Below are 143,328 nucleotides of genomic sequence, written 5' to 3' on the forward strand. Positions count from 1 at the left end.
AATCACAGACCTCTGTGGAGAGCCAAGCACTGCAGGGACCTGAAAGTGAGTCCAGAAGGCTTTTTTTTCTTCCTGTTTCACTGCTGGAAGGGCTTTAACCAAAAGCTAAGAGCCATATTGAAGGAAAATTGGAATGAGGAGCCAGGACCAGCTCTCACAAAAGTCCTTCCATTCTTCATTAGTGTAACTAACACCCTGAGGGCAAACCTAGGCTTTGGAAGCACCTGAAGGAAGCCTGGAGGTTGCAATTCATGGCCATTCAAATACCCAGTGGCATTTGCTAGGCCGGTTTTGCACTTGGCTAAATGCAAATGTAGCTCCACTCGCATTTCCAGAGGAACTCTGCGTCTCTCCAAACTCACTGTTGTACTCCAAAACTCAGGACAAACCAGGAGCCAGATTACCTAAAAAATAAAGGAGCTGCAACCACTCCCCATCCCCCTGTCTGGGCTCTGGGAGCACAAAATACCCAGCTGTGTTTCGAGGGGAGATGTTCAAACTCAAGTGCTCTAAACTTCACTGGCTAAGGCCTATCAGCAGTGCCTGGTAACTGGCCTCAGGACTGCTGCCAAACCAGTGCAAATCCACAGGAACTCTTTTAGCTCAGATCCTGGGGCTGGGATGAATGGGAGCGTGCGTGCGTGCACACACACGGGGCTGCTGTGGCTTGGCAGATGAGCAGCAACTCATTAAGTTGCAATAATTCAATCACCCACTATCATCCCAATCTCGAGTCTCTAACACACTGGGGTGGTTTTTTCAAAGGCTGGGGAGTGCTCGCAGGTCCCAGGGGCAGCGATGGGGCTTGCAGGTGCTCCAGCCCTCTGAAGATCAAGGGGTTTGTGCAGATGGGTAAATGCAGCCCCGTGCCCAGCTCTGGGCAGCCAGGCCCCAGCGCCCCGGTCCCCCCGGCCTCGTGCACCAGGAGCAGCCCGTGCCTGGGGAGAAGGGCCGGCGGGATGAGCATTGTACAGCACAAAGAAACAGGCTGGGGTTTGAATGAGGAAATGCAATACTTGCCCAAATCATGGGGGGTGGGGCGGGGAGGGCTCGGGAGGGGGAGCGCCTGACCTCGGTGTGACTCCGCAAACCCTAATGTCTATTTATCGTTGTCATTCTCGCTCTTTAGGCTTCCAAATGCAATGAACCAGTTTCCCTGAGATCATGTTTTAAATATACTGCCCCGGGGCTACTCTTTAAAATTCAAAACATTGGAGGACACACAGGGAGGGCGTTTCGAATCATTTTTGACAAGCAGAAATTCTCCTTGACAACCTGAAAGGTGAGCGCCGGGAAGCCCTGAACCCCACACACGGCGCAGCACAGCATCGGAACAAGACCACAAAAATGCAGTTTTCTTGTAAGACGCTGCCTTTTCATCTGCACAATTTGCCAGCAAATCTGAACCACGTTGACGAAGGTTTAGATGTTGGATAACCCCTCTGAAGGAGAGGAGGTGGCAGGGGAGCTCCACTGTGCACAGCCTGCTTCAGCAACTGCAGAGCTGATGGCGCTGAGGTCCAGAAAGACACAAAGCAAGCCAGGGGAGGGCTCAGCAGATGGACACTGTCCCTCCCCACCTCATGCACTGGCTGTCCAGTCTCTCAGACTCAAAGGAACAATCCAGGCAGATGGTGGGCTGTGACCACCCATCAGAGCCCTGTGGCTCCGTCCCTCCCCATTTGGGGCAAAGGCAAACTGGCACAGTTTAAAGCCATGATTTCAGAGTTCAATCAAAGCTCTGCATTTCTGCCAGCAGCCATCCCAGTGGACGGACCATATACCTTTAAGTGCTGCTCACTTGCCCTCTAAAAGGGAGAAAATAACTTAAAAAAAAAAAAAAAAAAAAGCTGTCAGGAGTTATATTACCTGCAACAGCTGAATTTAATTAGTACAGCAATCACAACAAATATTTAAAAGGTCTAAAAAGCTGTGAAGGGAAATTTTCTTTCCTAGCAGAGACCTGTGCCTCGCGTGCTCGGTGCAGGACAGGGCTGCCCTGAATGACTCATGTTGGAGACACTTCACACAGCTGTGGGTTTTTGCAATCATGGCATGAGCTGGAGTATGGAGACAGGACATGGAGATTTTGGTACAAATCATAATTTCCTCATCCTGTTGCCCACCCTTTCCAACCACTGGCCTGTTCCTGGACGTGCGGGCTGTTGGTGCTCTGTGTGCTCCGGTCACTGCAATCCCTCCCTTAGCTCTGCCCTCAGATGGGAAGGAAGATCTTCCTCTGATAAAACCTGAAAAAAACCAGCAACAATAAGGAGAGGGTGAAAGTTTTGCTGCTCAAGGCCCGAGAGCAGTGCAGCAGCCACCAGGGAGTCAGGACAGGGGCAGCTGGGTCATTTCTGCCCCAGCACTGGGCTTCAGATGGGACGGGTGGAGAGACTCTGCATCCCTGTCCCCAGCACACAGCCTGGATCAGGTAGGAAACAAAGATATTTGGCCAATTGGGTGATGCCAACACCTTTATCCTTACCAGGTTTCCACAGTGTGTGTATTTACTGGAGCCTAAAAGATCAAGGATAAATACTTTCTCCGAGGAATAGGCACAGAAGGCAACACCCTTGGCATCCCTTAGAAACCTCATGGTAGGAAAGTATCCCTGGTGGAGAAAGGGTCCCACAGCCCTGGAACTCAGGTGATGTGGGTTGTGGCACTGTCCCAAAATGTGAACTTGGAGCATCCAAAGAGTCCATTTGTGGTGCCAGAATGGTTTTGTAGCCCCAAAACAGCCCAAAGCCTTCTTCAGCTCACTAGGTTACTCCTCTTCATGTGAGCTTGCTTCTGTGTCCATGGCCATTGGAAAGGGCCAACGATCGTGGCCATCCTTACTGGTGCTGGGTGCCCAGAGCAGTCCTGGCAGGGTCCCTGCATCCACAGGTACTTTCTCCTTCCCTGAAAAGCCACAGAGCACCTTCTGCTAAATCATAACCAGGACCATGAATTACAGGGATTAGGGAGAGGTGTGAGGAGCATCAGACAACGAGCCTGGTTCATCACTCGCTACCTGCACCCTCCCAGCTCTGTGGGAACCCTGACAGGAGCTCCTGTCAGAGCAGAGAGGCTGCAGCAGGGTGAGGTGTTATTGCAGGCAGCAGTTCTAGAAAAAGCTGCTCGCTGGGCTGAGTCTCAGCAGTGAAAGATGAGCTTTGCATCCCCTCCCAGAGCAGAGATGGAAACACAGGCATGAGAGAAGGGCCAAGCACAAAGGCTGGCTGCCCCGGCAAGGAGCAGGGATATATACTGGCCTGGGGATGATAAAAATGAAAATAGCTCCATGTCTGAGAACCAGGAGAAATAAACAGTGTGAGTGCTGAAGGCAGCACAGCAGCCTGGGAGTATCTGGTGTTGCTCACCCACCTCTTCCAGTGACCACCACGTCCATGGACAGCATCTCCGGCTCGGCAGTGAGCTCTGCCAGGTCCCTGTGTGGGACCAAGGGGAGCCCAGGTCTCTGGGCAGGGGTGAGTGTGTTCCTGCATGGCCTGTCCCGCTGGGATGGATTCCTCCCCAGGACTGCGCTCCCAGGGCCTCCTCTGGGCATCCAGAGAAGTTTGCTTTATCTCCTGGGGATGGGATGAGGCTTCAAGGAACTGAGATCCCTCAGGAGAGGAATGAGTGCAGTTTGCAAGCTCCAGGCCAGCTCCCCTGCCAGTGATTCCCTGGAAAGCCCCCTGATCCTGCCATAGCTTAATACAATTTCTCTGCTTATGACCAGTTTTCGATGCCTCTTGTGGAACATGAGGGAAGGACAGGAGAGACTAAACCTGCCCAGCCAGGGCTGGCAGAGCAGCAGAAAGCTGAACACAGCCCCAGAATCTGCACAGGGACCCCTTGGTCACACATGTCCATTCTATCACCTCACAGCCCATCCAAACTCGCTGCCTGCCCTCTGCCAGCACCCTTCTGAGGTGGAGAGGGAAAAAGCCTGGAGCCAAACACAACGTCTGGAGCACTTGCTCTCCTGGGGGAATAGGAGCAGCCCTCTGCCACGCCAGGCAGGTCAAGGCCACAGAACTTTTTCACAGAAGATCTTGGAGGGGCAGAGAGACCCTAAAGCTCCCCCTGAGTCAGGCAGGGCTGAATCTCCTGCCTGCAGGTATGATGGCAAGTCCAAAATTTGCCATTTGCACATTCTCAGTGCCTTTCCCATCATGAATTTGAGGTTTTGCTGTGCAGGGAAGAGACAACACAGACTCTGAGTTCATCCAGCAAGACTTGACCCCTTGAGAGCAAAAGAAAATGCACTTTGAGCTCTGAGCCCCCAAAATGTCACTTTGTGGGCAGGGTGACCCTGTGCCACCAGAACATGCAGGGCTCCAGCTGGTGCCACATTGCACGTGCAGGAAAAGGGGCATTTCCCTGCCAATGTGGGTGATGAGATGCTGGGCACTGCCTGATGGACAGCTGGGGCAAGGACCTAGGTGGTCCAAATCCATCCCAGGATGAGAGTTGGGGTCACATGCAGAAATGGAAGGGAAAGGAGCTCTTTTCCTGCCCTCCTGTTCTATTTTAAGGACAGTATATGACACAGTATGTGATTTAACATGCTTTACATACCAAAAAATGGAGTGGGTATAAAAAAGTCATCTGTCTGGGGAGTAATTCTGCTAAAAAAGGAACCAGGGTGGGGCAAAAGAACTACAGAAATAGTTAACTTAAACATGGCACAGTTTGGTGCAGCTTGGCTCTGCTCACAGCCAACACATGGGAACTCTGGGCAAACCCATGCTGCACTAGTTACAGGCTCATCTTGTAGACTCAGAGATGGAAAAGGCTTATTAGGTCATTGAATCCATCCCACCTGCCAGTGAAGGATTGTTCCCTGCAGAATTTCCTCTATTGCTTTGTACAGTCCAATTTTAAATGATCCAAGCGATGTGGTCTCAGTGACTTCCTTGGGGAGACTCTTGCACAGATATATTTTGTTTGACTCAATCCTTTAAATGGTTAACCCTTTTCTTTCCCAGTTCGTCTTGCATTTTTCATTCTATGTTTCCACTCTCTGAAACATGAAAAATTTCATTTTATGCTTCCCTTGTCCTGTACTTACACAGTTGTGGCTGTACACCACTGCTGCCTGCTCTGAAACACAGCATCACCACCAATGGCTAAAAACATGACAACAATGCATTGCAAAAAAACCCCACATTTGCTTTTACCATGTATGCAAACAAGCTCCTCAAAGCCATGAATCATTCAGGACATTCCAGCACAGCATAACTATCACGTGGATGCTCCAGTACGTTCCTGTTTGGTGGAAAATCAACCAGTTTCTAGCTCAATGCATTTCTTTTTCACCAGTAGGATGTAAAGCCAGTACAGTTGAGTGCTCAATAAAGGTACTGAACACTGGCAAATCATCTCAGAGTATCCCTGTTACTTTGGCACCTAGGGACAAAATTTAGCCCAGTGACAAGCCTGGTTTATATTTTGCCCATCTCAGTGGAAGTGATACTATAATAATAATTCTAGATAACCAGGCTTGTGCTAGATATCAAGAACAGAAAAATCCTGACCTGGCTCTTCATTGCTTCTGTCTTCCTCTAATTGCTTCTTTTGGCATTTCACTGAGAAGTGCACCACAAATACTGACCAATAGCTATCAGCTCACAGAGCTGCTTCTGTCGCTGACACAACTCTGCTCTCGTGGCAACGTGGCAAATCAGAGCCCTGATGCCAAGATGAAGGAAAGGACTGACACAGGATTCTTGAATGGAGCCTTTGGGGTTGTTTGCTTCACACTGCAGAATGCAAAGAAATCCAGGACATGCAGCTCTGTGACTTCAGGAGTCACAGAAGGAACACAAAGAAAGAAGGAATACAGACAAGGAGGATGATGTACAGTTTACAGAGCAGTGTCCATCCCTGCAACACTGAGAACGTAACAAAAGGTGTTGCAATAACTTATTGGTTTCCCACAAATCAAAGGCCAGGGATTGCTCCATTAATCTCTTAATCCATAGGCATTAGAGAGATTGTGCAGTTTTCTAGAAAGGAAATCTGCACAGATGAAGGTAGCACATTTTATCAGACAAACTGATGCAGATGACAACAACCTGCCAAGCCTTGGGGTCTAGAGGACAGCTATGTAAGACCCTGTGTCTTAAAAGCTTGGGGTTTTTTCCCCAGCCCATGGTGATGGGAACACACTTGCTGATGCTTTGGGGGGGCTCTTACCATTTGCCCTTGCACAAAAAGCAAACATGTCCTTCCAGTTCAATCACTTCTTGTAGGTGATGTAGGTGAGCATCAACACGAGAAGCAGAGGAAAACCACCAAGGGAGGCAGCCTGGAGCACGTGCTCTCTCCAAGGATCTGCAGTCTGGTTTATGTTTGAAATCTCTGTAATTCAAGTGGAAAACTCACACCATGAACAGCTCTGGGCTAGTCTTTGGGTTTATTGATATAAAGAGTTTGGGCAGGTTGGGCAAGGGATAAACCAGCACTGGAATAGGCACGGGAGCACCAGTGTGACTGTGCCAGCCCTGAGCATTGCACCAAGGTAATTCCTGCTGTGCACAAACACACACTTAGCACAACCCCCTTCACACCAATCAGATTGTCTAGCACAGCCTGGGCTGCTGAGTCCTGGAGAAAAGCACCTGAGCAGAGCACAGGATGGCTCCCACTTCAAGCAGCGCTGTCTGCAGGGTTTGGTGACCCGACTGAGGGAGCACTGGCATGGTCATTATGAACCTGAGTCCACCCCTGCCAGACACTGACCTACAGCAAAAGGCTGAAGGAAGGAATTAAAGTGCTGTGGAACTTGTATGAAAAATAAGAGGTGGCAGAAGCAATCTAATAACTGGGGCAGCCAGGTAGTGAATCATGGTCAGACTAACTCCAAATCAGTGCATTCAGCCAGATTTTTCCCCACTCAGGGCTAGTGTTGATAAGGTGAGCAAGGTTTGGTCTGTTCAGTGAGGCCATCACTGCCTGTCTCCTGCATAAAACCCTCTGGAGACACATCGTGGTCACAGCAGCACCTTGTCATGCCAATACAGTCCTTGAGACACCCACACTTGCCCACCTCTTCCAGAGGCAGAGACAGAAAGTTTCCAGGACAGACCCTGCTAGGATCCAGACAAGGGAATTTTAATATCAGACAAGTTGTATTCCTCAGACATAATATACATGTATTTATATACATACTAATATGTTTAGATTTTGTTGCTGCTGTTGCTTTTTCCCCAGACAGCTGTTGATCAAACACTGGAGGTGTCATGCCTAAAGACAGCTTTAGTTCCTGGGTATTTCAATGAACATTTTAACTGCTTCCCAGCAGCAACCCAGATCAATTCATCCCATGCTGATTTAGTTGGTGGAGAACAAAGTTTCTCACGTGATGAAGAAGCTACTCTGATGGCCACCTCTGGGCTTTTTTTTCTTTACCAGTGACACAGAGCTGATGTAGCACAGTAACTCAGAGGGGTGGGGAAGCAGAGGCTTTACATGGACTGTGCTCCATGTCCTGCAAGGACCATCTTAGCTGATCCCCCATGGCTGATCCCATCCCTGCTGGTGCTTCTCTGGCTTAGGGCTGGGTTGTGCTTGGCTATGACTTTGTGTGAAAGGTGGTTTCTCACTCGAGGTAAGCAAAAGAGAATCAGCAGAAACCACAGCCTTCCGCTGGTTTTTGTTTGTTTCTTTGTTTCGCAACTCCCAAACCACAGAGCCTATATTTAGAGGGAGGATCAGGAAGCGGTGCAGAGGGAAGGCTGGAAGGTAGGTGTAGGTGAGAGGCAGGTAGGGGAGGGGACTCCCAGGTGGAAATGAAAAACCAGGCAGGAGCCAGACTTGGCAAGAGAGAGCTCAGCACCAGCGAGGAGCTGGCCCTGGCTGCCAGCAGGGATGGGAGAGGAGCAGAGGCATTGCAGGGGAGATGCTGGGCGGAGAAGGGAGAGGGGAGATGAGGTCAGGGAGGTACTGGTGGGTGGAGTGGGTCCCGTGAGGGAAGTCACATCCAAGAGTACAGTTTTATATAAGCCAGAGAGAGTGATGAATTATCCTGTTTAGTGCAGCACAGAGAGCAGAGAAGGAGGCTGAGGCTGTCTCTGACTCAGGTTTCCTTATTCTGAGCTTTCTAAAAGATCACCTTTTACTGCCTTGCCTACAGCCAAACAGATAAATAACCCCGTGCCTCTCCCCCAGGCTGCCTTATCATAAGGGTGTGAGTAAGCCTTGGTGCCTGGATCCAAATCTACACTCCCAGCCTCCCGGGATGTCCATCACGCTATTCCATTCAGACCTACATGCATCCTCAGGACTGAGCATTCCCCACCAGGGGCTGTTCCATAAACCCCATACCACCTTCCATAGGAGACCTTCTAGGTGTTCTTCAGAGAGGCCTGCTACAGCCAGTGGTAACCCCGTGGGCTGCCGTGAGCTAAACAGTCAGAGAAGGTGTCCAGCAGATGAAAGGAGTTCCTCAGGTGTGGCAGGATCCTTCCAGACTTCAGATCCAGTTATTGATCAATAATTAATTCTGTCACCTAGTGACAGTGTTGACCCAGGCAAGGACCAGTTGTTGGGCATTGAGCAGACCAAACCTGCTGCCAAGAACCAAACACTGCTGAGCTCCTCACCGTTCCATCTGTGAACACAACAGCTCTCCCCACCTTCCCCGATCCCTCCTGGTTCCACCCAAAGCAGAGTCTGCTTCAAAGCACTGATTCTATGATTTTATACCAGAACAGCTCACAGTAGAGAGGGCAGGAAGGGCTAAGAGAGACCTGTGCTTCCTTGCTCCACCAGACTCCAGAGACTTCAGCATGGCTCCTCAGGTGTTAAGTACCCAGAAGCCAATGCCCTCACGTGTAACACAGCACAACAAGTGGGGATAACAAACCAGTGGATGAAAAGTGTGTTGCTCCTACATTGCATATGATGAAATTAGTAATGCATTGATAAAATCCACCACCTTTCAGGTGGAAGGTACCACCCTTGAGCTGAGATGCAGTAGCAACAACTTGGATCCTCCTAGAAGCAATATGGCCTGGTACCAGGCCTCAGGGTGCAGATCACCAGGCATCATAAGCCAGTCAGGAGCTCCTGACCTGATGCAGAGAAGGACCAAATGTTCTCCATCATTTCCAAAGGAAACAGCAGAGTCAGCACAATCCTACCTATACCCAGGCTCCAGTGAGTCAGCTCCAGATTGGAAAATCCCATTACCACCTATGGAAACCTGGTTAGACAATGCCCCAGATCACCCAGGGACTGCATGGGAGCCCAGGCTGCAGCAGCGCCTCTGCACTTACAGACTGTGCCTGCCTGGGTCACACAGAGGCTTCCCAAAGCTCCTGAATCCACCCAACTCAGTAATGCAACTTCTTGGCCCAGCCAGGCTTCGAAGGAGAGTGCTCGGCACCACCTACAACCAGGTTGGCTCTGAAATTGGGGAATTTAGGGCTGCTGCAGAGTGCGCCGTGGAAATACCGAACATACCATGAGAAGTGCTCTGCATCTCAGCACTTGCTTGGCTGGAGGTAGAACTCTTCCCAGAGCAAGTATTCCAGGCTTGCATATAAATTAAAGCTCATAAATCAGTGGAGAAAAAATCTTCTCTATGGAAATAGCCAACTTGTTAGAAGGGAGTTAAAGGCTGCAGACGGTTTCAAGGGAGCCTTCCTGGCTGTCAAGAATGCACGAGGCAGCAGAGTTGTTTGGGTTGGGAGCACGAGTCGGATTTTTCTCCCCTCTTTTGAGGACAATGAAATGTAACAGCTTTTCTTCCCCTCTGAGCTGCTCCGAGCAGCCTGAGCTGGGAGACAACAGCACAGATACCATCTCTGGAAATCATGAAGTGGCTGAAGAATGGCTGAATAACTAAATAAAGCCCTCTGTGTTTTCTTTAGCAAGTAAAGAAAATACTTTTAGCATTTTAGTGTGACTTTTGGGGTCAAGGGGGAATCTCAAGTCCAAATACAACAAACTGGTGTGGAAATTACTGCCAACAGTCTGATAGGCTGGGAGCTTGCCTTGAGGCTCAGATGAGAGAATACCGCTCACAGAAGGCAGGCTGAGCTTGAGTTTTTGCTCAGGTCATGGGAATCTTGGATTTCCTGGAGGTGCTTGCTTTTAAAAAGTTGAGTGTCCCTCAGCAGCCCATGGGAAGGGCAGGTACTGAGCTCCAGGGCTCCCTGGAGATGGACACACCCTGGAAATGGTGGCAGGTATTCATGTCCAGCAGCACATCCAGGACACCAGGCACAGAGTCACTACTCTGGCATCTACAAATGCTCCCCTGACACAAAACACATCTTCCCCTTGGGATTCTCAGGTCCACTTCAGAACACCTGAAAATGAAGTGGTCCCAAAGTGTTCACGGTGGGACAGCCCTGAGCGGCTCAACCCAGCACAGACCATCGCATCTGTGGCAGCCCAGTGCGCCTCTGGTTTGTGAAATTCTTCTGGGAAATAGGTGCTAGCATGGAGTGGTGGATCAGGGTCACACAACACATTACAGGGAGAGTCAGGACCAAACTCACACTCAGGGGCTGTGGAGATGGAGGTCCATAGAGGCTGAATATTTTTTAACTGCAGTTTCTGACTCTCATGTTGTTTTTGAAAAACCATTCTGCTTTCACCAGTCTCTTCCCCAAACAGAGGCTTTCAGATTTCCTTCTTTGTGCCATGATGAGAGCAGCAGCAGCTGGGACAGTGTCTAAGGGAGCACATTAGCCCTGACTCCAGAGAGATGTGAGCTGAGAGGAACTACAAAGCTCAATAAAGAAAAGGAAAAGAAGAATTCCTATTTCTCAGCTTCCTGATTTTTGATGCATTTACTATTGGAATTGCCATCTCTCCCCATCCCACTAAAAGTTCTAGCCTTTGTTTGACTTGTGCTGTTAATTCCAGTGCTGCAGTCTGAATAAAGTAAATATTAATAATTCTAGCTTCAAATACACATTCAATAGATTTTTGAAGAGGATTCTTTTTTTTGCTTAGTTAGTAAATTAATACTTGCATTAGTACATTGACCAGAGACATGTCAGACCTGGTTCCAGCTTCATTTACCCTGTCCGTCTTCACCAGCCTGGGCAGAACAACCCTGGTACCATGAAGAGCAGAACAGCACATCAGAAGCATCACATTTATTTCTTAAGCTAACAGTGGCACTGCTGGAGTCATGAAAGTCTTTTGTTAGCCCAATATAAGTCTGGAGAAACAGACAAGCTTTCAAGTGCACAAGGGCTTCTTCTGCTTTCCTGGTATCATCACAGTCAGCCTAATAAAAGCCATTACCTCTCTCTTCAAAATGGTCTTTGCTATTCATGACGTTCAGTCAAATTAAAAGGAGATTACAATAAATAGCATGTGGTTTTTGTCTTATTTTCTTCTGTTTCATTACTGTGTGTGCAAGTGGGGGGCACCAAGGATTCCCAGAGAATTGCCTGTGCCTCTTCTGGTGTAGAGCCTCATCAGGAGCCCTTCTGCTCCCAGAGCCAGCCAGCACCTGACACACCGTGTCCCAGGGACCATGGCACAGCCTCCCAAGGAGCCCTGGGCAAAGGATCCCCTGCATCTGCTCCGCTCACAGGCATTTCCAGCCACCTCAGGCTTGGCTGAAGCAGCTCTCCTAAACCCCAACACATCTGCTGGCTTAGAGGCACCACAGTAAAGTAGCCTGACAAACCAAAGCAATTGGTTTTAATAAGAATTTTGGCTTGTTTTGACAATGCACTGAATCTTCATGTTGGCACCACGAATGTTTTTTTAGGAAAATGTATGCATCTTTGCAGCACTCAGCAACTAAATCCCCTCTTCTCTTCATGGAAAGGGTTTCCTGGCTATCCGCTTTCTAATGGATTCCAAGTCCCTCGCAGCTGTTTGTTGTCTAGGCTGGAAATCCTTTCACATGGAGCTCGGTGTGCCCCGTCGTGTGCTGTGTGCGGGCTGGGAGCAGGGCACAAGGACACACCCCGAACCCCCCGAGCTCCCCAACGTGCTCCAAAGTGTGCAGGGCCGTGCAGGGATCCCGGAGCTCCCGCGTGGAGCAGAGGTGTTTGCCATGGCTGCGGGAGCGGCCGTCTCCTGCTCCCGGCCCTGTTACAGGCAGTAGCAAAACCCCTGGAGTTCAAAGGCATTTCATGCTCACTGAGCGTTTTTCAGCAAGAAATCTGAGATTAAATAAACTTGACTCCTCTCTGAGGAGAAAGCAGAAGATGGAGGGCGAGGAGCTGGCTCTCAGCTGCACAGCACGATCCTGGTGTACCTTGGAAAATTCCCAGGTGAGGTGCACCTCAAACCCACGTCTGGCCGGGGCGTTTCACTGCGGGGCCAGGTTTGTGCCTGCTGGCAGCACTGTGGGTGCCAGTGTGCTCGTGCCACGGCTGCCAACCTGCTGCACACCTCAAAGGCACCCGAGGTGCTTTCTGGCCTTTTGTCCCAGGGGATTGCTGGGGGTAGGATTTACAGTGGATTCACATCTTTTCTCTCTTTTCATCCACAAAAGGTGACAAGTTAGTTTGTCACCAACAGAAATAGTGAGTAGAGGCATGAGACCCTGCCTGTCTGGAAAGAGCTGAGCTGTTCATTAGCAGAAGGCCACATTCCTCCCTTGTACTAAAGAAATAGGGCCCTGGGCACATCAGCAGCATGGACTAGAAGGTGACTCTGAGCGTTGCTCATCCAGGATTCAGAGAGCACAAAAAATCCGTTTGATGTTTTCCCTCTCCCTAATAACTCTGCCTCTGTGGGAAAAAGAAAATATTTGGGTCACACCACTGACTGAAATGTCATTCCCACAGATGAGGGCTGTTTGTGCAGTCTCAGCTGATGGAGCAAGCTGGAAATGCCTGTCCTGGGCACCCCCCACACCTGAGCCCCAGCCAGCAGCTGAGTGCAGGTGAGCTGGGAGGTTTCACTCTGCAGGTGAGACCATTCCCCAGAGCTGGGGTAAGACGTAATTCCTGGCTGGGATTCACCATCACCAGGCTCCAAAGGGTGCTGGTGCTCCTGCAGCAGCGCAGATCTGTCCAGGGCATGGAGACCTCCACCCCAGCATGCTTCAGAGCTTAACTCCCATTGCCTTCCTGAGAGACACATCACACCACTGAGGATCTGGGCCCAGTGTGGTTTGGAAAATCCTGCTAGATGCCATTCCTCATCTTTAGGTGACTAAATACTTCTGAAATCCCATCCCAAACACCCTCAGAGACTTTGGATAGTCTGCACATAAGTCTTTCCTGGGCTGCCCAGCTGAAGGTCGCTGTGGCTTTGCTGGAAAAACTTTCCAGGTTAGATCCTTGAAAAAGCCATGGAACTCTTGAGCTGAGAACTCCGCAGTGGCAATTAGCACATCTTCTCTGCTGTAGACAAGACGAGTCCAGGACAGATCTGAAAGCCTGAGAGACAGACATACAAGAGTGTTATGTCCTCTGTCTGAGAGCTGAATTCCAGGGAGGGTGGAAACAGCAATGTAGGACAGCTGTGAGTATGCTTAGTATTAATATCAAATATAATGGTAATTCAAAACAGAGTCGTTTGGTACAGATCTGAACTGCACGAGCCAAGTTATGAAATGATATTAGCAGCTGGATCTGAGGAGCAGCTGAGACTAAGCTGGCCAGCAATTGCCATATGTCTCATCTGCAGAGAATATTTAAATAAGTAAACACAATGAGTTAATAAATACATGAAATAACTTTGCAAGATAAGCACCTAGTGGTGGGGCAGGTTGTCAGAATGATCACATCCAGGGGAAACCCTGAAAGGCAAAAATTTATATGGCACAATACTGGATATTTTTTGAGTATTCAATTGACTGAATAGCATAACCCAGAATGGTGAACATTTATGATGATCCTTATCTGCTGGCAGGTGAGAGGATCCTGTTGCCATTGCCAAAGCCTTAACTCATCTTGGAAACATAAGCTGAAACCTTTTAAAGACCTTCTAGCTACATCCCTGTGTAGGCAGAAGGGACTATCATTTTAACAGCATCAAAGGTATAGAAAGTCATGCTGCTTTCCAGTAATTCCCTGATAACACCTAGAGGGTGAAACAAACCTGCTGGTGGTCTAATCTGAACTGGAGGGGAAAAAAAATGCTAAATTCTCATTCTGGGAAAGAAACTACTCCTTAAAAACAAGCCAGACAGATCCAGTGTCCTGAATTCATCTTAATTTGTGCATGTACCTAAATGTCTCCAGCGAGGACTTAACCTGCAGAGGATTTCAGGATTTCACCCAAGAGAAGCTCTAGAGGGACCACCAGAGTTCAGGGCTTTTATTAAGAAATCTGTCCCCCTTGAACAGCAGATCGAGGGCTTGAGCACGAGGCCAATGGCATCCAATTGCTCCACATCCACACGCTCCCAAACACATCCAACCCCCTGAGCAGCTCACTCTGACTCTGAATCACATTCTTTTATTGACAGAGGAGGGACAATATTAATTGCATACCAAGGACATTTTTGCACAGAACTTTTTTGTAATCTCAGCATCTCCCTGGAAGACGTCAACAATTTGATTCTAATAGGCTCTGGCAATGCATGGTACTATCAGTTTATCAGCCTCAGCTTTTCTGCTTTGGGTGGCACAAAATGTTACTGAAAATTAACACTGCTATTAACAATAGGTGCTCAAAGTGATATTTGCAGTCATTTGAGAAAAGTTCAAAGCCCAAATTTATTTTGGCTCTCTAAACTTGAACACATAACACTGTTTTAATTTAGAACAGGACCTTGCTTCAGTTCTTGCATGGGTGGGTTCAAACACGACCAAACATCTCAAAGATACACAAACTGAATCCTCCTGACTTCATTCTTGTTCACTCTCCTTTTATGCAGGATAGGACAAATTGGGCCATTCAGTAGAATCAAACCATATCCATTCAGGTTTCCTGGGGTTTATTTCCAACAGGTGTAAAATCCCTGCTTTAACATAAAGCAGCAGTGTCTCTCCATCAAATCTTCCACCAGTGAGAAAGGTTTACTCCATGAGGGCAAAGAGCTGTGTAAAGACCTAATACATGAAAGGAGGTCTCACCAACTACCAATATCGCTTCTTCCTTGCCTCTTGCAAGTAATTAATGAACAAAGTTAAATTTTATGGAGGCTGGTTGTGATGTGTAGCAGATTAAATGGTTGTGATGCCTAGAGGATAAATGCTTTTGGATTCAGTCTGACTGGTAGAAGCTGCACAAATAAATTCAGCTGCTACCCCATCATCCTCTCCCCATTTTGCTCCCTCATGGGCAGGTGAGGCAGAAGAGCTCTGCACCGTGGGGCTGAGCTTGGGTTCACTCCACCTTCCCACCTCTCTTAGCCCTGAGCCAGTAACACGAAGGCTCCATACCCCCAACAACAGCCCTCAAAGGTAATTTGCACTTTCACAGCCTGGTTTGAAGTTGCAAACACATTGAGGGATTTTGCTAATGATATGGACAGGTATAAAATATATGCCAGTGCATGAAACAGGAGAGTGAAATGGCTCGAACCAACCAGACGGAGCAGTCGGCCCAAGAGCACAAGCACAGAAATATGATGGGTATGAAATCATTGGGAGCCAATCAGTAAGCTCCAACTTCTAAAGCAATTTCATAATTGAGTAATGGGACACAGCAGGGTCTGAACTATTGTGTATTATAATCTGAATGGAATGCTGTGAGAAGGCTGGAGCAATCTGATCGCACCGAGCCCTCGCTCACCAGAAATGCCTTTGACATATTTCCTTAAAGCGCAGCAACGAGAGCGGAGTAACTGCTTGTTAATGACACCCTGATGGGTTGTCTGCAGCACTGAAACTGAGATAGCATAGATTGGAAAGCATGTGCCTCTCCTTGGCTGGAGTTAACACAGCAGCCCCCACAGACTGCCCACCCACTGCAGCCTTAATCGCCGGCGTGCCTGTACAATCACCAGTTTCACTTCACTACATATTTCCTCCCCCAGAACTTCGCTCATAAAGCAAGAGGCACTCATAATCTGAGATGATCCCACGCCAGCCTCCTGCCATGGCACAGTGCTCCTGCTCTGTGCTGGACAACCCATGGCTGTCTGCACAGCTATGTAGGCTGGGCTCTGTTCCTCTCCCATTTTTCAGTTTCTCCTTGGATACGTGTGCACTGACTCCACCAGGAAAATATCAACTCTTTCCGGTTTAAAAGACATCACCCATTCTGCCTCCTCTTCACCCCTTCTTTCTGCTCTACTTGCAGAGAAGCCTGGAAGGACACAAAAGCTGGGCTCTGGAAGAGTTTGACAGTGATACAGTAGGGACGGGTTTGGGTCTGGATTCCAGGAGGTGCTGGGGCAAGCAGGGCAAACCCTCAGTCTGCTGTTAGGCAGAGGCTGGAACACATCTCTCTTGTTCAGATCTGTTTCACAGATGTGCTCCACTGCGGGCAGGGCTGTTCTGGGGCAGCAGCCCTTGTCCTGGCTCCTGGGCCAGCTGGGACCACAGTGTGGAGAGGGACAGGGTGCAGCTTTCTGGGGAGCAAGGGACAGGCTTTGCTGGAGAGGGCTGCAGTGGGTGCCGCAGCTCTGGCAGAGTTTGCATCATGAGGGCAAACTGGGAGACTCCTGCAAGACTCAGGAAGCATGACTGAGATGGGGACCGGACTCACAGCCAAGCCTCAGTGGTGACACAAAGATCGGGAACCAGAAGAGACTTGTGCAGACCATTGAACCAGCCACTGAACCTCCTGGGGTTGCAAGAGCCCCCCTTTCCTCCCTCAGAGAGCAGGTTGTCCTTTCAGTGCTTACACTGTTTCAAGAAGCAGCCTTGAGAACTCTTGCTCTTGTTCAGCATTTCCGTGCTCTAAGAAGACATCAAATGTTGGTTGTGGGCTGCAAGGAGCCTGACAAGCTCCACCAGCCAAAGCCCAGCAGACAAAGAATGGGGAATGAGGGAGACTTTCAGAGAGCTGAAGTGCTCTTTGGGACAGTGGAAGGAATTCACATCGCAGAACCAGATTTTCGTAGGTCCCTGAAGATACAAGAAAGCTCCAGCTGGGAGTTCAGGAATGGGTTTCTAGGCCTGGAAACTGATGACAGCACACACGGGACGGGATGTCCCAGGAGCTCCACTCCCAGCACCTCACTGTGACAGGCAGCACCTTTGGCCCAGCCAGACTGTGACGGCTCTGGGGGAGAGATGGGCAGCACGGTACGGCCAGGGGTTGGGAGTCAGGAACAGAGCCAGCAACAAGAGCTGGAGTGGGCAAATCCACACAAGAGAATGAAAAGAAAGTGGGAATTGGGCTGGGAAACTGGAAAGGCACTTTGAAAAAACTCATCCCACATATTTCTAGCCCTTTAAATACCAGGCTGGCTTCTCTCCTCTGCCCAAGAAGTTGTTTTAATGACACCTGTTAAAAATCCCTTGGTAAATTCTGAGCTGATGAGGACGCTGCCCAAAGCTCCCTCAGGCTTGCTGCCAGAGGAGCTACTGGACGGGTTTGTTCCCTGAACTGACAAATGTTAAGCCAATATTGAAGAGTCTCAGCAAGCATGATGGATACCTATAGCCAGGTGCAAACCTATTCCTGATATTCCTGTCCCCTTCAGGTGAGGAGGTCCTCTCCATGGACCTTGCAGGGCCCAGCAGTGCCAGCAGGAAAGTTCCCTGGGTTTTAGAGGGATTTAATCAGGCCCATGTGAGCTGAGTGCACACATGCAAGACAGCCTGGACTTGGACTATCAAACACTAACAACAAACAACTCACTGATAAGGTACAGACCGAGATTTCCTTTCTTTTCAGAGATTATTTTTTAAAAACCCTTCCAAATAACAAGTTTCTCTGGGAAAAATCCAACCTTGTCATAAAGACAACTCACATACTGGAAAAAAAAGGCAGCATTGCTATTTAAATTATTCATTACAAATTGCCCACCTATTTCTTGCTACCAGTGGTGCTCTTTGTATATATGGAGCTGTGGAAAAGTTAAGGTCGCCTCAGAGAGAAGGGAAGGTTTGTTAAAGCAGCCCTGGGGCATCAAGCCAGATGAGGCTGATGGTGGCACCTCCTGACTGGCATTTGTCACATGTGCACCAAAAGTCTCCCTTTTAGCCCAGCAGTTGTCTGTGCAACTCTAACCTTCAATCCACATCAAAAGGCAATCAGGAGAAGTCATCCAAGATGTTCCCAGCAAATCAGCATAAAAATTTTTAAAAAAGAAAAAAAAAAGAGCAGGCAGTATCAAACCAGGTGATAATTGATAATGATTTCATTTCTTTTTCAAAAGCAGTGTGGCCAGCAGGACCAAGGCAGTGACCATCCCCCTGTTCTGGCCCTGCTGAGGGACCTTGAGGGCTGTGTCCAGTTCTGGCCCCTCATGGCCAGAGAGACCTGGAGAGGCTGGAGCCTGTCCAGGGCAGGGAACGGAGCTGGGAAGGGGCTGGAGAGCCCCAGGAGTGGCTGAGGGAGCTGGGAAAGGGGCTGAGCCTGGAGCAAAGGAGGCTCAGGGGGGACCTTGTGGCTCTGCACAAGTCCCTGACAGGAGGGGGCAGCCGGGGGGGTCGGGCTCTGCTGCCAGGGAACAGGGACAGGAGGAGAGGGAACGGCCTCAGGCTGGGCCAGGGGAGGCTCAGGGTGGACAGCAGCAGGAATTTCCCCATGGAAAGGGTGCTCAGGCCTTGGCAGGGGCTGCCCAGGGAGGTTTGGAGTGCCCATCCCTGGAGGTGTCCAAGGAAGGGCTGGAGGTGGCCCTCAGTGCTCTGGGCTGGGGACAAGGTGGGCATCGGGCACAGCTTGGACTTGGTGGCCTTGGAGGCTTTTCCAGCCTTAATGACCCTGTGCTGAAGCACCTGTTTACTGAGAGCTTCCCAAGGGTCAGCAGAAGCAAAACAACAGAACTTCACTGCAAACCAGAGCTCTGTAGATCTCCCTCTTGCAGTGCAAGTTCTGTGCCAGCAGTGACCCCACGTGTGCTGCAGTGCCTCTGCTCACGGCCCACGTCAAAGCCCTCTGACCGGCAGGGAACAGCTTTTCTCTCCCCCTTTTATCTCCCCCTCTGGATGTACCGAGCCCCTGTCCCACCCTGAGGTGTGGACAAGCTCCAGCACAAACACACCCTGACCTCCCTGGGCTTGCCGTACTGCAGGGAATTGGGATTCACCACCAACGTGGCTCTTGTCATTTCAGAGTTGTGTTCTACCTTCTTCAGGCATTCAAAACAGGTCTTATCTCCCACCATAAATCTATCACACTCATCTTCCAGCCGGGAAACTCTTCAGGCGAATCCTCCTGTCATGTAATTGAGTGCACAACAGTGGAGGAAACACAGTCAGAGGGTATTCTGCATCTGTTGTCTTCCCACATTTTCCCAGTGTAGCCATGGCCAGATTGGACCGTGCACACGGGTACCTGTGACAGGTTTGGTTGAGTCTGGCTGAGTTTTGCACCTGGAGACAAAGCAGCACATGGTTATGTACCCAGAAACAGGGCACACATTTTCCTGACTGACAGCTCTTCTTAAGTGTTAAATTATTATTATTATTTTTAGCACTTCAAGTACATACTTTGACTACTTTACAAGGAATTACTGGAAGTGAGGCAGTTGTGGAATTCAGCATGTTTGTTTCCTCTTGCTCTGAAGCTGACCACAGAACAAAGTGGGCTTTCAGACTTAGCAGATAGTTAAGATTCGTGTGCCGTGGATGCACATGAAATCACTTTAGAGAAGATCAAGCGGCAGTTTGAACCAGCAGTTTGAACCAGCAGTTCCTCAGATCTGATGCTCTCCTCTGGCAGAGGCCCCTCCAGCAGAAGACCCGAGCACATGTTCCAGGACGTCTGTTCCAGCGAACAGCTCCTCTCGCTATCTTCCTCCTGCTTACACATCTTACATCTGCTTGGAATTTAGAGGCTGATTTAGGACCTGATTTTGGCTCCTGGCGAAGGCATCCTGACTCGTCAGTCTCTGCTATGGCTGCTGCGAGAAGCCTTGATAACAACTTGGGTTGTGTCCACTCTCAAGAGCCAGCGCCTGATGCGGGGCCATCTGGACACCCCCGAGGTGCCAAACGCTGCCGTTCTTGTTCAGCCCAGCTTCCTGCTCCAGGCAAATGGTATTTGGTGAGGGGCTGCTCAAGGGCTGGGGGTTTGACCCTCACGTGTCTCCAGCCCTCCCCAGCAGTGACATGGTCTGCTCATCAGCTGTTGACTCAGTTTGCAGTAGAGCCAGCTGAAAATTTTTCAACAGAGCGATTTCTCATCCAGTAAAGTCTATTTAAAAATCAAAATATTTCTCGGCAGTTTGTCAATTTCAATTAAATTTTACACCAGGAGAATGTCAAAACACGGTGTTTCATCACCACCGTGATGGTTCTTCCCAATGGCATTGACGTGCTTCGTTTCATTCTGGTCTTGTTGCTTCCACTGCTGCACATAGCTGGATATTGACTCAAATCTTCTAGAGATTTTAGATTTTCCACTGCCTAATGTCTTCATTTTTCCTGGTTTTGTATAATAAGAAAATAATAGGAATTTCTTTTCTGAACAGTTCCTAAATTTACATTTTGTGGGAAACTTCCAAATTTCACCTTTTTATCTTGATTCAATACCAAAAGGAACTGGGGCATGTCAGAGTTTCTCCTACAGTGGAAATTCCACCTTCTGAGCAGCTACCGTTAACACCCAGGCTAACCCAGCTGCAACCCTTGGGTCTGAGGGAAGGTTCAGGGTAGATCTGCTTCCCAAGCCCAGCAACAGCCAGAGAACACAACTGGCAGATCAGCCCTTGGTGAATCATCACGGCTCTGATGGAGCCTGTCCTCTGTGCAAGGAAAATGTACCTCAGCAGCAGAAATAAGATCCTAAATCAAATCAGACACAGCTTGAAATATTTGTCTACTGTTCTGGGAAGAGGAATTGTAGTGGAACAAATCCTCAGAGTTATTTTACTCCTAAAACGGGAAGAAGAAAAGAAAATATGAATGCAGATTGACCAAAAATGAGGGAGATGACACACGAATGTGAAGAAACTCCGGCCACTGGAGTAATAACCCCATATGACACTGAACAGGCAGCCTGCTCACAGGCTGAGGAGCTGGAACCCACACCACATACCACCAAAAGCAGAGGAAACACTTCCTGGTGTAAGTCACATCACAAGTGCTTGTGAAACATGAGGCCACTCAGTGCAGAGCATCAGATCTGGGTGAGGTTCAGCTGCTCCCCTCTTCCAGAGCAGCACTCTTGGGACAGAGATGCTCCATTCCCTCTGAAGGTGCCCTCGTGACTGCTGGAGCTCATCTACCATCTGCCTAAGTTCCTGTTTCAGGTGCTGCAGCTCCTTGCTGTGAGTTTGGTGTAACCTGTCAGGGCAGGAAGCAGAGGGTGGGTGACCAGGCAGGCTGTGGCACCATGGAGTGAAAGTCATCCGCAGAAAGACTGAGGAAGCATGAGCTGGCAGGATGAGACGTGATCCAAACCAGTGGTTCCACACTTCTCTAGAGGAGCCATCCCAGAATTCCAGTAGCACCCAGGGGAATGTTTGCCTTAGAAAAGGCTTCAGTCCTGTTCTAAGGGCTAAGACCACCCATAAAATGACTTCAGCTCTACAAGGCAAACCAAGGGTTGCAGTCCTAGGAGGTGAAGAACCTTCATGTAAGACAATTTAAAGGATCAGCTGGTTCCAGGCTGATCTTGACCAGATGGTTCCAGTTCCCTCAGCCTTTGCTGCTGCACCCAGCAGCATTCTGTTGCACCTCAGCTGGCTTTGGATCCCATTCAAGAGGGACGTGTCCAGTCTATGATCTGCTCTTCTCTCCAATTCCCTGAGGGCCCTCCAGCCCTTTCCCCTTGTCATCCAACTGGAGCTGAGTCCAGTTGTGAAATGACCACACTCCCAACACAAAGCAGGGGCAGTGAGTTTTCCATCTCATGGGTGCCCACCCCCAGCCAAAGGGTTACGAACTGCAAGGTGAGATCATGAGTGAAACAGGGTGGGAACTTCCTAGCAGAGCAAGGAAGCCTCTCAGGGCAATTCCAGTGGAAGTAAACAAATAGTATATTTCAAATGTGACGGATGTGGAGCCCCAAATATTTGAGGCTGGCTACCCCCAAGCAGAGCCCTGAGGACCAGAGGCCCATCTGAACCGCTGTGATTAGAGTGCAGTAACCATGTAGAGAGCAAAGTGACAGCGCCAGGCTGTGGTTTCGCAGCTGCACTGGCCTGGGCGATAAAATCAGGCCCAGACAGGAAGCAGTTTTCCTCAACAGTAAGCTGCTATTTTTACCCATCTCAGTTCTCCAATCAAAGAGACATTTGGAGTCAGTGGACTCTGTTCTGTGTGCTGTCACGACACCACCAATGTCTGGGGTGTCCCCTTGCCTGCAGTGGGGCTGGGCAACGAGCACTGATGGCTCCCCTCTCTATCAGCATCCCTCTGCTATCTCAGTGCCCCCCTGATCATCTCAACTCCCCCCGATCATCTCAATATCCCTCTGCTATCTCAATGCCCCCCTGATCATCTCAACACCCCCTGGTCATCTCAACACCCCCCTGGTCATCAGCATTTCCTCCACAGGTCAGACCATTCAGGCCTAAATCCCAGTGGCCACATCTGCCCTGTGTAAGACGACCAAGTTGGAAGGATTTCCCATGGATCAAGCAGGGTGAGCACAAGGCTGCAGGAGCCTCACCAGCCTCTGACCCCGCTGCTGCACCACCAGGCACACAGAGTTTGCCTCCAGGAATTACAGAGGAGGAGCTCCAGGGCATGGATGTGTCCAGTGCTTTCCTATCTCAGCTGCTATGTGAGGATCTCATGTTGCTATTTATACACGGAGGCGATGGTTTCCTTCAGCTCCTGCATGTCCTGGCTCTGGTCACAGCCCTGGCTCCCACCTCGGGGGCTGCAGCTGGGCTGGGCAGTGCAGGCAGCTCCATCTGCCACTTCGTGCAAGGTGACAGCTCTGTTTATTCCCCACTTCTCCTTCTCCCCACCCCACAGCAGCGATGTGGGCTGAGGGAGTGGCAGCACTTCCCAAATCCCAGAGCAATAGATCTGGAGTGAAGTCACGAATTACTGCTGCTTCACAGGAACGAGCTGGAAAATAGAGCTGGGAAGGGGGAACATGCTGTTTATGCCAGAACCGCTGACATCCAGTAACACCACAAAGCAATGAGTGGGAACATTACCGTCCCCTTCTCCAGTGGTTGATTTTCCCCCAATTTCAGTGCTTGGCTGAGCTCAGCTGGAGTAAGGTGGAGTGAGATGGGCAAGGGTTTGCAGCTCTGGCAGAAAGGAGCCCCTGGCCCCGAGTCCCACAGAGGGCTGAGGCAGCTCCCTGTGGATCTGGCCATCCTCCTCCCTAGCAGGCACCGTTACGGGCATTCTTTCAGCTCTTTGCAGCCTTGCTTGATGTCTGTGCACATGCAGTGACCAGAACATCCCATCACACCGCCCTAACACTGCCACTGTCCTTTCCAGCAGATGTCTAATAGCAGAAAATGCTCTGATCTCCAGCGCTCTCTCCAAAGCTCCAGCCCCAGCGCTGTCTCCCCTGCTCACTGAGGACCCTGCCACACTGCACAGACAAATTGGGAAGCTGAAGACTAGACTTAATGAAAACATATAAATTAACATATGCCTCCTAGGGGGGTTGTTAGGCTCAGCTCATTAGTGGTTTAAAGCATATCCAATGCTCTAAGTTATTTGTTTGTTTGTATTTTTGCAGCTGTCCTTAGTTTTCTTAGGTCAAGTAGAGGTGTGAGGTCCAAAATAGCATCGGGATGGCTGAGCTTATGTTTCCAGCCCTGAAAAAACAATGAAGTGCTAATAAAAAAAAAAGCCTTGTGAGAAAGATTTCACTCCAAAGCTCTTTGCAAACAACACACACAACAGCATGGAAATGCAGGAGCCTCTGCTCCCCGGGGAGGGGAGCTGCTGCCAGCTACTTTGGGAGGAGAAGTGGAATCTCGGTGGCCTGGGGAGAAATTTTGGACTCGGATACCAGAGTAAGAGAAGTCACTGGATCTCTGCTCTCTGAGCATTGCAGCTCAGCTGGGCGGCCGACATGGGGTCAGAGGAGCCCGTCCATCCAACCCCGCTGGTGGCTGCCACTGAAATCCAGCTCTGCCTGCACAAGTTCTCACAGCTCCACGGGAGCAGCCCCAGGCCCTGCAGTGCCTCTCTCAAGCAGAGGCACTTCAGCCCAGGCTCATTCTCTAGATACAAAGCAAGGGGGTGCCTGTTCCCAAAACACAGGGACCACGCTTGGGCTGCAGGGAGCGGCTGCTCCTCAAGGGTTTCCCCCATCACCCTACCCTCAAAAACAGAGGTGCTTGAAGCAGACCTGTCCTGTTTTAAAGTACTCCTCCCTTTTCCAGCTGAGCACAGCATTCGAGGTCTGGCAGTGCAAAGGGATAAGTAAAGCTTAGAAGCCTCAAAAAATGATACAGAAGTGCCATCACCCCTCCCTGGAGTGCACTGAGCAGAGCAGCTCCCGTGCAGGCTCTGAAGGAGAGTAGATCTGACTGCTTCTCCAGCTGGCAGTGCTGGAGCAGACCTGCATGTCTGCATGCTGGACTGGACAAACATTGAACTGTGGTAGAAGATTCCTATTTTCTGCAGGGAGCAGAGCCTGTTCTCCAATGGGCTTGGTCTCATTTGGTGACAACGTCACTGGTTTGAGATCTGCTGGATGGCAGGCAGCACTGAGGGGATGCAGGGCAGCACGAAGGTGCTGTACTGAGGGCAGGGCAGCACATTCACCTTGAGATGACATAAAATCAGACTGAGGGTTCAGGCACAGCCTGCAAACCAACAGAGAGCTTACGTGAGGACCTCTTCACTTGCTTTGGTTAAATCCACCAGGGATGTGCCATCATTTTTAAGCAACGAAACTCCACTAAAAATAAATGACACCTCAGCTCATGATGGCCTCTCCATTCCTGGGTATAAACATTGCTGGGAGGTGATGGAAGAACAAACCACCAAGCAACACTCTGATGGGGACTTTATCCCTGAAAATTGCCCTGAGCACAGCAGGAACTACTGCTCAGAGTCCTACCTTTGAGAAGAGGTCAGCGAGAGTCTTCCCACAAGATCCCCCTCTTTCTACAGCAATCATTAACTGCAACCCTCTTTGCCATCAAGAGAAAAAGCCATGTCTTTAGAGCCTCAGAGGTAAAAGCAGAGGGCTTATCACAGTGTCCAGTGATGGGATGACTTTTTGAGCAACACTGAAACACTTGGACTGTCCCCTCCATTTAACAGCAGCCTCTTAACAAGGAAACCCCTTCTGTCCCCTGGCCTTCCTGTCCCCACTCCCACCTCAGAAATTTAATCTTTAAAGTCACTAACAGTGGGCAAAACTATGATTCTATGAAGACCACCAGGATTCCCATCTTTTTTGGTGGAGCCAGAATCCCACCAGCCAGATTTCACATGGGCAAGAAGAGGTTCACTTTCCAGTAGGAGAGATGCTGTGTGGCTGCAGGAGGAGCTAAAGGAGAGCTCAGGCAAGGCTGCAGACCCAGCCCAGGGGCTGAGCCCCGTTCCTGCAGGCAGGACAGGAGCTGGGGCAGCCTTATCTCACTCCACTCAAACTAAAGCCCATTCCAGGAAAGTTTTGTTGTTTTGATCCTTCTTCGAGGGAATGAGCTCAGATGAAACTGAAGCAGGTGCTAATTAAAACCAGGACTATTCTTCAAACTGGGCTTTTAATTACTGTAAATATATGTCAAGGAAAGTTGCAAAGAAAAATAGTAATTTCTTGTGCTACCTGCCATTTTCACTTGATTACCATCACACTTTTCTGTAGAGCAAAAACATCAGTCCTTCATAACAAACTCCTCTCTTGGGGGCTAGTGTGAATTGAGAGCTGTGAGGCCCTGCCATGGGTTCCAAAACTAGCAGCATAATGTCTGTAACAGACATGCTACCTAATTAAATTGTTAGGGAACAGGCTTTTATATCTTTAACACCTAATTTACTATTGTTTCTTTGAAAGTGTTTGGCTTCCCTGTGGTTTTTTGGGCCTCCCTTCTCAGTTTTACGATGGCTTTTAAGTTTTTGGTGTGTGTTTCTACTAAATAACCATTTTGGAAGTTTTGTTAGGGTCCCGGCTCGAGTCGGACCGAGGGAAGCAGGGGCCTGTTTTACTGTTGTTCATGCTGGGTGAGTTACCACTACCGTGCTAATTATGTAATTACCCTATTTTAATAGCTATTGTACACTACTTTATTGCTAACAAATCTGATTTCCTCTTTCTTTGCTCACTGATCGAACAGCAAAGGCACAAGGACACACACAAGCATTATACAGCTCTATAAACCTCAACACCAGAGCTGGCAGGGCTCAGACCATAAACAAGCATCTTCGAGGCAGCAGGTTTAGCCAAATCTGCTCCACACTAATGACAATATAATTCTTGCTTACTGGGAAGACACAAAATTGAATTCATTTCTCAAGAACCAAGTGCTCCACAGCTGTTACTCAGTGAGTGAGTAACGTGCTCACCGCAAAAGTCAGGGGCTCTACCTGAGATGTTTGGACTGTGCTGTACCAGAAATGAGTAATGAACGTGTTAATCAGCTACTTCCTCCCTTACATTTGGGAAAAAAAAAAAAAAAAAGAAAGAAATATTTGGCCCCAGAGAGGTGGGGGAACATATGTTCCAAAATATGCCTGAATTCTGCACAGTCATGTGGAATCCACGTCTGACAGGACAAGGTAGAATACACAGGGATATTAAAATGCAGTGGAGCAGGATAAAAAAGGGGAAGCATAACCCAGCGTTTCCAAGGGCATCTGAGCACCACTGGAATCAGAAGGTGTGAGAAATGATGCTTTGATAGAAAAAGATGAAAAGCATTAACCAAGGGTTTGGAGGTGAGAGAACAGAACCCAGCATCTCTTGTCAGGAACACCATCCGTTCTCAGTGGGTCAAACCAAACCAAGACAAGAGCTGGGAAGAGCATCTGGAATTACCCCAGAGGAAGCAGAGCCTGGGGAAGACCCCACCTGGAGTGCTGTGTCCAGGTCTGGGGCCCTCAACACAGGAGACATGGGCTGATAGAGCAGGTCCAGAGGGGACCATGAAGAAGCTCCAAGGGCTGGAACCCCTCTGCTCTGGAGCCAGGCTGGAAGAGCTGGGGGTGTTCACCTGGAGAAGAGAAGGCTCCAGGGAGAGCTCAGAGCCCCTTCCAGGGCCTAAAGGGGGCTTATAAAAGGAAGGGGGAGAGACTTTTTATAGGAGCAATGGTTTTAAACTGACAGAGAGCAGGGTTAGAGTAGATGTTGGGAAGAAATTCTTTACTCAGGAGATAGTGAGGCCCTGGCACAGAGCAGCTGTGGCTGCCCCTGGATCCCTGGAAGTGTCCAAGGCCGGATTGGATGGGGCTTGGAGCAGCCTGGGACAGTGGGAGGTGTCCCTGCCCATGGCAGGGGGTGGATGGACTTTAAAGAACCTTCCAACCCAAACTATTCTATGATTCTGTGAAATAACCTCAAAGAATTTGCAGGTATTTAAGGGAATGAGCTGCAGGGGATGGAAGGGGGAACAGAGAGCTCCCGGGAATTTTCCCTCAGGAAGAGGAGGCTTTCATGGCAGAATCCAGCTCAGGCAGCAATCCCACAGCCTGAGACCATTTCCTGAAGTACGAGCAGGGAACATATCTGGGGGGTAGCTAAAAGGTCCAGAGGGCTGAAATCTCAGATAAAGGATGCTGGTGTGTTCCTGAGATGGCACCGAGATGAAGGAAAAAGCTTGAGGCACCTGGCATGCACAGTGGTGAGAGAGACTGTCTCTGGGATGCAGCACCCAGGACCAGGGCAGTGACCAGCAGGGATGGAGGGATTGCACTGAGCATTGGGGTCCTGGCACATGGAGCTGAGGACTGGAACTGAGAGAAGGACGTTGTTCAGGGAGAAAATTCCCTCATGTCCTGATTGCTGAATGCTAAGCTCTGCCATTACAGTCTGTATTTACAAACACATACATGTACTGATGGTATGATCTCTTAAGGGTAAAAGAAGTCTATCCCATATGAAATTCCACTGTGATAACAAAACCTTATTTTTCTCCTCTCCTTGTTTTTCTCTACAGCCAGCCCTAGGTCTCATCCCCAGTTTATGTGAAGGAGAACTAGTCTCCAGGCAGGTAAAACATTGAATTCAGCTGGACTTTCACCCATAAGTCATCATGCCTGCTCCTTTCTGCTGACACTGATGGGCCCCAGTGCCCTCCTCTACACCAGGAGGATCCCTGCAAACAGCAGCAAGCTCTGACGCTTCACATTCCTCCTTAAATCCATCCGTTGCCAGCATATCCACCGAAAAATTGACAGCAAGAAACATTGCATTAGGCTGCTGGTGTGCTAAGACCACTGTCTATCATAGTGAGCAATATTGGCTCGGCTCTCCCTGCGCTCGCTCTCTGTCTGCACCCATCTGCTGCCTTTCCTCTCCTGCGCGTCACTGGGTCAAGGACAAAAGCTTTGGGATGCTGGGAGGGTACCAGTGGAGACAGAGAGGCACACACATATGTGCATGGGCATGTGTACGTACATGTATATGTGTATGTGCATGTACGTGTGTATGTCTATGTGTATGTGCATGTACAGGTACATATGTGTGTGTGTGTGTGTGCATGTACAGGTACATATGTGTGTGTGTGTGTGTGTGTGTGTGTGTATGTATATGTACAGGTACATATATATATGTGTGTGTATGTGCATGTACAGGTACATATGTGTGTGTGTGTGTGTGTGTGTGTGTATGTATATGTACAGGTACATATATATATGTGTGTGTATGTGCATGTACAGGTACATATGTGTGTGTGTGTGTGTATGTGCATGTACAGGTACATATGTGTGTGTGTGTGTGTGTGTGTGCGTGTACAGGTACATATGTGTGTGTGTGTGTGTACATGTACAGGTACATATGTGTGTGTGTGTGTGTGTATGTATATGTACAGGTACATATATATCTGTGTGTGTATGTGCATGTACAGGTACATATGTGTGTGTGTGTGTGTGTATGTACATGTACAGGTACATATGTGTGTGTGTGTATGTATATGTACAGGTACATATGTGTGTGTGTGTGTATGTATATGTACAGGTACATATATATATGTGTGTGTATGTGCATGTACAGGTACATATGTGTGTGTGTGTGTGTGTGTATGTACATGTACAGGTACATATGTGTGTGTGTGTGTGTGTATGTATATGTACAGGTACATATATATGTGTGTGTGTATGTGCATGTACAGGTACATATGTGTGTGTGTGTGTGTATGTATATGTACAGGTACATATATATATGTGTGTGTATGTGCATGTACAGGTACATATGTGTGTGTGTGTGTGTGTGTGCGTGTACAGGTACATATGTGTGTGTGTGTGTGTGTACATGTACAGGTACATATGTGTGTGTGTGTATGTGCATGTACAGGTACATATGTGTGTGTGCATGTGTATGTACATATGTGTGTGTGTGTGTATGTACATGTACAGGTACATATGTGTGTGTGTGTACCTGTACGTGTGTATGTGTACGTGTCGGTGCATGTCTGTGCATATGTACATGTGTATGTACACGTGTACGTGTGTATGTACATGTACGTGTGTGTATATATATGTGTGTATGTATATGTGTATGTGTGTGCATATGTACATGTGTACATGCATATGTGGATATGTACAAGTGTACATGTGTATGTACATGTACGTGTCTGTGTGTATGTGTATATGTACATGTATATGTGTATGTGTATGTGTATGTATTTGTCTGTGTACATATGTATGTACATGTACATCTGTGTGTCTGTGTGTCCGTGTACATGTGTAGGTACATGCACGTGTCTGTGTGTCTGTGTGTCTGTGTGTCCATGTGTCTGTGTGTCTGTGTGTCCGTGTACATGTGTAGGTACATGCACGTGTCTGTGTGTCTGTGTGTCTGTGTGTCCATGTGTCTGTGTGTCTGTGTACATGTGTATGTGTATGTACATGCACGTGTCTGTGTGTCTGTGTCTGTGTGTCTGTGTGTCTGTGTACATGTGTATGTGTATGTACATGCACGTGTCTGTGTGTCTGTGTCTGTGTCCATGTGTCTGTGTGTCCGTGTACATGTGTATGTGTATGTACATGCACGTGTCTGTGTGTCTGTGTCTGTGTGTCTGTGTGTCTGTGTACATGTGTATGTGTATGTACATGCACGTGTCTGTGTGTCTGTGTCTGTGTCCATGTGTCTGTGTGTCCGTGTACATGTGTATGTGTATGTACATGCACGTGTCTGTGTGTCTGTGTGTCTGTGTGTCTGTGTGTCTGTGTGTCCGTGTACATGTGTATGTACATGCACGTGTCTGTGTGTCCGTGTCCGTGTCCATGTGTAGGTACAGCTGCTGTACACATGGATGGATACATCTGTGCTGCTGTATATTCAGGACTCCGTCCCTTTTTCCAAGTGCCAGGCTAGCGGAGCAGGCAGCGGAAGCTGCTCCCCTCAGCCTCCATCTCGGACACCCAGCTCATGTCTCAGTCTCTCCCACTGCTTCTCGGATATCCGGGTGAGCTTTCAGGAGAAGGTCTGGAGTCTTCTACCCATGATCTCCCCCTTTTGTCCAAACCAAACCAGCTCAGGAACTACTGGAAGCCACCTTGGGAACACGCAAAAGGCCAGAGCTGATGCACAGAGCCCAAGATCACAACGTTTCAGGATTTTGGCCAGAAGCCTGACCCCCCTCTGCTTAGGGTGCTTCTATGCTCTCCACTTTGCTGCTCAGGAATCTCATCCAACAGCCTCATCCCCCCAGTTTGCTCTGCAGGGCACCCCTGGCACCACAAAGGGACAAAGGCCCAGCCAGCACTGCACAACCCTCAGGGGGATTATTCACCCACAAACATCAATTCTGAACTGAGCACCACACATTAACAATTAACCACTGTTTTGCAGATGCTGACCCATACCCTGAGTATTCCATCTGGGCATGAGGAGGCCACCAAGATGGTCAGAGGGATGGAGCACCTCCCCTATGAGGAAAGGCTGGCAGAATGGGGATTGTTCTGCCTGGAGAAGAGAAGGCTCCAGGGTGACTTAATTGCAGCCTTCCAGTGCCTCAAGTGAGCCAACAAGGAAGATGGAAAGAAACTTTTTACAAGGGCCTGGAGTGCCAGGACAAGGGGAATGGCTTCCCAGTGCCAGAGAAGGGTTAGGTGGGATAGTGGGAAGGAATTGCTCCCTGGGAGGGTGGGCAGGCCCTGGCACAGGGTGCCCAGAGCAGCTGTGGCTGCCCCTGGATCCCTGGCAGTGTCCAAGGCCAGGCTGGATGGGGCTTGGAGCAGCCTGGGATGGTAGAAGGTGTCCCTGCCCATGGCAGGGGATTGGAATAAGGTGATCTTTAAGGTCCTTTCCAACCCAAAACATTCTGTGATTCTATGATTCCAGGACTCTGGACTAGTCCAGAAGACCAGCGATCCCTCATGACAACAACATTGACTGAGATCCACCTGCAACCTCTGCCTTTCAGACCCCTCTTTCATTTCCCAGACAGGGGTTTAGGATGTCCTTCAGAAGGGTCTAAACCTGGTCACTCAGTCACACCCGTGCTCCTAAGAGCTGTCTGGATGTCCGGTCTCTGAGTGGAGACACCATGAGCAAGCACCACTCCCCCAGCTTCTGCCTTCCATCCTGAAGGAGTTAAGCAGAATTTACAGCATTTTTAACTTATATTACTCACTTGTATTGAATTATTCTTGGATCAGATATTAAATGGAGATTTTCCATATAATATCTGTCACAGATGGAAAAAACCCCATCATCTATGGATGAGTGTAATCCATTCATTGGTTTACGGATACAGCCCTCTCCAGGGATTGTCAGAAATAAACACGATGTCCCTGTTTGCTGGATTTTTGCATTTGGATTGCTGAGCTAGCTGAAAAAATGTGTGAAATCGCATGAAAGCCGACAGCTCCCTATTGACTCGGCATACGAACAAGCTCCCATGTGTTATTTATTCCAGCAAGCCCATGGACTGTGGTGCGTACATGAAATGCAAGCCCGCTCTGAAATTCGAGGGGATAATAATCAATAATGCTTTGTTTGGAACGCAGCTTTCATCTGCAGAGCCCGGAGTGCTGGCAGGGACCTGGGGGGAGAAGGGAGGGGCAGATGCACAGACCCTCACTCAAAAGACAGAGCTGGAACTGGTCCCTCCACCCAGCAAACCCCAGGGACAAGCTGCCTGCTGACAAGGCACCTTTGGCATCTCAGACATGCTAAATCCATGGATTTTTGTTTGTTTGCTTGTTTTTTAACGAAACAGTCTCTGCCAGAGCAGCTTTCCAGTTACCTGCATGGATGAACTGCAGTGGTTAAAAACTACTTTTTCTTTTGGGAATTCCTGGGAGGAATTAGGGATATCAATGTGCCCAAAGCAAGGGTACAGCAGGATGGCAAAAGCCAAGCCTGTTTCCAGCCCTTGCTTCGATTGCTGAACATGGGGTTGGCTGCAGCATCCTCCTGCCAGGCGGGTGCCACCACGTCCCCGCAGGTCACCCCGAACAGGCGCACCCCGCTCCCTCGGAAGCGCTGCGTGTGCTGAGCGGCGTGGCACAGCTCCAGGACAGCATCACCCTCACCACACAGCTACCACTCACTCGGGGATAATTAGTATTTCCCCCATCTGCTAGATGAGCTTGGGGAGGGGAGGCAGGGGAGCGCTGCCAGGGTGTGCTTAACTCTTCCATCCTCAGGCGTTTCGCTGCCGCTCCCCAGGCTCGTGGCAGTCGCAGCTGGAGACTCAGGAGGTCTGGGAGCCGTGGCTGATCCTGCCTCCCGCCTGAGCCACTGAGGGGCTGTGGGAATGGGAAGGGTCTGTCCTGCTCCCGTGGGGGCCACCACCAAATCCCTGCAATTCCCTGTGTGTGGCAAAGCACCCGCTGCCGTGCCCACCGCTGCAGCCTCCAGGTGAGCAGGTTTGGGTTCCTCAGCTGGAAACCCCTCCCCACCCGGCCCCTCCAGCCCCCCCCCCAGGGACAGGTGCCCAGGACAGCGTGTGGGCACCCCTTGGAACGGGGCCCGTGTGTCCAGGAGACAAAGGAGGATGTTAACAACTGCAGCCCAAGGCAGATGCAGGATTAGTGCTGCTCCCCGCAGCAGAGCTCCTTTCCTGCATTAAAGTCAACACATCACCCAACACTTACTTCCCACCTTCCCTGGGGTGGCCAGAGAGTTCCCTTTCTAAGGTTAATGCCTCCTCCTCCCCCAACACCCCGAAAGAAACAGGATATTTCCTAGCTAATTTGTATGTGTCTAATTTTCATATCAACAAAGCAAAGTCATGATTTGAGGCTTTTTCGGCTTTGCTTTCTTTCTCACCACATTCCCGCTCTTACTGAGTCTGTTTCCATTCCTCCACTCCTTTCCCAGATTTCAGTATCCGCAGGTTTCTGGGTTAACAACAAAATAACACAGGCTGGAACCTGTTCAGATGACTTTTTTTTATTAATTATTTTTATTTTCTTGCTTGGAAAACCTTTTCCCCTCTCTTTCACCCTCCCCGCCAGGGAGTTCAAAGGGACATGTTCGCAAACAGGGGCAGGGCAGCTCTCTCCACACCCACACTTGCCACCTTGAGGGAGGGAGCGGCACGAAAACTCGCTGGTGAACATTTGTGCAAATATTCATTTGGCATCTGCTAATGTCAAGTCTGGCTGGATTGGGGCTCGGAGCTGCAGAAAAGCATAAATGAGTCAGGCAGACAGCAAAAGCCGAGCTCTTCGTTATGCAAACAGGAGCCTCTCACAGCAGCTCTTGTGCACAGAGAAGGGGCTCCTGCTCCGTGTCATTTCTGTCGTGCTTTGTCCTGCCCTTTAGTTACGATGGATTTTCTCATGCAAAGCCCCTGGTGTGCTAAATGCTGGACAAACCTCCAACCCCAGAAAGCACAGCCCAAATAATCCCCGTCTGACGGGGAGAGCCCGGCTGCAGCAGCAGGGACGGGGCTGCTCTCGCTCCTGCCCTCGGGGCTGCTCTCGCTCCTGCCCTCGGGGCTGCTGTGCTTTGCTGCTCTTACTGCCACATAACCTGCGCACGGGAGGCACACGGAGCTCCACCAGCCTTTGGTCCTGCCAGCTCCCTGGCTATGGCAAGCGAAGCAGAGCAGGTCGCAAGGGAGGGCTCCCTGCCAGCACAAGCAAAATGTTCAAACGAGTGCAAATAACCCACTCGCCCAACATTAATGGGGCAGCCACAGCCGGGTCGTGTGGCTTGTTAATAAAGTGTCCACATGTAAAAACAGACCCAGGCCTAAAGGTTGGAGTCACTTCCCCTTCATTTACCTGGTGACAAACCTTCCCCGAAGCCAGCAGGACCTTGTGGGGCACGGTTGAGCTCCCACAGCCATGGGAGGGTTTTCACTGCAGGAACTTTATCCCTGCCATGTAAATTCAGCAGCAGCAATGCAATGGCTCACAGACCACACAGTCTATAATTTAGCAGTAAATTAAACAAGGAGCAGGATTGCTTCTGCATCGAGTGCACCGATGCTGGGAAGGAGTCACGGCACACCTTGCTCTGGGGCTCCGGATACAAACTGCTCAGAAACACTTGGATGGCAAGAGCTGGACTGGCCGTGTCAACACAGCCCTGATTCACCGAGCAGCTGCCCTCCTCTCTTGTCCCCTGCTCTGGCTCAGTGCTGCCCTGCCATGGGTGACACAGGGCTGGGGGCAGGAGGAGAGGGCCTGGCACTGCACTGCTAACCATGGGAAAATTCAACATTGCCATTTCAAAACTTGAGAACTGAATAATCAGTATCAAAGATGACTGGAAATCTCCACACATTTACAGATAAGCAAAAATTTTGCATCGAAGGAAGCCTGTATTTTTGTCAAAAGCAGAAAACCTGGGACCTGAAATGCATTCTTTTCACATTTCAGTATTTCTAGACTTTGTTTCTTAGGCTGGAAAAAGACAAAGAACTTTCCAAGAAAGAAAAAAACCCTGGTTAAAAAATGCAAAATTTAATCCTTTTCCTTTAGCTGTACTTTTCAAGGCACAAAGGACAAAATTCCCAGTCATATTTCACCAGCCCGCTAGCTGATTCCTGATTTAATATTTAGTCCTTGTTTAATCATCCCAGTCCAACCCCAGGCTCACCATGGCCTTGGCAAAGGTGTCCCCTGAGGTGGTGCCAGGACCAGGAACAAGTGAGGGTGTCCCTGTGTGCCCCAGGCCAGTGGTCACTGGTGCACAGTGGGGTGGGAGCTTCTCCAGCTGCATCCCCATCCCTGCCTGGGTCACACCATGGCCGGAGCAGAAAGGGCTGGTGGCTCTCCCAGCAGCTCCCACCAAGCCCAGCTCCCTCCCTGTTCCTTTGAATGGCTTCCCACTGCCAGAGGGCAGGGTTAGATTGGATATAAGGAGGAAATTGTTCCCTGGGAGGGTGGGCAGGCCCTGGCACAGGGTGCCCAGAGCAGCTGTGGCTGCCCCTGGATCCCTGGCAGTGCCCAAGGCCAGGCTGGACATTGGGGCTTGGAGCAGCCTGGGACAGTGGGAGGTGTCCCTGCCCATGGCAGGGGGTGGGATGGGCTTTAAGGTCCCTTCTGACCTGAACCAGTCTGTGATTCTGTGACACATCCCAGCCAGAGAAGTCGTGGGAGAAAACCTGAGCTCTTCCAGGGTGCTACAGTGTAGGTGTGGGTGTTGGGTGTAGGTGTTGAGGGTAGGTATAAGTGCCCAACCAAGAGCAGAGACTCGTTCCTTAGTGATGCAAACAGCTAACGAGTGCAGGACAGGCAGGTGAGCCGGGTCTCCTGCTTTCACCACTGCACCCTGAGCAACGATCCCTGCACCCCCACCAGCATCCCTCCCCACTCCAAGAGCAGCAGGGTCTTGGGTTCCTGGGTTTGACTGAAAACATTGGGGAGATGAATCTGAATTCCCCCTCATCAGTCCAAAGTCTTCCTTATTATTTATGACTGGGAAAGATTCCCACCAGAAATGTGTAGCTGGTTGTAATTTAAATGTTTCTTCTAACTCAGGAAATTTCCAGGAAGGTCTCATAGTAAACACAATAATGTGCCCACAAGTTACAAACCAGTGATCCTGTTTGTTTAATTCATTTATCCAGAAAAATAATGAATACAAAACTGGTGGTGGTTTTTGTTTGTTCCCTAAAACAATGTTATCAGTACATGCCCTCGGTGCATTTTTACTTCAGTTATAAAGGTTTTTCCAGCTGGAAAGTGAGTCAGCTTAACTTTATTCTTTTAAACTAATGACCATTTAATGTCAGATAAAAGGTTTAAAGGAAAGGATTAAGTACCACTTTCAACAGAGATGGTGGGAGATAATTGACTCAATTTACCCCTGATATCACTGCAGGACACCGAGTGCATGTGTTTGAAACACAGCAGGGCAAGGGACCCCACCGCAGGCCCTCCATGCAGGTGGGTGCTCACATTTTCCCCTCCATCGTCCCAGCACACCCAACACCTCTAGCAGGTGTCCCTGTGCCCTCCAGGAAGAGGCACTTCCTGGTCTGGAACCAGCAACACCTTTCAAACAGCAGAGAAGTTGCCTGAGAGATGAGATAATACACCCCCAGAAGCAGATAATGAAACAAAATGCTCCAGTGCAGATATTTGCCAGCAGACAGAGGCACAGCCCTGCCCTGATTCTCTAACCTCCAGCCACAGTCACATTTTCACCTGCACTCACCACCACTTCTCTGGAAACCGAATGACTTTTGCTAATTTTCATCTCTGCACGCTCCTATGATCCTTTTTTTTCTGGCATTTTCAGGGACTTGGGGTAATTTCTCCTGGAGCAATGATTTTCTGACCTCTTTGAGGAGGACAGACTCCACCAGCAGAGCTGCTACAGGTGTCATTGTTCCCCTCTGCTCACTGCCAAACCCACCCTGGAGCTTGTTGTCTGTGTCCCAGGGACAGCGTGGCCCTTTTCCCTGTGGCTGTGAAGCTGCCAGGAGAGGCTTTGATTGCTGTTCTGGTGTCGGAACCTCTTGGCTCGGGTGGAAAGGTGTTTAATGAAGCACAGCCGTAAGGTATTCACTCCACCTCTGCTCCCTCGCTACACAGAAGTCACCTATAAATTTACATGTCATGAATTCCACCCAAGGGCAGGGTTTGGGTCTCTTTGCCAAGTCAGTCACTTCCTGCAGGCGATCCCTGCCTCCCGAGGGGGCTGGCAGCTGCCCGTGGTATCTGGCTTGCTCCAAGCGTTTGGAGAGTGATGCCCTGGGAGAGAGAAGGACTTTGCCAGCCTTGTGGCTGAGCTGGTGGCAGGCGGAGCGAAGGCGCCCCATGTTTGGAGGATCCACCTGGAAAGTGTGAGCGTTTTGCCTTCATTGTCTTCTCTCAAAGCAGGCCGCGGTCTGGGTTCACACCTTTCAGAGGTACGAAGCAAACATCCAGCCCTGAATCACTTGGCTGCGGCAGCAGATGGTAGATTAGGGCACCTTGGGCCGCGTTCAGACCACCCACGGCAGCGTCTGCCGGCAGCGCCCGCAGCTGGGCCCGCAGCTGGGCTGCCCAGCCCTGCTCCTGGAGAGGACACCCAGCCACTGCAGGGCCCCGGAGCTCCCGGAGCCAGCCTCGCCTCCCACCCAGCAGCTGTTTGTGGTGCTTCCCAGCAAACCATGCCGTGCAGCCGTTTAGATTCCCGGAGCAAAGGGCCTGCCGTGTGCATGGAGCTCCTCCTGAAATCACAGGAGAGATCTGGCTGCGAGGTGCCAAATGGATGGGACTTGAACACCCAAATCCTCTGGGCACCAAGAGATCTCAGTCCGAATGTATGTGAGGAGCTTGTAGGATCAGGCTGCGAAACACAGAGGGCAAAACTTGCCATGTTCAAGAACAGATGAGTAATCCCAACTTCTCCACCTCCAGAATGGGACCACTTGTGCTTAGTTGTCTGGCTGGCTGATGTGAAAGGCAGCGAGGGCTGGACAAGCTCTGGGGCACCCTGTGAAGGGGTAGGACAGTTCTCCTCTCCAGCTCCATGCAACACACGGCCATACATCCCTGCCACACCCCACACTGGCACTGTCTCGGTGGTGAGCAGATGGGATGTTCCCTCTGTGACACAGGAAGGACTCTGGAATCCAAAAAGCACTGAGAGAAAAGGCAAGGTAGGGTTTGCAACCAAGGTTGCCACATGGGCAAAGGTCTCCTTGGAAAGAGGTGCCTGTGGAGCTTCTTGTGGGGGTGGAAACATAAAAGACCAAGGATGGACCCTACAAGCATCCTATGAGGCCACTTGTAGGCAGCATCTTTGCTGCTCCTTCAGCCAGCACAGGAGTGTGAGAACAACAGCCCTCTGTGACACAGGACAGGGTAGGGACTCAGAGCACATGCGGGGTTATTTCATTCTTTGTCCAGAGCTATTTAGCATGGATGAAACAAAGTTGAACCCCAGTGGTTTTCACTGGGCAGGATGGGTGAAGCACCCGTCTGTAAGGGGGTGTGCTGCCCTGCCCCTCCAAGGCCGGTCTCCGGGCTCCTGCTGTCCGATCCCAAAGCTTAGTTTCCATGCTACATGTTAATTTTCCCCAAGTCAAGAACCTCTCTCTTTCAGTAGTCTTGACGTTTGCTGCCTTTCATTGAATTTCTCTGTGTTGGGAGAGCAGGTGAGTGGGAGATCCTAATTTACTTTCTCTGCAGTCTAGACTATTCATTACTTTCCTGTCTCTAAATGAAGCAGGCACAGTCCTTTCAATACCTACATAAAGCATTCCCTCACCAGGCCTCTAAGTATTTTCATTGTCAGCCTCTGAACACTTATTATTTCCACTATGTCCCCTTTTGAGATCAGATATCCAGAGAGAAGCTCGGCGTGCTAGCAAGGGTCCCCTCCGGATCTATGCTGTGAGCAGACAGGAATTGGGGAATATTTTACATCCCTCTCTTTAACCATCCTCCTATTTTGTTTTACTCTCACAACAGCAAAGAGGAATAAAGAGCCCAGAATGGCTGTGATTGCGCTCGTTTTGTGAGTGTAAATGATTACAATTAACGTGGAACCCGACAGAGTGCAGGCACAGCTCGAATTATTCCTCGCCATGCCTTGCCTTGCAGTTATCAGGGGTGAATTTTATCTGCCATTGTGCTGCCCATTCACCTAGCTTTGTGTGGTCTGACAATATCTCAACCCAAGGTGGTATATGGTTGCAGGCACTGCCGCTCTCGTTATTTACAATGGCTAATTAAGATCCTGCTACAACCTTCATCCCACCCTTAATTCTTATGAAGCAGCCAACAAAAGGTTTTGATTTCCTTTTTGGCTGGAAGACCTTTTGGCTTCTGCAAAAAGGGGATTAAGAATGAAAGCACATAAAGGTATGTGCACAATCACAAAGTCATAACAGCTCTCCCAGTGCAGTCTCCCAGGAATGAAACGCAGCATTAGCAAGAGGGGCTAATTGGGACCGGTTTAAAGAGTGCACATTGTGTAGCTCAGTCCGGTAACACTTTTGATCAGGCAGACAACACAGCCACAAATTGCTTTCTTCCCCCTCCAAAATATCTGACCCTGCAGGAAACGGTGTTTTACCTTTCCCAAGGAATCCAGACAGGCAGGCAGGCAGACGGATGGTGCACACGAGCTGCGTGAGCACCCAGCTGCTCTGCAGGGCACAGCTTGCACAAGCCCAGCTCTCTGCCAGCTCTGGGCAGATGCAGGTCCCTATCCCTCACCCTCGGGGTCCCCAGAGGCTGGTGCTGGCTCTGATGGTGATTGGCAATGTCACTGTCATGGCAACTTTAAGATCAGATGGAGTCACAGACATGCAGCTCACCCAGACCTTCTCTCCAGGGAGTGCTTTAGGCACTGCTGTCAGCTGTGGGCTTCCAAGCAATTGCTCTCTGCCACCTCTTTGCTTTCCAGGGCAGTCGAGTGCAGATCCCTGGTCTCAGGGTGCTTCTAGAGAGCCTCCCCATTGCACACCTTGCTCCAGTGCCTCCCGATTTTAAACCTTGCTCCAAAGCCTCCCCATTGCATACCTTTCTCTGGAGCCTCCCTGCTGCCCACCTTGCCCCTCCCCGCTGCCCTGTCCCCCCAAGCACAGGCACTCCTTGCAGGCTCTCCTGTGGAGCTGTGGTCCCCAGAGCCTGTCCCCTGACCAAAGGCCTCCCCTTTTAGTCCCTGTGTCACCGAGCCAGCTCTGCAAGTCAAGCCTGGGAATCTGGTTTGTTAGCTCTTGGCAATGCCACCCCCCCCAAATGTCATGGCATGCAGAAATCTATGAAAACCAGAGGCCTAGGACATGTGTTTTTGTTTGTTTGCATGTGCCAACATTTCCAATGGCTCAGAAATGTGTGCCTGTGAAAGCTGCATGTGTGTTATTCATTTAGGATTATTTTCAGTCCTTATAATAGGAGGCTCATTTTATCCTTTTGAAAGCTCTGGAGCAGAGATGATCACAGCCCGAAAGCCTGCCATGGCTGTAAACAACATCTAAGCTCTTCTGTCTCTCCTTGGAAAATGGTCCCACCAAGGAGTGGAAGGGTTTTCACTCTGTGCTCGTGTCAGATACATAGATAAAGAGGCAGCTCATTTCTCTAGACTCCTTTGTAAACCTCAGCCAAGATTTTTACATTCTGATTCATGCAAATCCGATCATCTGATCAAAGTAACATGTGCTACCTCCCAGGAACTCAGGCCCTGCTGGCTGGGCCACGGCCCATCCATCGCACACCATCGCCTTCCCCTGGCTCCTGACGCCGCTCGCTCCGGCCTTGCACACAAATCCCTCTGGCCGGCAGCAGCTCCAGGCCCGTGCCGTGGTCACCTCCCAGCTGGCCATGGCGGGCTCTGCTCCAAACCGGCCACCACAGGGGCTGCTCCCAGCTGACTCTGCACAACCTCACAACGCTCTGGGCCAGCCTTTCCCTGCACCCTCGCTGCTCCACCCATGCCAGAGCTGCTGGTGGCACCTCTCTCCTGGGCAGTGATAGTGGTGTACCCCAAAATGGGCACATGTCTCTGGATCCCCAAGCTGCAAAGTTTTGGGGTGAAATTTCCCAATTACAAATTTCTCCCATGGTTACCATAGCGCATTGCATTCACTCGGGGCATAAGCAGGTTCAGAATTCCCTCTTCGGCAGAAAAAAAACGGCCCTTCCAAGACTGGAATTGCACAAGCAGCTGAAAACACATCCCAAGGGAGGAACAAGCCCTCAGCTGGGAAGGGGAATGTCAGCATCACCTGCAGTGCTTCCCTCAGCTGGGTCATGCTGTCCTGCATCCAGGACATCCCTCAGAACACACCGCAAGCCTCGGGATGCCTGCGCTGCTTAACCGAGGAGGAAACTCCCATCAGAGGCTTTGGTGCGGTTACGTCTTCTGTTATTCCTGGCCGCTGTGGTTGTTTTTTTCAAAACAAAGGCAGTGTTTTCTATCCTTTAGGCCTGAGCAGACCAATTCATCTCTCTTTAGATGGGTTTGATGTGGCTTGGGAAACTCAACCGGTTGTTTTCCAAGCCCAGCATAACTCAGTTCTGCTTCCTGTGGCTCAGCCACGGGTCCTCCAGCCTGGCAGCCACTGGGATGTGCAGACAGTTACCCTTTAGTCTGCTCCAAAACTGGGAATCAGCCCTTGCCCAGGCAGGTGTCAGCCACCTTCACGCTGTACCCGTTGGTCTAAACTTTCCATAATTTTCTGAGTAGAAACGAGTCCCACCCACAACAAACACAGTCAGGGACTGGTCACCACCAGCCCAGAGCTCACAGCTTGGCTCATCAGTCAGTAACCACTAAATTCACAGGTCTTGATGGCCACGGAGCCCTCAGTATGTGCCAGACCTTGCTGAGGGACAGGGACTCTGTGGAGGATGCTCACAGTGTGGATCTCCTTGGGTTGGCACCTTAACACAGGCACTGCAAGCTTAAAATTCCACAGGAGAAAGAAAACTCTGTCCTGAGCTTTGTCCCCATCAGCCAGGATTCAGCCTCTGATAAAAGGGGGGGCAGAAGGAGGGCAGCACGAATGGGTAGGACAGGGAGAAGGCTTGGGCTCTGGAAAAGGTTCCATCCAGGACCTCAGTGAGTGGAGAGAGGCAGCTTTTGCCAAAGAAACAGCAAACTGCCATAGGATTGACGTTTCAGTGGGGGGCTCAAATCAGTTTCAACTGACAAATAGGCAGGGGAGACTTTCTTACACATCACATAATTGTTTTCTACTTTCAAAGTGAAGCTTCTATTTCTCTTTTTTCCCCTATGAAATCACATGTATTTAAAGAAATTAAAGAAATCCTTAATAGGGTGAATTAAATGTCTCTGGTAAACCCAAATCACTCCACTCAGTACTTTGTCTCACTTAAAAAGAAAAAAAAAAAAGAAAAGTTTCAGTTTGACCTGGTTTTTCCTCCCTAATTTTTCAGCTCACACTGTTGGAAATAACAGTCTACATAGGTTACATCATTTGTGAGGAATCTCCTCTCATCTGTCTCCAAATGAATAACAACAAACATTCAAAAAATAATTGAAGTTTTATATATATCCCTTGGCCATTCAGGTGGTATGGCTGGCACGAGACATAGGCACTTTAAACAGCTGTTGTGAATCTTAAGTATAAACTTCCACCCTTTGGCACAGCACCAGGAAATTATGCATAGGAATATACCTGCTCTGCCTCGCAGCAGACACAAACCACGATGTTCAATGCCTTGAGAGTGGACAGCAGAGAAAAGCTGTTTTCCCGGGGGACACCCCTGATTTGTGTGACCCTTTTCCCTCTGTTGGATGAGTGTGACTGAGCAGGGCTCGGGGCTGTGCAGGGAGAGTTGCCAAAAGGCAGCTGCTGTCCGACAGGGGTGGATCAGGCTCTGTTGGGGTGCTCCAGGTCAGAGCCTGCCGTGGCACCTGTGTTTGCATCAACACAGAACGGAACAACTCTGCTGTTGAGCAGGAAAGACCACATCAACTTTGGGGTTCCAGCTACAGGGACGTGAACCCAGTCATCTGCTCCACTGACAGCTCTGTGGGCCAGGGCAGCTTGGCAGGGGGCTGGAAGACACCTTGCATGGGGACCAGGACACTCTTTGTCCTCTTGGCCAGTGGTAAGCCCCAGGCAGGGCACAACAGCACAACATGGTGAAGGGTTTGCCCTACTTGGACCAGACACTGAGCCTAACTGAGCTGTGACCACCGACCCTTCACCCTCACAGGGACAGCATGGGAGATTGCCCCACTCAGAAGGTCTCACCAAAAGAGCTCTGGTTTGTGCAACATGCTCAAGAAACTTCCTTGGACCCACCAAGTTTTCCTCCCGGCCTCAGTGGCTGCTGCACCCAACAAAGCCAACCCCGGTGTTATCCCACAGTGCCTCTCTCCCATCTCAGCTATGGAAACGCTGTGACAAACCCAGCAGTGCTTCTGAGGCAGCGGCTCCAATACGCTTTTATTAAAGCCAGTCAAGCAGAGCACTGGTTAAAGCGTGCCCACCCAGAGCTCCATACACATGAATGCCATCACTCATGTTTCGTCCCTCGCTCTTGAGGAGAATCCCACAATAGCAATTAAATCCTCATTAACAATCTACAATTATAAAGTAAATCAAATGTAATAGCCTACATGGGAAATCTCAGCTCGTATTCAGGGCGACCGAAGACTTTCTGAAAGGACAAAATGAGGTTAAACATGACAGACGAGTTACTTCTCTGGTCTGGAGGTCAGAGAGGGACCTGTCCAGTGGGACTGTTGACAGCCACCTACAACCAGCCCGTGGCCCGAGCCCCGAGCCCTGCCCAGGGCAGGAGCACCCTGTGCCTGCTCCAAGCACAGGGCTGTCCCTCACTGGGCATGGGATGGATTTCCCCTATTTCTGCTCATTCCTTGAACGTCTCCTACCCAGAGCACCCTTCTGTCCAACGTGAAGGTCCTCTGAAGGGGACCTGGTGTGAATTCTTCTCATCTTTGCCCCTGCTTTTGTTGTTAATAAAGCCTGAAAGCAGATGTTCAAACACAAACGCTTAATGTGCACCATTAGCCAACAAATCCCTCCAGCGTCACTTAATCCAGGTGAGCATCAGATCTCCTCACCACACGGACTTTTCACAGCCTGAGGAACCTGTCCCACTGCTGTCCAGGAAACACTCTTGTAAACCAATGACACGAGGGACAGAGGCCCCAATTATTGCACAGCCCCTCACTCCCATGTGCCAGTCTCCAAACTCAGTGGGCTTTGTGGGACAGGCAGCAGATCCTCCCTGGTTGCTCCCAGCCTCAAAGGAGATCCCTTCTGCCCAGACTTCTCCAGCCTTTACTGCTCCCACCCCTTTGAACTTCTCCAATGGCAAACAAGCCCTGTCGTTCTAACAGTGAAACCATCAGGGCCGTGGGCCATGGGCCATGGCAATATTTCAAGGAGAAAAAAGGCACCCATAAAATATTTCTCACTCTGGAAATCAACTGGGTGTCTCCTCTTGGAGGTACTAATATAGCAAATCTCCAGCTGCTCCCAGTCCTCCACCCCAGCACTCCTCTGAACTTTCCCCAAATCCTTCCCACATGAATCAATCTGAAGACAAAGCTGGCAAAGCCTTCCAGCCCCCACCAACCAATTCCACCACTGGGTCCTGCTTTTGTGCCTGTCTCCAGGTGCACCAGGAGAGCAGCTCCCAGTAATCCACTGGGACAGGGGCTGTAGAGTGACGTCCTGTGCTTAGCTGGGGGTGAGGCATCACCTGTGCAACTGCCCAGCTTCTCCTGAAGCAGCATGGAGTGACCCTGCTTAGCACTGCTCATTTTTCTCTAGGCTTGCAAGGTTTGGAGATTGGTTCAGATAAGCATCCTCAAGCTTGCATGCTTATCTGCACCATCTCCCAAACAGCTTTGATCTGCAGGATTTGGCTGCAGCTCTCAAAGTTATCTTGGGAAAGCTTGTTCTGGGGAGAGTCATTCTCCTGATTAACAAGAAAAAGCTTTCTTAGTGGCTTTGAGCATTTCCAGCCCTGGCTGTAACCAGGGAGTGCAGCCATGTCTGCACACAGAGAGAAGGAACAGCCAAGTGAGCTTCTCCTTAAAACTCCACTTGGGCTCCGTTGCCATTCCAGCTAAAATCTGAGGTCGGTTATTTCATCTTGCTTCTTCTCCCCACTTTCTGCTTGCGGGGCACTTCACCCCTCCCATATCCCGTGCAGAATTCCTGGGAGGAAAGCCAGCTGGACTGACCAGGGAAGCCAGTCACTGGATGGGCTGGGTGAACCATGCAGGAGACGGATTTGTCCGGCTGAGGGCAAGTTTAAAAGGCCCAATATTGAATTAAACAGCTGAAAGCAAGAGCCCCTCTAAAACCTCCAATGAAGGAAACACAAGCCACACGTAAGCACGTGTTAATGCAGTCAGATACTCATTTTCCAGTTCACTTTCTGCTTGGCCTCAGCTTTAGGAAATACTCCTCGGACTGAAAAGTATCAAACGTGCTGCTCTTGAAAAACAGCGGTGTGGATTCCCTCACCCTCAGCCCACCATCACCCCACTGGGAATCTTCCTTGTGGGAACAACCAGGGAGGAAGAGGAAGATGGTATTAAGGAATAGGAGGAACTACAGAATCAGCAATGAAGTTTATAGCGGGGAAACTACCCTGAGCATTTCTTGCTGGCCTCACATAAAGGATAAATATGCATTAAAAAACCACTACTCAGGGAGGGGAAAGAAGTGTGAACAGCAAAAATATGTACAGATGTTTTAAATAATTTTTTTTTTAATTGTTGAGGCAGTAATACTTGGTTCATGGAACTGCAATATACAGAGAGGTGAAATAAATAGCTTATATATATATAATATATATAATATAGCTGGTTTTAAAATATTCCCTTATCATTGGTGTACTAGGTCATCTTGTAGTCACTTGAATGTAGTTAGCAGCATTCTCCAGAAGTGAGCAGGATGCAGGATCACGGAGCCGTGACTCCCTATGTCGTCAGGAAGGTTACAGAGGATCGATGCGCCGAGAGCTCCACGGGCCTCACTCCCTGCAGCTCCCACTGCCTGTCCTGGCCGGGGGGCAGCAGGCAATAAATAGATTACTGCAAACCGGCACTTGGCGGGGCAGGGTCTCAGTAACTTTGGGAAAGACCTTTGGTTTTCTTTGGTTTTATTTATTTATTTTGAATAATTCTTTTGTTTTTTTTTTTTCCCTCTGGGGATATGCTTGAAAAGTTGTCCTTTCCAAAAAAGCAAAATAAGCACCTGTGTGTCATCAACAACAAGAAGTCAATTTAAATAGAGCAGTTCATTTCATTTTTCAAGTCACAATAAATCCCGAACAGCCTTCCCCAGCATTTGCCACCTAGTCTTTTATTAATTTTTTTTATTTTTATTTTTTTTAAACACAATGTACAAAAATAGAACTTCTTCCTTATTTTTAATGTAAAAATATTCCTCTGGTGCAGTTTTTTTTTTTTTTTTCTTTTTGTGATTCCTTATTGTGACACTGTTTTTATCTGGTTTTAGCTGGGGTTGGTGGGTCGTATTCTCTTAGTCCTCTTGGTGACTGTTGTGTACTTGAAAGGTTTCTGTATCTCCATTTGCCCCTTTGGGTATCTCTTCATAAAATGTACATCTTGCTGGTTTTCCCGGGTCTTGGGCCCTTTCCGTGGCCTCCCTTTTTTGGTGAATCCAACATACCAGCCTGAATATTTCGCAGACATCAGTGCCGTGTAGTTGTTTTCCAGGACTTTTTCAATGAAGACACACTCCTTACTGGTGCCATCAGGCTGAAAAAGGAAAAAAAAAAAGAAAAGAAAAAATAAATTATCTAAATACAAGCTCAGTGACCAAAACGCAATTTGGCATAAATAAAATCATCACATCTGGACCTCTTTTTTGGTTCAAACATTGTTAATAAGAGCCATAACAAGCATCAGCTGAAATTGAATTTTTTTTTTTCTAAGCATGAAAGCGTGAGGTCATAATTTCTTTTTTTTAATGCTCTTATCCAAGGGGAGAAAAATTTTTCAAAGACAACAGTTACATTTATCCAGTCCGGTGCCTTCAACTGCAAGCAAAGCAAGACATACAGCTTTGCTTTTTTCCATTAGGGAAAGAGGATGAATTGAACTTGTGCCAGGGAAACATCATGCTTAGTCAGAAAAAACCCAAACCCAGAATCTCATACGGCCCAAACAACAGCGTTTCCCCTTCCACCCCTCACTGCTGATGTTTTCTGAAATACCTTATGGGCTTGCACCCACAACTACCCAAATCCCACTAAAATCATTACAAGCCTCAGTCTAAGCCTCCACAGCAGTTTGAAAACCCTGCCCCACCTCATCCCAGTGCAGCCCCTGGCACATGGACCACACGTGGTGCTCCAGGGCAGAGCCAGGGAGGTGCTGGATCTGCTGAGGTCCCCGGCCCCACTCCGGTCCCTGGGACCCTGGAGAGCCCTGAAGCCAGAGGTTATTTTGGAGAGGTGTTGCACACCCCAGGCTCAGCTCTGACTCCCAACCCTGAGCGACATCAGCAGGGGAAGGGGCTGTTCCCACCCCGGAATGGTTCCCAGATGGGATGGCATCCCCCTGGCACCCCGAGGCCACTGTGGCTGGGGCAACACATGGCAGTGAGTTCTCAGCCACCCCAGTGCCGCTGACAGAGAGGGGACGGGCCAGTGCCTGGTTTTACAGCTCTGCTCTCCTGGGGGGGGTTTGTTTGGAAGAGGGTTTAATTTCTGGTGGCACAGGGGGCATGGCCCTTCCCCTTCCGCAGCCCCTCCATCTCAGACTGAAAACAGCCACCCAGAGCTCCCGGAGCTGGCTGAGAAAGCCACATCCCTGAAGTATTTTCCTCCTCGCAGAGGGAGCCAGGATTAGCACTGAACTGGAGGTTTCTGACCATGACCATTCACCCCACAGCTGAATGCCCACCTCTCTGGGACTCCTTTCCCCACGGAGCCACTGGCTTAAGATTTTGGCAAACTGGGCTCAGCTCAGCCTGGAGATCAAGGCTACCACACCCAGAACCGGGCTGTGAACACGGCAGAACACGGATCTCTGCATTCAGGACTCTCACACAGCACACACAGCGCTGGAGGGAGTGACAGCATCACACAACAGCATCTTCAAGTCCTTCAGCACAGAGGAAATTCTCACCCATAACCTTCTGCCAGAACACGTTTTCCCCTGTAACTGCTGAGTTACTGGTGCTGCACCTAGAATGTCACGTGTCGTGCACCAGCACTTTGATTTATGCATCAGAAGATATTAAGGAGTAGATACAGGATAAGTAGGTGTGAACCATCACACAGGACTTCAATTAGTGCTCAACAAAGCCAAAGGAGGGATTTGCATAACAGCCCTGTTCAGCTTCCCACTGAAATCAAATGAGTTTTTCAGAACTGCAGGCCTACATATGCTACTATTAAACTCTCCCCTCCTAAACTAAACGCTGTCAGACCCTCTCAGTCTTTAGCCATTTCAGCCATCATGTCCCAGGCGGGACAGGAAAGTTGCAGCAGCGTGAGCTGCTCAGCCCCCAGCCCCAGCTCTGCTCAGGGGCTCCTCTGGGCACGACGCTGGGGCGAGGAGCCGAGCCCTGCATGGTCCCCATCCCTTCCCCAAGGACAGCCCCTCCAGGGGAGCCATCCCTGGTGCTGCACAACCACTGTGGAGTTTGCTGCAGTTTGTGGGAAGGGCAGGGGACCATGGAACAGGAGGGAGCCCCTCTGGGCTGTGCTGCACAGGCTTCCCTGCACCCCTGAGCCCTGAATACCCACGAGAGGGGAACCATCAGGCACCCAGGTGACCCAGGCTGGAGGCACACGGCAGCAGCAGAGGAAAGCCAGGATGGCTCGTCCAGCACCAGCTCCCAGGACCAGCCGTTCCTCCAGGACTTAATGCCTTTGGCAGAGCTTCAGTTCCATCCGTGGGACAGAAGGTGAAATTTGCCCTAAGTCAGCACTGCACGCTCCTGCCCCAAGGCTTTCGGCACCAGGGAAGGTCTCATTAAGAGGGCAAAGGAAATTCTGGCAACTTTTGCAACAACTCTGCTAATCCAGGGCCTGTACAGGGGCTCTGACACAGGACCAGCAATCTCCATCCTGGATAGGCACAAAGGTCCTCATTTTACCATCCACAACTGGAAGCTCACAAATGCTTTAATGAACAGCAGAACTGGGCAAAGCTCAGTGGTTCCAGTTCCTGGGGGTGTCATTCTCCAAGTCCTGGGTTTGATCAAAGCCACATGAGTGGCAAAGGGGGAAATCAGTCAACACCACAGGGTTCCACCAGATTTCAATGGGAAGCCATAAAACCAGCTCCAGGTTTCTCAGGGCTCAGCCCACTACAAACCCTTCCCCAGTGAGTGGAGAATTTTTAAACAATACCATGGCTGAGATTCAAATCCACCCAAACCCAGGTGCCTGTGAACCGACCGGATCCATACCACAGGGGGAGCAGGTAATTGGAAGGGTTGTTCCCCCCATGCTCAGGGAAAGGGACTGGATTTGAGCCCTGACCTTGTTGCTAGGAGAATTAAAGCTTTTTCATGCAATTTGGGAGGTTTCCGCTTGTACTGCAATGTCAGTTTTTCACGGAAAATGAAGACTGGAATGAAAAGAAAACATGTGTGTAGGAGGGGGAACTTATTCTATTAATAACAAAGAAGTATTTACTTATACCTTCAAATCTGCCAACAGAGCCTAAGACGGAGACAGGAGGTGGAGGAATAACAAGGTGCAACTTCAGGCCAACCTCAGGGCTAATTTGAAGTAAACAAGGTGCATGAGATAAAATAACTTTGTTCTGGAAGAGGAAGAGCTAAATGGTTTGATAACATGAAATTACAGCAACATTTACAAGTACCTAGAGATAAATCAGGATAAGGACCTCACTTCCCCAAGCAGAGCATTCCTGTATGTGCTAAGACACGTCACAGACACACAAATGATTTTCAAATACTGACAAGATCATTTTACAGCTTCCCTTGTAATCCCCAACAGGATAAATCATTCACACAAGTTACCTACACCATGAAGAGCTGTACCCACAGCAATCTATTAGGGGAAAAATCAATTTGTAAGGGTTTTCAATAATTTTTAGCATCAGGTGCCCAACACTTAAAATTTAACCAGTTCCCTATTTAAGCCATAGCAAATCACTCCTTGGGTCTGTCAGCCATCCCCTCTCTCCTCCGAAGAGAGGGGGGTGAAAGAGGAATGGGAGACAGCTTTGGCCAAGCATCACTCCCTGCTCCAGCCACGGGCTCACCCTTCCCCAGGAGCTCGTGGTGCGAACGACCCAGGGCTGCGCCCTCCGTCACCAACGCCAGCCGGGAGCTGCTGCCAAGGCACATTTCATACACAGTGCGCTGGCAGGGATGCACCCTGCAGAGCACTCGCCCTCCAGAACATGGAGCTTTATGTTTTCGACTGATTCTTTACAATAAAGAAGTTCTTGAAAGCCCCAGAGCTGTACAGGGGCTGCCTGGCCCAGGGTGATGGTCTGGCCGCATGACAGAGAGGTCCCACACCCAGCCCCACATCCCTGTCCCCTCCCAGGGCAGGAGCAAGGGCTTCATGTGCTCCATGTGTGTGCTCCTGACTTTTGCCCTCACCTTCCCACTGGCAGCAGCTCCAGGCACGCTCCCTGCTCAGAGCAGGACACAGCAGAGGCACAACCCTGCTCCTGCAAAGGCTCTCTGCAAGGCAGCACCTGGGACCAGCCACCACCAAATTGCTGGTGTTGGCCCAGGGGCTGCAGCCTGGCCATGCAACGAGGCTGTGCCACCTTGCAGGTCAGTTCTTTGCAAAGAAATAATTCAAAGCATTTTTTTCTTTAAACACCCCCCAACAGCTTTGGGAAGATGTGGTATCTGTTAGCCAAATTTCTGATAAATGCCTTATAAGATGCCTGATCTAAATGCCACCCTCCAGGGAAACCTCTGGGGCGTGGCCCTGGCAGAGAGAAGGGAAAGCACAGCCTGAGCAGCACCAAGGGCTGGCTGCAGCAGAGCAGCTCCTGGAACAAGGGCCGGGAGCAGCCCCGGTGGCTGTGGGTCACTGCCCCGTGCCAGGGCAGGGACCTGAGTGGTGCCAGAGTTTTTATAGAGCAGCATCACAGCAGCAGCACCCACCCAAGGCTCACCCTCCAGTAAAGGGTATCCCGCGGGTTTCTGCACCGTGGGCCGGCTCCAGCCCGCCTGTGGCTGAGGGCAGCAGAGCCGAGGGGGCCACGCTGGGCCAGGAGCGCTCTGAGCTCACCAAGGAGCAGCCCCAGATTGTTTGTGCAGAGCATTTGGCGAGGGGCTCTCCAGTCCTAAACGTGAAACATGTTGAACTGACACTAAAGCAGAATTAAGTGCCAAAGCATTTGCTGCTTCTACAATTACACTCCGGAGCGCTTTGGTGCTCCTGCTCTCCTTTTTATGACCCAACTTGGTCTTATTGTAGTTTGGCTTTCTCGTTTTAAGTTCTCCAAATGGAAAGGATCAAAGAGCTCTTTGTTGTCGTAGCAGGAGCGCTCCTTGGAGCGAGGCATTCCTGCCACGAACAGCTTGCAGCTCAGGGGGAATTCGCGGCAGCTCTGTGCCACCAGCCCGAGCCAAAGCATCAGCAGGTGCAGCAGCCGCCTCCGCCTTCCCCCAGCAGCCTGCCACGCTGAGCCACCTGAGCAGCTCTTTATGGGAAAGGGAGGCCGGGGCAGGTTTTCTCATTTATGCTTCACAAATCTGGCGCACTGGGCACTGGCAAATCCAAACTTCCCTCGGCTTTTACAGCAACAATGAGCTGGCGCGAGCAGCTCGGGTGACACCGCGGAGCGGGGAGAGAAGCTCCAGGACTGAAAAGTTTCTCTGTTTGCAAAGATCAGGGCACAAATTAACCTGCTGTTAGCTAAGCTGGGGTTAAAACACTTCCCCTCCTCAAGCGCTGCTGCAATTAGGAGCTCTCTGGGTGAGCGGCTGGTGATGTGCTGCAAATAACAACAAACCCCAAACGCCACCAAACACGTCTGCGACAACCCAGGAATGCTGGCTTGGCACAGGGCACGGCAAGCCTCGGCATTGCAAGTGAGAGGGGGGGTGAGTCTCTGCCCAATTATCACCTTTCTGCCAGCTCAGCCTCCAGGCTCGAAGTCAAACTGTGGTGATACCAGCCCTCCATACCATGCCCCCACCTCCTAAAAAACCTGGAGCAGGGAAAGTTACCACTCAAGCAAAAGGTTTCCAAGAGGGGCACGCACCGAGGCTTTTACAAGGAAAACCGCTGAAAATGGACCCTCTCTGCACCCACCCTTCTCTCTCCCGCCAGACAGACAGACAGACCGACCGAGGGGGTTCCCAAGCATGGGCACCCCACCGTGCTGGATTTCATGCCACCCCCAGGTGTGAGGCACAGCCGCTGAGCTCAGCAATCATTTCAAAGGGCTGCAGAACACTTCCCTCGGACACCGACACTGTTAGGTCCACCCAGTGCATTATACAGAAGAAACCCTGCCCTGTGTTTCCTAAATGTCACAGCAGTGACAGCAGGGAAGGCTTGGGTTTTCAGGAGAAGCGGGGCTCAGCAGTCCCTATGAGCTGCTCCTGAAACGTGCCCAGCTGAGGGCCAAGGGCTGGTGCCCCCAGCACTGATAACCCCTGACAGCCCCAGAGCTGTTCACCCAGCACGTGCCCAGGGACATGTGGCTTTCAGAAAGTTCCTTCTCTGCAGTTTTGCACAAGCTCAGCTCAAAGTCAGAGAGGCAGTGCTTGGAGCCTCCTCCAGACTCGCCCCACACGGCTTGGAAAATCCCAAGTAGAAGGAGGCAATACGGGAGCTGTGTTAATGTCACAGCTTTAGCACTGCCCTCTCTCCCCCTTGACACACACACACACACACCTTTTAAAGGCAGCTCAGAAAACACGATGAGGAGCTGAGCACAGCCCTGCCAGAGCCCGCAGTGCTGGGGTGGGCAGAACCTGCTCACACCAGCGAGCCTGAGCGCTCAGCCAGCCCCGTGCACTTTATGGGCATTATCAGGACAGATGCATCAGCAGCATCCTGATGCTCAGCATCCTGGATTTATGACAAGGCATCCTGACCACAAAGACACCTCTTGACCCAAATGCACATTCCTACTCCTAGAGCAGGCTGTAAATCAGGGAAGCTGCATCCATAACTGCCAAGAGTCACTCAGCCTCATGCGCGTTTCCTCCAGCTCTCTGCCCTCTGAACCTGCACAATCCTCCGAGGAAAATACTTAGGAGTCATGATGGGCAGTTCAATAAAAGTGTCTGCCAGCACAGCAGAGAGGTTAATTATGTATACAGGACAACTAAGTGCATTCACGAGGCGGGGAAGTAACACAAAACCACGCAGAGGAGATGCTCCATGGAGGGCACATCTCCATCCAGAGGCCCCGTTTAAAGCAGCACTGCCCACGCTGCCCCCACACGCTGGGAACACCCCATCCCTCCTAAAAACAGGGAAAAAGGGCACGGTCCTGCATGCGTGGGTCAGGACATCCAGGCTTGGCAGAGCCCTGTGCCTGTCTGTGCCAGACACAAGCTGCAGGAACCAAGGAAGGAAGAGAACAGTTTAAAATTTTTCTTTCCTTCTACCTTTCATTCCAAAATTCCACTTTTCTAACTAAGTTCAATAACCCTCACATTGCCCTAGGAGAGCTTTCTGTCACAGGAGGAACAGGAGGACACGGATAAAAGGAGTGCCTCTGGGGCTGACCAGGCAAGGCTGAGGTCACACCAGGACAGGCCTCCTCACCTGCTCCTTCCGTCACTGCCACGGCTCCTGCCAACAGTGCAGCAGGGTGGCCACGGCCAGAACTAGGGCAACCAGGTTGGCTTCAGCTGGAAAGATGCACATTTGCTTGTCAGACATTCCTAACTGCACCTCAGAGAGCTACATGTGCTTACTATTAACGAGGAGAAACATCTACTACTTTTTAAAAGAACTTCATTAAACCAAGAGAAAATTTAGGAAACTTAAGTCAAAACTGCAGGTTTCCTGGAGCAGGAAGCTACTGCTCTTCAGGAGGTCTGAATCCCCAGGCAGGTTTCAGATGTGATATCTGAGCAGACCTATGGCATCTCCCATTACCTGAACCCACCAGGTCCAGTTACATGTCAGCCAGGAGGGGCCACACATGTTAAGGACGGGAAGGTGTTTTTACCCCTCTGTACAAAGCACAACCTGCTGGTGAGGGGCTCTGCTGGGCTTTGCTGGCAGCTCTTTTCCTGCAGTCATTTCCAGCCTCCAGAGGCCAGTCCTGAACTTTCTGTAGAAGCCATCGAAGAGCAGCAGCATATTTCATGTAGGCCTAAATTCAATATATCACTGTAGCAAGGTGGGGGTCGCTCTTCTCCCTGGGAACAAGCAACAGGACGAGAGGACAGAGACCCAGGCTTGGGGAGGTTCAGGATGGACATCAGGAGGAATCTGTTAAACATGGGAATGGACTGCCCAGGGAGGTTTGGAGTGCCCATCCCTGGAGATGTCCAAGGAAGGGCTGGAGGTGGCACTCAGTGCTCTGGGCTGGGGACAAGGTGGGCATCGGGCACAGCTGGGCCTCGATGGGCTGGGAGGGCTTTTCCAGCCTCAGGGATCCTGGGATACAGAGAGTTGTGCCACTATAGGAATTTTTTTCTTTAAAAATTGTTTAAAACATCAGATGATAAGTGGAGCAGAATAATGGGACTAGAGCAGTTGCTGACCTCATAGCAAGTCCTGGGTCGGTCCCAGATTTATTCACACTAAACAAACATGCACACTGGCATTGTAAGCTATCATCTCAAACAAATGCAATCTCATCCAGCCAACATTCCAGTAGCGACACCACGTTCCCTGGGGCAAGCTGAAATGGGGGGAATTTAGAACCAAGAAAGGTCATTGCTTGTATGCAGGATGGCATTAGTTCTCTTCATGTCAAGTTCTATTACTGAGAAGAGAGAAATTCATCATCAAATCAAGTGCCATCCATAAAAAATGATCATCCAGATTTGTTCCAGCCTGTGAGTGACCACCTTCCATCCCTATGCAGCAAATGCAAGGCTTGAGACTTGTCCTCCCTCAGGAAAACTTCTTGTCTTTGGGTATCCAAAAGACAGTGTAAGAGAATCTCAAGAACAAAAATGTATTTAAGAAAGATCTACTTTTCCTTGACCTTAAAAATAGTTCTGTAGCTGCCATATCAAATAGACTCTATTTTGCTACTGTTGGAGCACAGGTTTTATTCTCCACTGCAAAAGTAGCCTCTTTTTTCTCACCTCCTATCCAAAACCAAACTGCAAGCCAAGGAGAAACAGTCCTTGAAGAGGAGTCCCCTGAACGTGATCTCAGCTGCATCCGTTTGAGAGAGACAGGGCTGCACTGCTTTGCTCCCTCTGGCAGTTAAATACTTCAGTGTATTTGCTAAGGAATGCTTAGCAGAAACATCACCCTCATCTTAGAGATGCTCAAGACCAACAACAAATTGTACTTAGGAGATGAGATGCTCTGAGGAGGGCAATTAAATCCAGCTTGATAACTGTCAGCACCAGATGCATTCAGCAGCACACCCTCTCCACCCAGACAAGGCGAGGCATGACCAGGGCTCAGGGATCCCCATCACTAATTTTAATTAACATTAAACCTTAGGGAACTGAAATATTCCAACAGGATACACAGCTGCAGCCACCACGAAACACAGGGGACAGGATGTCAGCAGCTTTATGGTGACACTCGCTTCCTGAACACAGCAAGGATTAAATTAAACTATCACACAGCTTTCAAGAAGATGGTTTTCTTCCCTGGAAGGGGATAGATGGCTTCCAGCCATGGGATAAGGAAAAGATTCAGAGGTCTAGCTTACAAGCTTGGTCTGCAAGTGAACCTTGACTGTGCAAAGCTCAGTTTGAGAGAGAACTGGGGCTTCCTAGGAATATCCAAAGGAAATATGACATTTCCTAAAGAGGAATCACAATAAATCTGTAAATGTGTTACACAGCTCTTTGGTGACCAGACAACAACGCTCACATCCCCAGCAGAGCAACTGAGAGTCCTTATCATAAAAATAATATAATGAAGATTTTTTTTTTTTTTTTAAATAAAAAGACCCTTTGCTTTATTTCAGAGCTAACACTTGAAGAATTATGGTTGTGCTGAGAAACTTAAGTTAACTGGAGGTGTTCACATATGGCTAAAAGGTGACTTTCTTATCTTTTGGTGCCCAAAACTGCCCCAGCACTGGAGGTGAGGCTGCCCCAGCCCAGAGCAGAGCGGGACAATCCCTCCCTGGCCCAGCCTGATGTCCCCAGGACAGGGATGTCCCTCCTGGCTCCAGGGCACTGCTGACTCAGATCCAACTGGCCATGGACCAGGATCCCAGGGTCCCTTCTTGCAGCTCCTCTCCAGCTTCTCAGCAATGTCTGGGGTTTAAGAATGGAGGAGGGTGATTTAGCTTCCACTTCCACTTTTAATTTCATGAGAATCTCAGCTTCTAAATTTTCAGAACAATAATTCAAATTTTTTTCCACAGGTTGCAGGAAAAAAGCCTGATCAGGTGAATGCAGAAGGTTCTGATGGCCCAACCAAAATAAAAGTGGTTTTGTCATCTCATTGATTTTAAGACCTTTGCAATCCTGCAGGCCCTGATTCCAGATCTTTGGACACTTGAGACCAGTTCTGGATCAGGTCTCCCTGCCCAAAGTATGGCAGAGTCCAAGGTTGCTTGGCTTCAGGGTCCACTGCATGTGTTTATTTAGATGACTTAAACTAAAACAGACTCACAGGAGCGCAAAGACCCAGACCACAGTTCAAAACGAGATCTGAGCGAGATCCAGCAAGAGCCATGTCAAGTTTTGCTTTCACATGAGATGCCAAGTCGGAATGGTTTACGGCTGAACATGGCACAGAGAGATCCACGAAGCGCGTGCTGTTAAACCCGACGCCCCGCCAATCCTGCTCACGTTTATGTTGCAAATTCAGCATTCGGCCCCAGAAATCGTTAGGTTTTACAAGCCCCTTTCAAGCAACCCGAATACTATGCAACTCCTGGAAAAATTCTGGATAAGCATCAAACCTTGTGAAACTGAGAGTCCTGCCCCAAATCCAAGATGCAGTAAGGTGTGTTTTTAAATACACAGGCTGAGAAGGGCAAACACCTCATCTACTGCATCAGTTCCAAACCGCACACCCTGGGTGCCCCTGCCCTCCCCAGACACCTCCTGCACCTTGCAGCACCCCTGGCTCCCGGGATGGCCCTGGCACGGGCGGACACCAGGGACACTGGCACCCAAACGCCATCGGGACTGGGGCATGCCAAGGGCACCAGGCTCGGGGCTCAGCCCTGAGTGTCCTTGTCTCAGCCCCCAGCCCTGCAGTGATGAACTGGTTCTCCACCAGCAGCTTTTCAAAGACAGCTTTTCAAGAAAGCTTCGCCTCCCTCTCAACCAAAGCCAACTGATGAAAGTCTGCTCCAGGTGCAGCAAAAAGGCTTTGGAGAATCCCCTGGTGTCTCCTTGCCCCTCAAAGGGTGGCTCCCACTGAAGCCCCCAGCTCCTGTGACACAACAGCTCCTTCTCCCGTGGGGCCAGAGGAGTTACAGAGGCCAAGAGCACATTTACAGGCCACACTGGGCACCTTCAGTCTTTGATGCTGTCAGAGTTCTTTAGCCAACTTTCCTGACTAAACACACACATGCTTCAAGAAAACCCCTATTTTAAAGCTGTAATGTAAACAACCCCGAATTATTACTATCCCCTAAAGGCTACTGCTGGCAGGCATCAGTGATAAAGCTCTGCCAGAGCAGTCTGGCATCTAGCAACAATTTGTTTGTTGTCCTGCAAAAATACAGAGAGCCTTGCCATATGGTATTAGCAACTTTCTGGTAACATTAAGAAATATATTGGCTTGGAAAGCAGTTATCACACCAGAAAAAATGCTGTGTCTGAGAGGCAGGTCTCTGCTGTCAGTGGCACCAGCACAGTGGTGCTGGTCAGGGCCGGGGAAAGGCCCTGGTGGCCAGCACAGCCGTGCCACCTCTTGCCCCCTGCACCAAGGACATGCCCCTGGCACGGCCACACTTTGCACAGCTTTTTTCAGGAGCCGGACTGTGCTTGGGCACCAAAGCCCAGCACTGCTCGTTGGGAGTGCTGGGAGGGCTCCAGTGCTGCAGACATGGTGCCAAGGGACATGTCCCCAGGAGGCACCCAAATTTTCTGTCACCAGTCTGGAGCTCTGCCTCAGCCACCCAGCTGCCCACAGCTCCCTACCCTTCACCAGACGGCTTTTCCCCACTGCTCACATTCAGCTCAGAGAATGGAGGAATAAAATCAAACTCATTAAAATGCTTTTACAAAAATAATGCCCCTATACTACAATGATTTTGAGGGTGTGTGGACACCAGATCACTGAGGATCTTCAAAAGAAGGTGGGAGTGTGAAATACCCTCCCCCATGGACACCTGCTGCAGCCTGAGCACTGACCAGACTGCCTCATCCCACAGGTGGATGTCAGGGAACCACAGGGAATTCCCTGCAGACAGTGCCAGGGGCCAGGAGCTGCTCTGCCCTGCTCCCCATGCAGCCGCCACCAACCCTGGCCATGCCCGAAGGAGGGGCAGGCTCTGGCCATGGTGTGAAGGTTCAGGCTTCACAGAGAGCCCCGACTGCAAACGCTCTCCTGCCAGAGGATGGGACAGGCAGGGGAAGGCAATCTCTGCAGCCTCCTGCAGTTCTAGAGAGCCTGGATGTGCTGTAAGGACAGGCTCAGCAAGAGCAGCTGGAGCCAAGCTCAGCCAAGAGCCACCTGCTCAGCCCAGGCTGCCATTCCTCACTCTGGGAGACTTCAAAGACTTACCTTTGCCAGCCTTCAGCAAACACGAGATCTCCACTTCACTGATGGCCTTATCTCAATGCACAAGGTAAGAGAAGCTGAGGCAGAAAGAAGAACCACAGAAGGACTCCCCAGGAGAACCAGTTAGACACTCAAGAGCTCCTCCAAAGAGACCATCAGCTCCTCTTTGCCCCTAGCACTGAATTACTGCCAGTATTCAGAGTTCTTGTGTTCTAGATGACTTTGTGCCTTGTGCCTTGTCACAAGTGGACAAGTCACATTGTGCCTCTCCTTGGAAGAAGAACTGCACCTTTCAGAGTGCTCTTCCCCCCGTGTTTGTAAGAAGCCTGAGATAAATAAACAGGATTCATAATTTTTTAAAAAAGACAAGTTTCTCAGAAAAGCAGCTGGCATTCTTGTTCTGAATTTTCATATTTTAATCTCTCTCCTTGTAGTCTGATTCCACCATAAAGCCTGGAGAAGAGGGGGCTCTAGGAAGAACTTATTGCAGCCTTTCAGTACTTAAAAGAGGTTAAAGAAAGACGGGGACAAAACTTTTAGCAGGACGTGTTGCAATAGGACAAGGAGTAATGGCTTTAACCAAAAGTAGCCAAATTTATACCAGATATCAGAAAGAAATTCTTTACTTTGAGGGCACTGGCACAGGGTGCCCAGAGAAGCTGCGGCTGCCCCTGGATTCCTGCAAGATTCCAAGGCCAGGCTGGATGGGGCTTGGAGCAGCCTGGGATGGTGGAAGGTGTCCCTGCCCATGGCAGGGGTGGAACAAGATGAGCTTTAAGATCCCTCCCAACCCAAACCATTCTTTATTTCATAATAAAGCTCAGTGGTCCATAGAAAACTTCAGGAAGACTGGAAAAGTCAGGACCTACAATTTTTATGTAGCAGCAAAACCCCATAGGCAAAGAAACATGGGCAGAAGTAAAAAGAGATAAAATCATATATTTCTTGGGCCTTCTTCAACACAACACCAGGAATCCACAAAAAAACACACTCCAGTCTGTTTTCCCCAGGTGCTGCTCACCTTTAACAGAGAAGTCACTGCTGTACAACACCTCCCCTGTCTCCAGTTTTCCAAAGCATCACACAGAGTGCCAGGGACCCCAGCAGCTGCTGTTACATAGAGCCAGGAGCCTGCCCAAAACAGCTCCAAGCCCTTCGGTCACTGCTGGCTGTGAACACACACACAAACACCTGAGAGAGGCAAAACCCCCGAGGTCTGGGGCTCCTGAGCAGGCTCCATCAGATGGTTCTACTGGGAAACGCTGGTGGGGGTGCAATTACCAGAAATAAATACAAACACACAAAGGCTGCTCTTCTTACCCCCGGGGGTTAATCTGCAACACAACCAGCTCCAAGGTGGGGAAAAGTCCATCTCTGGAGCTCTTGTGTTCATCACCAGTTCTGGCTGAGAGCAACAACAACAACAACCTGCTCCTGACTGTGGTACTCTCTGTAGGTGATTATGGGACACAAAAGGGACTAAACTCAAAGCAGGTTTTCAGCTGGGGGGGATCCAAAACTGCTGAGTGAGGAGGAGAACAAAGCCAGATGGCATGTGCTGGTCTTGTTGGGGATTATGCAGTGTCAGGCAACGGGAAACAAGCAGGGAAAAAGGCCTGGGTTGGCCCCATGGCTCCTCTCCTGCCAAACAAACATAGCAGGACAACCGTGGAACAATCACTTCGTGGGCTTCATTCCCCTCCACCCCCAGACTGAACTTAAATATTTGTATAAGCCCAGGCATAACTTTTATCTCACGTTTTCCTTGGGGCTTACTAGCTGTTTAGAGCATTCAGGCTAAAAAGCATTCCCTCAAACTCTTGCCACAAAGAGAGCTGAAGCTATGACACTAATTAAAACCACACTCCTTGGTATCAAGAAGACATGATATTGTTTTCTTTTTTTGCTCATGAGAAGCTGTTAATATGGGCAACACGTCTGGAACATTTTCCTTCCCGACGCCGCGTTCCCTCCAGCCCAGGTCAGCTGCTCCAGGAACTTGTCACAGGCTGGGGTGGGAAGGCAGCAGGACTTACAGGAATAGACTTATTTATTCTTTGTAACAAAGCATTTGCCAACTCAACACTATGAAAAGCACATCAGGGGGAAAAAGAAAAGGTTCATGCTGCCTGAAAGGTGACAGGCTAAAGAACTGCCCTGCCACAGTGCCCAGTGGGCCAAATCAAGGGATGAGCCTTAATTACATACAAACATACTGCATGTTTGGAAAAACAGGTGCTGACTTTGCCAGGATGCTCCTGGACACTCAGTGCCAAACAGGACAGGCTGTGGGCTGCCCTGTGCTGCTGCTGACCCACCTGGGGCAAGGTCTGCTGAAGAAAAGGTAAGGTTTTCTGCTCATTTTACCCCATCTGAGTGTTTCTAAGGTCTCCATGACTGCTATCAGCACCTCAAACATTAACAAAATTATCCTTGTAGCATTTCAGGGGAAAGTGTTATGATCATGTTTAAAGGATGGAAAATTAAGGCACAAAGAAATCAAAGGCAGGTTTGTGTCCAGTGCAACCTTCAAAAGCATCCAACATGATCTAAATCCAGTTAAGACAATTAATGTCCCTGTCCAAGACCAAACAGTGGGGTCTCATGCAGGGTGGTGGCACCAGTGCAGGAAGCAGAGAGAATTGGCTGCTTTGCTGCAGCCCTCCCGGAGCACTGATTTCCATTTCTCCCTGATTTTAAGCAGTGCCCTGGATGCCTCCTGCCTTGACAGGCAGCTGCAAAGCAGGTCAGGCACAGGGAACTGGCTGGCAGCAAACAACTTGGGCTTAGCCTCCACAGAGCATCTGCTGCCCAAGGAAACACAAGTGGGAGGCGGGAGGGATCCTCCAGGGAAGGCAGTGTCCCACGGGTGTCACTCCTGGGACCACAACAGTAAATAATTTTTCACCACAGCCATTTGGTTTCTGGTTTCTGTTTGGGAGCATGGCTTTCAATGCCTTGACTCAAAACAAAACTCAGCTTCCCTTTTTCACAGCCACAAAGATGCTAGTTTTGAATTCCTGGTGGTGCAAAGTGAGGTTTGAAGGCTGGAATATTTTATTTGACTTTTTTTTTTGGTGGCACTTCAGCTTTGCACAAGCCTCTGCCTGGTTGGCAAGCCCACAGCCATGCCAATACAGAAGGACTGTATGAATTACAAAAACCAGTCAATTCACAAAAAATACTACTTCAGCACAGAAGTTAAGCTGGAGGGGTGAACACTCTGTCATTTGTTACATGCTTCCATTGGGGGGGCATCCACAGTAAAACACTCCTGCAGCGCTGGGAGCGGGAGGCCCAGCCCCAGCAGGATGTTCGGATTCCAGCCCTGGCTGTGCCACACCATTCCCTGGCTCCTGGCTGCGAGGAAGGAGCCTTCTCTGCCCTGCACGAACCACCAGCACAGAGCTCTGCCTGCCCTTCTATTGTGAATTTCTAGCAAAAGGAATTTTGGGGGAAATCCATATTTGAATGTCCCCCCAAAGAGAGATTGGGTGAGGAAGGTGTTGTGGAGGTGGCACTGGGATGCTGAGGTGACATCTCACGTGAGGCACGACCCCGTCCGCACCTGCAGCACCACTGCAGAGCCCCTGAGGCTGCAGGGCTCGTTTTACACCTGGGGAGGCTCGGGAAAACGCTCAGGAGAGCACCTGGGAGAGCGAGAGCTGCCCTGCAAACCCCACATGCCCGTCCTGCTTCTCATTTGAGGCTGACAGGCGGAGCTCGAACACATCATTACAGCCGTGAGGAGGCTGCTAAAGGTAACACTCAGGTTACAAATGAATTAATAGGAAACACTTACCTTCCCCACTAGCTTGCCTTTCCTGTTCATGCAAAGGTAGAAATCGGTCTCCTTCCCTTTGATCCGGACTTGGCTGCCAAAAGTGTCTGTTTCCACTAGAAGCTGGGCTTGGAAAGGAAGAAGAAAAGAAAGCATTTACCAACGTGGTCCCATGAGGTCCCAGGGTGCAGAGCTCCCCAGGGCTCTGTCCCACTGCCCGGCTGACCCACACCACGCCAGGGTGCTCTGCATGGGGACAGCCCTGGGGACACGCAGCGGCCGCGTCACGGCGCAGGGCTGACCCTCTCCACTCACTCCCACACACAGACTCCGGATTTAGAGCTGGTTTAGCACAGAATGACCCACACACGTGTGGGCTCCATCTGTCCACACCAACCCCATCACCTCATCAGCAACATCAGCCCAGTGCTAACAGAACCAGAGAACTGCTTATGTTGGAGAAACCTCCAAGATCATCAGGTCCAACCACTCCCCCAGCACTGTCGTGGCCGCCACCACACCCTGTCCCCAAGTGACACATCTACATGGCTTTTAAACCTCCAGGGATGGTGATGCCACCACTGCCCTGGGCAGCCTGTTCCAATGACAATGCTCTTCTTCGTGCTGCAGGAGGGTTCCTGGAGGGTGAGAACATGGACTTTATTCTCATGAAGATGAAAGATTAGCATGACGAGAAGGGAAATCCTTTCCTCAGAGCCAGCAGCCCTCAAACACTGCACAGAAGTGGTTCAGCTGCACACTCCAGTGCAAAACATCACAGTGATCTCCTGAAGGTCTAGCATCTAGCAGGGAGAAATTTGGCACTACTTGTTCTGTCTGAGGCACACCCACCCTGCAGATATCCTCCATGCCTGGCTGTGCTTCTAGGAGGTCACAAATTGCTTTCTGGCACTCCAGGTCCAGCTCTCCTGCTCTAGCTGGGAGAAATGTGGCCAATCTCAGTGTCTTGCAGGTTCCTGATGCCAGAGCTGGTTTGCAGCATCACCAGGGGCCAGGGTAGAGGATAGATTTCTGCTCCATCTCCATGAACCCCCTGCTCTGACACAGCTGTACCTGCAGAAGGGGCCAGGCTGCACTCAGATGAGCAGCGTGCCATCATCATCTCAAAAACCCAGACAGATCCAAATTCAGCCTTTTATTCCATCTCTAATCTAAACAGAAATTCCAGTCATGCTCAAGATTCGGATTCCAGGAATTTCCCCGGAGAGGCAGGATCAGGCAGACTGGACATTTTGGTTCAGATCCATCTCCGACATGGAGGGGGAGAGAGGAGACATGGTTGAAACACAATGCAAGAATGTGTGAGTGTCAGCAAGTGCAGCTCCACGCTCCTGCTCTGGAAATACTCACGCCTGTAAGTCCTGAGCCTCGCCGTAGAAATGCAGCTTTTGCCAAACTCTGCAGAATGTTTGATCTGTGCTGCAAAAAGTCACATTCTTTTTGGCATTCATATTTCAAACTTTAAAGCCCTCTAAGAGCAAATATGTTCATTGTAAGGATTTACCATGGGGATAGAAATAGGAGTTTGTTTCATTTAAACACATTAATATTTTTCCCACTTGTAAAGTCAGCTTTTGGCTTCTGCAGCAGTGCAAATATCACAAACCTTTAACTCACAAGGGCCCTAAACAGTTTTCCCCTCGCAGCTCAGTCACATCTGTAAGTTCAGGGGTTTCCAGTTACTAGCTGCTTACATTTATTTAGATATATTTGTTAAACGTGCTATCACAGGGGATATTTAAATTATAACTTCTTTCTGACAGCAAGTGGGATAATGTCTGTATTACAGCAGAATATTACTTGCAATCATGCACAGATATGGATATTTATGAAAGTTTTTCAGAAACTCGTCATGGTTTTGGCTATCTGTGATGGGGAGCAGCCTGCAAGCAACAACTGGGTGCTGCCCACTCTGTCCCCTCACCTGCCAAGGCAGTGTCAAACCTGTGACCACTCTGTGAGGAAGGGCCATGAGCCAGAAATAACCTGTCAGAGAAAGGATATCAAGGTGAGCCAGCCAGGAGGGGATGATGGCACAGGGCCAGGGGCAGCTCCTCAAGGGCAGGCTGACAGCATGGTTGGAAATCGGTGAGTGCCCACTGCTCCAGGAAGCTCAGGGAGGCTGCTCAGGTGCAATGCAGCACTAACAGGCAAGGGAACAGCAAAGGTGGGACTCTCTCCCTTTAAAGGGGTGACTTTGGAAGGGCTTCTCCTCACATGAGCAGAGGATGGAGGTCAGCCTCAGAGAGGGAGACCAGCAGCCAGCACAGGAGTGAAGGTCATGGAGCCAGCAAAGCCCAGTCCAGGAGCATGGCCAACAGCCAGAGCACCACGGATCTGCAGTGGCCAAACCACCCAGGCACGAAAGCTGGTGCAGGGCCACCCAGCACAGGGTCAGGTGAGGGCTCCATACAGGCAAGGACAGGACAGCACAGCTCCCTCTGAGCTGCAAGGCATTCCCTGTCCACTGCAGCTGAGAGTAAAAAGCTGCTGAGAGCAACTCTGAGCATCAGACACAGGCTCTGGCCAGCCAGAGTAGGAGCTGGCACCGACAAAACCCTCCAGCACGAGAGCCGTGAGCCGTGGTCCCGCTGCACAGCCGGCAGCTTACACCCCTCTGATGCAGGTCCCCGCTGCAGCCCCTGCTCAGATGGACAAACACGGGGCACACTGGCTCGTGTTCCCCACCCCCTTGCTCTGCAGCCAGTATGAGTAATATCCAAGCTGATTTTAATTTGAAAAATATCACCTTAAAAAGATGCCGGTTCCCTGCTGTGAAAATTAAAACCATCTGGATGGAGTGATTTCAAATAATTAATCTAGGACTCCTTTGGCACCGCTACTAATTAAAATATGATACCTTCCTCCCCCTTTTAAAATAAAAAATTTAAATAAAGTTTAAAGATCTAATAAAATAATGTCATAATTTAGAACTAAATGGAAGTCACCTTTCCTGCGGGCTGCAAAGGTTACGGCAGCGCTGAGATCCCTCCCAGGCGAGTGCCACGGCACCGCCTGAGCAGCAGAGGATAAGCAGGCAGCCAGTGAGACCTTCACGCTGGTGAACACAGCAGCCTCCATCCCCGAGCCCTGAGGGACAGCCCAAAACCCCCAGGGAGCATCCTGCACCCAGTGCCAAGGAGTGGGAGCACAGGGAAGGCGGTTCAGCAGAGGGTGTCTGATCCCTGCTGTGACCTGAGCTGCCCTGGGACAGGCCAAGGCCTCACAGAGGTTCCCATCTCCAGAAAATCTGAGTCTTAAGGCATTGGAAACATCTTCTTATTTCTAGGGATCCCTGACCCCCTTTTCTACAAGAGAGATCAGTGTGGCTTTAGGGTGGGTTATCACCCAGCTGGCTTCCAGTCTGCAGCACCCCTGACAGCTGAGGCTTCTTTGTGCAACAGGCATCTCCCTAAATCCTCTCAGGAGCAGGGACAGGCACCTGAAACAACACATCTAAAATTATCTGGGATGAATCCCAGCCCTGAAGGTTGCAACAAGAGTTCCTGGGGGGTGGGAGCTGACCCAGCACAAGGGGCTGCTCGTGTCTCCCACCCCACTCACACACAGCAGGAGAAAAGCTCAGCCACCACCAACACGTTTTACATTAATTCAAACTGGACTTGGAATGTGTCCTGTCCTGAGATAATTATGCCATGGCACAATGGAAGTGCCAGGGAAAAGCCAAGAGAATGTCCAGGAGAGCTCAGGTAAGAGGAGCCACCGTGCCAGAGCAGCATCCCCACAGTGCTGTGCTGCTCAGCACACCTGACCTCCAGCTCCATCTGTCCCTGCATACACCACACAGAGATTACAATCTTTATTTTCAAAGGCCCTGTACTCCAATCTTCAGATCAGGTGTTATTGTTTAAATACTTTGACAGCTAGATATTCTGATATACTTTCCAGGGGAATAAAAAAAAAGAGCGAAAGAGAAAAGATGTCTTTAGAGGGTGAAATCTCCTGCTACATGTTTTGCCTTATTGGCCCATTTAACCTAAACCTTCCTGAAAACTCCCACTGGAAGAGACTGGAATTCCTCACAAGTCTAGGTGAAAAGGATTACATATATAGATGTTGAAAAGCTATCTACCAGCTAAGAAAACATGAAGTCAGGGAGATATGTGAAGGTGGCAGAAAATATGCCAAACTATCTTTCAGATATTTCCTGGGAGTGGAAGGACAGGAGCCAGAAAAGCACAGGGAAAGAGAGGAGAGAGAGGGCACCTGAGAAGTATAAGGTTTACAAGTACCCATCACAAAATCCTCAGTTCCAGATAAAGAAAGAGATAAAGGGGAAAACACAAGAAGGGTGCAGGATACTTCAAGTCTTACCACTGGTTTGGGTTTTTTTGCAGGTGAAACCCCTGCAAAAGGAGCCACAGGGAGAAGGAACACAGCTGCTTACACTGTCCACAGGCACCTTGCAGCTGGCCAGCTACATCAGATTTCCTGAGGAAGAGGATCTCAGAGGGGACCAAGATTTTGTTGCTTTTGTTGCACTTCTTTTTCTGAAACAGGGAAACCATTCTCAGGCTTGAAACCATTTCCAGCGAGTGAAGAGGATGCACTGACACATGAGCTGGGAGCCCAGCACCTGGGACAGAGAGCAGCTCTCCCAGTTTGTTACCCTGGTGCTGTGAACCAGGACATTCCCATCGTTCACAGGGCATGTATCACATCTGATGGGAGAGTAAAATCCACTCTCTGCTGAGACTGAATCCTCTCCTGAGACTCCCAGCACAGACGACGGTGCTTGGAATAGCTGAGACCTGTTCAAACACTGCCTACCCCTACCCAAACCACGTGAATCCCTTCCATGACCACAACACAGGAGAGAATGACCCCGTCTCCGCAGTCATGATGTAATTATGAGGGAATAACACCAAAATTAGGTAAAGTCTGGAGGGTCTAATGAAGCCTGCAGGCTGTGATGGAATCTAGGCTGCATCCCTAAGTTTTGTCTGCACACTTGCATAGTCCTGCAAACTGTGTGGAATTTAATAGTTACAATCCACAGAACCCAACTCCCTTCTCAAATATTCAGGTGCAAATTAGGAGCAACCACCGCAATCAGCGCGGCTGGTGCTCGGGAGGGCAGAGCGCTGACCCACATACCACTGCACTGAGCTCATCCTGTCTGTCCTAAGCACCGCATATGCATGTCAGATCATTGAAAGGGATATTCGTGGGGTAGGAGCAGGTCCAAGGCCCAGGCTCCAGATATTTTCTGTCTCAAGCCACCGCTTTGCAAGAGCCAGGGAAGTGCTCAGTGTCAGCGCAGGGGCTGCCCAGGGAGCAGCTCCCAGTCCTGACCCAGGTGTTTAAAGGTGCTGTTACTCTAAATGAGGGTTTCGTTAAACGCTGCACCTTTCACTCGGCCAGCACCCTAACTGTTGCACCTGGGGACAAAGGCTTTTTGGGGTGTGTGAGCCCCTCAGAGCATCAGCACACACAGCGAGTGCCAAGACCCCGGGCAGGTTTTCCTGCCCCATCACGGGGTGGGAACGGAGGCAGGACCGAGGGCTCTGCGTGAACAAAGGACAGGCTGCAGACACAACCTGCCACCCGCAGAACAGCCTCGGTAGCTCTCAGGAACCAGACAGGTTAAATATTTGCATGGGAGACATCAGAAGAAAATCTATAATGCAGCAAAGACCTCAAAGGCACTTACACTACAGCAACCTGATCCTGTAAATACTTCCACACAAAGGACTTCACACACATCGGAAGTCCGTCGAGTGCTGATAAAGACCCCTGCACGGCTCCAGGGTCCCGCCTCCGGCAGCGCCGGCAGGGGGGGAGCACAGCCTCGGACACGGCTGTGGGGGGACAGGACGAGGGTCCGTGCGATGGGCAAAGGAGCAGGATCCCAGCACAGAGCCCACCTTCCCCTTCCGGCAGCCCTCCCTCGGGGTTCCACCTCTGCAGTAGCCGATAGCAGCTTCAGGCTCCGGGCGATGCTTTCGGCCGCTCCCACTCACAAACCAGCGCCTCACACCAGGGAGGCTCCTGTCCCACTGCCAGCGCACTGAGCTGTCCCTTGGCACTCCCTGGGCTTGTCTACAGCACACAGGGCCAAGACATGCAGAAATCTCCGTGCTGGTGCCAAGCACACCAGCCTGAGTGCCCAGCCCAGGCCAGCTGTGCAGGCAGGACACGCTGTGCTGCAGTTAACCCCACAGGGTGCACAGCCCGGCATGGTCAGGTCATTGAGTATCACTCTCAGATTATTTAATATCAGTCTCCACTATTTAAATTCACTCTCCACTATTTAAGCCTGACACCCCATTCATAGAAACATGCAATCACAGAATGGTTGGGTTGGAAGAGATTTTCAAGCTCAGCCAGTCCCAACCCCCTGGGCAGGACACCTTCCACTAGACCAGGTTGCTCTAAGCCCTGTCCAACCTGGCCTGGACCATCACAGAGCTCTGTAGGAATTCCCACCCAAAAAGTTTCCCTACCAGTTCAGCAGTGGTAACAAAACCCGCCCAGGGGATGATGCTGAGCTGCTGGTGTTCCCCAGGCACCTCAGGGACCATCTCGGGCATATTCTTTCTCCCCACCCTGTAGAGATGTGCTGTTTATGCCAGAATGGCACTATCAAGGTAAAAGGGAGGCTCTAAAACACACAAGTCCTCTTCCCCAAACTCCCTATAGGAGCCCAGGCTCCTATAGGATGTTAAAGCTTCCAAAACGTAGTCCCAACAACCTCACTCTATTCACCACATCTTGGGAGAAGCTTAAATGAAAATGTGCTAATTTGAGGTCTTTTATTAGCCCACACATATGAAAATTGTTTGACAGTTGAGCAGATGTAAGACCAGAATCAGATCAGAATAAATACCAAGGTAGGTCTAAGAGATTTTTGTCCAACTTAAATAAAACTTTAGTAAATTCCTGAATCTGTAATTCTGTGAAAAACAAGATACACACACACAAAAAAAACCCCCCATCTGAGCTATAAGCACCATATTACCGGCCCAAGCCTGCACTACCCAGAGGTTGGTCATTCCTTAGCCATGTGAAAAATGAATGTAAAATACTGTCATTCTAACATGGGGCCATTTGCACTCTTGTGTACATCTAGGAAAACAGGATTAAGCAGTGGGAAATCAGACTTGACCTCTTGCAGATCTTTTATACATAATTCACCATGAGAGACACAAAAAACATTTTGGCAGTTGCTTCGATGATGGTGAATAAGCTTATCTAGACAAGATTCAGTAAAAGGGGAGGCGGGTAGGTTGTGTGCTGTAAAAACGCCTGGGCGGGGACAGCTGTGAACAAATTCTGCCCTGAACTTTGCCACCTGCAAGCTTGCCATGACTCAGAAATAAGCCTGGAAAGAGAAACGTTCAGAGTGTTAGCACAGAAATTCCTCTATCTCATCAGGGTGTCTTGCTGCCTCCAAACACAGCTCAAGTGGACAGTATTTCTACAGAGGCAGGAGAACTGCTTGACAAGCTGCCAGGCTCTGAGTCTGGAATTACTGAAGGATGAGCCTCAAAAAAGTTCAGAAGATCTGTTATGCTTGAAAAAGCACCTAAAATGAAAAATAAAGGGCCAAACCCTGATGTCTTTGATCACTCTCATTTGAATAAACTCCTACTGACACAGTCAAGCCCAACAGACAACAACCTCAGAACCTGGCCCTGAGATCCTCGCTGAGACACATCCAGAGCGCCGGAGTCTCTTGGGTCTGGAGAGAGTGGGAGCCCTTCCCATCCCTGCAGAGGGTTAGAATTACTGCAAGAGCAAACCCTGATGAAGTTATTTTGACTCTCTTGTTCCCAGTCTCAGCTGGACCCAATAAAAACACTGATGTACACAAAAATAACATTAAGGAGAGGATGACAAGCCCGGGAAGCCCGTGTGCTCTCTTGTCCCTGCAGAGCTGCTGTGTGTGTGCCCGGGAGCACAGGACAGAGCACGGGGACCCTGCAGCACTGCCCACCTCCCCTGGGCAAGCTGCTGGCTGGCTGCACATCCCTAGGCATAAAGTGGGTGTGATGTCAGCAGCACCATCTCCTCTTACCAAGGAGTCCCAAACACATAAATCTCTCCACATACCAACCCCCAGCTGGTTCCACGCACTCCAGAATCAGCCCATCCAGGCTGCACTTTTGTGTTTGTGAGTGCTCCAGAACGGGGCTAGTCGGGAGAAATGTGCCAGGCATCTGCAGGATTGGTTGAATTAAGATTATCAGATGTGCCTGATACACAAAGATGTTAAGTTCTACCAAGCAGGGTTCTTATTCTGCACCAGTAAAAGCTGAAATTAGGATAATTCATTTTATGGATCAGAATATAGGTGTTTTTGTGCATTTTCTCAAAGGGACTCATTGTAACCTTCCCTTCTTCCAGCAAGTGAAAAATATGCTGAAAATAAAGTTGCAGGATGCTCTGGTGTTTTCAGTGGGATTCTTGTGGCTCTGGAACCTGGAGGAGCAGAGGCAGCAGCACAACCTACCAGAATAAAATATTCTGGCACATGGGCAAAATTCTTCTCTGTTTTAAGATTTTAAGCAGGGTTTGCTCTTAGAAATGGTCACAAACACAGTTTCAAAGATACTTGACTTCTTAATGCTTGTGCTGCTGAAGCTCCCTTTGCCAAATAAAAGATAACTTATTATTAAATGAAGTACAGAAAATCGTCACTCTTGGGTGAGAGGGTATGAGAGAGTGTGACTATTTTGGGGTAAGGGTTAAAAGAGGTGGGCAAGGACTGATCTTCTACAGCACCTGGGGACACACCTGGAACCAGCTTTGCCCTGGAGAGTGCCTCAGGGGAAGGACTGTGGAGGAAAGTCCTCTGCACCAGCCCCTTTGGAGAGGGTTCGCCCTACAGACGCCGCACAGTTCTTGCAGCTATTCTCAGGGCAGGAGCAACAGAAATAATGCAACAACCAACAGAAATCAGGTATCACATTAACCCTCCCTTTAGCACCTTTGATTTCACATATTTATTTTTGGAAACATTTATCACGGGACTTCTCTTAAACTGTTACCCCTAGTCCTCAGCATATGTAAGACTATATACTTCCCTTTTACTGCATTTTAATTGCATGAGAAGTTTTAAAAGTCTTTTTTTTTCTTTCCTGGAGTCATTTGGGACAAAAGGCATCTGGCACTGGGTATTTAAATAAGACCTGTCAGAACTGTAAAATTAGTTTTATGTTTTAATAAAGGTACTTTAAAAATCTCAAATATAATTCTGCATTCAAACCATAAGTGTTTGGATTAAGAAAAGCAGATCCCATGTTAAATCTTAATATAAAAAGTAAATCAAGTACAGAACTAAGCCAGTCCTCATCTGTAGCATTATAAACAAGAGCAGCAAAGAAAAGAGGTAATATCTCCAATAGCTTTTTTGAGGGGGCATTCTGAGTTTAAAGAAGCAGCACTGACAGTATAAAATCTGTATTTTATTATATTATTTGCTATTTATCTCAATTTATCTAGAGACTCAGGCCACCTTTAAAGCTCAGAGCCAGCCCCAAGTTTCCATCCAAAATTCTCTCCCCTCTTTCTGTCCTCGCTGTGCTGGAGCATCCTGCCCTCCTCTCCCCACCCTGCAGGAGTGGCCCCGAGGACCTGCATGGCGAAAGATCCCTTGAGGTGGTGGGTGCCACCTGGGCAGGGCCATCTCTGCTGTCAGCACATCACTCGCTCTGAGAATCTGCAGACACACGGACAGAGGACAAACCCAAAGTGCAAACCCTCCTTCTGACACGTGCTACCCCACGCCAGGACACCTCCTCACTCTCCTCCATTTATCTCCCTCCACAACCTTTGGAGTGCACAGGGAATTCCCCACCTCTGCTCCTACACAGACCTGAAGTATTTGTAGGCAGCCCTGCTGGCCACATCTGTGTGCCAAGCCTGAGAACTGGGCTGCCCCCACCTTTGGCACAGGAGGACGAAGCCACCTTTGAACCCAGCCGAGACATCCAAGCCACCCCATGTTTGCTGCATCTGAGCTCAGCAACCACTGCTGGGACACTCATGGCCAGTGCCACCGACAGAGACCCAAGGACACACCACAGCCGTGGGACAAGAGACAGCCCTTGGCCAACAGCACCTTCTCCAAGGGCTTTATAGCCTGGCACAAGGCTGCAGCCTGACCTGTGCCAAAAGGGAGCCACTTCTCCATCCAGGACCCCAAAGGAGCAAAGGAACCAGGTCGCGTGGACTGAGGAGATCCAGTGCAAGCTCCTGGTGGGGAACTACCTGACCTTTACAGCCCCTTCCAAACCCAACCGTTCTGTGATCCGTGAAGTGGCTTTCCAGGTGCCAGCAGGCCTGGCCCTCCTCCGAGGGCACAGTGTGGATGAGGGGAGCGGGCAGGGAAGCATCACAGGTGCAGACAGGCTTGGGGCTGCCCCCACCCCCCAGCCCCAGCCGTGCTGTCACCTCCCTGCCGCCAGCTGCCCAACCTGGCACTTCACCACAGGTCACCTCCGGTGTGAGGAGTTAGCGCTCATCCCCCAAGAGGCGCCATGAAAAGGAGACACAAAAGCAGGATGCTGGTGAATGACAGCAGTGGGTGGCCCAGCCCTGCACACAACAGGCACAGCCAAGTGTGTCTGGCACCAGACAATGGTGGGGCTGGAGGTGTGTGGGGCGGCAGCGCCAGCGCCGTTCTCACGGCGGGGCACCCAGCCATGTCGCCTCACAAACCCGCTCCCTCTCCTCGCTCACAGCTCTCCCCGGGGGCTGGGTTTGTTTTTTTCTGTGTTGTCCTTCCTGTTGAGACATTTGCAGATCTGCAAAGAAAGCAGGTCAAACACCCTCAGATGGTGTGTTTAGTGCTTCCCCTTGGGTTCCCATGGCTTCCTTGCCATTTCCCTGCTGCCCTGGGAAGCGCAGCCGCATTTCAGGGAAGGAGCCTGACCCCTGGGCTGTGCTGGGCAGAGTGCCTGACGTCAAGTGCTGCTAATGCGTTTTGCATTTGTGCTCGGGGGCAGGAAATCTCAACTTCCAGTGCCAAGGGGTTAATTATAATTTATATAGCAAGATCTCAGGCTGCGGGAATTTTTTCTCCAGCTAATTAAGAGGTGCAATTACCTTTGAGAATCAAAGGGATATTCTGGTACCCAGCTCTGAGAAGCAGATTACAGGCACTTGAAACATAAGGATATCTTTGCTTTTCTACATGTTCTTAGTTTCTGATATTGATCATTAGCAAGAAATTGTCGTATTTCTGATCCATCATCACAGTGTCCTGCTGACCACCCTATGGAAGCCACAGCGACAGGGTAACACAGAGCACTGCTGCTTTCCCCACAATTACCTGTCCTTCCAGCAACATGCTCAGCTGACCCATCACCTGCTGCTTGGGGCAAAATTTTCTGCTTATTAATTAACAAAGCTCCATGACGACCTTGAGGTGGGCAGTACCTAAACAGCCCAGTTTGCACTCAGACCACAAACTCAGGACTACTTACTCCCAAAGCAAGCAGTGCATTGATGAATGTTGTATTAATTTAGTACTAATGATTGTATTGATTTGGAAATATTATTATAAGTAAAAATTATAAGTTGATGCAATAATTATAATAAGTATTGTATTAATTTAGTAATAAATATTACTAAATTTTCCCACGGCAACCATTCTGCATTGCCCTGTCCTACCCAGTGGTCCAGTGCAAGCAGGAGGACACCACTTGCCACACAAGCCTTGGGGACTGTGGCTGAGGGACAATTAGCAGCAGCAATACCCAGAAGAGACAACGAGCACCCAGCGTGGCTGGACAGGCCCGCGGCAGCACCCGTGGAACCCCTCCAGCAGCTCCAGCTGTGGGCAGCCTCACACCCTGCCTGGGGCCAGGGCATCCTGAGAGCAAATCCATCCCCTCCCACGGGCTCTGCCCATCAGCTCCTCACCTTCGTGTTTGTGCAGAGGCTTAACAGTTCCAGCTCTCTTTTCACCACTCCCGGAGGTGATTGCTGAGCCATTTGCAAAGGGTTAACGTAATCGAATATTCAGATGTGGGGAGAGAGGGGTCTGGGCTAAAGGCAGCAATGAAAGGTTCTGGGGAACCCTCAAAGTCCTGCTCTGGGGACTCAGCAGAGTCACACATGCAACACGGGCTGCAGCCTCGGCCTGGCTTGGCACAGACTGCACAAAGAGATCCTCTGCCATTCACTGATTTTTGGGGGTGCATTGGGCTATCGCTCTCTGGGAAATTGAGTGCTTAACTTAGAAACTGATGCCATGCAGTTGTCGGCAGCCCACACATGCTGCAGGGCTCACACACCCGGCAGCAGCTGCCTCCACCCTGACCCAACACAGCCAGAAGCGAGGTGAGGCTGGCAGTGGGAGGAAGACCAACCTTTCCTCTAAAGGGGGATTCCAAGAGGAGCCTCTGTCCATGTGGGTTAGAAATGAAGCTCATGCTGGCAAAGCCAACAGGGGAGCTCAGCAGCTGGTACTGACCATCAGCAACTCTCTACAAGACTTGATTATGCAGTGGCAGCTTTATCAGGCTGCCCTTTGATGTGCTGACAGCAGCAAACTGCCTGTGTTGAACTTGTGGCCAAGCAGGTGGAAGCACACAACCCAAAACCACACCACGTGAAGCATTTTGTTAAATGAGGAGGAGATAACACAGCTGACACCTCGGCATGGAGAGATTCCTACTGGCACTGCTCATCTCAGAGGGAGCTCCAAGAAGCTCCTTTAGACCTGACAATCAACTTATCCCTCAGCTATTGCCACCCCTGGAAGCCATCCTTTGATAGGTGGCTGCCAGAGGAAGGGCACATCTGTTGTCATGAGCCATTTTACAAGAACATCTACAAAACTACACAGACCTGTACCAAACAGAGCATTTCCAGTACAACCGAGTCCCCAGACAGAATAATCTGTTTCACTCAGGAGGCTAAGAAAAAGTCAGGAAAGTTTTCCTCTGCAAAAGTTGAGAATAATCAGGGTAGAAGAGAGGATGGCAGTTTTTAGAGCATTTATTACTCTATGCAGGAAGGCATCATGCTCCTTGCTGGTGCAGGCAAGAGGTTGGGAAAGGACATGGCTCAGCCCTGGAAAAAGCAAGAGAGGGATTACAAAACTATGCTTGTAGTCTCAGCTTAACCCACGAACCTGCACAGCATTCAATGAAAAAGATTGTAAATGCTTCATCAGCAACACGACCAAGCTACCTAGGAAAGAAAAAGAAAAGAAGGGCAGATCCAGAGGGAAATATATTTACACCAGCATTACCTTTCCCTACAGCTTGCTATTTACTGAAGAAGCAGCAAAAGCTTCAGTGCGCTTCAGAATACAAACGCTGACACGGAAATTCAGAGCCCTGAACCACTTCCAGCAGAGAAAATATACTGACCGCAGTCTCTTTGGAGGTCAAACAAAATCAATAGCCTTTCTCTCCAGTCTGTCTCTAAACTAAGCTTCTTTCAAAGACATCCAGAGAAAATGGATCATCTTTTGTTGTTGTGTGTGGTTTTGGGTTGGGCTTTTTTTTGTTTTGCTTTTTTTTAAGTGGTCAAACATTCATAGAAGCATAAGAACTCCTTCCTCCCTAAGCATACTGAAAGGATTGTATAGAAGTCAACACTGCCCATCAGTTTTACTACACAATAGATGAGTTATCCACTTCTTGGGGAGGAAACCAAGCTGGAAGCTGCTTAGTGCTCGGCAAGAGAGGGAAAAATAAATCAATGCATTTGCTTGATTGGGGTACATTTAAAGCTGGTTGTCAATTAGTTCAACACAGTTTGCTGTTAGAGAGCACAACAATTTAGCCCCAGGAGCTGAAGTTTGCTGCATTTCCTCAGATTCCTCCTGCTGAGAGACAGATATTGGCTGCAGCCAGGTCAGGCGCAGAGGAGAAGGGGTGAGGCTGAAGTCACAGCCACAGAGCGAGAGCCTGACATGGGATACAGCCAGTGGTGACTGCTTTCCTCTGTTCCGAGCACGCAGCAAACCAGACTCGTGTCCAGAGAGGAGCAGAGGTGATAGCTAGTCCTCACACTGGTACACAGCACGCCTCTCCACTCCCCAGCACACACCTTCTAAGATCAACTACAGCTTGTACACCCTTGTGCAGATGGTATCATCCTTCCCACATAAGTGGGTCACCCCAAGCTGAGGGAAAGGGCAGAAGGACTAAAAGGGGAGAATGAAAAACTTTGCCTATCTCCAATTTTTAAAGTAATACAAATTCTTAAAAATCTCAATACAAAAATCTCAAATGGGGACAAACCACAAAAGCCACTTCCTAAGGGTCCCACTGAATGCATCCAAAGGAAAATCACTGCCTTCAGAGCAAGGGATCACCGACAACTTTACCTGACAGCTCTGTTCTGACAATCAGTGTTGAAAGACACCCACCAAAGCAATAATTCAGGCTGAGAATGCTCTTGAGAGGTCACTCAGCTCAACCCTCTGCTTCGAACAGGACCAGGGACCATCACTCCTTAGCTGTGCTCCAGCTCCCCTGCAACAGGTCACTCTCTGGGCCGGTGACACCCTGATCCAAGCACACCTAAGGGTGGTAGTTACTGTGCCACAGGCGTGGCTGGAGAGGGACCGACACATCTGCAGCTGACTCGGGCCCCAGCAGGACTGAGCACGGACCTCAGGAGAGCGAGCTGCCCCCGGCCATGGCCGTGAGCCTCTGGTGCCCTCACAGCCACAGTGAGTCCTGCTTGCCAGCAGGCATCCATCCCACACTGCTGGGCTGCTGCTGTCAGAACCTCCAGGGGCTGTGCTCGACTCCCCTTCCGAGCACAGCACGCGTGCAGCACCGCGCACCCCGACTCACACCACAGGAGCGAGGGGCTGTTCCCCCAGCCCGTGTAAGGGCACCTCATTTCTGAGCGAGCGCACTCGGCAGCCTATTGTTAGCACCCCATTCTCGTGCCCACACAGGTCTAACGGTGCTGGAAATGCTGGGGAAGCTCGGAACGGGCTCCAGCAGTGGTGACCATCAAACGTCCACCCCAGCAGCAGCAGGAAAAGCCAAGGCTAGAGCGAGAAACAAAAGTGCTGGTTCTTTGTAATGCTTTTTATCTCCCCTCCTCCAGCCCCCCCAGGTGGGACAATTTACCCGGTGACTATAAAGCTCTTACATGTGCTTGTTAGCACCCCCAAATTAGTAGGTGTAAAGTCAATATCCTTTTGCCTATTTACTCCTAATGAGTCACCAGTCAGAAACTTCACTTGAAAAAAACGGTTACAAATGCAGATGCCGAAGCAAATGAAATAAAGGCAAGAATCACAAACCTTACACAAAGGCAAGGGGCTGGGTACACCACACAGCACCAGGCCATTGTCACCGGCTCAAACCTAACAGCTTTGATTTGCCTCCCACCGGCTAAAATGGTTTGAAATGCAAGGTCTGAACAAAGGTGCAAGACACAGGAGGAATGGGAGGCACTGCTGGGCACTTAATCTCCTTTCAGTCTCACACAGGAGCTCCAGGAATGGCTCTGATGAAGTCGGTGGAGTTTCAGGAGTGTAGGAAAAAGGATAATCAAGCCTTGGCTGTAACAGAGATCCAGCCCTGTGATCCCTCCATGTAACCAGCAGAAACCTTACTTGGGGTTTATACTGCAGTTACCTTTAGGCAAGTTCCTTCGGCCCTGGAACCTGGGACTGCATCACCCATCCCAATGGGACAAGGCCAGCTTTCGGGAGCTGCGGTGTTCGCCTCTAACTCAACCCAACATGTGATTTGAAACCAGGAGCCCAAAGCACCCCTCAGTCTGCTTCAGCACTCACCCCTGCAAACTGTGAGCCTTGCAGCTGTCCCTGGCCAAGTGCTGGGGACACCTGGACATTATTTTTTAGATGTATCTGGGGCTTACATGCCATCCTATTCCTAGCCCTTCCCTGCTGCTTCTCTACACTGAGGTCTTCTCTGCCTCCAGAGGCTGTGAGCGGCATCCCCTGATGCTACAGCTCCCCTCACATTCCAACAGCCATTTCCTCTCCTCCTCATCCTTCCAAAAGCACTTGAGAACATCAGGTATAAACCAAAGCACACCAGCTGGAAGCCAGGATCCCAAGCATGGCACCCACCATATGGCCAAGCGCCGAAGGCTCCCATCGCCGTTGGGCTGCTCAGGAGCAACAGCCACTCCTTCTCTGCCCCACCAGCCCAGCTTTGGGATGAAGCCAGAGCAGCTGAGAACAAGGACTCCTCTCCACTCCTCTGCTTCCCGGGCCTAGACCCTTCCAGCCAGCACAGCTGCCGTCGCTGCTGGAGAAGACCCAAACTCGTCACAGCTGGAAGGCGGCAGGGTCACAGCGGATGGCAGGGGTTTGTTCATATTGCTTTGGGAAGAAAGGCACCTTTTTTGGCAGCTGCAAATGCAGAAGAGGAGAAGGCCTCTGAGCACACGTTTCAGCTTGCAGAGACAACGGCAATAAAAATGGGAGCACTACCCCGTCATGCTCCAAGCTCAACCACTCCAGGTAGCGTCAGCAAAGAACAGACACATCCCCAAGGCAGCTGCAGCACAGCTCAGGGACACAAAGCTCAGGATACATTGAGAAGGTCTCACCTCCTAGGTCACCATAAAAGCATGAATTGTCTGTTATGGGCAGCCAGAAAATACTGAAAGCTCTTCAGGGGCCAAAGTGGGCACTATTTATTGCTGGCACAGCTCATTAAGAGGGATGCTCGCAGAGTGCAGCCACGTGACCATCTCCCTTGAGCCCCAAGAGCCCTGCTCTTCCTCACTGGCACAAAAGTAGGTGTTTTTTCTTTTTTAGTGGGACTTCTCACTGCCTTTACTTCCAGCTCGCCTTCTACTTCTTGTGAGCACTGAGACCGCAGACGCTCTACACGTGTTCTCCTCTGCATCCGACTGGCAAGCAGTCTGGAAAATGCCAGTATTGGAACGGCCTGGATTCAGCGGTTTCTGAATGCTGATCGGACACTATTTCGTTCAAGCCACAGATAGTCATTTTTGGGGGGTATTTTCAGCTCCATTTTTGGACTCTTCCAGATTTCCAAGTGTCAGGCATCAGCAGTTTCTCCTCTTCACAGCTTCATTATTTTTCACCTTTCTGCCGAGCCTGGGGCTCGGCGCAGTTCTGTAGGGCCTGGGCACTTCCCTGTTCTTGCAGACGGCCACGCAGTGCTACTGGCGTTGTTAATGTTTGCTGTGCTCCACCTTGCAGCTGCGGAAATTCCTGACTATCTGGTTTTTCAAAGGGCTGAGGTGAAATCCGAGCGACTGAAGTGCCTTATTTTTTTATAAATTTAACACCTTTCTTGAGGAAACCCCAACCTGAAAACAGGAACGGTCTCACAGCATCTAAAAGCACCAAATAATTACTTCTAACCAGGCTACCAGTGTGGTCTCCATTACCACTGTCTCCTTAGCATCTCCCCATCTGCAAAGCTTTTATCCTGCTGGCACACCACGAGGTGAGGGACCGGGGTAACCGGGTTCTGGGCTGAGGGAGGGACACACAAGGACACTGAGATGATGACATTCACGCCACTTTGTTATACGTGAGGAACAAAGTTTCTTCTGTCTCCAGTGTCTGGAGGGTCCAGCCCCAGTGTCCCACCACCTCAACTGGCAAAGTGGAGCAGGAGATGCTCCAGGTGAGTGATGTGGCCAATGCCAACACCACCATGAAGTCTCCAGGCAGCTGACTTCAGGAATCTCAAACAACAGCTGAGTGAGGTTCCACAGTACTTTCAAGCAGAAGTAATCTTCACACCAAGTTTTGCATTTCCCATCCTGTCTTTAATTAGGCAGTTCTTAACAGGGTTATAGACATTTCTCATTTCTTCCAAATGTTTCTTATGAAAGAAAAATTCTCTTTGGCCACTTGACATCATGCACAGGGATGTTCACCCAAAGCAATATGTACAAGACCATTTGTTGACAATGTTTTCCTCCCTTCCTCTCCGAAGTAAAAGCAATTAAAAACCCTTTTGGAAATGTAGACTAGCCTGCTTGCAGGATACTTTTAATTGCACCCCAAGAACCGACTTGAATTAATGAATGACTGGCCAAATGCTTAGACATGGGAAAACCTCAGAGAGCACAAAACAAGGTTTGATAACCAACACCAACACAGAACAACTGCAGTCAACCCAAAGGAGTTGAGAAGCTCTCAGCATTTGAGCATAGAAACACTCCTGGCCTAGAAATATATTTAAAATCATGCCAGAACTTCACCATAGAATCACAGAATGGTTTGGGTTGGAAGGGACCCTAAAGATCACCTCCCAGTGTCCCCCCAGCAGTCCCCAGGACAGATTTCAGGTAGCAGTAATCACCATACTGACATGCACAGTGCGTGTCCAGAACCATGGAGGAGAAAGGAAAGCCCTAAGTTTGTTTCTGTATTATTTCATCAGAGCCAGGGAAGAACATTTAACAAAGCAACTGCTTGACCTTCATGGGAAAGCACCATAAACACAGCAAGGCAGGAACAGATACCATCATATTGACCTGTCTTCAGGGTCTGGCATTCACATTTTCATAAAGAAGATAAATCACTATACTAATAATATTTGTATTGATTATCTAAACTGAAGCAGCAATCGACTCCATTGTCTCACTTCCTCTTAAATTGCTCACAGATGGGATCCTATTTCCTATTCTGCATTTCTAATGGGAACACTTAAATCACAGTGCAGAATTATATACACACACAAACTGTTAACAAAAACCCTTTTATGACTTGCATTGAAAATAAAGATTTTTCACTTTGTAGCTCACTCTCCACTCCACACAGAAATTAAAAATGACAAATTATCAGCAGATCTCTAAATTACCTCTGCTCGTTATTTCTAGGTCCCTAATATTTGCTGACAGACAGGCCTATACTTTCTAAACCCTGATCAGTGCTTATGGAGACCTGAAGTTTGGACACGGAGTTAAAAGGAGATTCTTTTTTTCCCAAGGCTCTTTAAGCTATCTCAAGATCCAGAAGTAGGGAAATCCAAAATCATTGTAGTGTCAGAGGTAAAATAAACAACAGGTTTTGCTGTTACTGCAGGTACAAAACAAGGGCTGGAGAGACTGGACTTCAGGTGTGACACTGGTTGCAGCAGGAGCTCAGGACAGCAGCTACCAAAATCAAAAGTAAAGGAAATTGGCAACAGATTCATTGTTCAAAATATGTTTGTGCAAAAGGCTCGGATTTTTCTTAAACTTCTCATCCCACCTAAGCAAGGCTTTTCCCCACCCTGGCACAGGCACAGAATATGGCAGAATAAAAACTAAAAATGTCTTCAGTGTACAAGATGCTGACCTTGTGTTTCACATGGAACTTCTCAGGGCCAGCAGGAAGGTGAGGGCAGCCAAGACCCCTCGCTGCCCAGAGCAAGCTGGGATCCCCAACCCCAGCTCCTACCCCGGCCACAGCTCCTGCCCCAGCCCCATCCTCAGCCCCAGCCCCAGCCCAGGCTCCTGCCCCAGCCCCATCCTCAGCCCCAGCCCCAGCCCAGGCTCCTGCCCCAGCCCCATCCTCAGCCCCAGCCCCAGCCCAGGCTCCTGCCCCAGCCCCATCCTCAGCCCCAGTCCCAGCCCAGGCTCCTGCCCCAGCCCCATCCTCAGCCCCAGCCCCAGCCCAGGCTCCTGCCTCATGCATGGGTCAGCAAAGCCCTGAGCCACCTGGAGCTTCAGCTCATCCCCTCATCTGGTTTCAAGGGACAGCTTCACCACTGCTTTACTGCAGATGAAAAGGGGAACACAAAAATAGTACAGCTTTCAGGGATTGTTGGGCAAGAAGGGAAAAGCCCAGAGCCACAACACAGCAGCTGGACGGCGAAGGCTGCTCGGCTCAGGCCAGTCCCCAGGACCCATATGACTGTACAGCTGCCATGGTGAATGATCCCCTACGCTGAGGTCAGCTCTGCCCCCGGGCTGAGTAAGTGAAAATAAATGGTTTAGAAGATAAAAGGTCTTTTAAAAAATTTATTTGTCTTGTCGTGATGTCAAAACTGTAATGGGAAGAGACTGGAGGCAGCGATACGTCGGTTAAATGGGAAACAGCCATCCTGATGGTTCAGCACAATAAATTACAAAGCAGATCCCAGCTCATGCGGGATTTGGGGCTGAGCTGCACCAACAGACAAACCCTTGCACGCACCTGTTCCTGGGAAGAAAAGCAGCCTGGAAATACACGTGGAAAAATTGTGGAAATACAGCGATATTTCACAAATCCCAATTGCTGTTTGGACTACATCTCTTATCTTTCTTGTAGATAAATTCTGAGCCTTCCAGCCACAATGAGTTTAGTTTTTTACTCCTGCTCTTCCCAGGAGAGGCATCAAAATTGATTTAAACTATTCCAGGAAGGGAAAGGGTTAATCAGATTTCCCAAGGCAGCTTGCTGTTAAGGTGCCAGAAATACTGAGGGGAAAGAATGACTTGCTAAAGATGGGACAATGGCACTGGTATTTTGCATTTGTTTCCAGGCTTTCAGATAGAACAAATGGGAGTCATTAGTGAAATGAGTTTAGGGAGTTCTAAATTAGCTGTCAGGCTGCCAAACCCGGAGAAGTGCTATGTCAGCCATTAATTCTGGAGAGCACTGGATTACCCAAACCTAGGAAGGAATCCTGCAAAATTTAGAGTCAATTAAAGGAGGCTATTTTGCTATAATAATATTTTCCACACATATTACACCTCCTCATGGAACAGAGCCCACTTCTACCACAAATGAAATCTCTGGCAGGATGGAGTGTGGCTGATGTCTAGACAGCTGTAATGTGCTCTCCGTGGGCAGGTCCACTGGCATCCCGGGGAAGCTCCAGCTCGAGCAGAAGGTGGGGGCTGCAGGGCACATCAGCCCGGCTGGAGCGGCCCCAGGAAGCAGACACCCATTTGCCTCAGCTCCTCGCTTTCTCTGTACCACCCAAAAATCACATCTGTGTGGGGCGTGACGTCTGTCCCCAGAGCGCCCATGGCATGGGGAGGTCACACCCGGCACCGTGTCACACCTCCTCTTCCATTCCCTTCCCTCCCTGGTCCTCCTGACCCCGCTAGCAAACCCAAGCTCTGTTAAGCCCCGAAACCTCCTGTCTCACGGGAGTTCCGAGCTAAACCCCGGTGAAGCCCGGGGGAGCCCTCAGGAGGCTGCCACTGCCCCAGTGCCAGGGCTGGGATGCCGATGTCCCACCCGTGCCCTGCCCCTTGCGCAGGGTGTCCTCACGCAGAGCCTCCACACTGCAGACTAGAGAGCTTATCAGCGGGAAGGTTTATAAAGCAGGGCGTTTGTAACCTCCTGGGGGACCCGGGAGTGATTTTTAAACTGTGATGGAATGGATGCCTGGACAAAACACCACCTGGAACGTGCTGATTAGTGATGTACCCACACACCCTACAGCCCAGCCTGCGGGACACCCAAACCCTCCCGCAAATTAAAGTTCCCTCCACCGAGGGGAGTAAAGGGCTCTCACACCTCTCCACTGATGGCTATCACTGCTCGCCGCCCCGCAGGACAGCGGTAGCTGGGGACAAATTAAACCAAAAATGCCATGGCTGTGAAATACAAATGAGGCAAAAAATGCCTTCACCCAACCAAGAGAGCTCTGTCTCCCCAACTGCGCCGGATACACAGATCGTGAACAAACAGGATAGAATGTCTTCTGCCTTTTGTGAAATGAAAATAAATGAAAGGATCTAAGGTTTCAGGTCACTGATCCCTCTCTTCCCTATCTGTACCATTTATCGGAGGTAGAATGTAAAGGTTCCAGGTCCTTTTCTTTTTTTTTTTTTGTCAGCACTTTAATGGTTGTTTTTCCTCCTTCACCCTTTCATTTTCTGAATGAAAGGACCACTTAGGAACCTGTAAAGTAATAATAAGCTTATAACAGGAATATTGTTTTTCTGGGCCAGTGCAAACTCCTTCTGAATAGGTTGAAGAGATTAAAGTAAAAATGCAATTTGTAAATAGATCAGTCCTTTAATTAGTTTATAGTCTGTTAAGAGATAATATTTTGCTCACATAGATCATCTGTTATCTAAAGATCTCAGAGCACTTTAGGAACATCAATTAAGCCTTAAAAAAAACCAACCTTGGGAGATAGGTAAGTGTATTTAGATTAATTAGTGTTGCTGTGAGCAGCAGGCATTATTATTAGATTTAATTTAGTCCAATAATTGACTTATCCGTTAATGGATTCTAATTCATCTGAGAAGGGATCAAATCCATCTGATTAAAAGGATTACATCGACTCAATTAATTCTATTAACTGACTTAATTCGCCATTTAATAATCTGACACACGGGGCCAGATCTTGGCCCCAAAGAATGCATAAACCAAAAATTACACACCGGAATTATTATGACAGCAGAATTATGCATTGCAGAGCATGCGTTCATGCATTTTGCCGTGCACACGGCATTTGCACACCTGGATAGAACAGTCGAGGGGGATTCCTCTGGCCGGATCCCACCAGCCCTGCAGCATCATTGCTCCCTGAGCTAGGGCTGGCTGCTCGTTCTGCTGTACTTGGGGTGGGGGCTTGGAAAGGAGCAATTCCCTGCCTGAGATCTGCCACCTCCCCTCTGTTCTGGGCATTCTCTGCAACCAAGAGGTGAGAAGTTTTACAGAAGTCAATAAAACCTTGCAATAAAATTAACCTCCCTTCAAAGGCAGGACAAGCCTCCCATTTGGAAGCAGGATATGTGCAAAAAAAAAAAAAAAAAAAAAAAAAAAAAAGGCATCTGGACACTGTTGCGAATGTAAGGGAAGAGGGGAAAGAGGTGCTAAAACATTATTTGTTCCCCTATCCTTGAAACGGGCTGGTGCTAATGGGCTGGTGATGAGCACCATGGACCTTCGCCCCGACAGAGCTTCCCACGTGAACGCTGAGCCTGCGGGGCCCTCGCCTGATGTCACCTTCTCCTAACGGGCCGAGCTGCTGAGAGAATTCACGGCTGGAGCCAGCTCCCGGGCACCTTTTCCCACGTCTCTTGCCTTTTCTCAGACATTTCTCAGACTTGCTTGTCCTCCCAAAGCCTTCCCCAAGGCGCAATCCTTCGGCCCCCAGCCCCCAGCCCCTCGCCGTGCCCTCCCCCAGCAGGGACGGCAGGAGCCGGTGCCATCTGCGAGGGTGGCACAGCCCAGAAGCCAGCGGGCACCCCCGGAGCGCAGCCCGGCTCTGTCACACCGTGCCAGCACGGAGGCAGGCGGAGAGGGAAGGAGAGGGAAAGGACAGGAGGACACGCAGCCATCTGCTGCGTGGGAGGAGAGGTGTCCTCCTCCAGATGCAGACCTGACCAGCAAGGCGGAGATGTGGATCAAAAGTTTGCAACTGTTGAGATCCCCAGACCCGGTTTAAGCCTCTCTCTGGTCTTGATCAAAGGTTACTCCATAATAATGCCTCAGGGGGAGGGGTTCCTGGCACATAATGAACCCTGTGTCATTGCCTTTGTGTCCAGGTTTGGCTGTAACACAGATGGTTCTCACTCCAGTAACTCCGACATCTCTCCCCCCTCCATTATTCCAGACAGGAGCTCGGCGTGCTCACATCCCGGCCCGCCGTGTCCCACCTCACTGTCTCCCCGACTGTCATGCTCCGAGTGCTCCGTGCCAGGCAGGACCGTGAGCAGATTTCCATAACCTTTCACAGGGCTGGGGCGAGAAGGCTCCGCAGCCGCGGCGGGTGTGATGGGGAGGCTGCGGGGAGGGAGCCGGGCGGGGTGTGCGGGGTGCTGGCCCACAGCCCCGCGGCCGGAGCCCCCCGGCAGGCGGGAGCGGGGCTCTGGAGGCAGGCAGGGACGGGTGCAGGAGCTCCCAGCCGGGAATCTCGGGCTCCGCCGCGGCAGCACCGCCCTCGGCCACGAGCACGCTCCGCACGCGCGGATTTGTTGTTCAGACACGATTGCATATGTATGAAGGGGACAAGATGGGCTTTGACACATAAATTAGCACTTGTCAGCTGCTCCCGGGAACACTTCCCTGCTGCACCCACTGTAAATGCCGCCTTCTTTCACGGAGAGGAAAACTCCATCACGGCACCTGACAGCCACCGCGGGCAGGAGCCGTCCCCGGGCGGCGGCGGCAGCGCCCCGCGACTCGTTTACACATCAAACCTCGGGAGCATGAATGCAATAAATGACACAATAATTAGCAGCCAAGTGGCACTTTTCACTCCTGTAATATCAGGAAATTTGGGAATGACAAAGGACAAGGTTGATGAGACCTCAGGGCAGGGCTTTCTCCGAGAGAGGGGCTGACTGCGCACAAGTGCCTTGGGGGTCACTTCCTACCTGCCAGGTGCTCTCTGGCTGTCGCTCACGCTGCTCCTGCAGCCGCGCCGGCAGCGGCGGCAGCTGCCCTCGGTGCTCAGCGTGTGCCTCACCCGTCCTGAAGCTTCCTGAGGGAACAACCGCTCCCAGATTTTGACCTGCCCTCCTCGTAGCTCACCTCCACCTCACCAGTGCTGCAGCAGACAATCCCACAAGAACGGTGGTGCCAGCAAACTCACACACACACACACCTCTGCAGCAGCACGGGAACGCGTGGGGCTGCACATCCCAAACACAAACAGGACCGGTGTTCTGAACAGCCCTAAAAGCCTCCCAACAGCCAAACTGAGCAAAAGCTTCGCAGCCACAACCATCTCAAAACGAACCAGAATTACAGCATTTTTCGTAGCCCAGCCTCTAGCAGCATTTCCAGCGTGTTGCTTGTGTGCAAATCACAATGAGAATAGTTGAATGCGCTGCTAGCACAGGGCAAGTATTGCTTTTCCTGCAAGATCCACACGCTCAGAGATTCAGCTTGAGCTCTGGGGTACTCTCAGAGCTCCCAAAGTCTAATTTCAGTTCAATTTCAAACCCAATATCCCACCACCTGAAAATATGAGAGCACTTAATTCAAACACTGGATTCACCCAACACAAGCCCAAGGGTTCATGGGGAAAGGACTTCCCCAACCACCAATTTAGGTATCATTTGAGAATTGCAGTAAACACACAGTGAGTTCATGGCTTGGGCAGAAAGACATTCTTCTCTTCAACCATATTCTGATAAATTGGGGCATGGCAGTACTGTGGGACCTGCCTTCAGCTGGGAGGCAGCTCCAGCAAAACAAATCACATGTTCTTGACCTGGAAAGGGTTTTTTTCCTTTTATCTTGTTTTTTATTGCTCTTACTATTTTTCTCCCAAGAGGTTCTTAGGACAACAACCTGGATTAAAGCCTTTGACCTGACGTTTGGGGGATCCCAGTAAATATTCTTACCATATTTATCTCCATCTTCTCCTTTGGCACTGATCCTCCTGCCGAGCACTTGGATGTGCTTCCCGCTTGTCCTGCTGTAGAGCTGATAGAGCCGAAGCTGCTTCCTGCTCACATCGTCCCTCGCTCGCGTCTGGTTCTCCACGTGTATCCGAAAATCCACGTTCTCCTCAGCAGCAAACATCTGAGAGGGGTGGGAGTGGGGACAGAGAACAGGACAGACCATGAACACAACAAGGCTCTTGGGCAGAGGGACTGCACACCAGCCTGCCAAGGGCACGTGGCACTGGAGGACTCAGATTTGGCTGCCCTTCACTTGGCAGTGGTGCCAGGCACTCAGTGTGTAATTCCACCCAGAGCTGGCTCTCCACAGTGAACCAAACCTGGGGGTTACTGTCAAACCGGGTTTTTTGAATAAAAACCTCTGCTTGGCCCTGCTTTGATTTAATCCTGGTCAGCCACGCTGACCATAAATCAAGCTCTCCACTGTGTGTGCACAGCCTCTGCCAGGTTACATGGGCACAAATTGGAGAGTGGGGACAGACAACCCCTTCTCAGAGGTTTGGTGCGTCACCCTCAGCAGCTGCACTGATTCCTTGGATTAACTGCAGGGAGAAGTCAAGGGGAAAAACTGTTTGTGCTGCCCTTAGCCAACGGGACTCGAGCTTCACACTGGCACAAAATCCACTACAATACGAGTGTCACTTGTACACTCTGCAGCTTCACTCTTTGGTCAGCTCTGCCCTTCGGTGAAGCCATCTCATGGTCACCATCCATGGACGTGTTTCTGTCCACCTCAACAGGGCCACGGGAGATCTCTCTTGGGGAGAGATCATGAGGAGTGGTGAGAGTTAAACCAGCTTTTCCACCAGTGATCAGCCAGGGTCTGACAGCCTCAGCCACCTCATCTGTTTGCTCTGGCCAAGGCAGTAAATTAACCTTAGTTCACTACAGCCTTAAAATAGCACCATAAACTTTTTGTTTAGTTTCCTATCTTAAGTATTCCCAAGAAATACCAAAACAGGAGTCCCATATTTCCTTCCAAAGAGTCATCCTGACTTGCCCAAGGTCAGAGGACCCCACAGCACCAATGTTCTCAAGATGCCCTCCCAAGGGGGAGACTGGGCAGCATGCACCCAAACAGCACTTCACACCCAAACACTATGAAAGCCCAAAAATTGCTCTGTGATCTGTCCATCTGTGATCTGTGGAGCATTTGCACCACAACATCCACACTGTCCACTCCAAACTCACAGATGGGCAAAATTTTGGTGGCTGACTCCCTTTACAGGACAACAAATCACTTAAAAGCCTGGCCTGCAAGCAAAAGTGATCTGATGTATCAGTGTGGGGAGGGAACTGGCAATGAAAATAAAAAAGGTTAATAAATTCTTGTTCAGATCCATTCCAGACTAAAACACATAAAGAAAGTGGCCACAACACACCAAATAGCCCCACTCCAGCCTCCTGCACATCATCTCACACCAGCAAGTACTGTGAAGCCTGAAGGTCAAAACCTCAGCAGAACTTTGTAGCATCTCCAGTTCTCTAGGGGACACCCAGGCCTGCAGCAGGAGGAGAACTGTGGGCAAGCAGTGCTGCCTAGCACCAGACCTCCAGAAAGCACTCTGAGCCAAAGCCCAAGTTCAGCACAGTGGCAACAGCAGTGAGTTCACAGCGATGCCACGGGATCGCCTTTGGTGCTGTTGTTACTAAAAGCTGGGATTTTGCTCTGAGAAAATGATTTAGCTCTGATTTGGCTGCCAGAAGCCCATAGGGAGCTGAAGGCACAGGCTGGGCAAAGGGAGGCTTAGGGCAACTCTGGGACATTCACAGCGATGTCAGAGGTGACACACAGGGGTCACAATATTTCCCACTCTCAGAAAACAGCGCAGCCAGGAGCTGTGACCCAGTGCTGAGGATGCCAGAGGAGGAGCAGCCGTGGCCCCGGGCCAGAGGGCAGGGCAGGATGCCACAGCGAGATGCTGACAGAGCTCTGGTCAGCACAGAGCTGGGCTCTGCTCGCCCCGCACTCCCCAGGTACCACAGCTACACCTGAGCACAGGACTTGGCTTTTGACAGCAATAAAAATAATTTCTTTTTTTCCTTCCTACGTCTTTTCTTGCTTCCTTTTCAAATGTCATTGTTGCAAAGGATGCGAAACTACCAAACCCAGAGATGTTCCAGTCATGCTGACAGTCTGCCTCATGCCCACAAAGCAAGGCTATTTGCAGTTAAAATTCTGGCTCCATCATTTTAAGATTTAAAACAGATTTTAAATCAAGATGACGTCGTTACATTGCTTTCACCACATGTTAATGAATTTCACATTTTTCTAGGAAAAAAACAAAACAGGTGGGATTTGAAGTGGGGGGAAGGGCAGGTTGCTTTGCTTATTTGGAAACTCCCAACAGAAGAGGCAATCTGTTTTCCAAAACATGTTTTAATTCTCTTCTAACTGTCTCTGGAGCACTCACACTGCAGAGGCCCCAGCCCGTAGCTGCAGTGCCTCGGTGGGCTCGGGAGCACCCACAGAGCATCCTGCACTGTGCTCTGCTCCAACATGTCACCAACACACCTGGGCACCTTTGTCACCATTGTCCTGCCTAAGATCAGCTAACTGAGTGCTCCTTCCCTTTGCAAGAAGGGCACCAGCAGCACAGGGGGTGACATCTCCTCCTCCGCCGTCCAAGGAGCTGGCTGGCATCACCTTCAGCCAAGCCCTGAAGTAGCTGATGCAGGGATCAGCAGGTGATGCTGACTCTGAAATACAGTCAGCCCAGTGTGTATCACTCCATCACTTCCCTAGGAAGAGGCCCAGCTCTGACCCAGGGCAAAAATCCTGGAGGAGGAATGTGCTGCAGGTTCCCCCTTGCAGCTGACCTCTCCCCTGGCCAGAAGCCGTGGTCCAGAGCAGCAGTGAAACCACCCGGATTTAGCCTCCTGCTTAAAGATAAGCTCACACTTAACCACTCTGTGGAAACAGGATGCTCTGCTGGAGTGTGGCCAAGGGGAATTAACCATGCCAGCGTGGGCTGCATCTGGCCTGCAGCAGAGAATATCGATACCCAAAAATAAAAATTCATGTGGTGTTGATTTCATGAGATAAAACCTGTTTGATCATTGCTAAAATCCACTCTCACAGGATCCCTTCCCTACAGGGTGCACTCCCTCAAGCAGCAAACCTCTCTGAGATAAGAAGGTCCATGTATATATACACCATAAGAGAGACTCTTCCATAAATCTCAAAAAAATTGGTAACATATGTCTCCTTTGGCAACTGATCACCAACACTCAGTCAAGGAGGTCACCTGAAACCAAGTACATCCATCCCCAAACACACTTGAATGCAGAAATGTCTTTAAGTCCCTTGAACTAAAGGGCTTTCACTCCTGTTCACCAAAGCAAGTTTTCCTTTTTTATTCTCACTACAGAAATGCTATTACTGCACAAAAACATATCATACACAAAATGAGAGCCTTGTTTTGCCTTTCAGGCTGACCATCCACACCTCCATGCTGTAGGCAGCCAAACAGACTCCACACAGCAGGTCCCTCAAGGGAAGGGCTGCTGGCACCTTCTGGCTCCTGAGCAGCACTGTGGGACACCCTCTGGGGACAGGAGACTGGACTCCTCCAGGGATTTGGGGTTGTATTATGGTTTGTCTGGCATCTATCCAGCTGGTGCGGGCCGCTGTCTGTGCATGCCAACTTCAGCATCTCAGGATGGTGGTTTCATATAACTCCATCTCATTCTTTGGCAACAATTTATAAGCTGCAAAATCCCAGTTGTTAAATCAGAGCATTGAGTTTGGTTTCATTTTCACTCTTCCTCCCTTTTTCTTTTCCATCAGTTTCTTAAATTCCTTATCCATTTATTATTTATTTGTCACTACACCTTTCAGTGATAATATACAGCTACAAATAGAGTTGGAAATACAGAGTTTACGCAAGGGAAAAAACAGCATTCCTTTTAAAAACAAGCATCACATCAAGCCACAGAAGCAACAGAAATGCCTCACTCCTGAAAATAAGCTTCTCTCCCTTGTCTGTCGTACCTGCCCAATCATTCAAGGTGGAGCATTCAGTCCTCCCTCCTTTCCCAACAGCCAAAGGAACCAGAAACGACATCTGTCTTCTAGTGAGCCCACAACGGGAGATTTTCATGTGCGTTTTTGCCAAATGATTCTCAAATAAGAGTGGATTTCATTTTAAATGGCTTTACAAGGATCCTTCATCTTAAAGAATGACTCCCCTCTTTGTTAAATCCCAGGCGGAGGGTGAGGGAACGACCATTTTGCTGATGCAGCCTTAGGTTTCACTGTGCATTAATCCAAGAAAAGCTCAAGAACGGCAAAAGCCTCCAACAGCAGCACTGTGATGTCAGCCCTGCACAGGCTCGTGCCCCATCTCTGCACTCACAGATGCCTCCTGTGAATGGAGCAGTCCCAGCCCCGCCAAGGTCAATGAAACCCTGGCCGTGCCAAGCCACGTTTACAGGATTTGGCTTTCCACCCGACCAACCTCCACGCACTTCGGATTTTCTATTTTGAGCTTTCCAGTAACAGGGGATGTTAATCTGTTATTGTTCATGTCATAAAGCGTTACAGCATGAGATGTCCAAGGCCCACAGCATGGCCAAGTTCGCTGGGAGCTGGACTTCAGAATTTCCTGGTGTTTTGCTGTTTATGCTACGGAGCACTCAACAGAGAGCAAACCATATGTCATTCCCCCAGCTGAACCAGGAATACAAAATCCCTCTTGCTAAGGGCCGTACCGATTGCAAAAGATAAACAAATCAGGCTATTCAAAGTCCTCTCAAACCCCATCTGATAAGCAGGAAATACTTATTACCTTTCAGCCATCAAATCAACCTAATATTAATGATTTTCTCCATGACCGTCTAAACACATGAAAGTTAACTCAATCAGGTCAGCAAGAGGATATCCAAGACAGATCTCTCTCAAGCCCTCAAAGGCAAGTAACAAACCACTTCGCTTCCAAGACTTTGGCAAAATTCCTGTATGCAAATTACAGCAGGATTTGCTAGCTCCCCATGACAGCCACCCTCAGCACAGAGTGAAACACAATGCACTCCTTTTCCCTCCGTTTAACTGCAAAGTCAATCCATCACCAGGATATTGTTACCTTCGTGTTACAGAGCCCAATCTGGAGCCAGCCAGGAGTGGATGAGCACTGCCTGGGAGTAGTCCCTTCTTTGGGTTTAGGAGCACGTTTGTGCTTCTCCTTGCAATGCATTCGGGCTGTTCCCTTTCCCTCTGCTCTCTTCCCAACCTCCACTCCACCATGCAGGGGCAGGCAGAAAGCCAAGGGCAGACCACCTCCGCCTCCCCGCGCCACAGCGCGCCAAGCTCTCCCTTGGCATGGCCCATGCAGGAGATGTCAGCCCATCATGGAGAAAACCCCAGAGCTCTCCCTGTTCCTGCACAGATACACTCTGGAACTGAGCCCCTCATTTCTTTGACTTAAGCATTTTCAAGTCACTGCAGTAGGTGAAATTCGTGGAATTTTGCTCTTTGTTTAATGCGCTCTGAAGTGCATGTAGGGATGGAGCTGGAAAGGAGAAGGAAACGCGGTGATGAGCAGGTCAAGCTTGCCCATCCCTTTGGATTTCAGAAATGTTAAACAAGACCCAAAGAGAACACATTTCCAGGGCTTGGAAAAGTGGACATACAGCTCCGTGAGGTGACACATACTTGGATCCAAAAGCCGCTCTGCAAGCGAAGCCTCCTTTCCTCCAGAGAGCTGCCTTGTGCATTCAGAGAGGCAGATTGCATCTCCTCGGGCAGTGTCAGACCTCTGCTCCCTCTGAAACACACAACCTCTGAGAAATGCAGCCATCACTCAGCCACACTCCCCAGCAGCTCCCGGGACCCCCCAGCTGTCCAAGCCATGCACCACTGCAAAAGCAACGCGTCTGTCGGCCTTGGGATGGCAGACAAAGCGTTAGTGAGCCTGGTATGAAACCAGGAGGGAGGCAGGGGGGAGTGCCAAAAAACTGGAACCTGAGAGCTTGAGGAAATGAATGTTTTATGGCCCATCAGTCAGTATTTGACCATTTTCTAGAGAAAGATGACGCCACCTTCAAAAAAACTATGTTTCCCCTTTTGATGATGGAATGAGCCATAGCCAGAACTGTGAAAATGCACCATTTGTGATATGGTGACATTCTAAACTTGTTGCACCCTGGGAAATGGCTAATCCTGGGGAAGAGCAGGGTTTCAGCCTTGATGAATGACTTCTAGAAGCCCAGCTGGAGGCAGGACGGTGCCTGCAGCCAGCGCTGCCCACGGCACAGCCCAGCACCGGAGTGCTGCTGAGGTGCTGCAATGCAGCTCCCAGAGGGGCTCAAACACCCCCAGCCTCTCATCTCCACCTGCACCTGCCTGTTCTCACCCACTCAGAACAGGTCACTGCCAGCAGCCCCCAGGTCACACACATTATTAACGATGTCACCCTGAGCAGCAGCAGCTCAGCCGCCTGCACGAGGCAGCCCTGGAGTCCCCCGTGCCCCTGAGCTGTGCCCTGGTGCTGCAGCACCAAAGGGGCCAAGACTGAGCCCCCTCCCAGCACCCAAAGGCAGCTCTTTCCCAGTGGGACCTGTTCCTGCTACCTGTGTCGACCACAGCAAACCAACCCCATGCATCTCGGCTGAGGGAGATCTGCAGGATGCCACAGCTTACCACGGGCTCTTGACAGTTTGAGTCTCCAGAAATACAATTCAGACATTAACTCTTTTTCTTATTTTTCTGCAGTTGTGACATATCTTTATTATTATTATTATTATTATTATTATTATTATTATTATTATTATTAGTTAAGGGCTGGTATTATTTTACCACAGCTAACCATCAGGCAAGGAGCAAGCAGGGTTTTTTCTTTCTTCCTTTCTTTCCTTGTCTTTTTTTTTTCTTTTTTAATGCTTGTTATACCTCTGCTACATACTTCCTCTCCACACAGAAATATCCCTTCAAAGCTTGATATTATTGAGCAGCTTTCAACCATGCCCAGCAGAGCCATGTATTCTCTGCATTTGTCTGGCCTTTGTTTCTAGGAATGAAATACCAATGGCTGAACAGTGTGACTTCGTTTCACTCCTTCATTCCAATACTTGTTCTATTTCTATCCCACTGGGTCAAACTCACCTATTGTGAGACCTCACCGATTTCAATTACATCAGGGATTAATTTGTTCCATTGCGTTGAAGCTGTTAATACAATCCTGGCTGGCTCTAGATTAGAAAAGGCACGGTGGGACCTCCCTCGCAGGCAGTGTGTTTAACAGCAGTCTTGATCTTCAGTTTTGTTCGGCGGTGGGGTGGGTTTTTTCTTCCCTTTGTGCCCCTTTGCCCCTCTTTTCACAATCTTCCCCTTCCTTTCTAAATTGCCCTTATCAGAACTGGGTGGTCCTGACTTGCACTGCGCCTGGCCAAGGGTTGCCTCCCGGAGCCTCCGCTCGGGGCTTGTGAGGGAGGTCGGTGCTGAAGGTCTGACCCGAACCACACAGACGTGACCACTCCAGCTCTGGCACCTCATCTCCCCCGGGACCATTTTGGAGGGTCACTGCAGGTCCCCATGTTCTCAAAGGGATCTGCAGGTGCTCAGTTCTGCAGCTCTGGCCAAGGTCTTGAGGGGGAAATGGAGATGCTGGAACATGGATGAAAATGGACACACTGAAATGCACATTTATCGAGGGGCTCTGGTCGTCCTGTCCAGGCTTCCCAAACTGGGACACAACACCACAACATAGCTTTGAAATGCTGCCCTGTGGTCTCACAGGACACCTGTGATATCAGCAATCTCAGCAAGCCTGGCTCAAACTTGTGCTTATTCAGGGGATTTTGTCTCAGGAAGAGACACTGGTGCTGGGAGGCTCAGGGCCCATGTGGATGCAAAGCAGTTCAGCTTTGCTTGAGTGCTACAACTCCCACAAAATCCACTGCTTTTCATTTAAAAAAAAATCCAGCCGTATCTTAGCAGACTGTCTTTTTAGGAAACAGTGATAATTCCAGAATAATAAGAACAAGAGTTTCAAAAGATAAATAGGAGGAAAAATAGAGGATATGAAAATCAAACAACTCATCAAACAGATTTCTCCCTTGCTTACTGGAATTCATTACATTTCCATGGGGATTTCATGAGGACACCTCAGGCTTCCATGGGGCAGCTCTGTGCAGCCTGGGCTGCAGGAGCTTGCACAGGTGAATGCTGGAGCTGTCAAACTCACCAGACAGACAGAAGCTGGACAGGCTGTGTTCCAGGGCTCCAAATTTTTTCCCGTGTTCACAGGAATAAGCTGGACTAGCATCACCCACAGTATATTTAGCTGTGCCATTCACCTCAGACCTTGGCAGAGCCATTCAGGGACAGGGTGAAATCTCCCCCTTCCGCCTCCCACTCAGGTCTCACCCCTTTGGTGCCAAGTGTTCCCTGAACAGCATTGCCTTGGACCTGCCCAGCGTGGCCCTGGACAGTGTCTGACCATGGCAGCCCAAGCCTTGGTGCTGGCAGAAACCCTCACACTCCAGAGCACTGAGACCTCCCAGAGTGGGCTCTGCTCTGGACACGGGATCACTGAATGCCCTGAGCTGGGAGGGACCCACAGGTTCATCAATCCAGCTCCCGGCCCTGCACAGACCCCAACACCCCCACCCTGTGCACCCCTGGGAGCTCTGGCAGCCTTGGGGCCGTGCCCATTCCCTGGGGAGCCTGGGCAGTGCCCGGCACCCTCTGGGGAAGAACCTTTCCCTGCTCTCCAGCCTGAGCCTGCCCTGACATATCCTACCTTGCAAATCAAACCCTGACACACGCAGCCCATGGAGACAAGACAGGAGTGGCTGAGGATGATGTGTTACCCTCCAACAGCTTTCACAGTCCTGATCTACAAAAATCACTTCTTCCTCAAGTCTAAGCTTTCCAAAATACTCCCCTCTATGCTTGCAGAGTGCCGTGGTTTCTCCCAGCTGGTGTTGCTGGGGGAGAGCTGAGCTCCCACTGCCACCACTTCACCACAGTTATTTCCAACACCATCAATTTCATCGAGGACAAAACAAAACCCCAAACATTTCCCCCCTTCCCACTGTGCCTCCCACAGGGTGCACTCCCTGCTCCAGAGGAAGTTTCTGTATTGATCCATGTCCCCCACACTTTGCTGACCAGTGGCAATGTCCTTCACAGTTCCCATGGGCCACGCTGGACCCTGCATCCCTGAGAGGCTCTGTGCTGCTGCCACCACTCCTTCCCACTCACACCACGACACACATGTTTCTCAGAAGTCATTTCATGCCCCTGTCCCTCCTCACAGCATCAGTATTGCTGCAAACAAATCTGCACCAGGCTTTGCAGAACAGCCCCAACCAACCCCTGTGAAACCACGGATCGGGGAGCTTGGCATGCTACCACTGCCTCCACTACCTTAACAGAACCCATTTTCTTTCCTTGATGGAGAAAACACTCCTGCTGAAATAAACTGCCCTGCTATGCAGGAATTAAACCCATTCTGCAATTCAGTCTGTTGCAAGTAGTTGTCTGTTACTGGTTCCGAGCAGTTGATTCAAGAAACAAAACCCTGAGAGGAAACCATCAAGGCTCATCAGCCCAAAACACACACAGAGCACACAGGGTCCCCAGCACAGCCTGGCACAGCACCTGTGTGGGGCACATCGCCCACCCGAGCCGTGGAGGAGGAGGTTCTTTTTGCAGCAGGTCCAGCAGCCACCTTGCCCCTAAACAATTTAAAAGCCTTTTCCCAGCGCAGGTGGCTCTGCACAGGTGGGCACAGGGCTGAGGGGCTGCCCACCCCACGCCAGGGCGCTGCTGGCCAAGCACACGGGCTGTCCCCATGACCCTCTGCTGCTCATCCCATCTGTCCCCATGACCCTCTGCTGCTCACCTGTCTCACCCAGGGCTGGAGGAGCCTGGGCTGGCCACACCAGCGAGGCTGCACTGGAGACCAGGGCAGAGCTCCCAGAGGGGTGTTCTGGGACAAAAGCTGCAGCACCTCTCTAAAAATCCTTACCAGCAATTTGTTCACCTCTTCAAGTGAGACCTGAGCCCAAATACTGAGAAACTTGCCAGGTTCAAAGCACTCCTGACCTTTTCTCCCCTCCCCTCCACCAGCAGCAGCCCCTCCTCAGGGCAGATGCTCCTGCTTCAAACCCCTTTGGCCACAGCAGCAGAGCAGAGTGGAAACCCTGAGCCCACTCCCCTGAAACTGGTCAGGCATTTCCTAAACCCTGGAAAAAGGCAGAGTTATTCACCACAAGGACTTAAAATGCCAGTTTAAAGCATGGGCCTTCCAGGTTCTAGGTGACATCTCTGCTCTTCTGCTTGATACCAGCCTAGTCGAGACCTCCATGAAAACAGGAGCAAAGACACAAGACATGGAAAACCAAAGGGATGCTCAGGAAAACCCTGCCATCAGAGGGAGATGGAAGATCATCAAAGACCAACCTCCCCATAAGAGAACAATCATTTGCAGGGGCAGCACCTCAGCCGTGATGCAGTGCTTATCCTGGGAGCTCCTTTCATCCTGGTCCCCTGACATCCTCCAAGGAACACAGATCCCTGCTCCCACTGCAGAAAAGCAACTCCCTCTAGGGTAAAACACGGCAACTGCCGAGCAGTGCACACCAGCTCAGGGCAGGATTCACAAAGTACCTTTTGGCATTGCATTTGCAAAGAAATCAGAGACGTGGCCAACAACTGTGCCCACAGCAGCTCCCAAGCACTGACCTCTAAAAGCTGATTCAGCAGAGATGCCTGGGGACCCGACTGAATTATCCCAGGTCACTTTCCTCTATCAAGTGTCCTCGCTGGAAATCTTTTACTGAGCTCCAATCAGTTCCACTCCGGCTCATTCTGACAAGTTAACACCCAGTGACCCTCTGTGGGAATGGTACCAAGGGGAAGGGACCTCCTCAGGAGCCCCTGCTCACTCGTCCCATGATTTGGCAGCCTCTGTGCAGTGCTGGAATATGGAATAATGGTTGTGCCCAAGGACAGGGAGGTTAATCCACCTAACAATGACTGGAGGCCAGTCAGGGGATTTACTGAACTTCCAGGAGTCATTCCACTGGGAACATTTGTGCTGCTGGTACCTCACTTCTGCCTGGGTTCATCTGCAGTAGCCTGTCTCCATTTCTTTCATGCCTGCTTTCTGGACTGGCTGACATTTGCTGTCTGAGACCCAAAATCCCTTCCACAGTTTGAACCCTCCCCTCCTACACTTTTAGTTTGCCTTCTCCATCATTCAGCCAAGCTGCTTCTTCACTCCCACCATCTCCAGCTCACTGCTCTGAAGAGAGACATTTGCAGGTTCAGGGCAAGTACCAAATCCATGGTATGGAAACTGCCCCTGGAAACCAGGAAATTCACAGCAGCCTCCAGGGTTACAGGACCCCTAATACCAGCAGGGGAGAAAAGTCTTGTATCTCTGATCTCACTTTCAGAGCTCCATTCCAACACCCCACGGGGATGCCCAGCTCAGGGACAGGCTCTCTGCTCCCTCCGTGCCCCAGTGACACAAAGCCCCTGACAGCCGGGCTGCTGCTGCCCGGCGTGGCTGGACAGGGCAAGGGTCACTGTGGACCTGCCCCTCCCCAGCTGCCAGGCTGATCCCAAGAGTCAAAGCAGGAAAAGAAGTTGTATGTGAAGATCTCTGCAAACTTCAAGCTATGATTCAGAGAGACAGTGACTTCTCCTCGGGTCTAAAAACCCAATAAAATACCATCACTGGCATTCCTGTTTCTCCCTCCAGTTCCCACGTAGCAGGGATGCTGGGAATATCAGAGGAGCCCTGGCTTCAGAAACTGTTGGAAGAGTCAGGCACACAACCCTCTTTAAAGAGCAAAGTACACAGCTGTGCCAAACCCCAAAATTCCCAGAAAGGAGACAGAGGTGACATAAAATTCATCTGCCCTGTTCCTGCAGGGGCCGAGGGGTGCCCAGCACTGCTGTGCCCAAGGCAGGCTAAGGTGTGGAAACGACGTTGGAGGCTCCTAAGCAAAGAGAGGGAAGGGAATGCAGACAACAGCACAGCTGGGCCATCACTGCTGCTTCCAGCCTGCCCAACACGGTGGCAGAATCCTGCAAGACCTGCTGGCACCATCCCAGAGAGGAGAAAAAGGCTTTGGAGCAGGAACTGAGGGCTGCCAGTCACACCAGCCTGGTACCTGCTAACAAAAGGATCGAGCAGAGGTTTGGCATCCTGATTTCCCTCTCTGGAAACCCCCTGCCATGGAGTCCCCTTCCCAAGGAACCACAGAATGAATCACAGATTGGCCTGGGTTGGAAGGGACCTCAAAGATCACCTCATTCCAACACTCTGCCATGGGCAGGGACACTTCCACTGTCCCAGGCTGCTCCAAGCCCCAACTTGCCTTGGACACTTCCAGGGATCCAGGGGCAGCCGCAGCTGCTCTGGGCACCCTGTGCCAGGGCGTGCCCACCCTCACAGGGAAGCACTTTTTCCTAATATCCCATCTAAAGCTACTCTCTGGCAGTGGGAAGCCGTTCCCTGTTGTCCTGGCACTGCACAACCTTGTACATTATCTCTCCATCTTTTTTGTCAGCTCCCTCAGTGCTTCACCACTGCCTGCTCCTGCCTGAGGACTGATCAGTTCTGCCTACACAAGTCACCCTCGATGCCAGCCCCAGCCTGTTGTTCCGGGCTGAAGGGCTCCATGAGCGTCTTTGCTCCAAGTCATCAACTCTGCTCCAGGCTGACCCACGGAGCACCCACAAAACCCATCAGCACTGAGAGGGAGAGATGGAAAATATGCTGGCTGGGTTGGTCTGTAAAGGCTCTTCCTCAGCACAGCCAGGACCACCCCATACCTGCCAGCAGTCACGGAACTTCTCCTTCCCCAAAAGCACTTTGAAATACGTTCTCAAGCCCTGTTATCTCTCCTGTTTATACCACGCTCCCTCTATTATCGAGGAATCTCCAAATAATTTATAAGCCCGCAAGCTCCTGCACTAGCAGGGCCATAAATCACATTTACAAACCCCATCACCTGCTGTTCCCAGGGCTGCCAGGGCTGGACCAGGAGGCCCCGGGAGCAGCTCCCGAGCCCTCCACAGCCAGCATGTTCCAAGGAGAAGGCAGCTCTGCTCTGCACCAGCCCGAGTTTGTTTCCTAAGTATCCAGAGAGGATCCCAGCCAGCGTCCTGCCTCACTGTGCTCTCCCCATCCGACCCCAATAAAAGCACACAAAAGAGGGTTGTCTTTGCACAAAATCAAACCAAGGGAGGAGGATGTTTTTGGCTATTTTCCTCAAGGAGAGGGGTTGCCCATCTAATAATCCCTAAATGGGCAGTGGGTTGTTCGGCTTTCATGTGTGCCTCTGAGCCTCCTCTCGCCGTGCCAGGTCGCTGGTTTTCTTTTCCACGGAACTGCAAAACCCCTGAATAACAAGGTTTGTGCATGGAAGTGCTGACACAACCCTTAACTACAGCATCCTGAACATGATACCAGAATAAGGACGCTCCCTGTGTGGCCCAGCCTATGGATAAATAAAGCATTTCAGCAGCCAGCGCCGACAGATCATAAACCTCCACGAGCATAAATACCAACAACAACCCAAAAAGATTAGAGGGCTTAGGGGTGAGGCAGGCTGGGATGATTTAGAGTTGGTGTGGAAGGGTCATTATTGCTGAATAGGTGGGGGTGAGTGGGCCACAGAAATCAATAAACCATTCTGCTCCCAGGGAAGGAAGGGGCCACGCTAATTGTGCAAACAGACATTTCCCATTTGAGGCTGGAGCTCTCCCACTCACCCGGCATGGAGGGATGCAGGGAACCCACTCCAGCTGCTGAGGGACAGGGACCTCACTCCATGACACGTCCCAGGAGCTGTCACTCAGGGCAGAGCTCACCTAAGCCCCTTGCTGAGCACAACCTGCTGCTGGAGGCAGCTTCAAATGATGCAGATGCAGGCAACGTTCAGCTCCATTAATTCCATTTTCTAGGCAGTTAATGTACAGCTGGCACAGGTATCTCAGTTGCTTTCAGCATCACCATCAAGTCAGAGCTTTTCCAGTGCCCGCTTCCGGCACTGAACAATCACCCAGCAGGTCCTGCCAGCACCAGTTACCTTCAAGCACCAAAGACAACTCTGGCATCCATTTCATCCTGATTAAACAACATCCGGAAGCTTCCACACTGGCATCAGAGATGGAGGTGGCCACAAAATGAGCCACAACAGCTCTCTGGATCCTCCAGCGAGGGCAGAGCCACAGCTTTGCAGACGGCTGTGCAGGCACAGAGCTGCTGAGGCACAGAGTTCAAAGGCAGCAAGCAATTCCTCCTTTGGTCCTCCCCATTCCCAATTTTTCTACTTTTTTCCCCCACTTTCTTTCTAGGGAACACAGTAATGACAAAAAGACACTAGCTTTGGAGAGTGAAGCCTATTTATAATCAGAATAAATCAATACCATACAAATACACAGCTATTTGTACCTGAGGGGCCAAGGGCACCCCAAAGCCCATTTTGGGACACACTGAGGGGGGAACCAGCAGCCAGTGGCAATGCCTGTTATCCCCATGAAGAAACCTGAGCTCACAAGTATGTACAGGTGCAATTGGTGGCAGTTTTTACTCCTGCTGGTCAGAACTGGCTGCTCTGGTAAAGCACAGAGACCTGCTCTGCTCCCCCTGCATGAGCCACTCTCCTCCTCTCCGTCTTTCCAAAGGTATTTAAAGGAAACACTCTCTAGATCAGTTAATAAAATAGCTTGAAGTTTGCCCAGCTCACATCAAGCTTACAGCTTGCAGTTAATGGATTTCAATTTTACTTGGGATTTTAAGAGTTTTTAAAACAAGTAATTTCATCTTCCCTCCAGAAAAAAATTTCTCAATGGCTTCACTGAAAAAATATTCCCAGGAGTGGACAATTCTGCTGCTTGTGTACTAAAGACAGCCCGGAAAAAAAAAATCGGATTACTACTGAGCCTTATCAAAAATATGGCATAAACCATGTGTTGACTTTAATCCAAACCAAACTGTCAATCTGCCTTCAGGATCCGATATAACAAACACGCGAGCCCAGGGCCAGAAAAGGAAAGCCGAGTTTGTTTCCTAATAGAAGATTTGTTCTGATCTCCATTAGCCACACTTCTGCCTGGAAATATTTACACTGCAAATGCCAGGCAAATAGGATTTCTTATCTTTCTGCTTTGTTGAGCAAGGGAAAAGTCTCGTTTGGTATTAATTAATTTAGATTGCAGGTTTCCCATTTTCAGGGAACAATTCTCAACCGTTTTGGAAAATAAATCTGGTTTTGAAATGTTTGAAATAGGGGAAAAAAGAAAATGGTGTTAAAATCACTGGAACTTGGGCTGTTGCATCCCAGCACAGCTCAGGGGCACCAGGGAGAACCCCACACATTTTGCTGCATCCATCACCAGTCAGCAGCAGTGGGAAAAAAGCCGCTGGGGGGTAATTCAGGCCAGACATGGGCAGACACCGACGTGAGACCTTGTGTCATGAAGCTGGGGATTCCCCAAGAGCCCTTTCTTTGAGCCACCAGCATCCACACCCACAGCACGGGGATGCTGCAAAGCCCCGTGCCTCGTCAGGACACCCCCAGGTCCTGCCTGGTCTGGGGACACCCACAGGTGCCACCCACCCGGGCCACCACCCAGCACAGAGCAGCTCTGCCCGCTCAGCCTTGCTGACCTCAGGTCAGACTTTGCACAAATTTCCCTTGGAAGTGAAACCCCACAACTGAACCTGGTGGTGCTCAGCTTCTTGGCACGCACGGTGATGGTGCACACTGGGGAAATCAGGCTCCCAGAAATGAAAGCTGAGCAAATAAATTCCATTTTCTTGTTTGCTACATTTAAACAGCAATTAAATTCCTATTACCTACTCTTTCAACATAAACAGCACAAAGCAAGCCCTCTGCCTTGCTAGCAGACTGCTCCCATTTATTATAGGGCAAGGGGGAATGGGTTTAAAGTAAAAGAAGAGAGATTTAGATTAGATGTTAGGAAGAAATTCTTTCCTCAGAGGTGGTCAGGCACTTGCACAGATTGCCAGAGAATCACAGAATATTCTGAATTGGAAGGTACTCATCAGGATCATCCCTCCAGCTCCTGCACAGACATCCCAGCACCCCCACCCTGTGCACCCCTGGGAGCTCTGGCAGCCTCGGGGCCGTGCCCATTCCCTGGGGAGCCTGGGCAGTGCCCGGCACCCTCTGGGGAAGAACCTTTCCCTGCTCTCCAGCCTGAGCCTGCCCTGGCCCAGCTCCAGCCGCTCCCTGGGTGCTGTCCCTGGCCCAGGAGCAGAGCTCGGAGCTGTCCCTGCGCTGCCCTGGGCAGGAGCTGCAGCCCCGGGGAGCTCTGCCCTCAGCTCCTCTGCTGCAGCTGGACCAGCCCAGTGCCCTCAGCCGCTCCTCGGGTGGCCCCTCCAGACCCTTCCCCAGCCCCGGCTCCCTCCTTTGGACGCTCTGGAGCAGCTTTGGATCTCTCTGATGTTGTGGCACCCAAAGTGCCCCAGCACTGGAGGTGAGGCTGCCCCAGCCCAGAGCAGAGTGGGACAATCCCTCCCTGGCCCAGCCTGATGTCCCCAGGACAGGGATGCCCTCCTGGCTCCAGGGCACTGCTGACTCAGATCCAGCTGGCCATGGACCAGGACCCCCAGGTCCCTTTCCAGGGGCTGCTCTCCAGCATCTCATTCCCAGTCTGTACATCCAGGGCTACCCCTTCCCACTTGCAGAATTCAGCACCTGCCCTTCTTAAAACCTCATATTGTTGGTGATTTCCCAGCCTTCTCATTAGTCCAGGTCCCTCTGCAAGGCCCTTCTGCCTTCAAGGGAGTCAACAGCTACTCCAAATTTTGTATTATCTGCAAATTTACTTAAGTATCTCTTCAAACTCAGTATCCCTTAGTATCCCTGCATCCAATTTGCAAATAAAGATGTTGAAGAGCACTGGTCCAAAGAATTTGTGGATCCTTCATCCCTGGAAGTGTCCAAGGCCAGGTTGGACGGGGCTTGGAGCACCCTGGGACAGTGGAAGGTGTCCCTGCCCACGCCAGGGGGTGGAACAAGATAGGCTTTAAGGTCCCTCCCAGCCCAAACCATTCTGGTTCCGTGATGAGCAGTGCAGAAGCTCTGTGCTGGCCAGAGCTGCCCTCACTCCTCCCTTCCAGCCTGAGATGTTCCAGCTTTGAGAGCACTGATGGCAAACACAGAGTCCCTCCCATCCCCACAGCCCGTGGTCAGGCTGGCAACAGCTCCCAACATGGAATTTCACGTTTAATTCCAGGGGAAGTTTGTAGCACCACCTGCTCCCCAGGACAAAGGTGCCCTGTGCAGGCAGCCCCCAGCGCTGCTCCTGCAGCAGAGCTGCTGGTTTCCCATCGATTGCTGGGGGGCTGTTTGCTGTCCTGATCTCAGCTGGCCGGGACTCTCCCCAATCACAGCAAGGTCGCGACCACGGGGTCAGAAACCTGCACTACATAGATCATAATTTATTGTACAGCTAATCAATACTGCACCACACCGTGCAGTCCTGCAGTGCAGCCTCACACCCAGGGGCTGGGGCTGCTCATATGGGATCGTAACCCTCCGGCCTGGGAGAGGAAGGGGGTCAAAAGCAGCTTCCACGTTAGAGCTGGAGAACACGACTGGAAATGGAGCACACACTCCACTCGCTGCTCATTCCTACATTCCCACAACCTAGTCCAATTCCACCTCTGACTTGAATTCACCCTGGGAAAAGAAATAGGATCATCTGATCAGGACTGTACCCGACACTCCAAGGGGAGCAGCGATGCAGCCGCACTGTGAGGAATCACCCAGGGTCTGACAGGAAGGAAGTGACCCCAGTCCCTGTGGCCACAGCACTGCCAGCTTCCCAGACCATCCCTCTCCTCAATGATAAACAGCATCAGAGCAGCAGCAAAATGCCCTTCTATCAAAAATGTCCTTCAGGCCACTTTCTAATTTGTATTCCCAGGGCTTCCCATCCCAGCAGCCATGGCCACGGACACCCAGCACACACTGCACAGTCATTTACCAAGCTCACCACTGCTCCCTGCATTCTTCTGTTAATTCTGGATTTCTGTGCAAGAGTAGCTCAGGGTATTCCAAAAGATACAAAACAAGCTGTCCTTCAAAATGATGCCAAAGATAGTATTCTAGCAGGAAAAAAAGGGATTTGAAATACACAGCAGGAGAAAAAGGAACTGGGAGGACTAAGGAGTGCCAGGAATACCTTGTGGGAAGAGCAATCTGTTATTAATTGCTGCATCCTGGTATTTCTATCCACACAATATGCATTTCTCTGGGACCTTCACCAAGGTTTAGCATCCATCCATTTGGATTTTAAAAGATGAACAGAGGCATCACAGGGCACACTGGGCCCCTCGCCACCCTGCCTCCCCTCAGTGCCATCCCATCGCTGTTTCCAGATCCAGCCCCTCAGCTTGGCCACCACTGGGGCTCTGCCTCTGCCTGGGGCACGTCCCAGCACCCCCAGCCTGCCCCTCTTCCAGCTCCACGTGGGTGAGCCCACGGGCTGGACTCTGCCTCATCTCCCACCATCACACAGCAGTGAGCAGGATGGACCATTCCCCACTGCCCACCTCTTATCACAGAACCATTTAGGTTGGAAAAATCCTCTAAGACCACCAATCCACCTGTTCACCCAGCACTGCCAGGCCCATGGCTAAACTGTGTGCCCAGGTGCCACATCCACACTTCCAGAGACAGCGACTCCACACTTTCAGGGCTTGACAACGCTTTTGTTGAAGAAATTTTTCCTAATATCCCATCTAAACCTTCCCTGATGCAACTTGAGGCCTTTTACCCCAATGCCACAGCCTCAGATCTTCCCCTCTCCTCCCACAGCCTCCAAAGCAACGTTGACCTCAGCCAGCATCAGCAGCAAACTCAAACATCAGCACCAGCCCAGCTCCAGCCCTCAGCCAGAGCAGCACCAGCCCACGTGCAGGAGGAGCATCAGGCGCTGTCCTTGCACCCTGAGCTCCGGAGGGTGAAGGCATTCCGGCTTTCCCGGCTGCAGCAGAACCAGTAACTCCACGCAAAGGCAAAGACAGAGTGAGCAGGGGGTGAGCAGAGCTTGGCAAGGGGGGAGGATGCGCTGTCACTACGTGGACGACACTGCCATGTGGCTCAGCCTGAAATGCAGCTGTTTGTGTGGGCAGAGCAGGCAGGGAGCTGAGGAAGCAATGCCCAGGGAAGGCAGCCCCACAGGGAAGCACCAGGGCACAGACCCACAGCCCAGCCCCTGGAGGGGGAAGATTGGCACGTTGGCTCCCACCCACTGCAGCCCCTGGGGCTGTGAGGAGGTTGCACAAAGGGAAATACACAGACCATGACAGGCTAAGCCTCCTCCTTCCTCTCTTTTCCCCTTTCTTTCTCTTCATGCTATGGCGGGGCTGCTGAATGGCAATAGGAAAATACTTTGGCAGAGCCAGACAGTCTTTTATATTTTGGGGGTTTTTTTTCTAGCTTTCCCTCCAGCTGCTTTGCCGGATGCCTAATCCTCCATGGACATCTGGAGAGGTACCAGGACACAGAGGCGACATACCAGGTAGGCAGCACATTGCACAGCTCTGCATAATTTCTGCTTGTACCTGCTGTTATGGCACAGCAGGTGATCAAAACACAAAAACCCAGGGAAGGAAAGAAAAGAAATCATGTCTGGACCTGTCTGGGCAACAGATATTCAGGTGGAAGCCCACTGGTCTCAGCAGCAGAGCATCTCACAGACAGGAGGGCATTTAGGGGCCTCCCTGGGCCCAGGGCTTCCAACTCCCCCAGCATGACCTACCCCAGGCTTCCCAGGGCCAGAGCAGCTCACAGACCCCAGGCAGAGACCCTGGCAGCAGGTTTCCCCATCCCTGCCCATGCACCAACAGCAGCCATTCCTTTTTTCCCTTTTTAAATCATGTTCCATGAACACATTTTTCACCTGCAGTTATCACAGCTGATCTCTAAAAGTATCCCTATCTGTGGGAAAACAAAGCAAAAGCAGCTCTGCAAGGGAGGAGCGAGTACAACAGAGTCCTAAGGAAAGGAAGAGATACATAAAAATACGCCCAAGGATCTGTGAAGTAGCTTTATAGATCCAAAAAAATGATTTTCGGTCCCAGGGGAGTCTCCCTTGAGCTCAGGCTCCCACAGCAGAGGGAGATACCCACCGGCCCGGCCGACCAGCTCGGCGCTATCAGCTTACAGCAAAAGCAAATATTCGGTGTGGCTGCCCGAGCCCCCAGTGCTGCTCATCCTCCCCGAGCCTCCTGCAGCCCTCAGCATCACTCCCGCCACCAGCTGCATCAGCACACCCCAAACACCCCCGCAGAGCTCGGGCAGTGCCACCCTTCAGCCATTCTGCTCTTTTCTCTCCCACCTTGGTACGCTATGGCCAAGCTGCTCTACAAGCAGAAACCAGTTTTGAGTTTGAGCAGGAATTCCTCCTGTGAATCCCACGCTGCTCCAAACCCCACACCACTCAGAATCCCACACTGCTCCGAACCCCACACTGAGCCTCGCACCACTTCAAACCCCACACCGCTCTGAACCGTGCACCACTCGCCTCCATCCAGTCTTGTACATGTCAGGTGCAAAAAGGAAGCAAAGCAGAAATACAATTACAACCCCACCATGCTGCATCCAGTTAAAATCTGAATCTCATGGCTCCTTTCTAGGCACTCTCCTCCACAATGCCCACGTCCATCTCTATTCCTCTGAAGCACCTGGCACATGTCTGGAGCTTTGGAAAAGCAAACTGCACTCATGCAGGGGTGCAGGGCAAAGCCTCCAAGTAGCTCTGCTCTGCTGCCCATTGCCACAGCACACCCAGAAAGCCAAGCCCCCAAACACTGAAGCAGCTCATGTTTGTGTCAGCCCCACTGGGGTGACAATCTGGAAACAGCTTTGCAAATCTTCCTGCTGAACATCTTTGGGGGGACTTTGTAGCAGAGGACCTGTCCCAGCACTCTGAAGGGCTGGGGACCTTCAGCGAGAAGCAAAGGCAGGGTGTGCCCAGGGCAGGCAGCCGACAGCAGCTGGTGGGGCACAGGCTGCACGTTCCCATCTGTGCAGGAGCAAGACCCACACCTACTCTCACCCCAAGCTAAGCTGAGTCTCGCTTCTCCCACAGGAGAGCCCCAGCACGCGTCAGCCCAAGCCCCAGCCCACTGCCGCTCAGCTTCCCTGCTCCAGCCCAGGCAACTGCTCCAACGTCTCCTCTTCCTCCACAAGCCCGAGCTCTCCAAAGTTCAGGAGGCAGAAGCAGGATACACAGGGCAGCTTCAGCACACAGTACTTCATAGTCTGGTGCAATGAGTCAGCAGCAGGAAATAAAAATCCCTTGTGGCAAGCCACATGGTTGTTTCCTGGAGAGCAAGGGCATTTGGAACTGGGACAAGCAATTTCATATGCAACAGGACCCTGCCCCTGCAGGTTGCAGGCCAGCAGAGCCACACCATCAGGAGCTGCATCCACCACCATGAGTCCAGCAGCAGCGTGGAGCCAGAGCCAGGGACCATCCCATCAGCTCCAGCCCATGATGGGGCCATGCACTTCAGCATCGCTGAGCTCCTCTGCTCATTAAACCAGGCTTTGCTCACGCCGGTCCTCTGGTCTTCTCGCTGGCTAATAATCAATCAGTTCCATTCCGAAAAACCAACAGAGAGCTGCCCAGCCTTTCACAGACCACATCTGCAATATTCTGTCCTTCTCAGCATGACTTCTCCACCCTCGTGGAGCAGGAGGCAGGCACAGGGATGCTGTGCCGAGGACGCGGTGTTCCCAGTCCAGGCTGAGCAGAGAGGGCAGGCAGGGCATCACCCAGCCTGGGGGGCTCTGGGCCCCATTGAGTCTTGGCACACAGGGCTTGACCACGAGGAGGGAGCAGCACAGCCCAGGGAGGTACCACCTGCCCCATCCCACAGCAATGTAGGGATGGCCAGAGCTCTGTCCCTGGCAGCACACGCAGCCTTGGCCGCCGCCTCCAGGCAGACACTGTGCTACCCAAGGAGGACAAAGGCAGGTGGGTGCCCATCTGCAGGGAGGGTAGACATGAGAATAACCTTGCTGGTGACGTGCAGTCCAGCACCCTGCCTTCGGAGCTGTCACCAGGAGGGCAAAGGCTGGGCAGGTAGGGACCTGTGGCTCTACAACTGCTGCACACCCACAGAAAGTGTGGCCAGGAGAGCTGGGCAGGCTGTGACCAGGACCACCTTTGGCTTCTCCACAGTGGTATCCCCAGAGCCACTCGGTGACACTCAGCACTCGTCCTGCTTGTCCCAGGGAGGATGGCTGTGGAGCAGCAGACAGGGAGAGGGGAGGGAGCTGCTCAGCAGGCTCACGCCTCCGACATGTGCTGTGTGTGGCTTCGCCAGACCGCAGGATCTGGCTCACTGAACGTGTGGAAGCAACACTTCTCCGTGTCTCACTTTACAAAGCCCCAAACAATAACTGTCTGTCACTGCACAGGAGCTTAGGAGAAACATAAGTTGCTATTGGCATGGCACACAGCAGCCTTCCTCTTACACAACACCAGCAGATGTGAAAATAGCCCAGTGTTGCCTTGTGCGTTCCTCTGACCTCCTGTTTGCTTCTGGATCAGATTCCAAAGCTGGATCTTAACCTACAAGAGCCATAAAAGCAAAGGATTTGGCCCTATCAGGGACCTCTTCATAATCTAAGACAGATGCACTCCATGTAGGAGATCACGGCGAGGTTTATCAGGGCAGGGGAGAGGCTGAGGCAGGACCACCCTCTGCTCCACAGCACAGCCCGGGCATCGCCGGCATCGCCCCGTGCTCTGCCTGGCCATCACTCGAGGTGGCTCAGGGACAGAAGGGCTGGAAGCTCTTGCAAACCAGGATAGCACTCAAAACCTCACATCCTACTGCTCAACCTACACTGAAGCTGCCTCCAGCCCCCACCTGCCCTGGCAAAGGGGGCCCTCTGAGATCCCATGTCCCTGAACCTGTTATCCTCAGAGTCACTGGTACTGCCAGAGCCAGCACAGCATGGGGCAATCCCCTCCAACTGTGCAAGGTGCTTCTGGGGTTTCTCACCTGCTTGAAGAGAAGAGATTGACTCAAAAGCCAAACCCAAAACCACTCTGGGATATACAGAACAAAAAAGCACACAGAGAAGAGAAATTGCTCCTGGAAGTGTGAAAAGGTAGGAGAATAAACTGAAGGATGCCAAAGACACATGATAGCGGGAGAGTTCAGTAACCACCAGCCAAAGGGCATCCCTAAGAACAACCTGCATAAATAAATTAATGTCTCCAGGGTCCACGAGGGTATCCAGTGTCCCTGCTCTGGAACTGCAGCAACCCCAAGCATCAGAAGGACTTCCTAAGATGCAAGAGAAGAAAACAAGGCAGGGCCATTGCTGTTGCAGGGGAAGGGACTGGTGGATTACCTGTCCTCCAGGCAGCCCTGTGAGGTCCAGGGCAGCTCCCAGGGCTGTGCTGCACCCACGCCCCAGCAGTGCTCCCCTCTGCCCCGCCACGTGCTGGTCCCTGTGCTTTTTGGTGGAAATGTCACACGATGGCAAAGCCCTGGGGGAGTCTGACTCATCCAGGGGTCTAAATCCTGCTCCTGGAAACTCCGACCCTTCAACCTCCCTGCGGCCAGGGCTGGGGAACACCTCCCCAGTGCTGCCACAACCTGCCCACAGGAGATGCTACAGCTGCCAGGTCACCCACCAGCGGCGGCAGGGTGCCTTGGGGTCTGTGAGAAAGCTTTTAGCAGAGCTGAGCCCCCGACCACGGAACTGCAGCAGCTCACACATCAACTCACCACAGCCCTCGTACACAGGGAGCTACCAAAACACTCAGAACATACCCAAACCATTGTGTTTTGTCCCAGAATCCCTCCAGCCCCACACATGCTGGAGGGATTTCCACCTCTGCACACAGAGCCACAGGGTACCAGGCAGCAGCAGAGGAGAGTAATTCTAAGACCAGCACATGGGACAGGCCGCAGATCACGGCTTGAACGCAGGGCAAAACGCAGCCTTAGAATATAATCCACTTCAGGAGCTCTTAAATCTCCCCAATACAACACAGAGCCCTTTAAGCAAAACTAAACAACTTCCTTTAGACTAAATAAATATTAAACCTAAGTGATGCATTAATTTACTTCAGTTCACCAAAGGCTAACTCCTACCCAAACTGATCATTATAAAAGAAATCCTATAATCCCTCACTCCCATTCAGGCTCAAAACATGTAATCCCATGAATAAATCCAGAAAGAAAGTGTAACAAAATGGGCAATAAAAACTTACAGCATTCACATCTTTTCATCTACCATTAATACTGTAAACACTCACTCGAAGGCCCTCGAGTATGACTAATCTAATGTTTTGGCTCCCAACGCTAATCGCCGGCGCAGCTCCGCTCTCCGTGTGACACCCAGCGAGCTCCGCCGCCCCTCCAGCCGCGGCCAGGACACCTCCGCAGAGCCCAGCGCAGCCATCCCACCTCACGTCCCCCAGAATGCTGCAAAATCAGCACGAAAGGGAGCAAGTATGGTTCTAATAGCACCAGAGCACTGAGCTTTCTTCTTTTTTTCCTTTTTTTTTTTTATTATTTTATTGCTTTGGAAGCCTGCGAGCTCCAACTGTATAAATGCCAATAACTTTGTTTTAAGGCTGCTGAAGTAAGAGATCAGATTTTAGCAAGTGCTTTCCAGGCAGCCAGCCAAACTTTTTCTGATTCACTAAAAGCACCGAAGGGAGGGGGAGAGGAAGGGGGCTGGAGGGCTGATTAACTTCAGTTACCGCACAAGCGCAAAAAAAAGTCTCCCCGCTGCAAAGGGTGCCGGCGCTGCGAGCCCCGCGCAGCCTGGTGTTCCTCGGGCTGAAAAAAACACGCACCAGAGAAACAGAGCAAACACCTTCCAACCGCGGGGTATTTTACAGCTGTGGATCCTCTCCTGCTGGGGACGCTGCTCCACCAGCAGAGGCTCTGCTGGTGCTGGGTTCGAGCTGCAGTTTTTGGAGGGGATGAGGAAAAAAAGTGATCGGGGATTTTTTGGATGGGTGGGAGAGCAGGGGATAGGGCTGGTTTGGGTTTTAGCTTCGCCAGAGGGATGGAGCCACCTCCAAGGCTGTGCTCATCCAGGACCATCTCTTGCTGTCCTTGGGGATCTGGAGAGGGTGAGCAGGTGCAATCCCGGCCAAAGCACAGCTTGGCGCCAGGGGGTGGCACAAGTGTCCCCCAGCCCTGGCGGGAGGGTGGCTGGAGCCACCGGAGAAGTGGCACCTGCTGTGCCCGGCCCCGCAGGTGGGTCTGCTCCAGGATGCCCAGCTAAAATCCCTGTGGCAGTGGGGTGCGTGGCCACGGGGGCAGCTGCCTTCCCCATCCCCGGGCACCTGGGCTGCAGAGCCTCGCTCAGGGTGTTCCTCCAACGGCTTCATTCCTGCCGAGGCAGGATCAAAGGCTGGAGCTGACTTGGACGGCGTTCGACTGAATAATGGGGAGGGAACACGCAGCCTCCTTCTCCTGGCTAGGGAAACTTGTGTTTTTCAAAGCATCAGTTTTTGGGAGTGAGTTCTCGAAGAGGGGAAGAGAAAAAAAAATCCAAAAAACCCAACCAACCACAAAAAAAAAAAAAAAAAAAAAAAAAAAAAAGGGGGAAAAAAAAGAACGGGAAAAAGGGCGAGCAGGAGAGCGCCTGCTCTTCCAAGGCAAGTGCATCAATCAACATTGTGCAAGGAGAGTCCAGCACTCCCTCTCACATCATTAGCCAGGCTAATGCACTCCAGAGGATCCCGCTACGGCAGGCTACCGGCGCACCGGCTGCACCCCAGCCCGCACCGGCGGCCAAGCACAACGGGGCACGGAACGGGAGCTGAGCACAAGGGGAAGCCCCGGTCCGGGGCAAGTGACACTCCAGCATCTGGTGCGGGGCTCGGTTTAATACAGCCATAAAAACTAGAGGGAAACAAGTGAAAGCCCCAGCCAAACCTGCCTGGCACTCGAGGTCAGCACGCCGCCTTTGTTTCTATTTTACAACCAAAAGCGAGAGAGGACAGAAAGGACACGTACCTGTACCTGAAAGCACAGCAGCAGGAAATGTAAACATCTGGAGAAGAGAAAAAAAAAGGCAACAAAAGATCAAATGATGCGGTAAAATGGTTGAAGTTGATTTTTTTTTTTTGCTTTGTTTTTGTTTGCAATTTTTTAAAGGGTGCAGAGCGATGCTCTGCTTATCGAAAGGCTCAGGTCCCCATTACCACCTGGCTGCAAGGAAAATGCAACCGAGCCTCCAGAATGAAAGTTTTTAAAAAAATTAAAAATATTTTTTAAAAATTAAAAAAAAAATTAGAAATATGCCATAATCCTTACAGGCAAGTGCAGGCTGAGAGCAGTGAATACATCGCTGGGCGAGGAGGGGGTTGGCCGGCGGCTGGTCGCTAGCGGAGCGCAGTCCCCCGCCGCCGCGCTGACATGGGAGCGATCCGGCCGGCGAGCTCCGATCCGCGCCGCGCTGCTCCGCGCCGCTCCGCGCCGCCGGGAAGTTGTGGTACCGCCCGCTCTGCCTCCGCCGAGTGACTCGTCAGGCATCAGCTCTCCTCTCCCCCTGTCTCTCCTCCTCCTCCTCCTCTCCCTCTCTCCGCCTTTGGGGGGATGAAGGTGCTTATTGTCAGTAACTTCCGATCATCAGCAAGTGCCCCCCCGCGTCCCCCCGGGCCGGGCCAGCCCCGCCGGGCGGATGGAGCCTCTCGGCCGCCGCCGCGCCCCGCGCCGGGCTCCGCTCCGCGCCCCGCGCCGCGCTGCGCGCTCCGGGCGGGCGGCATAGCGATGCGCGGGGCGGGACCCGCCCGGGCGGCCCCGGGGCTGGCACCGCCCGCGCGGAGGGGGCACCGCCCGGCCGCGGGCAGCGCCGGCCGGGGAAGCGTTTTTGACAAAATAAGTGAGGGAGGGGGTCGGGCTCCCCCCGAGCCCTCCCGGGCCGACAGAGCGGGCGGCGCCGCTCGGAAGCCCCGGCACGGCGGCCGCTGCCCGCGGGGCCCCGCGCCGTTCCGCCGACACGCGGGGCCGGTGCGCCCTTACCTCCGCCAGGGCAGGAGCGCGTCCCGTGCCCGCCGAGCCCCGGGCGGGCGGCAGCGGGGCCCGGCAGCCCCGGCGCGGCCCCTCGCGGGCCGGGACAGCCGCGGCCGCCCGGTCCATGGGCCCGGCACCGCTGCCGCGGCGGGACGCGGAGCGCGGGGTCAGAGCGCGGGGCCGCCGGCGCTGCCTTCGCCGCTGCCTTCGCCGCTCCGCACGGCTCGCCTGCCCTCCAGCGGCCGCTCCGCCGCCCCGCAGCCCGGGGAGAGCCCAGGGGCTTCCTCCGCCTCAGGTCTGGGGAGCTTTTTGGTTTCTTTTGGGGTTTGTTTTAGGTTAAGAAAAAAATTTCACACGCTGATAGCGTGTGGTAACGCTTTCCTCTTGTCTGAAAGCTCGTTTGTAGCAGACAAGACGCCAGGAACCGTTAACCTCCACGCATAGCCAAACTCTCCAAAGAGCACCCAATGTCAGTTAACACCTTATTAAGTGAGAACATAACCATGGCTCAGAACTCTGAGCTTTCCAAATTCTCCACTCGAATAACAGCGTGCATCAGTGCAGCGTGTCGGGCCCAGCTGCTCCCACTTCTGCAGGGACCCAGGTGCTTGCTCCCCCGGCACTCTCAGCCACAAATCAAGCAGCATCTTTAATCCCTGGAGCTCATCACTGGGGACCCTTCAGGCATCAAGTCACAGGGTTTTTCAGCCCACAGTTTCAGGCCCAAGAGGCACAGAAGACATTAAGTTTTAAAACAGTGATCAAAGCAAGTCCTTATAAAACCTCCAGCACTAACACAGGCCTGTGATATATCTAACAGACTTCACACTTCTGGTCTTATGGATCTGCAAGTAAAAAAAATAAAAACCACCCAAACTGCTGTCAGTTGCTGATGTCACCAACATCAGAGGCCCCATGCATCCCCGTCCCGGAAGTCCCACAGCACCTTGCCACAGCTGAAAGCTGTTTTCACACAAGGCCAAGAACATCAGAGCCACCAGCCTGAGCCCTACAAGCTGAGCTCACCGAGATGCCTACAGTGGAACGGTACAGAATTTGGGCACTCACAAGATCTTTAGCTTAGATGTGAAAATATTCCATGTATGATTCTATGATGATTAGGGAATCATCACCAATACCTCATTTTTTGGAAGCAATTTGTGTGGGAGAAGCCCAGCCTGTGCTAGTAGGTGCTGCTCAGTCCCACAGGAAAGGCACCCACAGCAGAGGGTCACGCCCAGCGGTTCCACACGCACCAGCCCCTCACCTCGTTAAGTCCAGTACCTGCTGCCCAGCGCGCACAGGAGTTCTGCAAAGCCTGAGGCAGTAACTCCTCCAGAACCCTCACAGTCACCTGTGGGTGTGAGCTTTGATTGCTCCTCAGGCTTTTCATCGTGGCAGCCCCATCACCTGCCTCCAAGAAAGGCTCCTTAGATGGCGACAGATGGCTCTGCCCAACACCCAAGCTGGCCCAGGGCTGCTGCACCTGGGTGGAAGCAGAACACCTAGAAAAGGAGTTTGTGAAGCTGCTGCTAACATTTATCAATTTAGTTGCCCCAACAGCAGGTAAAATTACAGCAGCTACAACAGAGCTGTGAGCTATGCATGGAAAAACTCATCACAGGTGATGCTGGCCCAGACCATGCTGAGGAGCCAGGTACTGGCAGCGCAGCTGCCTCCCACAGCCACGACCCAACTGCAGCCAGAGGACTTGGATCCACACAGGGCACAAGGACCTGGACACCTCAAACAGCACAAACTACCAGGGCAACACCAGGGGTTGCTTTAAAGAGAGCACATGGGGGTTTTCTTTTTTCAATTATTTCGTTTGCAACCACACATGAGTTCCTTATTTAAACTAGATCCATCTTTTGTGCCTCAGTAGTCTGGCAAAACCTCTTAATCTTTAATATATCAATACTGGGTGAATCTCAGACTACCTGCCTTGAACAACACTGATGGGGCACAGAACAGAGATGAGGCAGCTCATATGCATCTCTAAAAAAATAGAAATATCATTTGGCTGTATGCTGTTATGAATATGTATGTGTATATATATCTAATACTAAAAGCTCTACACCCAGACCTGTTGCTCCACTGCTGAAGGCTCCTGTGTGATCAGATTCCCAGCACAAGTCCAGCCAGAGCAGCTGATGCCCACTGGAAAACCTTTAAAGCAGTTTATTTTTCTTACAGCACACTCAGGGTGTGAAGGCTGGCTCAGCATGCTCCTGAGAGCTCCATGTTCTCAACACTTTATTAAGCAAGACACAGGCCAGGTAGGACCGTGCACTGCAGGACACCCTGGGAGCTCCTGGGGTTACTGCCTTCCACTCACCCTTGCAAGTGCCTGAATTAAGGCTGTGTCTTATTATAAGGTGGCTTATTGGATTAGTGACTGCCCTTCAGCAGCTCAAATCAAAGTCTGAGCAGCCTGACCTTTCACTTGCAGGGCAGTGGAGGTGCCCCCAGTGAAATGAGCTTCCCTTGCCCTGCTCCACTGGTCCATATCACACGAGGAGCGAGCATTTCACAGAGCATGGAGCCCATTCAATGGGGCCAAGGACTGAAGAGCATGCTTGAGTGGGAAGCCTTCCCACCCCGGACACCCCTTTGGAATGTGAAAGAGAAGCCAGCAGGAACGGCCAGGATCTGGCCCCGCTGCATCTGGCACACCAAGATTTAAATTAAAATGAAAAAAACTGAGCTGATGTTTTACAAAGACCAAGTTCAGCTCTGCATCCCAGCCTGGCTGCCAGTGAGAAAATCCATGTGCTGTTTGCTCCTGCCACCTGCATCTCCAGCCTTGGGTTGTTCCAATAAGCAAATTTTTGTTTACAGAAAATCAGATTTAAGAAGATTTCTGAATTTGAAAGCCTTGGTAAAAGGAAAGACAACTTTTAGACTGGCTGGGGTGCCTGTTCTGTCTTTATCCAGTTTACACACAAAAAGACAACTTCATCCCAAGGTAAGAAAGGATCTGCCACACAGTCTAGACAGACAGGGACGGAGGGGATGCTTTGCAGTTACTGCCATTTGACAAAAGAGCCACCTCAAAATAACCCTGAACTGTCCAGGAGCACAGGACTTCAGCCTCAGCTCCACCACATTTAGGCACAGTCTTGCAGAAGGAACTTGGTGAAGAACAGTCAGGACTTGGATTCAGCCATCACAAAGCACTGGAAGCACAAAGCACAGAGCATTCATTATGCTAAAAAAAAAGAGCCCAAACCAGTGCTTTTGCTGCTGGATGCCCTTTGTTCAGAGTTTTGAGCTTGTGACCACTGAGCTGTGCTTTGTAAGTCCCACAAATCCACGCTGAAACACAAACTGCACCATGTCATGCCAGCCAGTGGGAATGGCACCAGGGATCAGCAGCACTGATCCTGCGAATAAATACAGGCACCAATCCCCTGAGGTGACCCAGCACCTGGCTGGGCTGGGGCCACAGTCCAGGGGCCTGAAGACTGGCACTGCAGAGGGGCAGGTGTGGCATGACCCCATCGGTTCAGCAAGACATGTTTGCTATTTCACAGGTGCTGGGAAGCCCTGCTGGAAAGAGGCAAAGTTTATCCAGTCTGGAGGTTGGATAAAGGCAACACAGCCACCATTCAGAGTTAAGTGGAGAATATTGCTAAGGAATGATCTGGAGCACCTCAGTGGTGAGAGAGAGAGCTCACACAGATGTATCAGCCCAGCTCAGCCAGAGTTTTCCCTGCTGTAACCAATGCAGGCTTCCTTTGGCCAGCAGGAGCTCCTGCCTTGAAGAACACAGGCTGGAAGGGCACTTAATGCATGCCAAATAAAAACCAACATAAAATAACAGAAAATGGAATAATAAAAGAAATACAAAGAACAGGATATCGAGCATGGCAGCTTTTGTTCTGTAGCATTAACAGGAGCAACAACAAACAAGGGCAGCCTTCTGTGGACTGAAAGGGAGGGAGCTGGGGCAGGCCAGAGCACTGAGTTCTGGGAGAAGTGGCCAGGAAATCCTAAAAGCCACCAGCAACCAGCCTAGTGCTGCAGACAGGCCATCCCAACTCCAGAGAGAGCAGGGATGCTCCCAGCAGCCAACAGCCTTCCCTGGACTTCTTGGGAACAGAGGCAACTGCAGCATCCCTTCCAGCTCTTGGCCCCAGGGATGTCTCGTGGGCCCTTGCAAAGGGAGAACCCAGCACGCTACAGCCCTTACTCTGATGTGAAGCATTGCTTTGTAAGAAAAAAGAAACCCAAGAGAGGCAGGCATTATTCAGCAGGCAAGGTTTCAGAGTTTACAAAGGTTTTTCTCTATTGGAACACCCCTTGGATTTCAAAGAGATTTGGGGACCGAAATCTCAGATTCCTCTGAAAGCTCCAGCATGCTCATAAACAAATCCCAGTGCATTATCAGCAAAGCAATGAGGCAAACGAAATCACTGACAATGATGGACATCTCAAGCTAAAGGACAAACCATGGGTTAGTTCAACACCCTGTTCTCCTGGGTATCCAGCCCCCCTCAGTGCCCAGGGCCCCTCAGCCAGAGCCCATCCCCACCCTGTGTCCCCCAGCCCGGCCACCCCTGCTCCAGTGTCTGGCACACAGTGGACACACGTGGGCTTTCCTTGATGCCAGTGCCCAGGAGCAGAGGAGCAGCTCCCCTCTGACAGCATGTGGCAGCTGCTAGAATGCTTCTGAAGGGAGGCAAGAACAAGCCAACCTCTGCCGACAACCCTACACAAACCAGTGGGAAATTCCACTTTTCAGCCTTTGCACTGCATTAAATCCTAGGGCTTGGCTCCTTGGATTTATATTCCTCTATGGTTTCATTTTTCCCTAAAAAAAAAAAAAATTAAAAAAAATCACAAGCTGTTAAGCTTCAAAACTTAATATTTCCTTAACTTGGAGCTTTTCAGCTCAACAGCTCTTAAACATAAACCTCTTTGACTGAAGTCTCCTGAATTAAGCTGTCTCCAGCAAGTCAGCATCTCAAGCCCTGTCTGTGGGATGACCGATCCCTTCCCGCACCACCACACTGGGCTCTTGCCCTCTGCCCCAGCTGCTGTCTCAGGGCAGGACCTCACACAAGGTGCACGACCACCCCCTGTCCCCACAGCTGGCACATGCCACTGCAGGGGCAGTTCAGGGTTGATGCAGGCACTGACCGGTGACATCAAAGATCTCTCAATGCCCTTTGTCACCGTCTTCAGTGATGGCACAAGTGAATGAGTGACCTTGGAACAACTTGGGATGGGCTGTGAGACAGGACAGTTCTGGAAAACCCATGTTGCTACTAATCCTTCTGAAGAGGAGCTGTAGCCACACTTTGCATCAGAGCAAGTATACAAAAAATATAATATGGGTGGATTTACACAAAAATACATTGGAACATGGAATTTTTCTGGAACATCAACGACACATCAGTAAAGAGACATCTCCGGAAGTCCCATTCTCCTGGGGCATGCACAAGCATCTCCTACAAGCAGAGCTCCATCTGCTCGGAGGTACAGCAGCAGGGCTTTCATCAGCATTCTCCAGCACCACCAAACTGTGGGCACCAGCCACAGCTGGGCTCTCAGGGACACTTTGCCAAGCAACCCAGAAAGGGGACAGATTCATGGAGCACCAGGTTTGCAATGGTGTCCAAGCTTTTCCTAGAGACCAGGGAAAGGCCATGCTGCTCCAACGGCAGGGGGTAGGGGAGACTGGAGGAGGAACTGGTAAGGATCAGAAGACTGAGAAGTCTGAAGAGCAGCGAAGGACTAAACAAGGAGAAGGTTGTGCCAAGATGTAGAACTGAGAATGAGTTGGAAAGGACTATTTAGAACCATGAAGCTAGAGGGAACAAGTAGACACATCTCTCCTAATTCGAGACCCTAAAAATGAAGCCAAGATCCCCCAGTCTCCCTGTCCTTCTGTGCTCTCTGGAGATCACAAGGACTGGCTGGGTGCCCTGCACTATAGTGGTCCCATGATGTGTTATTGCCCTTAGCTATAGTTATTTAGTTAAAATCTCTTTTCCATGTAGAAAATTGGAAGGAAAGGCTTGAAAGTATGGGGAAAAGATTTAAGGAACAGGGAAGAATGTCCTGAACACCAAAGGTGGCCTTATTATTAAATTGAAAGCTTTACTCATTAGCTGTGGTTGTGCACTGTTGTTGGTGTCCTCACACACATTTACACACAGGGAAGAGCACCACTTGCAGAAGTGCTGAGATAACACTCACTGCCTCACAACAGCACAATAAGGGCTGCTGGAAGCCTTTCATCAAGGACACTCTTGGGAAGCAGCACAATTACAAGCTTTGGGACAAATGTAAGGAGCAGTGGGAAAAGTTTCAGGGACAGGCACAGATAAAGGTGGCTGCAGCAGTGAAATGCCAAGTACCTCAACAGCTACAATACACCTTCGACTTTCCCTGCAATTATTACTCATTAAAAAAAAAAACAAAACCAATGTAAAACCTAAGGCTTAATTTGAAAACAGGCAAGAGAAACTGTTTTCTCTTAAATACAGTAAGTCAACAGAACTGGATGGGGCTCAGCAGGCTTCAGGCCCCAGCAACTAATTGAGTAAGACTGCAGGACCCTTCAAACAAAATTGCCTTCAATTAAAACAAAGACTGTTTCTAGTACTAGCATAAACTAATCACCTGAGGTGAAATCAGGTGCATTCACTCTGAGTGGCCTAGTTCTGTTCCCTCCTTTTTCCATTTGCAGTCCAAGTGGGGTGATGGCCATGCCCTTGTGCTGGACAAGCCTCTGGGCAGCAGCACACGGCTCTGGCACGGCCAGCTCAGTGTGGGTGGGCACTGCCAGAGGTGCCCTGCTGAGCATCCCTCCCAGGGTCGTAACTTTTCCCATTCTCATTTTTGACCCTCGGCCACCTTTCTCCCCCTTCTTTTATTCATTGCCTTTTCTTGTTTGTTTTCTCCCAGCATCCTTTTCCCATAAAGGCTCTTATGGCTTGGTCAAGGAGAGGTGACAGAAGTGGTGGAAGGAGAGAAGAAAGTTTTTGAAGAAAGTAACAAGAAGAGCAAAAGTCCTCTTCATACAACTGGACACAGGCCATATGTGTGGCCCCCAGGGCACACATCTTAATTAACATTTGATATATTTGATTGATTTACTTGGTGCCTAATTAGGCACTGCTTAAAACCCATTTACGCAAGACAGCCCAAAGGCAGCCACTGAAGAGCTGATCCAACACAACACAGAACTGTTCCCAGAAGTGTCTATGTAGGCAAACCAGCGAGTAGCCAGCAGGGTGCTTCCAGGGCTACCTGCAAACGGCAGGACAGGTCAGGCCCCTTCAGGCACACCTGGAACTCCAGTATCGCTTCTCCTGCATCCCATCATGCACACTCAGCTCTCCTTGTTCAGATTGAGAACCAGGCTCAGACAAAGCAACCCTTAATAAATACCAGATCACAAAACCTCCAAACCTCACTCAACACAACCGATTGCACTTGCTGCTGCTTGCCAGAACCTACTGCCCACTAGCCAAGGGCAGGGAATAAAGGCGCTGCACTTCATCCAACGCTGAGCTCCAAACCACCCCATTCTTTTGCAGCTTTTTCTATGACATTTCTAAGTAGGATCCAGTTTTAAATGCCCTTTTGAGAAAACAGCGAGGGGAGTAAGGATCTAGGTGCTGGTTCCACAGAGAGGGAAGGAAAAGCTGAGGGAGTTTGGCTGCTAGTCAGTAATGACACATGCAAAAGAGACAGGACATAGCTTGGGGTATCTGGGTAGGAGCATGAACTTAGCCCCTGAGGGACCGTCTGGGTGGCAAGAAGCCCAGAACCGCCACCCATCCTGGCCCTGTTTTCCATTACCTCAGCCCACACACACTCCCACCCTCCTGCCAGCCATGCTCGAGTTGCTTCTCTCCAAAGGCTGCAACAATTGCTGAGCACAGACAAAATCAGAGCCTCGCACTCATCACAGCCCCTGGACTCTGAAATGCCACTTTGGCAGGTTTGCTGGATCACAGGGGCAAACAGAACCCCAGGACAGACCTAAGGTGGCCACGAGCACTTCTGAACAGCCCCAGGAATAAGGCACGGACTGTGAGCTCCTGACAGGATGGGATCCTTCTGTTATCACTTCTTCTGCAATGAGATGCCAAGAGACACCAGAGACTTTGAGATGAAGTAGATCCATATGAAGCAGCTCTATCTGCAGCCAACCCTGCATGGTCCCACACACCCGCTCAGCTGGGTGGCCTTCCCTTTGTCCCATGCAGGGGGACACCAACTACCTGTTCACTGTACAGGATGAAACACTTGCAGAAGGAAATGAAACATGAAAAAAGCCAGGGACAGGTTCTGCAACAGGAAAGGCAGCAGTAGGGGAAATTCATGTACAAAGGAAAGGTGAAGGCACCGCTACCTGGAGAGGCGTTTCATCATCCTGTAAAGGGAAGTCGTTTTCCCATCGTGGCATGAGAAAACACCAATGCATTTGGCTGTGGAGCTCCATGCTCTCAAATCAGCCTTCCTCGAGGACCAGGATCTCACAGAGGCTTAGAACCCTGGACACAGCTATCAAAACACTACAGCTTTGTTGCCATCATTACCGTGGCAGGAACATGTTTCAACTGCAGAAAGTCAAGAGCAGTACTTCAACAACCCACATCTGGTATTTGTCTCTTCAACAGGTATTTTCACATCTGAGCTTTTTTTTACATCAACCTTTGAGGCTCTGTTCAAAAGGAAAGAACGGGCAGCTGCATGTGAATATCCAAGAGGATACAGCTGCATCCAGAGTCATCAGATGGCCAGTCCCAAAAGGAGCCAGGGTTTGGAGACGTGACCAGCACAACAGCAGAGGTTGGCCCCACCGCCTGGAGTGGGGCAGTGGGCAGCCACTGACCACCCCTCATGACTCCAAAAACTGGCAGGAAACAGCGGGTGAGCTAACTAGGGCCAAGTGGAGCTATTTTTATGGCATGAGGGTGCCTCAAAGATGCCTCATGATGTTCAACAGCAGCCTGAACTTGACCTACATTATACTCGGCACCAGCTCAGCAGTGATTTCCTTTAGAGCTGCCTGCGCAGGCTCCATGCCCCCCCTGCAACGCTTGTGCAGTGCGGCTGCACCCCAGACTTGCTTTGGTCAGTCACCTACAGACAGACAACACGCTGGCTTTTCTTAAAACTTTAATAATCAGAATATTTTATTGGCTAGAAAGTCTCTTGCTGAAATTACTGTACAATTTTCACTTCTTTCAGCCAAAATTGAGGGCAATTTTGCTTAAATAAGCCTGTCTGTGCCATTAACTCTATTTCACCAGGGAAATCTGCTCTCACTTGTGCATATGACGACATCTATTGACATAACCCCACCAAAACAGGCATTTCAAACCCTTATACTCTGCCATTTCACACGCTGCAATTACACTCAACCTTAAATGAATCTTTGACACAAGACTTGCACCGTTTTTGCTTCTCTATCATGCACTTCACTTGGCTTTGTTTTCCCAGAAAGAACTATTTGCCTCTGGAGACTTGCACTGCTTTTCACTGCACCCACCATCTCAACTATAGGACCGAAGGGTTTTATAGCAGCACTTAAAAGTATTTTCAGTGGCAATTTTACGAACCAAATTGTACATCTTACTTACACAACTTGTAAAGAACGCCCAGGAAAAGAGACCCCATGCTCAAACAGCACAACCCAGTATGTGCTTACACATCCTGCAAAGCCAACCACGGCAGGACCCAAGCGTGCAAGTCCTTCAAGTGGGGAAAACCTCAACCTGCTGAGGCCTGCTTTACTCTCGCTCAGGGGTGTGCTGCTGTGAGGAACACAAGTCAGTTAATTCTCACAGTGACGATTAAAGCCAAGTTTAATAGTTACCACACAACTGTTAAGTGTTTTCTTAGTATTCTTCCAGTCTCCATCCCTTTACTGGAGTTAATGTACACAAGATGGAACAGTCAAGCATTGGAAGTGACACATTTAAACAGGAGCCTTGAGGAGTCTCATCCACAAGGCCCAGTGTCCCTGCTTTCCTTCATGTGAAAGCCCCTACACCCTTTTGAGGTTTTTATTTCATGTGACAATGGCCCAAAATTTTACCTCTGCCTCTTAGCATCACATGTAGGCCATAATCAAGAGCAGAGGACCAGAGAGGACTACCTGCCCACCTAAGATCTTGGATTTGCTGGAGATTAGTCTCAGCATTCCCAGGAACTTATCCACAGGCTCTGATGTTGCTCAGAGAGCTCTCTAGGCACACCCTACAGCATTCAAGCTAATTCTTTTCTCCACAAAACCCTCACAGGAGTCATTATGTGAGGCAACCTCAGACTCTGCAGCTCCTCAGAGGAACAGCACAGCCAGCCAATCCCAAATCAAAAGTACTGCATTTTACAAGTGGAGTCCCAGGCCCTATAAACTCAGTAGGTTAAAGAGAAACCATAAACCAAAGCACAATGAAGCAGGTCAGAAACTGAGATGCAGGAAGGGCTGTTTTAGGCAATTTTATAATTAGTGGTCACTTTCAGACAAGAATAAAGCCCCACTTGCCACTTAAGTCTTCTCACCAATCTCTGCTCAGTAGCTCCAAAGCTCATGGAACCGAGTTGTTTTTACAGTTGACAACACACGAGGATAGCTTATGTGTACTTGGTAAAGCAGCTAAAATACTCAGAGGCAGCTCCTCAGAGAACTTTAAAGCCCCATTATCTCTGGGTTCAGTATGCAGACTTCCCCGATCCATAAAAAAAGAAACAAGAGTACTTTATTAAAATACTAAATTTTATTTTTTTCCACATACATTTAGTTTCCCCACCATTTCCATTTGTCTGACCACCACCATGCCTTATCAAAACATTCCATACATACTTAAAATGAAGCTGAGGGTGGAGTCCTGTCTTTAAAAACTAAACAGGCATTTTGGACAACACATTCTTGGCAAGGTAATCTGGATGACATTTATCAGACACAGGAGGGAAAGCTCTTTCAGCATTTGTAAAAAGAACAGCCAAATAATGGTTACAGAAATAAGACTGCAGATTTTAATGAACTGTTAAAACTGTTTTCTTTTCTTACAGAGTCTGTCTCCACTGCCAGAGAGCTTGAATGACCTGGAAGTATACACAAAAAGTTAGATATTGAAATCAATTTTTCAAATTATTTTTGAAATTATTTTGTAGAGTTTACTATCTCCACTTACTCCATAAAAATTGACATTAGATTATAACAAAAAATGCATTCCTTTCAGAGAAAATCGAGTTGAAAGCATGACATTGGGTCCTTCTGCTAGAAGACTGTTACTCACAGCAGGTCACAATAGTAAGAACTCAGTGAAGGTGAGCACGAGGATGGGTGTGGGCCAGTTAGGCAAACATTGGCTGAACTCTGCCTCTGCAGCTCCAGTGGCTGAGGCAGACTGCTTTTCAACATTCCTTTAAGAACCTATCAATTTGTCCATCAGACAAGTCTACTCTGAACCACTGAGGGAAGCAGGAAAGCATAAGGAATTCTGTCACTGGAAAAAAATTAACTTAAAGGAATTTTGATAGGGAAATCTAAGACACATTTTCAGCCTAGTCTGTGTTAAGTAGTAACTAGTTCAAAAACTTGCTTCCTGATACCACCTTTTGGCTTGCACTCTTTCAAGAGCTCAGTTGATTTTGGGAGAGAATGTAGCAAGAATGCCATAATCTCCATCACAAAACAGCTCCCCCTCCCAGACACCCTCCCCAACAAAGGGCTGAACAGCAGACTGGCCTAGGTGGCCAAATTCAGCAGCAAGGAAAACCACAGCTCATTTCCTTAGCCAATATGGTGCCAAAAGGAAAATTCTGTGGGTTTAGTAAGCAAGAGATGATTTACCAACCATATAAAAGCTGGAAAAATGTAATAAAATATTAGCTTTCCCATCTTAGCCAACTAAACCCTTAAAACCATTCCCATTTATTTAATCTGAAGTATTGTTTGTGGTTTGTAACCCTTTGAAACAGTCCAAAGCTCATAAAGATTAAGTAGAAAAGAATCCCTAAGTCAGGTTATAAAAGCTTTTGGACTTTATCAAGCTCTGATGAATTCTGTTACCTTCTGGTCCTCCGTCCTGAAGCAATTCTTAACGTAATTGGCAAATTTGGGCTCCAGCTTTGGAAGGGTAGTACCCTATATGGAAAAAAAGCAAGCTTTAGGGTCTGCAGATCATTTAGCACTTCCAATAAATAACCTATGATGCTGAACCCCTTTGCAACACATGTGGAATTTGAACTCACCTTGCAACTTCCCACACTAATCTGCTTTAAACCATTTTAGAAAGTCTGTTTCTCTACCATACCCAGATATTTCTCACAGGAGTGGCTACACACTGAATTGCTGTCCAAGACTCTTTGCTGATGTTGAAGAGCACAACAGCAAACATTCACCACTTAAATAACTTTGTCTGTAGCCAACAGCCCCATGCTATAAACTAGAACTAATTCCATATTAATGGCCTCTTACTACAGCATGCAACCTGAGATTACCCTTCAAAGGTAGGTTTTCAACTTCAGCTCTCTAAAGCAAAACAAGAACTGACCTCCCACCTATCATTTAAAACTCACTAATACACTACTCATTAGTACACCACTTCTATTTATTTAAAGAACTGTTCTAGAAACATTTCCTTGTAATGGTTGGAATTGTTTTTGCACATGCTCAATGTGCAAGGCAGATTCAGGTAACAGTTCATAGATACAGGTTTACCATCATGGCTCCTAGCATCTCCAGGGAAGATACTACAGCATGCTATTTTAGGAGACACTGATTTCCTTCCCCATGTCCCAAGAGAAATACTTTCCAATATTTCAGGTGTATCAGTTGAAATATCCCATGCCAACGAGGACAGCACAATGAGCTGCTACTCAACACACTGCACAAGGCAGCAATTTCTGTTCAAAGGAAACAGCAACATGAGGAATATTTCAAACTGCAATACTGCAACCAGAAAGCTTGGATTTGGCCACTGTCTTACCTCATACTTTTCTATTAGCTTCCTGACACCTACTGAATACAAGAGTTCTGCTCTAAATCCAGTGATTTTTAAAAATGTGTTAACTTGCTGGCTGCCAGCTGGAGTCCTGTGTGTACAGAATGCAGACACCCCCTTCCCTTACTAAGGGATGCTCCAGCGCCATCTTGAAAAAACATCCAATTAAGCTCCCTGCTACACTGCTTAGACAGCATTTCCCAGTAAAAACTCTTCAGCACCAGATAAAGTATTTTAAAGCTATTTTTACCAGTTATCTGCTCTGCATGCTTCCCTCTGCAGGGACATGTCTACTGTGAGCAGCTCAGCCACTTGTGCTTGCACTGCAGAAACACCACTAATCGTGGCTCCTCTGAGTCATTTTATAACACCACAGCAGCATCCAGGGGTTATTGTGACCCACTAGAATGGTTCAATCCATCATGTCAGGCTCATAGTCTAGGGCTGTGCATTTCCATCCTCATCACAGCCTGTCATTGCTCACTCTGCATCCACCCCGTATTTAAACACTTCCCATCTTGTTCTGCATTCCTGGAACAAGCCTCAAAACACTAATGATCTAAGCAGAAGATGATCCTAATTCTTTAGGCAACCTGTTTGACCTTGTATGGGGTTAAAAAGGGTATTTTGAACCAAAAAACCCCATCAGCAAACCAACCATTTTTCCTAGCACCCTTATCAGCACTTCTGAGCCAGCCAAGTACAAGCAGTCAGGTCCTCACTCCCCTCTGCTACGAGCACAGGGCTACTCAGAACACACCCCTTGCTTGCACATGCACTACCACCCCAGGCTAAGGAGGAAAAGAATCACCTGCTACACCCAACCAACCCAGAACTGAGTTTTCTATTTTAAACTTCAATAGCAGCTAAGAATACTACTAACAAGTGTGACCACCAAGTGCTAGTCATAGCTGGTAACAACCAGAACAAGGGACTGCCCTGCCACCTTTAAAGGGTGAAGCATCCACTGAAGGGAGACTCAACCCCATATCCCTTCAGAAAGCAAATGCTTTCAGGTTCTTAGCAAAGTACCAGCTTCTATCACAAGCACCTATCTCCCTCTTCTGGAAGTTACCGAGCCTTACAAGCACCAGGATACTGTTTCAAGACCAAAGCATTCCAAGCATGTGAGGAACTCACTGCACTTTACTTTAGTAACCTAAAATGTATATCTAACACTAGTTAAGTCATCTTTAGAACAAACATCATCTAACGTTTTTTGTGTTTGTTTTCTGTTGGTTTTGTTTTGTGTGTTTTTGTGTTTTTTTTTTTGTTTGTTTTTTTTTTTTTTACAGTGACACTTCACTAAGAAATACCAAACTGCTAATCAGCACTACTGGAGGAATACAGAAACAAAGTGGGTTTGCTTCTCCTGAGTACAGAGGCTTTTTTTTTTCCCCAAATGTGCTTTCATTTCTCTAAGTTTCAACATCAACACATGCTGATGATAACAGCACAGCAATCAGCGACATCGTAACCATTTCTTAAAACATCCAATTCTTCTCATCTGCAGAACTGTGAAAACAAGGCTGAGAAAGCTGAATTCCAAAAACTCACCTTATCTACAGATGCTTGCATTTTTGCTTTTATCTCCTCTAACGACAGAGGGACTTTTGGTGTTTTTGGAGTTAGAGTTTTATCCTTCTTGGAATCTGGAGTCTGAAAATTATTCATTTCATTAGTAACTTGCACATGAAGCTACTCAGAATATAAGATAAATTTTGTAAAAACAAGGTTACAGTAGATTAGAACCTACTGTAGATTTTATATGGAACAGAAGAACAAGTTATCACATTGACAGTCCATATAGTTTTCAAAAAGTCACAAAACCTAAATTTGTGCTTCCCACACATTCCTCAGAAGCATGAAAAAGAACAATTTTGAAGTCTGGAGTTATTATGGTTAGCATAGCTGGTATTTTATGCTTCTGGGCAGGTGCCTCCACAGACCTTTCTCGCAACAGAGATGAAACCAAAAATAGCCAGAATATTTAGTGATTCAGAGTTTACTCCACATCTGCAGCCAGATTAGGTCATGCTTTAAAAGGCACACCTGCACTGCTTTTTGGATGCTATCCTGCCATATACCCCATACTCATTTCTGAACGAACCTTCCCGGCATCGTGTCCGAGTACATGCAGCAAGGAAAAGCTGCACAAGGAAGCAGGACACGGTTACACAGCACTGAACAAGAAAACTGTCAGTCCTGAAGTGGGTGAGCACCATGAGAGCCCCTTAGAGGCAGCCCCTTGGAGGCAGCAGCAGCCTCCAACTGCTCTCCGGTGGAAACACACTTGGCTGTCACCCTCTTGTACAAGGTGCTGCACAAAAACAATAGATTTAGGGTTTCAAACCAAAGACTTACCGATATTCCCAAAGGACAGTATATCTGATTTCAAATCTTGGCTGTCATAGGTATATACTGATCACTGAAGAGTTTCACAGAGAACATGAAGCAGTGAACAGTATCCTCAACATGCTTTATATTAAGATTAAAAAATTTCACTTAAATGTTAGTATGCTGTTTGAAGTTACCATTAGGCAAGAAAGCTTCCACACTAGAATAAACCTTTGTTTTTCTCAGTTGTTTTCACTCACTTTTGATTTAGATGCTGGTGTAGATGGCTTAGAGTCTTTTCCATTTTGCTTTGCTTTCTGCATATTTTTTCCTGCAACCTCACGAACAGGCTGAAAAGAAAGCACACAAGTTCATCTGCAAGTAAACTCAAGATAGCACATTACAGGAACCCAAAGGAAAACCTGGCAGTGCAGCACAGTAACATACCCAAGAACAAGTTCTGATACCATACAATTGTGTGGGACTCCCACTGTATTTTCCTTAAATATATCACCTTTCCTTATATATTAACATGCAGTCCTTGGGGGGCAGATATTGCTTTAAGGTTAATTCCTGGTGGCACTGCAGTTCCATGACCTCATTCAGTGCTACTTTTCTTCTGTAACACAACCCTTACCTCATTTGCCATTTTATCCAGAAATATTGTCTGGGATGCGCATGGGACATGATACCACACAAACATTTAAGATATGGAGTCTTAACATTCCTATATAAATCAAGGGACCATTTTGTTCAGTCACCCTGGATTATATCAGACAGCAAGAATCTGCAGTTCAGACTGTCTTTCTTTACCAGGCCATTGTGCACTATCACCTATGGAAATTCAGTAGGGACAGAGCAGCACACGGTGAAGTAAAACATTAAATATTTGTTTTTAAACAGTAGATATGAGCACAAAAACTCAAGCCAAAGCACACAAGAAAATGCCTCCCTTCTCCCTGTGCAGCTGCTCTGCTGGGCGTTGACTGCACCACCAGATGGCACTGGAGCCTGGCAGAATGGCACATCCAAGCACTTGCCTGCCTGCAGTGAACCCTCTCCAGAGGCTCACCCACTTACAGCCTTTTCTATTGAAGGTCGCTAAAAAAAGCCTTTCCACAGCATGCAGGACTGAAACTGCAAAGCACAACCCGCTCGGAGCAGGATTTTGCTTGCTTCCCAACAGCCATTCAGGCCCACACAGTCTGACAGCTGCATGCCTGTGCTGATAAAAACCCGATCGCCCCTCTGCAGCCAAGGAAATAAAACATAGACTGGATGGACACACACTCACATTGAAGTGTTCTCACGTCCTATTACAATTTCTTTACACAGACTGAGCTAAGTGCAAAACCAAATCCATCTCCCATTCACACATTCCAGACAGCTGTGCTAAAACTCATTGATTTAAGGGACTACCTGCCAGATTACTGTTGTATCACAGTATTAGCCACTTACTTTCTTTATTGGTGCTTTAATTTCTTCCTCATCATCCTCTAAGTCATCCTCATCACTACAATTAGAAAGGAAGTCACTCACCATAACTCAAGATTCACATTAGGAATTGATCTTCCCCCTCCCTCCCAGTAACATGTTTTATTCATGAAGGAAACAAGCAATCTTTCCAAGTTTACCTTAGACCTTAACACACAGCTAAGTGTGAGGGCAAGCACTACCTTTAAAGCAGTTACATGCATTCCCTCCTCTTTAATACTGAAGGGATGTATCCTAGGGACTTCCACTACTGTTGTTAGGAGTTAATGAGTAACAGGAAGCCAAGCGCTATAACCCAGTATGACAGATCTGAATAACATTAATTTAGATAGCATTGCAGAGATAAATAAGGCAAGTATGCTTTTTCCCTAGCCAAGATACAGCAGCTTTTTCACTTAGGATCCAGTTATGTCACACAATTCATATTCTGAAAGTTAACCCTGCATTTCAAAATACATTATCAAAACAAGAATACATACTCATCGTCATCATCCTCATCTTCATCATCATCCTCATCATCCTCTGCTAGTTTTGGTTTTTTCTTTAAAAAAGAAAAGTCTTTAAGTGTTGATACCATTTTGTGGTAATAAAGAGAAACTGTCATCTAAAATAACTGTGGCATAACTACAAGACTATCTTCCATCAATTTAGCTAAACCCAGGAAGTCACAGCTGCCAAGTCCAAAGCTACTGACAAGTTTACTGCATGTGCTCTGAGCATACAAACCTTTCCTTTAGCATCTAAACTCCTGCAGTACACACTGATGTTTATACCAGAATCTGCAGTTACTGCAGGGGACAGAATTTCCACAGAAGTAGCCATTATTTTCATCCTCCAGCAAAACTTTGGGAGCTTTCTGTACTTAGTTACACTTCTGTAATTTAGTACAGAATAATCCCCTTCCACTTATTATAGCAAGCCACCTAACTTACTCCTAGAGGCAGCACTAATACTAAAGTAGAAGAAAATGCTGTGAACAAAGTGACTGCAAGGTCATATACCTGTGGTGTTTTAGCTCCTCCTCCACTTGCTGGTCTCTTTGTTGAAGCATTAACAATTTTTGTATCATCTTCCTCCTCATCTGATTCTGGTTCTTCTTCTAATGCTGATAAAACAAAGGCAACATGTAAAAACCTCACTTTATTAAACAATAGGTAAAGCAAGAATGCTAGTAGGAAACAAAGAGCATCACCCACAACTGAGTAGCTTTGGTCTTGCTGAAGTGCTTAACTGATAGTGGGAAGCTTCCCACTAGTGACCTAACCACTGAGCAGAAGTTTTCCAGCTGACTGCATGCAGATACTACTACAGGGAAACCCAAAATGGGTGAACAACCACCACACACAACTGGTTGGAACACTCCTCACACACAACAGACCACAGAAAGTTAAAAATAACATTTTCTCCATTCCTGAGGAGACACATTTAAAAACTAGTAGAGAGAAAGATCAAAGATGATTCTCCAAAGGAGAAAGCTACTCCTGGGTTAGTTTAGCTAAAAATCAAAACTATTTCATGGGTAGTCTTCTCACACTCAGCTGATAAGCAGAAAGCCAACAGTGGGACACCAGCAGCCACTTTTAAGGGGAGGAATTACAACTCAAATTGCAAGGTTGATAAATGCCCCTTATCCATACAAAACAAGTGGCAAGCAAAGGCATGCAAGCACTCCTCTGAACTTCTGCCCTACAGTCACTCCATGCCACTGACAACGTGACTTTAAGATTCAGAGGGTCAGTATCAGCAAAAGCACTTCTGGAGGCACCAGCTACGCATCCCCTGGAGTTCTGCTGGTGCTGCAGGTGCCCGGACAGAGCAGTGACCAGCCATACGTACCTACGAGGTGCTGACCGCTGACGTAAACAGGCCCTGAACCACATTTCAATCTCAGCACCACTGGTGGTGTGATCTCAAAGCCGCCTAATGAGACCTGTGGGACAAAGCATCGTTATTCAGTCGAATATTCCAAGAGAAGTGTACTCAACAGATACCCCATCCAAGTGGAAACAGTACCACCAACAGCTGGAGACTCCATGGCTAACACAGTTACTCCACATTCCCATTGACAGAATACTCTGCGAGCGTTACAGAGTCAACTCAGGGTCAATAAGCCACCAACAGGGGCTTACTACATTCATTGCTAGTTAATTTGTGCTAGTTAATAAACTAGCTAGTTAATGAACTAATAATAAAGTGCTAGTTTATTAACTAGCTAGTTAATAAACTAATAATAAAGTGCTAGTTAATAAACTAGCACTTTAACTAGGAGTGCTAGTTAAAGCACTCCAAGGCCATACCAATACACATTTGTTTCTACTCCACTTGGCAGCACTGTCAATTTGAACATTATACGTCCCACCTGCCCCTAGAATTGTGTAGTTCTACTTGTACATCATCAGCAACTGAGTCAAACTACATTCCAGATAGCAGAAATGACAACAGGGTGCCCTTGGAGCGACAAAGAATAGCAATCAGCTGAAGAGCTTGGGACCTTCAGAAAAAACAAACTGCTCTCATCCTGGGTTCAAATAAAGCAACACAGCTTTAAGATGAATCTCCTTGGATATACTTGTAGATATATACAGATGAAATGTATAATTACTATCACTTTAAAAAAATATGTCATTTGAACAAGTCAATTATCTCCAGATGACTAAAGTAACCAGGCACAAGAGATGTTTGTATTTACTACCACCAAAACAGACACTTGTCTGAACACACTGTTCAGTCTCACTAAAACTCAGTTGACCCAAACCATTTTAAACTTTTTTCTCACTAGAGACCAATATTACAGTCGATTTTCCCAAGTTTCTGCACTTACTGTAGGCTGCACTGACATTTTCAGAGATGCCAGTACTACTTTAGTAGGGTTGCCTTCATAGTCCAGTGCTTCTGCTTCTACAACATGTAATTCGTCTTTGGCTCCAGCTCCTAAAGTAACCTGTGAAGTCAAGAACAAGGCACAGTCTGAGCATCTTCCCCAGTATTTTAAAGTCTTCTAAACCCCATTCACTGCTCTGCATCAATAAATGCTGAAATGTGCATTTCTAACTACTAATGATTCAATCACACTCTAGCCCAAGCCAGTACTCTTTCTCAACAACACTGGAACTTCCAAGGCACACCTCCAGGCATGTTTTGATGACAGTGAAATCAGGTCATTTGCTGCTGGATCACTGCACTGAAACAAGGCAGTGGCAAGTTCAGTCAGCCCTATAGCTAGTCCAAGAAGCACATACACATGATCTCTTCCACAGAATCTCAGCCTACAGCCTTCCCCTTCCTGCCATCGGCCAATTGCTTCCCTTTATCACACTGTGCACCTTCTGCTTCCTTGACATTCATTGAGGAGTCAAGTCTAACACCAGCTTAGTTCAACACTGTGATTTACGCACACGTCTTTTGCTTTAATTCACCATGGACTGAGAACTGCTGTCCCCAAGGCATTTCTAAACTCAACTGCCTGGATTCCTTACTCTGAGTAAGAGTCTGGCACTTTCTGAAGAGTCAAAACTCATAGCTGCAAGGAAACAAGTGAGTGAAAGACATTGGTCAGGCCTGAAATTCCAGTTCACTGAACCTCTGGCCTCTCAGACAGGACTACATGCAGAAGATGCGAAAATCAAGAATCCCTTGTACCACAGCTATTCCCAACAGCAGTGCACAAGGCTCTGTGTTTCCTTTCCTTTCCTAAAGCCCATACAACACAAGCCTTCCAAACCCCACAGGAGACATGGGTGTGAATACTTCAGGCAGATGCATACAACTCAAGTTTCCATTCTCCAAGAGCTGAGCTTTAAGGAGGCTATAATGGTTCAGACTTAGATGTATCAGACTGAAGGCTGGGAAACAGAATATTGGATTCACGACTTCTGGCAGATTTTTATTAACAATTTAAAGAGGTGAAATTGCAGCTCTGATCTCACCTTTTAAATGTGTTGTCAACAACACTGAATTGTTCAGCTAGCGGGACAAAAATTTTAGAGCATGCCCTCCACCCTCTACTACTCCTGTCATTTGCTCCAGTTCAAGTAATACTTCAGCACTTACTCTTCATTTGTTTCCTGTGTTTGGCAAGCATCCATGTATGTGCCTAGATTTCTACACTGAAGGAATGCACACTGAATAAATAGGTAATGAGGCAGTGACCATTCCTGTTCTTACCTATTGCTAAGACATTTTCAGAAACTCACACCACTTTTACCTCCTTCATCCATCCTCCTCTTTTCACTTTTACCCCCTTTTCTCCCCATCTTGCTGTACCTCATGCCCAAGTCCACCACCACACTTGTATCTTAACAGGCACTTCTACTCATCTGGGCTTTTATCAGCACAGATCAGTCCTCAGGTATTTGCTACCTTCACACCTTATCTTTCCGGAAGTTCCTCCTATGCTCAACAAGGCATTTTCTGCTTGCAACCATGTCCCAGACCTTTCAACTCTTTAGTCTCTTAAACATTTCCTAGTTTGTCCTTTGTTATCTTAACCCCATTTCTCCTGTGTACCATCCCTTTTTGTTCTATGAAAAGAGGTTGTTGATTAAAGACTTTATCCCCCCAAAAGCCTAACAACAAAGTAGCACTGTGGATCAATCTGCTTTATCCCTCACACAGTGTACAACATCAGAAGAGATGCTATAAGTAATTCTGAAAAAACAAAAAAAAAGAAAAGGAGTTTTCGGTAAAATCATACAATTGAAGTATCACTAATTTTATCTGCATAACAAGCATTCAGATACAAGAACTTTGCATGTGGACTTCCCCATACATACTTTATTGTTATTTTCTTCCATCAAAAATTGTCATCAAGAACAAATTACTGTCAGGTCCAGGCTGCACTTTTCATAATACACAAGGATGGAAAACACATGAGTCACATAACTAACACAGAAGTGTTGTAAGTAACACTATGAAGTGTTTGGAGATCATTATTATGCAAGTGACCTCCAGGAAGCAATTCTGCTGTAGGAATTAGCCCGCAATTATAAGACTCTCTTGCTCCCAGGTATCAAAGCATCTCTGTATCTAAATAAACACAGCAATAAGCAGCAGAGATGCTGTAACTCTTCAATATCCTGTCTTTGAAACTTGGGCATATTATTGTTCTGCTACCCAGAACAAAAGCCTTGAAATATCATGTCTGACTTGTGTGGCACCAGAAAGCTCCAAGGACACACCCAAGAACTCTCCAGGAGTCTGTCAGATGAATTATCTGAATGAAAGATGGAGTTTCCCCGTTACATCCTTGGAGAGGGCAAACCAAGGACAAAAATCAAAACATACACCTTTTGCCCTCTTATTTGGATTTACTTATTATCTGCTTCTGGGGAAGACCAAGAACTGGAATTATGTTTGGGAACATATTGAAACGGTTTTCAAAGTTTCTAGTAGTCTACAGAAGTGTGCCTACGTATGAGTCTTGGAAGTCCATCCTTCCCCCGTGCTCCTGTAGCATCTGCACTATTTGCATTAGGGATGCCTGAGTGCACGGTTTGGCATTTAATTCTATTTAGTACGTATTGATTAACCTGCTGTGAGTTGATTTTTAGCCTTTTCCAGCCTTGCACTGCTTGCTGTCAACAATGAAAGATCCATGGAGAAACGTTTTCAATACAGAAAAGATCTGAAATTACAGTATACACTCCACTGCCCATAAGAAATGCTTATGAACAGATTCACAAAACATTTATCTCTGGAAGAATTAAGACTAGAGAAATAAATGGCGCGTTAAAAAACTCACTTCTTGCATCATAGCACACCACTACATTAAAAATGTAAAGTTAAAAACCAAACAATACTTGCCGTTCTCAGAGATAACTGATGTTCATTTTCTTCATCATCTACTTTAAACTGATACTCCTTATCCCCTTTAAGCTCGCAGCCTGTAAGAAGACAATTCAATTATACGTCTACTGTTTTATTAAAGACGCAGGTATTTGCTAACCACTTATTTTGCAACTTGCGGCTCCCAGGCCTTGTACCTGCACAGAGAACTAGCGGCACTCTGGGCACGCACGCAGTGAACACGTGGGGTGAGGAAAACCCCAGGCGAGTGCGCGGCCTGCTGCCGACCACGCAGCTCCCCGCGCGGCCCGTTCCAGCCCAGCAGCTTCAAGACCATCCCCGCCCAGCGTCCCTCGCGGTGCCCGGGGCGATGCCACCTCCGCAACGCCCGCGGCGGGCGGCCCGGCCTGTCCCGGAGCGATGGGCGGAAAGGCGCGCGCGGCCGCGAGGCGCTCCACGTGCTCCGCCTCCGGTGGCGCTGCCATGTGCTCCGCGGGCGCTCCCAGCGCGCCGCGTCCTTAGGAACGGCCGGGAGACACCGGGAACAAAGCGCGGGACAAAGCGGGACGGGCCCCGCCACGTGCGGGCCGCGCGCCACGTGGGGAGAACGCGCGGGAACAGCCGCGGCCGCCGCGCGGGAACGGCCCCGACACAGCCCCCCTTCCCCCGCCCTTCTTCTCCGCGCGCGGAGGCGCGGCGCTCGGCCGGCACAGGCCGCGGCCCCGCACGGCGCCCGGCCCCGGGGCCTGCGGGGCCGGCGGAGCCAGCGGGCCCCGGGAGAGCGTTGCCGCGGGCGCGGCGAGCGTTACCGAAGAGGAAAGTCTGCGGGCGCAGGGGGCCCATGCTCTCCATGTCCATGGCGCTGTCCTCCATCGCGGGGCTGGGGCGCAACTGGCCGGCGGATGCTGCGCTGCGGGCGGACACGCACTAAAGGAAGCCCCGTGCCCGCCCACTCGCTGATATAGCCTCGCGTTCTCGCGAGACCCGCGCGCGGGACACGCCCCCTCGGCCCCCCGTTCCGCTCCTGCGCACGCGCGCACTCGCGCGTGCGGAGGGTGGTCGCGCGCGGGGTCGGGCGGGCCGCCAGGGGGCGCCGCGGGGCCGGGTCCGTGTGAGGGGTCCCGGGCCGGGCACCGGAGCCTCCCGGGCCGGTCCCGCCGAGCCGGAGCCGGAGCCGGAGCCGGAGCCGGAGCCTCCCCGGGCCGCGGGGAACCGCAGTCTTTCGCTGCACGGCCGCGCAACACGTGGGGCGCAGCGATGGGGGGGGATCGCAGCCATTCCGCTCCACGGCCGCGCAACACGTGGGGCGCAGCGATGGGGGCGCGGCCACAGCCCCGGTCCTGGCACGGGGCTTGCGGCCCGAGCTGCTCCGCTGGCCGGAGAGCCCTGCTGCAGTGGAACGTGCTCTCCTCACTCTGTCATCTTTGACTAAAATAATAAAGGAACGAAAGCAGCCCCTTTCCTGTGCGTTACCTGTTAGGTTGAGCTCCCATCCCGAGCTACTGCTCCCTGTGCCACTGGCTCTGTAGACGGGGACAACAACGCTGGGAACCCCCTTTTAAGCTGGTGTGTGATGGGAGCAAACCACTTTTTGATGTAAATTAGCACACGGGGAAATCTGTCACAACAAAATTAAAAGTCACGGGGTTATTTTATACTTCGAGCTACCAGCCCTGGAAAGACAGGTTTGCCTCAGCAGTGGGAGCCCATCACTGGCCCTGGGCTGCACTCACCATCCCACATTCCAGGCCATTGTGTTCGGGGGCTGATCTGCACAAGTCAGGTCCCTTGTGTGCTAATCTCACACTTAACTGAACTTACTCTTCAAAAATAAAAGTATATAGGCTCTTGGTGCTCTTATCTCTCCACTGATTGGAAACGTGTAACTTTGAGTCATGTTACCTTCATTCACATTCATAAAGGAGCAACACTAAATGATGTTGCTGAAAATGAAACAAACTGAAGTGAAAAATAACTGATGCAGTGGGAAAATGAAACTTACCCTGTCAAAGATTCCCCTTCCTCACCCTTCCACAAAGCCGGCCCCTTTGCAAACATCAAATACAGTTCCACAGACTATACATCCAGCTTAGTTTTGAGTGTAAAGTCTCCTATTTGAAAAATACAATCCACTTTTTCAAATCAAAGATTACCTGAGTGATGGTTTCACCAGGATATGATCCTCTACAATCCTATTAACTTTAAAGCAGATTGTCCACTGAGGTGTTGTTGGGTGGATTGCCAGAGGCTGACTAAAATTCGGTAATAGTTAAATTGTGTGTGAAAACAAGGTGCAGGAATAAATCAGAGTGCGGCTTAGCATATGAGTGAGGCTGGGCAACCAGGGCCACTGTGGGAACCCTCTTTTAGAGTCACCAGGGAATTTTGGCTGGAAGGCATCTCTGGAGGCCACCTGGTGTGGAAGCACCAATGTGGATCACACTCGGAGGGCTCCATCTCTGCAGCTTGTCTGGGCCAGTTTGCCACAGCAGTGCAGTGACTGACCAGCACTAATTACATCTGACTTGGAGATAATGATATTGGTTAAAATTTGCAGGTTTTTTCTATTTCTCTTTTCATCTTCCTACCAGTTCATTGTACTTAAATAGCAGGTGACACACTTGTAGCATATGGCAAGGGTATTCAAGCAAAACAGGATTTTTCTTTCTTTACATCCAATGGTAGAGATGTCATCAAATTGCAACCTGTGCATCCTTTGTATGTGTAGAAATAACACCCTGATGGATGTCAAAGTCACAAAAGAAGAGAGTAGAGTGGTCACCTAAGCATCCTGGGCCACCCTTCCTGATTTTTTTCAGTCCAGATCTTCTTCCCGAGGGCAGCGCAGGGACAGCTCCGAGCTCTGCTCCTGGGCCAGGGACAGCACCCAGGGAGCGGCTGGAGCTGGGCCAGGGCAGGCTCAGGCTGGAGAGCAGGGAAAGGTTCTTCCCCAGAGGGTGCCGGGCACTGCCCAGGCTCCCCAGGGAATGGGCACGGCCCCGAGGCTGCCAGAGCTCCCAGGGGTGCACAGGGTGGGGGTGTTGGGGTGTCTGTGCAGGGCCGGGAGCTGGACTGGGTGATTCCTGTGGGTCCCTTCCAGCTCAGGGCATTCTGTGATTCTGTGATTTTCTCCCTTAAAATCTCACAAGGAACCAGAGAACAAACAGTGTTTATTTAATGTTCTAACATTTGGTTTGGTTAATTTCTTATTATCTTTACAAAGTAATTACTGCTGAGGGTGGCCCTTAGGGTAGGAAGAGTGGCAGCTGTGGAGAAGATACACACAGGGATCTGTGAAGAAGCAGAGGCAGAAATCCCACCAAATGCAGTGGCTGGTGTCCCTGCCAGAGAGAGGCATCATTAACTGATCAGATACTTCAGTCTTCAGAGTTGTGCAGATGCAGATGAGGCATTTGTTTGGTTTGGCTTGAAAATGGGAACTAGTATCAAAATTTAAAATGAAGTTATGGCATGACTCAAATGTCAGACTGGAGCTGGAAGGTGAATCCTACATGGTAATAGCGGAAGGGAATGAATTACATTTACCTGGTGTAATGCCAACAGGAGGACATGGTTACTGGTCAAACCCACCCACAAACCTGCCCCACAGGGCACTGAGCAACTCACAAATGCTGCAGCTCCAGAAGTCTGCCCAGGTCTGTCGGAGGGAGCAGTGCAACCACAACATGTCCTCCTGCGTGCACAGTCACTTTTAATTCAATTACAGTCTTCCATTACGGAGGAAATAAATGTGGGAGGAAACAAAGGACAGACACAGAGAAGCAAAACAGGGGTAGGAAGTAGGAGATATATGCTTACTGCGTCTCGTTTGGCTCCACAGGGCTTTAGAAGGGCTGTCATATATCATGACATTTATTATTTCTGCCATGTGCTAGGATGAGGAGTCCATTACAATATCGATCATTTTACTTTGCTCAGCTCGGTGCTGTGTAATACTCGGCATAGCAGAAAAGGCTTACAAGTGATTTAGAAACAGCCATACAGGGACAACTGAGGGAAAAAACGGAGTTTCCCTTAATGGAATTCTCTTTCTAGTGAGCTTTTACAGAACTTAGGAAATTGTATTTTAAGCATGGTTAAAGCCACAGCACAGTTACAGTCAAGCAATCAGAAGCTATAGAGACAGTAAAGATTTCCTATGCAATCTTAATTTACACACTGACATAATGAAATAATCTTCAGCTGCGCTGCCCCATGGCTGTCATGTAAACTCTTCACCAGGCTCCTCCTCCCTTCACTAGTCAATAACTTCTGTCCCAGTGAACTAAGGGCCAAAATCTTAAACGGCATCAAAATACCCTTCTTGATCTCAAAAAGACATCATGTGCACACCAGAAAATCCAAATATTTCACTTTAGCCTGAAATAACTGCATATTGCCATCACCAGATGCCATCACCAGCAAGAGGCAGGTGTTGGCTGTCCTCATCCCTCTGAACTGGGGGTACCAGCAAGAGCGATGTGCTGTCCGGGCACTGCGGTGGCAGCAGGGACAGAGCCGCCCTGCTGGGTGCCAGACAGCCTGAGCCCTGAACGCAGGTGAGAGCTGCCTCTCCTGGGGGCTGCTTTGAGAAGATTTGGCCTTGCATTTGTAATTTCCCATCACCTTCAGGCTGGTTTGCAGCCAGCTCAGGACCGGGAGCTGTGATGGAGGGGCCATCCTTACCTGGTTGTCTTCTTTCTTACCCACAGTCTCCTTTTTACTGCAGATCCTGCTGTAAGCGGCACTGGAAGTTTTCTTCATCTTTCCTCTTTATGTACTGCCTGTTCCATCCCCAGCTTTGCCTGTAGCACATTATTTATGCAGAGCAGCATGAAGAGCTGCATCAGAAGGTCCTTCAGCACCAAAGAAAGCTGCATAAGGGGAGCAGAGGGAGGCTGGTGACCCAGCTTCTGCTTATGGCTGCACAAGCTGATACTGCTCTGTCTCTTTTATGTTCTTGCATAGAGCTCTCAGAGGATCCTTCTCCTGTTAGGGCCCAATTTCAGACATGCAACCATAAAAGGGAGGAATGACAGATGAGCCAGGATGTCCACAGAGAAGGCACTCAGGTATCGCAGTGATGATAAGAAGTAAGGTTACACAGATAGATTACAGGTGTCAGTGTCACAGCAGTAAAAATTGAGATAGCCTGAAATTTCTCTCTTTCTCTCTCTCTCTCTTTTTTTTTTTTTTTTTTTTTCTGTGTCTTTTTTCTTTAAATATCCAGTACAGAATAGCCTCTGCATCTTGGCCATGATCCTTTCTGACTACTGCAAAAAATAACACTGTCCTGGCTGGAGCTGGGAGAAAAGCCAAGATACTTTAAAACTTTCTGTGCCCTGCAGGTCCCAAAGGTGAGGCCAGCTCCCAGTAGAAGGAGCAGTAGGAGTTTGGAGTTGGTGGGGCTGAGATGTCTCAGGAAGGGGGATGGCAGCAAAAAGCTCCATAAGCCATGTGTCTGTAAAGCCGGCAAGGCAGACCACACCTAACGTCCTCTCCCCAGTGATGCCAGATGCCCTTGTCCCATGAACTACGATTCCCCCTGCAATATCATTTGCTGCTGTGTACTGATACCGTACCTGCTGCCAGCCCACGGCACTGCTCTGCTTGTTAAACCCATGAACTCGATCCCAAAATGATGTTCTGCGTCACTGCCGGGGTGCACGAGCTCTGCTGACCACCACGGGCAGCCAGGGCCGTAGGGATGGGAGAGAACACCTGGTACTCCACATCAAAGTCGCCTGTTCTGGTGGTCACTTTTCACATCTACTCCTCCTGCAGCACAAGCTTTGAAATGTTGTCCCTGTGCCCCGTGGTTCCTGCAGGGTCTGGAAGAGCAGACATAAGGCCTTGGGGTGGGGCACAGCACGATTGTGTCCGGTTCCTGGTTTTCCTGTGTTTGTTATACTCCTTTTCTACAGCTTCACTGCCAGAACCTGAGG

At 49.8% G+C, this 143,328-nt stretch overlaps 2 protein-coding genes across 3 annotated transcripts; both read right to left on the reverse strand.

Annotated features, from left to right (window-relative positions):
- Positions 1 to 45,756: 45,756 nt before the first annotated feature.
- On the reverse strand, positions 45,757 to 114,307 carry FGF18 (fibroblast growth factor 18). The gene is made up of 5 exons (XM_069028931.1): positions 114,090 to 114,307; positions 113,790 to 113,826; positions 87,721 to 87,901; positions 62,524 to 62,630; positions 45,757 to 46,671 (listed from the first exon to the last, which is right to left on the reverse strand). The coding sequence occupies exons 1-5, from the start codon at positions 114,119 to 114,121 to the stop codon at positions 46,405 to 46,407; spliced, it is 624 nt and encodes a 207-aa protein (XP_068885032.1). The 5' UTR covers positions 114,122 to 114,307; the 3' UTR covers positions 45,757 to 46,404.
- Positions 114,308 to 125,517: 11,210 nt separating this feature from the next.
- NPM1 (nucleophosmin 1) lies at positions 125,518 to 138,325 on the reverse strand. Of its 2 annotated transcripts, XM_069028844.1 has the most exons (11): positions 138,193 to 138,325; positions 137,402 to 137,481; positions 134,421 to 134,540; positions 133,436 to 133,529; positions 132,601 to 132,704; positions 132,079 to 132,140; positions 131,564 to 131,618; positions 130,366 to 130,455; positions 129,326 to 129,427; positions 126,835 to 126,909; positions 125,518 to 125,864 (listed from the first exon to the last, which is right to left on the reverse strand). In XM_069028844.1, the coding sequence occupies exons 1-11, from the start codon at positions 138,254 to 138,256 to the stop codon at positions 125,826 to 125,828; spliced, it is 885 nt and encodes a 294-aa protein (XP_068884945.1). In that variant the 5' UTR covers positions 138,257 to 138,325; the 3' UTR covers positions 125,518 to 125,825. The 2 variants fall into 2 exon arrangements, with proteins under 2 accessions (XP_068884945.1, XP_068884946.1); XM_069028845.1 differs by lacking the exons at positions 131,564 to 131,618; positions 132,079 to 132,140.
- Between the last annotated feature and the right edge of the window lie 5,003 nt (positions 138,326 to 143,328).

The sequence above is a fragment of the Aphelocoma coerulescens genome, chromosome 13 (assembly GCF_041296385.1).
Source record: "Aphelocoma coerulescens isolate FSJ_1873_10779 chromosome 13, UR_Acoe_1.0, whole genome shotgun sequence".
Classification (NCBI taxonomy): domain Eukaryota; kingdom Metazoa; phylum Chordata; class Aves; order Passeriformes; family Corvidae; genus Aphelocoma; species Aphelocoma coerulescens.

What these genes read in the sequence shown, in the direction of transcription:
- FGF18 (XM_069028931.1), bottom strand. Translation starts at nt 114,121, where the DNA reads ATGTATTCACTGCTCTCAGCCTGCACTTGCCT. An exon ending in CTCTCAGCCTGCACTTGCCT is followed by an intron (nt 113,827 to 114,089) that starts GTAAGGATTATG and finishes TCTCTTCTCCAG; the next exon opens with ATGTTTACATTTCCTGCTGC. An exon ending in AGAAGATGGAGATAAATATG is followed by an intron (nt 62,631 to 87,720) that starts GTAAGAATATTT and finishes TTCCTTTCCAAG; the next exon opens with CCCAGCTTCTAGTGGAAACA.
- NPM1 (XM_069028844.1), bottom strand. Translation starts at nt 138,256, where the DNA reads ATGGAGGACAGCGCCATGGACATGGAGAGCATGGGCCCCCTGCGCCCG. An exon ending in GATGAGGATGATGACGATGA is followed by an intron (nt 131,619 to 132,078) that starts GTATGTATTCTT and finishes TTCTAATTGTAG; the next exon opens with TGATGAGGATGACTTAGAGG. An exon ending in CACCAGCATCTAAATCAAAA is followed by an intron (nt 129,428 to 130,365) that starts GTGAGTGAAAAC and finishes AATAATTTTCAG; the next exon opens with ACTCCAGATTCCAAGAAGGA.